At 34.5% G+C, this 144,179-nt stretch overlaps 1 long non-coding RNA gene across 2 annotated transcripts; it reads left to right on the top strand.

Moving 5' to 3' along the window:
* The first annotated feature begins 67,295 nt into the window (after window positions 1-67,295).
* LOC110743321 lies at window positions 67,296-126,987 on the top strand. 2 transcript variants are annotated; one of them, XR_002522163.2, is made up of 5 exons: window positions 67,296-68,686; window positions 83,871-84,000; window positions 109,429-111,051; window positions 115,897-115,948; window positions 124,390-126,987. It is a non-coding gene; the product is annotated as an uncharacterized LOC110743321 (long non-coding RNA). The 2 variants fall into 2 exon arrangements; XR_002522164.2 differs by lacking the exon at window positions 109,429-111,051.
* Window positions 126,988-144,179: the final 17,192 nt, after the last annotated feature.

Here is a 144,179-nt window from a genome sequence, read left to right as displayed (position 1 = left end):
GCTTGATGGGATGGCATTGAATCTATAAATTACCTGGGGCAGTATGGCCATTTTCACAATATTGATTCTTCCTATCCATGAGGCATAGGTGTTCTTCCATTTGTTTGTGTCCTCTTTTATTTCACTGAGCAGTGGTTTGTAGTTCTGCTCTTTGAGAAGAGGTCCTTTTACATCCCATGTAAGTTAGTTCCTAGGTGATTCTCTTTGAAGCAATTGTGAATGAGAAGTTCATTCATGATTTGGCTCTGTGTTTGTCTGTTATTGGTGTATAAAGAATGCTTGTGATTTTTGCACATTAATTTTGTATCTGAGACTTTTGCTGGAAGTTGCTTATCAGCTTAAGGAGATTTTGGGCTGAGACAATGGGGTTTCACAAATATACGATATGTCATCTGCAAGAGGACAATTTGACTTCTTCTTTTCTAACTGAATACCTGATTTGCCTGCACTGGTAAAAGAAATGGGCTTAACACTATGTTGAATAGAATTAGTGAGAGGCATCCTGTCTTATTTTGATTTCAAAGGAATTTTCCAGTTTTTGCCCATTCAGTATGATGGCTGTGGAGTTTCATAAATAGCTCTTATTATTTTTGAAGTCACGTTCCATCAATACCGTTATTGGCGTTTTAGCATAAAGAAGGGGCTGTTGAGATTTTATCAAAGCCTTTTCTGCATCTATTGAGATAATCATGTGGTTCTTGTCTTTGAGTTCTGTTTATATGCTGGATTATGTTTTATTGATGTCGAATGTTGAACCAGCCTTGCATCAGGGATGAAACCCACTTGATCATGGTGGATAAAGCTTTTGATGTGTTGTTAGATCGGTTTGCCCAGTATTTTGTGAGGATTTTGCATCGATGTTCATCAGGATATTGGTCTAAAATTCTCTTTACTATTGTGTCTCTGCCAGGCTTTGGTATCAGGATGATGTTGGCCTCATAAAATGAGTTAGGAGGATTCCCTCTTTTCTATTGATTGGAATAGTTTCAGAAGGAATGGGTACAACTCCTTATACCTCTGGTAGAATTCAGCTGTGAATCCATCTGGTCCTGGACTTTTTTTGGTTGGTAGGCTGTAATTATTGCCTCAATTTCAGAGCCTACTATTGGTCTATTCAGGGATTCGCTTCTTCCTGGTTTAGTCTTGGAAGAGTGTAAGTGTCCAGGAAATTATCCATTTCTTCTAGGTTTCAGTTTATTTGCGTAGAGGTGTTTATAGTATTTATTCTCTGATGGTAGTTTGTATTTCTGTGTAGAAGTCCGGTGGTGATATCCTTGTCATTTTTAATTTAAATTCGATTTGATTCTTCTCTCTTTTCTTTATTAGTCTTGCTAGTGGTCTGTCAATTTTATTGATCTTTTTCAAAAACCAACTCCTGGATTCATTGATTTTTGGAGGGTTTTTTGTGTCTCTATCTCCTTCAGTTTCTGCTCTGATCTTGGTTATTTCTTGCCTTCTGCTAGCTTTGGAATGTGTTTGCTCTTCTCTAGTTCTTTTAATTGCGATGTTAGAGTGTCAATTTTTTGATCTTTCCTGCTTTCTCTTGTGGGCATTTAGTGCTATAAATTTCCCTCTACACACTGCTTTAAATGTGTCCCAAGAGATTCTGGTATGTTGTATCTTTGTTCTCATTGGTTTCAAGAACATCTTTATTTCTGCCTTCATTTAGATTATGTACTTGATAGTCATTCAGGAGCAGAGTTGTTCAGTTTCCATGTAGTTGGCGGTTTTGATTGGATTTCTTAGTCCTGAGTTCTAGTTTGATTGCACTGTGGTCTGAGAGACAGTTTATTTATAATTTCTGTTCTTGTACATTTTGCTGAGGAGTGCTTTACTTCCAATTATGGTCAATTTTAGATGAAATCTGATGTAGTGCTGAAAGAGATATATATTCTGTTGATTTGATTTAAGGGTGGAGAGTTCTATAGATGTCTATTAGGTCTGCTTGCTGCAGTAGTTCAATTCCTGGATATCCTTGTTAACTTTCTGTCTTGTTGATCTGTCTAATGTTGACGGTGGAGTGTTGAGTCTCCCATTGTGTGTATGGGAGTCTAAGTCTCTTTGTAAGTCTCTAAGGACTTGCTTTATGATCCTAGGTTTAACCTGTATTGTTGGGTGCATATATATTTAGGATAGTTGAAAGCTCTTCCTGTTAGATTTTAGTCGCCCAGCCATTATGTAATGGCCTTCTTTGTCTCTTTTGATCTTTGATGGTTTTAAAGTCTGTTTGTCAGAGACTAAGGTGCAGCCCCTGCTTTTGTTTCTCCGTTGCTTGGTAAATCTTCCTCCATCCCTTTGTTTGAGCCTGTCCATGTCTCGTGTGGAATGGGTCTCCTGAATACAACCAGACTGATGGAGTCTTGACTCTTTATCCAGTTTGCTGGTCTGTCTTTTAATTGGAGCATTTAGTCCATTTACATTTTAAAGGTTAAGATTGTTATATTGAACTTGATCCTGCCATTATGATGTCCTTTAGTTTATTTTGCTTGTTAGTTGATGCAGTTTCTTCCTAGCCTCGTGGTCTTTACATTTTGGCATGTTTTTGCAATGGCTGGTACGGTTGTTCCTTTCCATGTTGAGTGCTTCCTTCAGAGTCTCTTGTAAGGCGATACAGTGGTGACAAAATCTCTAAGCATTGCTTATCTGTAAAGGATTTTATTTCTCCTTCACTTATGAAACTTAGTTTGGCTGGATATGAAATTCCCGGGTTTAAAATTCTTTTCTTTAAGAATGTTGAATAATGGCCCCCCACTCTCTGGCAGAGTTTCTGCAGAGATCCTGCTGTGGGTCTGATGGGCTTCCCTTTGTGGGTAACCCGACCTTTCTCTCTGGCTGCCAGATTTTCCTTCATTTCACTTTGGTGAATCTGGCAATTATGTGTCTTGGAGTTGCTCTTCTCGAGGAGTATCTTTGTGGCGTTCTCTGTATTTCCTGGATTTGAATGTTGGCCTGCCCTACTAGGTTGGGGAGCAGTTCTCCTGGATGATATCCTAAGAGTGTTTCCAACTTGGTTTCCATTTCCCCTCACTTCCAGGCACCCCAATCAGGCGTAGATTTGGTCTTTTTTACATAATCCCATGCGCTTCTTGCAGGCTTTGTTCATTTCTTTTCTTCTTTTTCTTTTGGTTTCTCTTCTCGCTTCATTTCATTCATTTGATCCTCAATGCATTGATACTCTTTCTTCCAGTTTGATCCCAGGTCGGATTACTGGAAGCTTGTGCATTTATCACGTATTTCTCGTGTCATGGTTTCATCTCTTTCATTTCGTTTATGACCTTCTCTGCATTAATTAGTCTAGCGTGGTTGGCTTCCACTTTTTCCAGATTTTTAGGTTTCTTTAGGTGTAATTCCTCCTTTGGCTCTGAGAATTTGATGGACTGAGCCTTCTTCTCTCGTCTCGTCAAGAGTGTTCTCCGTCCAGCTTTGATCCGTTGCTGGCTGATAATTTCAGCTCCTTTGCGGGGAGAGATGTGCTCTTGTTTTTAGTTTCCAGCTTTTCTGCCCTTTCTTTTCCCCATCTTTGTGGTTTTATCTGCCTCTGGTCTTTGATGATGGTGATGTACTGATGGGGTTTGTTGTGAAGTGTCCTTCCTGTTTGATAGTTTCAGCTAACAGTCAGGACCCTCAGCTATGGAAGTCTGTTGGAGGTGCTTGAGGTCCACTCCAGACCCTCTTGCCTGGGTATCAGCAGCGAGGAGGCTGCAGAAGATAGAATATTTCACCAGACAGGTGTACCTGTCTGATTCTTGCTTTGGAAGCTTCCTCTCAGGGTGTACTCCACTGTGAGGTGTGGGAGTCAGACTGCCCCTAGTGGGGATGTCTCCCAGTTAGGCTACTCAGGGGTCAGGGACCCCGCCAGGCAAGCAGTCTGTCATTCCTGGATCTCCAGCCTCCGTGTTGGGAGATCCTGCTCCTCTTTAAAGCTGTCCAGACAGAAGTGGTTTGCGTCTGCAGAGGTTTCTGCTGCTTTGTTGTTGTTTGTTATTTATTTGTTGTTGTGTAGCTGTGCCCTGTCCCCAGAGGTGGAGTCTACAGAGACAGGCAGAGTTTCCTTGAGCTGCTGTGAGCTCCCACCCAGTTGGAGCTTCCCAACTTTGTTCCTACTTATCCCTCAGCAATGGCCGAGCCCTCCCCAGCCTAGCTGCTGCCTTGCCCGGTAGATCACAGACTGCTGTGCTAGCAATGAGGGAAGCTCTGTGGGCCGTGGGACCCTCGGCAGGTGTGGGATATGATCTCCCTGGTGTGCCTGTTTGTAAAGCTTAATGTGGGGTGGGAGTTGCGATTTTCCAGGTGTTGTGTGTCTCAGTTCCCTGGCTAGGAAAAGGATTCCCTTCCCTTGCGCTTCCCAGATGTCGCCTGCTTCAGCTCTCGCTGGTCGGGCTGCAGCAGCTGACCAGCACCGATCGTCCGGCCTCCCCAGTGAGATAGACCCAGTACCTCAGTTGAAGAATACAGAAATCACGGTCTTCTGTGGCTGGCCCTGGGAGTTGGAGACTGGAGCTGCTCCTATTCGGCCATCTTGCTCCGCCCTCTCTATCGAATTAACAGTTCTTAAAGAACAATGGATTTGCATCAGGGAAGAGAGTAATTTTTGAACTTAGTTTCAAAAATTTCTGAATAAAATTTTGCATAGTAGATAAATAAGACTTAAAGAAAGTGTCATGAATTAGCATAATGAAGCCAATCAGGTACTTATTCTATTAGAATCAATGTATTTTGATATCTTTCTCATCTATGGCAATCATTAAAACCAAATAATGATGTGAAATGAATGTAGAATTAGATATTAGGATCACTGTATCATATGAAATAAAACCAGAATTTTCAGATAGAACTAAACATATGCAATTATATTGCCCTTTGACACTATATAAAATAAGATAAAATGCATTGAAGATTTTTTTAATCGACTTTTTCATTTTATTTATATTTGTTGCACAATACCATTGTAGATATCCACAGTGGTACAAAACAAGAGATTTTATATGTATATGTATATTTCATGTGTAAAAAATAACAATATAGCTCTATAACCCAAAATATATGGAGATGACTATTAGAAAATTGGGCCAAATGTTGAAATTGACCAATGGGTTAATCAGAGTAATCAGTAGGTTTTTCCCACAGTAAAATATAAGCAAATAATATTCTGATAGTTACTAATGACTGAGCTGTGGGGCTGAATTTTAGACTTTAGGTTTCTCAGATGGCATGATATGCAGTAATAAATATCTCAATTATAACTATAAGATATTTGGCTTTATGATGCCATTCACTAAAATGTAAAATATTGGAAGTAAGTCAAATGGAGAAATATTGAATATTTTTAAAATGTATTTAGAAATGTAGTCCCTTCTGCTTAATGTGATATATGCATTCCTTATAATCACAACACTGTAAAAAACACAATTTAAAAAATGCTTATGGGGAAAATGTGATTAAGAGGACATACACTCAAAATTTCATCAAGGACACATTAAAAAAACTGATAGAAAATAATAGCATTTACACATATCATATTATTAAGAAATACATAAATACTACAATAAATATGACACTTTATCTTGAAAAACAGCTGAAGTCTGCTTGTAGAAGTGGGCACTGGGAGAATTGCAGGTGGACATGTGTGACTTACAGCAGATGCATTGGAAGAGTTTACCTGTAATTAGAGGGAAATTATCGCATGGAATTTGGATCGGGGTAGCTCCCACATGGTGAACTGAGGTTATGTGGTAGGTGTTTGAGGGTTTATGTAAGTACACATCCACTTGTGCACATGCACACACACACACAGATATTGGCTCAAAAATACATTCTTTATAGGTTGATTTCTTTTTTGTCTCATTTACCCTACTGCCCTAACTGTATTTATTTCCCAAATATACACTTGAATATTTGTTTTGGGGACAATGTCTGTGAATCCAAAATTAATAAAGTAATGAGTAAATGGTTATAATTGTATTTTATTTTAGATTATTTTTACTGTATTACCAACAATTATATCAACAATTATTTTATCTATAGATTAAATTGTCATATATTCAACATTAGTCAGATTGGCTTTTAAGCCCTCTTAATGTGCCATATTCATGTTGATCTCATATTTCCTTACTTGATTTACATACATGTGAAATCACTCCTTTTACTTGAGGTCATACCTCAATTCCTATGTCTTTCATAAAATCTTTGTTAATTTTAGCCCACTTCTAAACTTTATTATATCATGAATTGAATTTTGATTTCTCTAACACAGCTATGCTTCTCTCTCCAACATTTGATTTTAGAGACTATACTCTCATATTCATTCAAATGTGAAACTCATATTATTGTTTAATAGAACTTTCTTGATAGATTAAGACTAATGTTTTAAGGATAATTTCAGGATGATCAATGGATATACGTTTACATGGTCAACACTCTGTGAGTGGGGTTATGAAAAAAGTATTTGAATATGTGTTCTGGTCTTCTACCTCAGTGCAGGCACAGCCATACGGGAATCATGACCTCCACTCTGCTACCTCAAAGTACTCACTTACCAGAGACCTCCTTGTCCTATATACATCAGGGTGTGTGTCCTTTATCTGAGCAAGAACAAAGGGAAGCTGAGGGCACCTGGATGTGTAAGTTACATAGATATTTTGCCCCCAAACAGACACAAAGAGCTTCAAATAAGATTCTGTAAGAGACTACCTAGTTTCTACCAGGATACATTCAAGTAAAATTCAACCTACTAAGAAATTTGATTCCATTGAGGAGTTAATAGCCATCATTAGTAATATAATGAGTGCTATGTAGCACTCTATGGTATTTGTTTATTTATTTTATTGTGTTTGCCAAGGAATTCACACAGTAATATTTAATACTCACATTAGAATAGTAATTTTGCCAGTTGTTGCTTCTGCTTCTTTTTTACATATGTAATTTGATTTTTTTTTCATTTTAACTGACTTATTCACCTGTGTGTTTGAATCAAATTTGCTTAAGTTTCTTTTCATAACATGGTATGAAAATTTGAAACACTCATAATGGGAAAAATGAGAGAAACAAACAGTAAGTTTAGTATTGAATAGGTTTTCTCTTAGGCTCTGAGAATCCTAAGACATGTTTTTTCCCTTTAAAAAACCGAAATAATTCGATAGTATTTTTTACATTGACAGTAGGTCAATAGGTAGTATTTTTAAACTTCAACTGTATGTACATTATATAAACACACACACACACATATATATATATATACACACGCATACACATATATTTATGTACCATACATACAAACTCCAAGACCAGAGAGGAATAGGTAAATTCATCAACTTCTCTAATGCTAGTTTTCCCAAGTAAAGACTCTTGATATTTTTTGTCCAACAACATAGCAGGCCAGAAGTGCTAGCAAATTATGCTCATTGTGAGAAGCCATAACCAGTGACATAGAAGAGTATGTGAGGTTTTTGGCCAGGTGCACTGGCTCACACCTGTAATTCCATCACCTTGGGAGCCTGAGGCAGGCATATCACGAGGTCAGAGATAGAGACCATTCTGGCCAACACGGTGAAACCCTGTCTCTACTAAAAATACAAAAATTAGCTGGGCATGATAGTGCATGCCTGTAGTCTCAGCTACTCGGGAGGTTGAGGCAAGAGAATCGCTTGAACCCGGGAGGTGGAGGTTGCAGTGAGCCGAGATCATGCCACTGCACTCCAACCTGGAGACAGAGCAAGGCTTCAAAAGAAGAAGGAGAAGGAGAAGGAGAAGGAGAAGGAGAAGGAGAAGGAGAAGGAGAAGGAGAAGGAGAAGAAGGAGGAGAAGAAGGAGAAGAAGGAGAAGAAGGAGAAGAAGGAGAAGAAGAAGAATAAGAAGGAGAAGAAGAAGAGTAGTAGATGAGGTTCTTACCCTTTGGAGTAGTCTTTGTGGCTAAGGGAGATAACAATATCATGTTCATTGTTGTGCCAAGGTCAAAATACTACTTTGGGAATTAGGAAGGGATATTATTCTAAAAGTTTAGATGTATTTCCAGAAAGAAGTAAGTAAGGGAAGAAGTTCCACACTAAGGCAAGGGCTGGCAGCATTTTTTTTTTTTTTTTAGATGGAATTTTTCTCTTGTTGCTCAGGCTGGAGTGCAATAGCACAATCTCGGCTCACTGCAACCTCCACCTCCTGGGTTCAAGTGATTCTCCTGCCTCAGCCTCCAAATAGCTGGGATTACAGGTGCCTGCCACTATGCCCGGCTAAGTTTCTTGAAATTTTAGTAGAGATGAGGTTTCACCATATTGGCCAGGCTGGTCGCAAACTGCTGACCACAGGTCATCCACCCGCCTTGGCCTCCTGAAGTACTGGGATTAAAGGTGTGAGCCATCGTGCCCAGCCAGCAATATTTTTCTATAGAGAACTAGATAGTAAATATATTTTAGACTTTGCAGGACATAAATTTTCTGTCCCAGCTACTAATCTCTGTATTTCTAATATAAATGCAGCAGTGGGATAATGAAAGGGCGGAAGATGGCGAATAGGAACAGCTCAGTCTCCAACTCCCAGCATGGCGACACAGAAGACCACGATTGATTTCTGCATTTTCAACTGAGGTACTGGGTTCATCTCACTGGGAGTGCGGACGATGGTCGCTGGTCAGCTGCTGCAGCCCGACCAAAGGAAGCTGAAGCAGAGGCGAGGCATCGCCTCACCTAGGAGCATAAAGGGGAAGGGAATCCCTTTTCCTAGCCAGGGGAACTGAGACACACAACACCTGGAAAGGTGGGTAACTCCACCCCAATATTGCCTTTTAAGCAAACAGGCACACCAGGAGATCATATCCCGCACCTGGCCGGGGAGGTCCCACGCCTGAGGCCTCCTCATTGCTAACACAGCAGTCTGTGATCTACCGGCAAGGCAGCAGCCCGAGGCTGGGGGAGGGCCCGCCATTGCTGAGGCTTAAGTAGGTAAACAAAGCTGCTGGGAAGCTCAACTGGGTGGAGCTCACAGCAGCTCAAGGGCACCTGCCTGTCTCTATGGAGAAGCTCCCACCTCTGGACAAGGGCACAGCTACCTGCTCAACAACAGCAACAACAAAGCGGCAGAAACTCTGCAGGCATGGCGACTCTGTCTGACGGCTTTAAAGAGGCAGTGGGTCTCCCAACACGGAGGCTGAGATCTGAGAACAGACAGACTGCCTGCTCAAGTGGGTCCCCTGACCCCTGGGCCTAACTGAGAGACATCCCCACTGGGGAGCAGTCTGACACCCACACACCTCACAGGTGGAAGCCTACCCCTGAGAGGAAGCTTCCAAAGCAAGAATCAGACAATTTTCGCTGTTCCAGAAATATTCTATCTTCTGCATACCTCTGCTGCTGATACCCAGGCAAACAGGGTCTGGAGTGGACCTCAAGCAATCTCCAACAGACCTACAGCTGGGGGTCCTGACTGTTAGAAGGAAAACTATCAAACAGGAAGGACACCACCATAAAAACCCCATCAGTACATCACCATCATCCAAGACCAGAGACGGATAAGCCGAGATGGGGGAAAAACAGGGCAGAAAGCTGGAATTCAAAAATAAAGAGCTTATCTCGGCAAAGGGCGCAGCTCGCCAGCCAACAACGAGGATCAAAGCTGGTGGAAAAATGGCTTTAGCCGGATAAGAGAGAAAGAAGGGCTTCAGTCCATCAAATTTCTTAAGAGCTAAAAGGAGGAATTACGTGCAAGCAAAAAGAAACTAAAATCTTGAAAAAAAGTGGAAAAGTGTGGCTAGACTAATTAATGCAGAAGATCATAAGCGAGGAAATGAAAGATAAAGAAACCATAACCACGAGAAATCACGTGACAAATGCAAACCAGTAACCATTTCGATCAACTGGAAGAAAAGAGTATCAGCGATTAAAGGATCAAATGAATGAAATAAAGCCGAAAAAGAGAAACAAAAGAAAAAAGAAAGAAAAGAAATAGACAAAGCCTGCAAGAGTATGGGATTATGTAAAGACCAAATCTCCGTCTGATTGAGGGTGCCTGAAAGTGAGGGGAAAATGGAACCAAGTTGGAAAACACTCTTCAAGGATATCATCAGGAGAACTTCCCCAACCTAGTAGAACGAATAACATTCAAATCCAGGAAATACAAGAGAGAACGCCACAAAGATGCTCCTCGAGAGGGAAACAGCTCAAGACACATAATTGCCAGATTCACCAAAGTTGAAATGAAGGAAAAATCTTAAGGGCAGCCAGAGGAAAGGTCAGGGTTACCCACAAAGGAAGCCCATCAGACTCACAGCAGATCTCGGCAGAAACTCAAGCCAGAAGAGAGAGTGGGGGCCAATATTCAACATTCTTAAAAGAAAAGAATTTTTAAACCAAATTTCATATCCAGCCAAACTAAGTTTCATAAGTGAAGGAGAAATAAAATACTTTACAGATAGAAAGCAAATGCTTAGAGATTTTGTCACCACTAGGCCTGCCTTACAAAGAGACCCTGGAAGGAAGCACTCAACATGGAAAGGAACAGCCGGTACCAGCCATTGCAAAACATGCCAAAATGTAAAGACCATCGAGGCTAGGAAAGAAACTGCATCAACTAACAGGCAAAATAACCAGTTAATATCATAATGGCAGGATCAAGTTCACATAACAATCTTAACCTTAAATGTAAAATGGACTAAATGCTCCAATTAAAAGACACAGACTGGCAAACTGGATAAAGAGTCGAGGCCCATCAGTCTCTGCTGTATTCAGGAGACCATCTCCTGCCTTGAGAAGTTATACATAGGCTCAAAATAAAGGGATGGAGGAAGATTTACCAAGCAAATGGAGGTAAAAAAAGCAGGGTTGCAATCTTAGTCTCCTGATAAAACAGACTTTAAACCATCAAAGATCAAAAGAGACAAAGAAGGCCATTACATAATGGTCAAGGATCAATTCAACAGGAAGAGCTAACTTATCTAAATATATATACTGCACCCAGCTGGGAGCACCCAGATTCATAAAGCAAGTCCTTAGAGACTTGCAAAGAGACTTAGACTCCCATACAATAATGGGAGACTTCAACGTCCTCCCACTGTCAACATTAGACAGATCAACGAGACAGAAAGGGGTGTAAAGGATATCCAGGAATTGAACTCATCTCTGCAGCAAGCAGACCTAATGAACATCTATAGAACTCTCCACCCCAAATCAACAGAATATACATTCTTCTCAACACATCATTACTTACTCCAAAATTGACCATATAATTGGAAGTAAAGCACTCCTCAACAAATGTACAAGAACAGAAATTATAACAAACTGTCTCTCAGACCACAGTGCAATCAAACTAGAACTCAGGACTAAGAAACTCAATCAAAACCGCTCAACTACATGGAAACTGAACAACCTGCTCTGAATGACTACTGGGTACACCATGAGAATGAAGGCAGAAATAAAGATGTTCTTCCAGAACCAATGAGAACAAAGATACAACATACAGAATCTCTGGGACACATTTAAAGCAGTGTGCAGAGGGAAATTTATGGCACTAAATGCCCACAAGAGAGAAGCAGGAAAGATCAAAATTGACACTCTAACATGCTTGAATTAAAAAGAACTAGAGAAGCAGAGCAAACACATTCAAAGAAGAAACTAGCAGAGGCAAGAAATAACTAAGATCAGAAAGGGCAGAACTGAAGGAGATAGGAGACACAAAAAACCCTCCAAAAATCCAATGAATCCAGGAGTTGGTTTTGAAAAGATCAATAAAATTGACAGACCACTATACAAGACTAATAAGAAAGAAAAGAGAAGAATCAAATCGGCTTAATTAAAAATGATAAAGGGATATCACCACCGACCCCACAGAAATACAAACTACCATCAGAGAATACTATAAAACACCTCTACACCAAATAAACTGGAAAACCTAGAGAAGAATGGATAATTTCCTGGACATACACTCTTCCAAGACTAAACCAGGAAAGTTGAATCCCTGAATGGGCAATAGTAGGCTCTGAAATTGGGGCAATAATTAATAGCCTACCAACCAAAAAAAGTCAGGACCAGATGGATTCACAGCTGAATTCTACAGAGGAGGAGTTGGTACCATTCCTTCTGAAACTGGTCAATCAATAGAAAAAGAGAATCCTCTAACTCATTTATGGGAGCCAACATCATCCTGAGCAAAGCGCGGCAGAGACACAACAAAAAAAGAGAATTTTAGACCTTAATATCCCTGATGAACATCGATGCAAAATCCTCAATAAAATACTGGCAAACCCGAAGTTCAACAACACATCAAAAACATCCACCATGATCAAGTGGGCTTCATCCCTGGGATGCAAGGCTGGTTCATTAAGCACATCAATAAACATAATCCAGCATATAAACAGAGACCAAAGACCAAAGAACCACATGATTATCTCAATAGATGCAGAAAAGGCGACAAATTCAGCAGCCCTTCATGCTAAAAGCGCTCAATAAATTCCGGTATTGATGGAGCGTGCCTCAAAATAATAAGAGCTATTTATGACAAACCCACAGCCAATATCATACTGAATGGGCAAGAAGCTGGAGAAATTCCCGCTGAAAACTGGCACAGGAACAGGGATGCCCTCTCTCACCACTCCTATTCAACATAGTGTTGGAAGTTCTGGCTAGGGCAATTAGGCAAGAGAAAATCAGGGGGTATTCAGTTAGGAAAGAAGAAGTCAAATTGTCCCTCTTTGCAGATGACATGATTGTATATTTAAGAAAACCCCATTATTATAGCCCAAAAATCTCCTTAAGCTGATAAGCAACTTCAGCAGAATCTCCAGGATACAAAATTAATGTGCAAAAATCACAAAGCATTCTTATGCACCAATAACAGACAAACACAGAGCCAAATCATGAGATGAACTTCATTCTGAATTGCTTCAAGAGAATCAAATACCTAGGAATCCAACACAAGGGATAATAAAGGACCTCTTCAAGGAGAACTACAAACCACTGCTCAGTGAAATAAAAGAGACCTAGACAAATGGAAGAACATGCCATGCTCATGGATAGGAAGAATCAATATCGTGAAATGGCCATACTGCCCAAGGTGAATTTATGATTCAATGCCATCCCATCCAAGCACAATGAGTTTCTTCACAGAATTGGAAAAAACTGCTTTAAAAGTTCATATGGGGCCAAAAAAGAGCCATATCTCAAGACAATCCTAAGTCAAAAGAACAAAGCTGGAGGCATCCACCTTCCTGACTTCAAACTATACTACAAGGCTACAGTAACCAAAACAGCATGGTATGGTACCAAAACAGAGATATAGACCAATGGAACAGAACAGAGTCCTCAGAAATAATACCACACATCTACAGCCATCTGATCTTTGACAAACCTGAGAAAAACAAAAATGGAAAGAGATTCCTATTTAATAGAATTGTAGGAAAATTAGCTGTAGCCATCAGTAGAAAGCTGAAACTGGATCCTTTCCTTACTCCTTATACGAAAAATTAATTCAAGATGGATTAGAGACTTAAATGTTAGACCTAATACCATAAAAATCTAGAGGAAAACCTAGGTAGTACCATTCAGGACATAGGCATGGGCAAAAGATTTTCATGTCTAAAACACCAAAAAGCAACGGCAGCAAAAATAAAATTGACAAATGGGATCTAATTAAGAAGCTAAAGAGCTTCTGCACAGCAAAAGAAACTACCATCAGGTGAACAGGCAACCCACAGAATGGGGAGAAAATTTTTTGCAATCTACTCATCTGACAAAGGGCTAATATCCAGAACCTACAAAGAACTCCAACAAATTTACAAGAAAAAAACAAACAACCCCATCAAAAGTGGGCAAAGGATATGAACAGGCATTTCTCAAAGAGGACATTCATACAGCCAACAGACATATGAAAAAATGCTCGTCATCACTGGCCATCAGAGAAATGCAAATCAAAACCACAATGAGATACCATCTCACACCAGTTAGAATGGCGATCATTAAAAGTCAGGAAACAACAGGTGCTGGAGAGGATGTGGAGAAATAGGAACACTTTTACACTGTTGTTGGGATTGTAAACTAGTTCAACCATTATGGAAAACAGTATGGCGATTCCTCAGGATCTAGAACTAGATGTACCATATATTAGCCATCCCATTACTGAGGATATACCCAAAAGTTAAGTATGCTGCTATAAGGTACATGCATGTTTGTTGCAGCACTATTCTAATAGCAAAGACTTGGAATCAACTGATGTCATCAGTGACAGATTGGATTAAGAAAATGTGTACATATACACCCATGGAATACTATGCAGCCATAAAAAGGATGAGTTTCGTCCTTTGTAGGGACATGGATGCAGCTGGAAACTCTACATCATTCTTAGCAAACTATCACAAGAACAGAAAACCAAACACCGCATGTTCTCACTCATGGAGTGGGAACTGAACAACGAGATCCTTGGACTCAGGAAGGGGAACATCACACACGGGGGCCTATCATGGGGGAGGGGAGGGGGAGGGATTGCATTGGGAGTTATGCGGATGTAAATGACGAGTTGATGGGTGCAGCAGACTAACATGGCACAAGTATACATATGTAACAAACCTGCATGTTATGCACATGTACCCTACAACTTAAAGTATAATAATAATAAATAAATTTAAAAAAAAAAAAAAATAAATGCAGCAGTGGACAATATGAAAATATATATGTGTTGTCATGTTCCAATGAATCTTTATTTACAAAAACAGCTGACGAGCAAAATTTGGCCTGCTGGCTGTAGATTTTTTTATTCCTGTAATATGTCTTCATAATCTGTAGATAAACACAATATGTTATGATAAGTGCTATAACTGACTCTAAATAGAATGCACTGACAGCACAGAGAAAGGTAAAAATCAAATCTTCTTAGCGAGTGAGGTTAGAACTATAGCAAAAGTGAACATTAGTTCAATTAAGAAGAGAGCAGGTAGAGCAGGCCGGGCAAATAAATGGAAAGAGATATTCCAGGTAGAAAATTGGTAAGAACATACGTGGTCATGAAACAGTATCAACAGTTTTGCAAAACAGGAAATGCCTTAGGGTGAAAGAAATATTAAGATTGCCAAAGAGTAGTTTGGATAGTTGTGACTAGAGAGAGAGGTTATGATCAAATTGTTGTGACCATTAACACTGTATGGTAAGGTGTTTAGAATCAGCCTTTTGCCTACAAAGACCTGGTGGAAGTCAATAATTAGTATTTTCCAATTTTATTTTCATCTTATAAATGCAAATAATATTTATCACTTAAATCATATTGTTAAGATTTCTCACCCTGCTTCACCATACAAAAATCATGAATGCTTACTCTCATATTTTATATTTAATTCTAGAGTTTAAGACTTTCCCTTTGTGTGGTTATCTCTCTCACAACTTTAAAAAATAACAGAAACTCTCTTTACAAAAAACTGTGAAAGCACAAAACAAGTGTAAAAATAAAACTAGCATAAATTTTTGTTAAGGAAAATAAAGCTAACACCACTAACTATATTTGTAGAGATTCACGTTGCACACATTAATAAAAAACAAAACAAAACAAAACAAAACTTTCTTTTAAGTGACTGTTAAAAATATTTACAAAAAGAAGACTTTAAGTCAAAGTAGTATTTTCCAGTAATTGATATTTCAATGAGTAAAATATACTTAATTAGAGCTATTTGCACAATGATGTGTTGAACACAACATGAAATGTGCTCTAGTTTTCAGAGGGCAACAGTAAAGATACAAACCTGCCAGACATGAAATCTTACTGGAATAACAAATGAGCATAGACAGACGATTCAGTGTGTTATCACTTGCAAGTCCAAGGAAAATGAGTGTTGTTAGCTAAAATATTAAATATTTTAAAAAGATGTCATCCTTGTCAAGTAGATATTTATTTATTCAACAAATATTTTTTGAGTACCTACTATGTAACAGGTCCTTTTCAAGGCACTCATGTAGGATTCTAGTGTGGAGACAATCAGTAAACAAGTAAACAAACAATATGATTTGAGATAGTGAAAAAGGCTTTAAGGAAAATATCGACATGTGAATGAGCAAAGCAGTCTGAACTGAGGGAAACTTTCCCTAGGCTATTCAGGACAGTGGTCTCTGAAGTGATAGGCAAAGGAGCTAGACCATAGGGAACATGGTATTCCAGGCAGTGAAGATGCAAGATCATAACATCTCAGAGGAGGGTAACCTTGGTAGATAATAAACCATTGGACTGGTCTTTGTCCTCCATTATTACAAGTAAGCCTCTAAAATCCTTAGAATTACTTTCTTGTGATAGGAATGTCTTTGTTATTCGTTGTGGGTCCCTGAGTTTATGTTCATGAATTGACTCAGGTGGAGGCTTGCCATTCCAGATAAACCAGCCATGTATTTAGAGGGTTGGGCATTTGGTCCAGGTGATGTCAGACCAATGTCTAGGAGGAGAAGGGAACTAACGTTCCATCACTGGTCAATGATTCTATGTATCATGCATACATAATGAGACTGCAATAAAAACTATGAACAACAATCTCAATTTAGTTCTGATTTGTATCCTTTATAATAAAATTGTAACCTTCAGTATTGTACTTTCCCAAGTTCTGTGAGTCATTCTAGCAAATTATCACACTCATGGGGCAGTGGAAGCCATAGAATTTGTAGTCATTTAGTCAGGAGCACAGATGGCCACAAAACCCTGGAGCTTCCAGCAGGGGCCTGAAGTGAGGAGACTCTTGTGAGGGACCAAACCCTCAACCTGAGAAGTCTGCTCAAAGTCTGAATAAAGTCAGAATTGTATTGCAGTGTTTAAGATAAATGAGGAACAGGAAAAAGGCAAAATTGTGTTTGGAAAATATCAAGAGGGAAGACCACATTTTGGGGGCTACATGACCAAAATATGGAGTTTGAATGTTTTTCCTATGCACAATGGAGCCTGTGGAAGATTTTTAGCGGGTGAATGACATAAATATAATTATGGTTAAAATGTTACCCTAGACACTATGTTGATAAAGGCAGACTGGTTTAGAGGCTAAAATAATCTTCCAGGTAAAGATGACCAGGCCTAGACTGTGTGGTCACAGTGGAAGTTTCTTTCCCTCCCTCCCTTCCTTCCTTCCTTCCTTCCTTCCTTCCTTCCTTCCTTCCTTCCTTCCTTCCCTTCCTTTCCTCTCCTCCCTCCCTCCCTCCTCCCTCCTTCCTTCCTTCTTCCTTCCTTCACTTCCTTTCTTTCTTCTTTCTTTCTTTCTTTCTTTCTTTCTTTCTTTCTCTTTCTTTCTTTCTTTCTTTCTTTCTTTCTTCTTTCTTTCTTTCTTTCTTTTTCTCTCTCTCTCTCTCTCTCTCTTTCTTTCTTTCTTTTCTCTTTCTCTCTCTCTCTCTCTCTCTCTTTCTTTCTTTCTTTTTCTGTGTTAGATCCACAGAGCTTGCTGCTGGGTTCAATATGGAGGAAAGGTACTGAGAAAAATCAAGGACTATTCATATCATTGGCTTGAAAGCAGTAATTCCTCAAATGGAGAAGGATGGGAAGAAACTGACCTATAATTCAAAGTGAAGACTATTTCGTGTCTATCAAGATGGACTATTGTGGTGACAAAATAATAATTCCTCCAAAGATGTCTGCATCCTAATCTGTGGAATTTATGAATATATTACCTACCTGGTAAGGGGAAATTAAGGTTGCAGGTGGAATTAAGGCTGCTCTCCAGCTGACCTTAATGCAAGGGCAATTGTCCTGTGTTATCTATCAGGCCCAATGTAATCACAAGTTTCTTTAAAAGTGAAAGAGTCAGGAGAGAAAATCAGAGGGATGGCAGAGTGAGAAGAATTCAGCACTAAGACACTGGCTTTGAACATAGAGAAAGGGGCCACAAGGCCAAGAAATGCAGTGGACTTCTAGAAACTAGAAAAGGCAAGGAAATGGATTTTCCACAGTACTTCTAGGAAGGAATTCAGCTGTGCTAACTCCTTGGTTTTATCCCCAGGGAGACCTGTGTTGAACTTCAAAACCACAGAACTGTAATAAAGTAAATTTATGTGGTTTTAAGCCAGTAAAATTTCAGTAATTTGCTATGGCAGCAATAAGAAACCAATACACCAGTTAAAAGTATTCAGGAGGAAGTTAATTTATAAATATTTAGTTCAAGGGAGTGGTTGGAGACAGAGACAGAGATGCAAGGGTCAATGGCATATTGACAAAAGGCAGATAGGCTAAAGGATGGCTAATTTAAATACATGTGTTGTGATAGATACAGTTTTACATTTTGTACAATAGGGAAATTTTCTAGGATGAGTACCAAAATAATTGTACAAATATTTTAGAAGAATTTATCCATATGTTACTTGGCAAGGAGTAAGAAAACATTTTTAAATCATGTAATCATCTTATTCAATTCCTGATATAATTTTTATGTTGTGAATTATTTTGTTTAGAATATTCAAAACTATACTTTGTGAATTATTTTTGACTATATACTTTTGAAAACTCTAAAAATAATTTACGAGGATATAAATGTAAAGTGTGTAAAATTATACTTTTATGTTTTTCATAAAACATGTTTTATGTGTTTGTTTTTCCTTTAATACAGTTTTTAAAATTTCAAAACCAAGTATTAGAAAAATAATTAACATATATGCAAGATACAACAGAAATTGTTCAATGACTTATTCTATAGTAAGAATTGTGGAAGGTTTTTTTATTTTTTTCTTTTCCCTCCATCAAATAATTTTATACTGCTTAACAACTATTGAAGAAATTCTGAAACAACACTGATTTAGTAAAAGAATGAGTAAGCTTGTATTTGCTAAATGATAACTACTATCAGAGGATCATTAAATAAATATTAATTAATCTTTTTTTAACCAACTCTGGATACTGCCATGCTAATTGTTTTGAGAAATGGCAAAAGTTATTCTGTATAATTTTCAGCAGTTAAAGTCCGTTTCCCTTTATTGTATAAACGTATGTATTATTCCGGAGTATCATTATATTTAACTAGTTAAATTGTTTAACCACTTGTAATTCAAGGTTAATTTTTCCTGGCATCAGTAGTGTCTTATTGAGATAATAATGGATTCTGTTAGGACAATCTTATTCTCTCCAGTTGAAAATACTCTTCTTTAGTGTGGGCAGAAAGGAAAGTCTGTGTTTTCCTTGAGAAAGCAAATGAAAGTAAAGTTAAAAAGGCATTGCTGGAGCACACATCTAGACAAAGCTGCTTCATGCTTAAGAAGAAAGTCAGCTGTGAAGTGATACTGGCCATTTACGGTCAGATGATGGCTTTCAGTGGCATCAGTTAAATTTAAAGATACCATGAAAATTGTGTGACATTGCATTAAAAAGCTTTTAGACCACTCGTTGGATACAAAATGCAGTTTTCGTGTAACTTTTATCTCTCCAAGCTAGTGGAGAATAAGGCAATGATGTTTGTACTTTAGGGCAGACTGGGAGTTATTGTTACAGAATCCAAATCCAGCCCAACAAGAATTGGGTAGAAGTTATTCATTTCAATTGTGTCTTTTATATTGTACTTTTTAAAACATTGATATTTCTTTTTACCAAGAATTAGCTGCTATTTCTATATTTTATTCAATTACGGTTATTATTTATGTCCTGTTGAATTTTTTTTCACTACTCCTACCACTGTCCTTCAGTATTCACAAAAAAGCTCTCACAATATTCCATTCTGTGAGAAGTTTAGACCAAAAAGTGAGTGTAACTTATTTATAGAGTGGTTGGCTTAGATGAACAATGAACTATTACTGGATTTTACTTTTGGTTCTAGGACATCCACAAGTGCTGTCAAATTAAAAGCACACAACTCACCTTCCTAAAGAGGTAAGTGGTTTTCCTTCCTCTCTCTCCTGGACAGAGGTCAATTTCTGTTGAGATTAGTTTGTTTGTTTCATGAGAGTATGGTACTTAAAACACATAATTTAAATGTACAGTTTAGAAAGTTTGGACATATGAATATGCTTGTTTAACCATCACCACAGTCATTATAATGAGCACATTCTTTATCCTCAGAAGTTTTCTCATGCCCTTTGCAATGCCTTCCTTTCCTCCTGTCTCTACACTCCAGCCCCAGGCAACCAACCATCTGCTTTGTCACTGGGGATTAGTTTGTTTGATTTAGCATTTTATATCAAAGAAATCATAGAGTCTGTATCTTTTTTTGTCTTGATTCTTTCGCTCAGCGTAGTTTGAGATTTATTATGTTGTAGCATGAATAAGTAGTTAATTTATATCTACTGGTGTGAGGTATTCTATTGCGTGGAAACACCACAATTTATGTGTCTATTCACACGTTGACGTACTTAGCAAGTAAAGTTGCTATGTGGTATTATAATTTGCATTTCCCTAGTGAATAATGACTTTGAACATCTTTTCATAGATTAGTTGGTCATCCAGCTACGTTGGGGAAGTATCTGTTCAAATATTTTGATTATTTTAAAAAATTGGATTGTTTGATTTTTAGTAAGTTTCAGTAAACATTTGAGTTTTTAGAATTGTTTATGCATTTGGTATACAGGCACTTTGTGAGATATATGATGTGCAAATATTTTCTCCCAGTCTGTGGCTTGTCTTTTCATTCTCTTTCAATGACTTTCAAAGTGATATTTTTAATTGTAATGAAGTCCAATTCATTTTTTTTGTTATGGTTTGTGTTTTCATTGACATATCAATAAAATGTTTGCCTACTTTCATGCCATAAAGATATTTTTGCCTATATTTTCTCCCTGAAGATATATAGTATTTTGTTTTATATTTAGGTCTATTATTCATGTTGATCCAATTTTAGTTAATTTTTATATATGGTATTAGGTATTAAGAGAGTTAATTTTTGTACATGAATATTCAGTAACTATAGCACTATTCATTCAAAAGATTATCCTGTATGCACTGAATTGCTTTTGGACCTTTACAAAAACTCAGTTGTCTATATATTTATATATCTATCTCTAGACTCTTAGTTGTTTCATTTATCTGTCTGTCTTCACACAAGTGCCACACTCTATGATTAATGTAATTTTATAATAAGCCTTGAACCTAGGTAGCATTATTCCTATGACTTTATTTTTCAAAGTTGTTATAGCTCTTTATATAAGCTTTATGAATGGTTTTTTGCATTTCCATATGAATTTTGAAAGAGGTCTGTCATTTCTATTAAAAAGGAAACAAGAGCCCTGGGAATTTTATTAAGATTGCATTAAATCTATAGGTCAATTTAAGAAGAGTTGACATTTTAAAACTATTAAGATTTCTAATTCATGCAAATAGTATCTCTTTGCTTATCTAAGACATAATTTTTTCAACAATGTTTTGTAGTTTTCAGTGTATTAGTCCTTCACATGTTTCCAGAAATTTTTCCTGTTTCATTTATTTCTAGTTTCTAAAGGTAAAAGTTGAGATAATTGATTTCAGATCTTATTTCTTTTCTAGTGCAGACATTTAACACTATAAATTACTGATTTAGTGGCATGCATAAGTTTCAGTATGCTGCATTTTTATTTTTATTTAAAAGTTATTTGTAATTTATATTTTATTCTTCCTTTGAATCCCTCACCTTTCAGTTTTTAGAAGTACTTTAGCTAGTTCTCTCTCTCTCTCAATTTTTAATTTAATTTCACTGTGATCAAAAAACATACTTTGAATAACAAAAAATATGTTTAAGTTTATAAAGATTTATTTTCTGGTTCAGAATATAGTCTATTTTGGTGACTAATTCATGCATCCTTGAAAATAAGGCATATTTTCAATTTTAAATAAAGTGTCTCCTAAATGCCAATTATGTCAATTTGGTCTGCTAAATGCCATTTATGTCAATTTGGTTGATAATATTGTTTAGCTCTCCTCTCCTGTATCCTTATTGACTTTCTATCTACTTATCAATTATTGACACAAGAGTATTTAAAATGCGAACTATAATTATGGATTATCAATTTCTCCTTCCAGTTCTATTAGTTTATGCTCTATGTATTTTGAAATTTTGTTGAATTCTAGATGGTAAAGCCAATTATCTCTCAAATGAGAATAAAATGGTCCAGCTTCTTGGAAATGCATTCTTGAATTTACATTTTCTATTGCTCTGCATCCAAACTAATTGAACCATATAAAGAGATGCTTAGGCTGAGAGCTTGCCCAGGATGGAAAGGGGACAAACACACAAAGTACCCAATAGTATTGTCTTCAAAGGACAGGCTCTGATAGCTGGTAAGATGTATGTTGTAAATAGACTTCTCTCTCATTTAGTTTTATTAATTTGGAATTCTGAGCTTCAGTCTTTTCATCCTTAAACTAAATTATAATAAGATTATTAATCTCTTAAGGCAACCTTGAAGATAAAGTGAAATAATTCTTATAAAACACACTGCATAAGGTCTGACACAGGGTAGCTGTTAGTCTAAGATAATTGCTACTATCATTTGGCAAGTTGTACTTTTTACCTTTGTTTTATCTTTTACCTGCAATCTCCTCAGGAATTTATTTTTTAATATTAAGAGTCTAGAAAACGTAAACTATTCCTGGAATTCACATACTAAGTAGAGGACTTGGTAGCCAAATACAGGACACAGTGAGTTTCAAGAGCGTCAGAACATTTTCACACTTTTGTCTAGCAAACTCCATTTAGATTCCAAGAGTGGGGTTGTCAGGATTAGATATGGATTTTCATAAACTAATAAAATAGTCACAATATAAATACTTGTGTGAAATTTTCTATCAATGAATACTGAATAATGAAAATATGTTAGTTGCTGCTGCTATGATATTTAGAAGGAGCACTAAATTAAATTAATTAAATTAAGTTTCTACAACTAAAAATAGCACTAGGATTTCTTGTGAAATATGACATTTAACATTAAAAAAAGTCAGTGGCAAATGTTGCTATTACATTGCTGTTTCTCAAAATTTCCTCAACTACAATGGCTGCATTTAATAAATAATATTTTAATTAAAGCAGGAAAAGGTAAAATTAGGTTAAAAAACTTCATCTTTTGTTAGAAATCTTTATTGCAGGAAACACTAGTTTTCATCGTGAATATCATTCAGCTGGAGGTAGGATTGAAGATTTAATTTGGAAAAATGTCAAGAAAACAAAGGATTTCTCTCTGACCTCCTTTCCCCAAAGAAAAAGATGGTGTCACTTCACTGAAAAGTGAAGTTTCTTTTAAAACAAAGAATAACTTTTCAAAAGTTTCCTTTGAGATTGGAGTCAGTAAAGCTGAACAAAAATATTATCAACACACATAATCTTAGTCCATTTTCCAAGCCTATCCCAATTTCTGATGAATGCTACACTCAGAACCATTTCTCATATAAATTTAAGAGAACATTTGCTATTTACTGGAAAAAGTTTCTTTTTTTTTTTTTTTTTTGATAATGTACTGTAATTCTTCAGGAGTAGGGCTCCTAAATTGTCAATCTTGGCATATGAAAAATTCAAACTAATTAACAATAGAATTATTGTATTAGTCTGTTCTCACACTGCTGTGAAGAAATACCAGAGACTGGATAATTTAGAAAGGAAAGAGGTTTATGTGACTCACAGTTCTGCATTGCTGGGGAGGCCTCAGAAAACTTACAATAATGGCAGAAGGCAAAACAGAAACAGGCACTTTACTCACAGTGCAGCAGGATGGAATAAGTGCAAGCAAGGGAAATGCCAGACGCTTATAAAACCGTCAGATCTCCTGAGAACTCACTCACATGAGAACAGCATGGGTTAACCACCCCCATCATCCAATTACCTACACCAGTTCCCGTCCTTGACACGTGGGGATTGTGGGGATTACAGATCAAAGTGAGATTTGGTTGGGGACCCAAAGCCAAACAATTATATATAAACAAAGAAATGGAATTTTTCAGATTATTTCCTTCAATTAAATTGTATGAAGTATATTAAGACAAGAATATACCTTTTTTCCAAGATAAGTCTACAATATTCATTTTATAAATTAAAGAATTGATGCTTTCATTCAAATTGACATAGTTATAACAATCCAAATATAGGCTACCAAGAAATAAACCTAATAACATATAAGCAAAAGTTTAGCCAACACACACAGACACACACACACATTAATAAAACACATAGAGGAAGATGCAGATTTTTGGAGAAAAATGCCATGTTAATGGTTGTTAAAAGAGATATAGTAATAATACTGATGCCACCAAATTGATTTATATATTAAGCATAATTTCAATAATTCCAATATATATGGAAGAGCAAATAACAATGGAGAATCATGAAAAAGTAAAGAATTAGATTGTGGAAGGAAGGCTTGCCACACAATATCTATTCATATCCATTATCCAAATCAATTCCAAATAGATGAATAATACAATTATAAAATGATTTCTAAGAGAATGTCAAAATATCTTTAGGGGAGAGAAGGTTATAATAAGGTAAAAATGCAAAATTCTAAAGAAATATATATTTAATTACATTCACATTAATATTTTTCTCCTTATCAAAAGGCACATTAAAGAAAGTGTAAATTCAAATTACAAGGATAAGATCCCTTAAAACAAACAACTGATAAAAGATTACTATGCCGAATATATAAAGAATGTCCATAAATCAGTGAGAAAAAGACAATTAGATAGAAAAATGTTTAAATACATTAAAATCAATTGCCAAAAAGAAAACAGTATAAATTGTCAATAATGTTATAAGTGTGTTCAGATTCATTTAATATCAATAAACTACAGATTGTAAAACAATAGTGAAATGAAACCTTTATTATTTTCAATTATGACTCAAATATTATTATCTTTATAAAATATATTTCAGAAAACTTAATAAACAGTGTTTTCTTTTGACTTTTACAGTAGTTACAAGACATTAGAGGAATACTGGGTATTAGATGTTTTATTTCTTTGTGGGGAAAAAAAAGACTTTAGTGACATTTGAAAAACCTGGGATCTTTGTTTACTAACATTGAAATAACTCCTAATACTACCTTAGCATTCAACCAAAACTCTGCTCCTTCAAATTTGTTTTTCTTATTCTGTTTTGTAAGGTGGTGAAGGAATGACATATGACAAAGTACAACAGAAAATATTCCTGAGTCAGGTGTATCATGCGTATATGTGTCTAAGATTTTTTGGTTTTACATTTACCCTGAGACATTTTCAGTCACAAGTTGTATTCTCTTTGGAGTCACATATTTTAGTTATTTTTAGTTATCCTAATTTATACACACACATACACATACACACACACACACACAAACACACAGATGTTCTAAAGTTGCTATTTCTATTGATTCCATAGACAGATCATAAAGAATCTCTGAAAAGTAGAATATAAAGGCATTTGTACAACTTAAAAATGGTAAGAAAATACATAAATCTAAATCAAGTAAAATGTTACATGGTGAGCATTTAATATATAAAAATATTTTATACCAATTTTTTATTTTAATATGTTTACATATCAAAATAGGGGTTCACATAATTATATAGTTCACATTATAAAATGATTTATAGAATACAATTATACTTATTTTACAGATGTATCAAATGAGGCCCAGAGAGTTTACTGAGTTTTACTCAGGAGCACATAGATGTAAGTGTGCTTTGATTGGAGTCAGTAACTGACTTACTCTAAAACCTATACCATTTCAGGAGATTTTTACAAATGTCAGAGCGGACCAACTCTAGGACAATCATTATACTCATAAGAGACCACCATCAACACAGGAGTTAGGATGATTGATTGTAGACTGGATGCTATGGCTCATGCCTGCAGTTCCAGCACTTTGGGAGGCTGAGGCAGCAGATCACATGAGGCCAGGAGATCAAGAACAGCCTGGTCAATGTGTTGAAACCTCATCTTTACTAAAAATTCAAAAAAAATATTAGCCAGACATGGTGTGAATCTGTAATCCCAGCTACTTCGGAAGCTGAGGTAAAAGAATCACTGGGAGGCAAAGTTGCAGTGAGCCGAGATCATGCCACTGCACTCCAGTCTGAGTGACAGAACAAGACTCCATCTCAAAAAATAAAAAAATAAAGATGATTGTAAGGCAGTTTCCATGGCTTGTAAAGCAGCTCCCCAAACACAAATGAAAACTGCTGACTTAATGGTGCAGTATGATGGAAAAAAAAATTTAGAATGAAAAAAATAAAAAAATAAAAGGACAACACAGTAAGAACAGATGCAGGTAGATCAGAAAGTGAAAATGGGAAAGCCAAAGCTAATGTAGAAGTAGGAAGTGAGAAGAAAGACTGGGTTACCTCACCTCCCATAATCTTTTGAACATACTTGATAAAAAATATTACCTCAGCCCTTGAGTTTGGTGACTGAAGGCTGACATTGATTGACAGGATAAACAGGATCCCCAGAAAGTTAACACTATGATGCTAGTAATTTTGTAGGCTCTTTCTTGCTGAGGGATTGAACAGAATTATTAAACTCAAATTACTACCTGGAACCTAGGAGTAAGAAAAGGCAATCACTATTACTGGAGAAAATAATAGAAAAAAGTGGTTAACAATTTTACTCAGCAGAAGAAGGAAAGAAATTGTATATGATACAATGTACCCTTGATTTGAATTTAACTAGTAGGGTTTAATGGTGTGACATGGAAAAAGTTAATAATTCCTGTATTTTAAATGTCTTCTCTGTAAAGTTACTCACAAAGTTACTATATTAATTTAAAAAGATAGAATAAAATTATATTCATAAATTAACACATTTTCTAGCATTTGACAATCTCATTTGAAGTTTGTATCTTGTATCACTTCTTTAAATACGCCCAAATGAAAATGTTAACTTGGTTATTATTCCAGAAGTTCATGTATTATAACTAGATGTTCAAATACCTAACAAATAACATGTTGATATTTTGTTCATTTCAAAAGAAAGATGTGACTTTCAGGCACAGTGTATTAATTACTTAAGAGTATAATACAGTGGGCATAGCTATGGATACAACAGAACTTGGAGTTCTCAAAACATTTTAAAAAAATAAATTTGCTAATTTTTAACAGTCATTTTTATGCAACTGCATATGTATTAATATAGAATTGTTTGTCATAATAAAAAAGAAACTATTTTCTTACCTATTATCCTATGATTATGTGAATTAAGACCAAATTACTTAAATGAGACAAAGCTCTCAAGCTCTTTATTTGGATAAAGAAGCAATTTGGTTTATAATTTTATTGTGCCTTTATGGAGGAAGAAGAGTGTCAAATCTTCTTTTCTTCCCTGACTAAGAACTTCTACAGGTACCCATGCTTCACAGGAATGCAAAGTAGTCAATGAAATCTATTACATTAAGCAACAACTATAATTACAGAATTTTGAATAATTCAAAGTTATGAGTTATTTAATAATAGAGCATATCTCAGTGTCTGAAATTTAGGCATCTTAAATAATTTCTTAATTTAAATAATACTTTTAAGTAGAACTTTGCAGTAACAGAAAACAGAATAGGATCGTTCTTTTTTTTATACAAGCTTGTGTATTTGACAAGACTCCAAGACTTGTATTTTGGCAATGTTCCCGATTTAACACTTTATTAGCTCCAACTTTATGAATTTGAATTGTGTTTGCTGGCAATTCATGTAACTATAAGGGAAAAGGCAAGATATTCTCCTTCTGACACTAGTTTTTGCTATTATTCTCAAGGGTAAGCCACGGCATTTCATCAATTAACAATAAAGGAAGAAATCAGGCCTAAAGCCTATTATGGAAAATAAAATGGCAGAAGAGATTGTGAACTTAAGTAAAGTATTATAGGTATGCCGATGTGTATTTCAAATTTATGGGTAGGAAACATAACAAAGCCTTATAAGAAAGAGAATGTGTACACCACCAGAAAAATTGAAGCATCATTTTCTCCCATTCTTTTACTACTAAAGTCAAGTCACTCTTCATATGTTTGCTAGCCAAGCAAGTCAAGTCACTTGACTTTAGTAGTAAAAGAATGGGAGAAAGCTGTCTCATTATTCATTTATTGTTTCTGCTAACCAGTTAATTCTGCTGGCGTTGTAAAACTACTATCTGTCAGAGAAGAATGAATAGATTGACAAGAGATGAACGGTCTTCAGAGTAGGAAAAAGTTCAGTGTTGTACTCCAAGAACTATCTACTGCATTAATTGTGCAAGGAATATTTAAATATAATAAGGTATTCTTAATACTGCACTAAAGTGTTCTCCTAGATTGAATTGAAAAGTGAATTTCATTTCTGCTGTTTGTCTCTACATCATTCTCTCTCTTTTTTTAATTTCCAACTTTTATTTTAAGTTCGGGAGTACATGTGCAGGAAGTGCCGGATGTGCAGGATTGTTACACAGGCAAAGGTGTGCCTTGATGTTTTGCTGCGCTAATCATCTCTTCACCCATGTATTAAGCCCAGCATCCACTAGCTATTCTTTCTTATGCTCTCCCTTCTAAAAAATGTTCCACCCTCCATCCTAAAAAATGTCCCAATGTGTGTTCTCCACCCCTATCATGTGTGAATGTGTTCTCATCATTCAGCTCCCACATATAGGTGAGAGCATGCAGCATTTGGTTTTCTTTTCCTGCATTAATTTGCTGAGAATAATTGCTTCCGTGACCTTGCAAAGGACATGATTTTGCTCCTTTTTATGGCTGCATAGTCTGTATATGTACCACATTTCCTTTATCCAGTCTATCATTTGATGGGCATTTAGGTTGATTCCATCTCTTTGCTATTGTGAAGAGTGCTGCAATAAATATACACATGCATGCATCTTTATAATAAAAAGATTTATATTCTTTTGGTTATATATCCAGTAATTGGGATCGCTGGGTTGCATCATATTTCTGCCTCTAGGTCTTTGAGGAATGGCCACACTGTCTTCTACAATGGTTGAGCTAATTTACATTCCCACCAACAGTGCATAAGCATTCCCTTCTCTCTGCAACCTCACCAGCATCTGTTTTTTTTTTTTTTTTTTTTTTTTTTTTTTTTGACTTTTTAGTAATAGCCATTCTAACTGGTGTAAGATGTTATCTGATTATGGTTTTGATTTACATTTCACTAATAATCAGTGATGTTGAGTTTTTCTTCATGTGTTTGCTGGCCACATGTATGCCTTCTTTTGAGAAGTGTCTGTTCATGTCCTTTGCCCACTTTTTAATGTGATTGTTTGTTTTTTCTTGTAAATTGTTTAAGCTTCATGTAGATGCTAGATATGAGACCTTTGTCAGGTGGATAGATTGCAAAAAATTTTCTTCCACTGTTTACATTGTCTGTTTTCTCTATTGATAGTTTCTTTTGTTTTCTCTATATTGGTAGTTTCTTTTGGTGTGCAGAAACTTTTTTGTTTAATAAGATCCCATTTGTCAATTTTTGCTTTTGTTGCAGTTGCTTTTGGCGTCTTCATCATGAAATCTTTGCCTATGCCTATGTCCTGAATAGTATTTCCTTTGTTTTCTTCTAGGGTTTTTATAGTTTTGGGTTTTACACTGAAGCCTTTAAACCATATTGAGTTAATTTTTGTACAACGTATAAGGAAGGGGTCCAGTTTCCATTTTCTGCATATAGCTAGGCAGTTCATGCTGTACTATTTATTAAATAGGGAATCTTTTCCTTATTGCTTGTTTTAATCAGATTTGTCAAAGATCAGATGGTTGTCATTATATGGTCTTCTTTCTGGGTTCTCTATTCTGTTCCATTGGTCTATGTGTCTGTTATTCTACCAGTATCATGCTGTTTTGATTACTGTAGCCCTGTAGTATAGTTTGAATTCAGATAGCATGATGCCTTCAGCTTCGTTCTTTTTGCTTAGAATAGCCTTGGCTATTTGGGCTCTTTTTTGTTTTCATATGTATTATAAAACAGTTTTTTTCTAATTATATGAGGAATGTCAATGGTAGTTTAACAGGAATAGCAGGAGTCTATAAATTACTTTGTGCAGTTATGGCCATTTTCACAATATTGATTCTTCCTATCCATGAACATGAACTGTTTTTTTGTTTGCTTTTGTCAGCCCTGACTTATCTGAGCAGAGCTTTGTAGTTTACCTTGTAGAGAGATATTTCACCTCCTTTGTTAGCTGTATTCCTAGGTGTTTTATTCTGTTTATGGTGATTGTGAATGGGAGTTCATTTGTGATTTGGTTCTCAACTTGACTCTTGTTAGTGTACAGGAATGTTAGCAATTTTCACACATTGATTTTGAATCCTGAGATTTTACCGAAGTTGATTATCAGCTTAAGAAGTTTTGGGGCTGAGATGACGGGGTTTTCTAGATATAAAATCATGTCATCTGCAAACAAAGATAGTTTGATTTTCTCTCTTCCTACTTGAATACACTTTATTTCTTTCTCTTGCTTGAATTCCCTGGCTAGTGCTTCCAATACTATGGTGAATAGGAGTTTTGAGAGAGGGCATCCTCATCTTTTGCCAGTTTTCAGGGAAATGCTGCCAGTATGATGTTGGCTGTGGGATTGTCATATATGACTGTTATTATTTTGATATATGTTTCTTTAATATCTAGTTTATTCAGAGTTTTTAAAATGAAGAAATGTTAAATTTTATTAAAGGCCTTTTCTGCAGCTATTGAGATAATCATATATGGTTTTTGTCTTTAGTTCTGTTTATGTGATGAATCACATTGATTGGTTTGCATATGTAATGAATCACATTGATTGGTTTGCAAATGTTGAACTGACCTTGTATCCTGGGGATGAAACCTACTTGATTGTGGTGGATATGCTTTTTGATGTGTTGTTGGATTCAGTTTGCCAGTATTTTGTCAAGGATTTTTGCATCATGGTTTATCAAGGCTATTGGCCTGAGTTTGTTTTTTTTTTTTTGTATCTCTGGAGGTGTTTGTATCAGAATGAAGCTGGCCTCATATAATGAGTTAGGGAGGAGTCTCTCCTTTTCAACTTTTTGGGGTAGTTATAATAGGAATGGTACCAGCTCTTCTTTGTACCTCCTTTGGGGCTTTCTTCTTCTTCTTCTTCTTTTTCTTTCTTTTGATTGATAAGCTATTAGTGCCTCAATTTCAGAACTCATTACTGGTCTATTCAGGGATTCAGTTTCTTTTTGGTTCAGTATTGGTAGGGTATATGTGTCCAGCAATTTATCCATTTCTTTCAGATTGTATAGTTTATAGAGGTGTTTGTAGTATTCTCTTATGGTTGTTTGTATTTCTGTGGAGTGATAAGCCTTTTCTTTCTGATTGTGTGTATTTGAGTCTTCTCTCTTTTCTTCTTTATTAGTCTAACTAGCAGTCTATTTTATTTTATGTTTTTCAAAAATCAGCTCCTGTACCATTTGAATTTTTGAAGGCTTTTTTCCTGTCTCTGTCCTCTCAGTTCAACTCTGATCTTAGGTATTTCTTGTCTTTAGCTAGCTTCGATTTTTTTTTTTTTTTTAGTTCTTTTAGTTGTGATGTTAGGCTGTTAACTTGAAATTGTTCTGGCATTTTGATTAGGGCATTCAGGGCTATAAATTTTCCTGTTAACACTGCTTTAGCTGTGTTACAGGGTTTCTGGTACATTGTGTCTTAGTTCCCATTAGTTTTAAAGAACTTCTTGATTTCTGCCTTAATTTCATTGTTTTTCCAAAAGTCATTCAGAAGCAGGTTGTGCAATTTCCCTATAGTGGAATGGTTTTGAGTGAGTTCTAATTTGATTGGACTCTGATCTGAGAGACTGTTTACAATTTCAGTTCTTTTGCATTTTTCTGAGGAGTGTTTTACTTCTTATTATGTGATCAGTTTTTATTGTGAGTGCCATGTGGTGATGAGAAAAATGTATATTCTGTTATTTTTGGTTGGAGAGTTGTATAGATATCCATCAGGTCCTCTTGATCCAGAGCTGCGTTCAGGTCCTGATTATCTTTATTAATTTTCTGTCTCAATGATCTGTCTAACATTGTCAGTGGAATATTAAAGTCTCCCACTATCATTATGTGGGAGTCTAAGTCTCTTTGTAGGTCTCTAAAACTTGCTTTATAAATCTAGGTACTCTTTTATTGGGTGCATATATATTTGGGATAATTAGCTCTTCCTGTTGAATTGAACCCTTTACCATTATTTAATGCCCTTCTTTGTCTTTTTAAATGTTTGCTGGTTTAAAGTCTGTTTTGTTAGAAACTAGGATTCCAAGCCATGCTTTTTTCTGTTTTTCATTTGTTTGGTAGATTGTCCTCCATCTCTTTATTTTGAGTCTATGTGTGTCTTTGCCTGTGAGATGGGACTCTTGAAAACAGCATACTGATGGGTCTTGCTTCTTTACCCAGCTTGCCATTCTGTGTCTTTTAATTGGGGCATTCAGCCCATTTACAATTAAGGTTAGCATTGTCATTGTTATATGTGGATTTAATCTTGTTATCATGATGCTCACTAGTTACTTTGCAGACTTGGATGTGTGGTTGTTTCACAGTGTCACTGGTCTGTGTAACTTCAGTGTGGCTTTGCAGTGGCTAGTAATGGTTTTTCCTTTCCTTGTTGAGTGCTTTCTTCAGGGGCTCTTGTAAGGTAGGTCTGGTGGTAATGAATTCCCTCAGCATTTGCTTGACTGAAAAGGATCTTATTTCTTCTTTGTTTTTGAAGCTTAGTTGTCTTGATATAAAATTCTGGCTTGGAAATTCTTTAAGAATTTTTAATATTGGCCATATTTTATACATCCGTGCAAAGAGTAACACTTCATTCATCATATGCTACACATATAGGAAGGTTGGTGAATATCTGCAGTTTGTACTTTCAATTTGAATTTTTTTAATTTCTAATTTTGGGTTATTTTCCCTTTAATTTAACTTCCATATTTTTGTGACCTAAGTGGTAAATTTTGACATATATTCAAGACTTAAGTAATATTCCATTAAATCACCCACATACCTTCCCAAGTTTTGATTTATTCTGTAAGAGTTGGCAATTTCTAACACAACTGCTTCAAATAAATGCACTAAATTAACAATGAAATAAATAAATACCATCATTACAGTTTATTACAGAAGGGCGATAAACTCACAACACTTAATACTCTGCCGGCTGACTAGTTGAGTTTTTTTTTTTTTTGACTTATATAAATTTCATCCCAATTTAAGAGACATTTAAAGGATATATATTTGAATTGAAAAACAATGCTATTATTCCTAAATTGTAGATAGACAAACAGAGATTTCAAGACCTAAAGCATTTTTTTTCACAGCCACAGAAGCCAAGTTTTGAACAGAGATCATGCTTTCAATCCAGAGTGTGCTTTCACTATACCTTACATCCTGTTTTTAGAATTTATATATTAAAAAATATATTTTAATCTTGTTATTTGATTAAAAGCCAATTTGTTCTCTTCATGATATTGGAAAAATTACAAGGCTTGATAAATTTATTCTGAATAAAATTAAGATATGTAATTTGAATTGCTCAATTTGTTTGGAGTCAGTAACTTAAAAGAGACCCTTTATACCATATTAACAAATACAATTACAGTATTCATAATAATTCTGATATTTTTATTACTATATATAGCATATTTTTCTTTATTTTAAAGTACAATATAGTAATGGAAAAAAAAGATACCTTATAAAATAGAATCAGTTTATTTAATCTACACTTACCTGGAGTCTATTCTAAATGTCATCCAATGTTAAAGAGAAGGTTATCTTTAGATTATAAATAGATATAGTCATAGTGATATAGACAGCCAACTATATATATATCTCATATATTATATAATATATCATATATATCACATGTCACATATATATGTGTGTATATATATATACCAGGAGTATCTTTGTTTCCAGTCATTGATCAATGAAATTTTTCACCTCATTTTACTCTAGCTGTTCTACTGAAAGTTCTCTAACTACATTTCAATGAAAATTACAAAATCTGAAAAGTTACATCTTCACCTAACAAACCGTTTTCTGTCATCGCAACTTATTTTCATCTTTGTATAAATACATAATTAAAAATGATTTTGTGATGCCATTCAGTTTATTCCTTTTAAAAATGTAGTTTCTGTATGTCTTGAAAGATATCATGAAAAAGTTTGAGTACCCAATAGAAAATGAAAAAACATTTGAAGACAAATTTAAAAGACAAATAGAAAATGCAAAGATATGATTTTTAATTTTATTAACTTTAGCAAGTTAGCAATATAATATGCTGCTATACATAGATCATTCATGATTTCCATCTTCTTGTTCTGTATTGGCCCTCCTTCTTTTCCTCTTAAATTAGAGTTCTTTGAAATTGGCAAAAACAAAAAAACAAACAAACAAACAAAAAACTTTCATACAGCATGTTCTTTCCTATACCAAATGAGCTAGCTATTGAGAGGTAGAAAAAGATTAACAGAATGATTGGGGAGGTAGCCACAAGATGGCCCATTAGAAGCAGCTGTGGTCCACAGCAATAATGAAGAAGAATGAAAGGAGCAAGTACTCCCAGCACTCACATTAGGATTGATAAGGGAAACAACTTGACCCAAAGAAAACAAAGAAATGCAAGGTGGGACGATGGCCCACCTAGGAGTGACACAGGGCCCAGGGAACCCCCACCCTCAGCCAAGAGACGCAGTGAGTGATTGTGTGACCCCAAGAAACCAGGCTTCTTCCAGAGATATTTGTAACCTGTGGATCAGGAGATCCCCTCGTGAGCCCACGCCACCATGGCCTTTGGTCTGACACATAGAGCTGTGTGGTGTCTTGGCAGAGCAGCTATTCAGGCACACAGAGAGACCCAGGAACTTTACATACTCCAGCCCCCAGGATCCCGAACAAATATGTCTGCAACTCAGGCAAGGCAGGAGATCTGTACATACCCCTAGGATGGGGGCTGAATCCAGGGAGCCAGACAGCATCATCCTGCAGGCCCCACTTCCATGGCATCTCACAAGATAAGACCTACTGGCTTGGAATTCCTGCCACCAGCAAGAGAATGGAGGAGCCAGCCTGAGATGAGACAGAGTCCGCTAGGGGAGGGGTAGGGGCAGGTCACCATGTCTGCCATTTGGTTGACTCAGCCATTTTAGCCTGAGAGCTAAATATTAAAGAAACTATGTATTTCTTCTGGCAATATGAGAAAAACAAAACTGTTTTGTCATGCTGAGTAGATATTTCCATTAAAATATAAAAATAAGTGAGATAATATATGAAAGTAATGCAGTTTAAACTATTAAAAGACAATGGTGAGTTCTTCCATTTCTTGTCAAGATGGAGTAATAGGCACTGCACATATATCACTGCCTAAAAACAAAAACAAAGAAAGACAAAATATTTGGAATAACAGCATTCAAAGCACTGAGTGTTAAGCAATGACAGAAAAAGAATGAGAAATAAGGAGATGACCTACTTTCCAGAGCATGGAATATGGAGGGGAAATCCAGACAGAGCCCAGTGGTCTTTAAAATTAAGAGGATAAAGGTAGAAGTTCTAGGAATCAAAGTTGAGCAGAGATTGCAGGCCAGCCTACTAGAAAAAAGGGGGCTATAATTAAGAGGGGTGTCAGTTATAGTACTAAGTATGATCTTAGTCTTAGATGTCCAAATTTATTTGGGATAGCTCTTCCCTTCATTTGACTTGGGAGAAATAATATAATCTCACTGAGACACCTCAAATATAAAGTCGAAACTATAACTACTAAAGAGAAAAAATACTATAAAAATGCCTAGCAAATACAGGTGCTCATTAAATGCCCATTTTTAGGGAAGATGCTGATGATGAAGAACAGAACTGAACTTGAATGTTTGAAGAAATGAAACTTGAAATTTTAGTAAGATCATGCTTTTACACAAAAGTATGTTTTCTGACTTGAATTGGCTAGTGTGTATCTCTGTGTGTGCGTGTCTGTGTGTGTATTTGTAATTATTTGTAATATACTATAGTATACCTTCAGGAGTTCTAGTTGTAATATGAAGACTATTAGAATGAAGGTCCTACCAAGTAAACTTCAGTACTTGAGCCTTGTGTTTGGAAGGGGTACAGTAATTTTAAAATGTTTTTCAAATTTTACTCTTTGGTTTATTGTTAGAAAATTCAATGACACATGAACTAAAGCACTCTGTATAATCTGTAAACCATTGTATAAATATAGGTAGTTATTGACACCATTTAGCAATATGTTTGTTTTTTTGTGTGATCACAGCTCACAGCAGCCTTGATCTCCTGGGCTCAAATGATCCTCCTGCCTCAGCCTCCCAAGTAGCTGAGACCACAGGTACATGCCAACCCCCTCAGCTTTTTGTTTGTTTGTTGAATTATCTGTAGAGACAGAGTCTCTCTGTGTTGCTCAGGCTGATCTCAAACACATGGGGTCAAGCGATTCTACCAGTTTAGCCTCCCAAAGTGCTGGGATTACAGGCATGAGCCATCACACACACCTAGCCTGCTATTTTTCATTAAATTTAATTTCACTAAAAATAAATAAATTAAATTTTGGTTTTTTGTAAAACTTTATGACTCAATAAACTAAGCAGCTTCCTGCTGAGAATGCTTAACACCAACACACAATTGCCTTTATTTCCCATTTAGTGTGCCACTTAGATCTATAGGGTTAGAAGTAACAGTATGGACATTAAAACTAGAAAATTCTGGGAGAAATAGAGGTTAAACAGTAAACAAAATATTTCACTAACATTGAGCTTATAGTCATGCTGACAGTTTCTAAAATATTACCAGGATCAGTGCATAGATCTCGCTAATATGACCTAGGAAACAGATTTGATTATTTTGCTTGGAAATGTTATTCCTTTAACCCTGTAAGTGTTTGCCAATTTATAAAAGACTAAATGAATCTTTCTGGTCTTTAGCTAACTTCATAGCCATTTTGGGTAATTATCTAATGTTGATCAGGTTGTGTGACTGATTAATTATTTTAGCCTGTCTGTTAGACACCCTGAAATTTATGCAATTTCTTGCCGACACTGGTGCCCTGGTAATATAAAACTTTTGGTAGCTACGGTATGCTTAATAAGAAGATAGACTGTGGAGACTCAATTTTATTCCTCACAATAGTTATCTAAAGGAACTGCTGACTAAAAAAATTGTTTTCCTCAAATAAAAAGACTTACAATTTCATTAAATTATTTCTTATAGTTTGATTTTATGATGATGTATATTCATATAATATGACGATATTTGGCCAAACAGAAAGATAATTTATACTATAAAGATTATAACTACCCACATTTTGAAATCAAATGTCATTTGCCTAAGGCTTTAATAATTAGCTCAAATTTTTAAGTTTTGTTGGTTTGTGTATTTCAGTAAGGTCTCAAATCATTTCACTGTGATCAAATATGTAATTTTAAGTATATAAATATTTAATTAGAAAAATATATGGATAAGTCACTCTGAAATAAATAACTAACACATTTAATTACAAATTCAATTTGCCAACAAAGAGATGTAGAAATCCTACAGGAAGTTCGATTTGCATTTAATGGCTTCACTGTAAGATTATAACTGGTTTAGCATAGACTGGGGTAAATTACTTTGCAGTGAGGCTTAAATGTAGTCTGTGATAAAATAAAACAAGGAATTATTACTTCTTGTTATTCCATTTTCAAGGCTTCATAAATACATGTTTTTTGAATATGTGGTATATTATTCTGAAGTTGACTGTAAAAGTAAATCAATTGCTCCGAACACAACGAAAAACTGTATGTGAGTCATTAATTAAAAATGCCTATCTGGTGGTAAAATCAAATCAAATCAGTTCTCATGAAATGTATTGAGTTTCAGAACCCAGAAAATATCAGTAGAAATGAGTAGATGTGCATTTGTATAAACACGATTATATTTTCAGTGAGAAATTTCTCAAAATTTCTAATGGCCATAATATTTTATGTATAAAATTGAAATATAAAACAGTAACATAATATAAAATTCAGTTGATAATACTAGATGAGTACTGTACTAGTTTCTTAGGGATGGTCTAATAAATTACATAAACTGGATGGCTGAAAATAACAGAAATGTTTTCCCTCAAAATTGTGGAGGCTAGAGTCTACAGATCAAGATGTTAACAGGGTCAAATTCTCTGAAGACTCTAGTGGAGCCTCCATTGACTCTTCTAACTTCTGATGCTTGTTAACAATCCTTGGCATTCCTCGGCTTGACAAACATCACATCAGTCTCTACCTCCACCATTGTGCTATTTCTGTGTGTTTCGACTTCTATGTCCAAATTTCCCTCTTCTTATAAGGTTCTGAGTGAACATTACATGAATTTTCAGAGGTCACTATTCAACTCAGTATCTATGTACATACTGAGATTCACATGATATACTTATATGAAAGGTTAGCCTTTCAGGTTTCTGCTGATTTTATTGACTGGTAGCCTTAGGTGAGTTTCTAGAGTTCAATCAGATTATTGGCAAAACATAGTGTAGGCTCAGCAATGTTGAATAGTATATAAACGTGATTAAAAACATACAAGAAAATAAGAGCAAGAAGGGGAAGTTTCAAGTATTGACACTTATATAATTGTGTTTGCAACATAATTGCACCTAGCATCTTGGAAAAAAAAATAAAGCAAATTAATGGAACTATAATATATTGGAATTTCTAACCATGAAAATTGATTGTAACAATTGATAAAAATTTTTTAAGTTTAAAAGTAAGAAAATATGAGGTGCTTCTAAATTATGTAAATCTAATTTAGATAACCTGACACTTAAGGATTCTTAGCCCTAAAGTTAGCCTTTTAATTCTCATTTCTTCAAATGGGCCTGGTAAGACTTTGAAATATACAGTGCATTGGGTATTCAATTCACTGACTAACCTGAGATATTTTGTATTCATGAGCTTATTGAAACTTGCTTGTTACAATTAGTGTTTTAAAGATAAGAGAATTACTTCAGTGGAATATATGTTGGCCATGATATATGCTGCTGTGAGATAATTAAATGAGAGTTAGTTACAAGTCTTATAAATCACAGCACCAAAATTACTTCATATCTGAGTGATTGGCATATGCCACTGACATATTATTTTCCTTTAGAGTATTACCACGTGACAAATGTAAAATATAGCAGTTAGTATAGGGACATAAAAATAATAGAACTCCATGAAATTATGAAGTTTTTATATCGTTTTCTAAACATAGCAGAAAAATGTTTGAAGTTTGAAAGAAGAAAAATTTGTCTCTAAATATAAAAGTAAAAATGAAAGATCCAGAATTGTTAATGTTAACATGTCTACAAAGTATGACATTTGACATTTATATAATTTATGTTACTTTATACAGTTTTGACTACTAGAGTCAAATTATTCCAAAAGCAAAATTTTAAACATGATTTCAAAATTTTATAGCAAAAAGTTTATTTTGATGTAGGAAGTGGGTGCATTTTAATGTGTAGGGGAATATTTAAATGCCAAGGGCCTGTGGAACTTAAAGCCTCTATCTAGTAGCTGTTCTCCTACTGAGAAGAACTTGTCAATCAGGAAATCTAAAAGAAAAATAAATGATCAGGCTAAAAGCTTGGAGACTTAGCAAGACAGTAAAGACTTATGGACAGGAACTAAAAAAATAAAGAAAACTAGAGATGTGAACATGACATTTGGAGATATTTTCTGCTGAGTTCTGCAGATTCAAAAAGAAGCCACTGAGAGGCTGGAAAGTTGAAAATATCTTTTCAGTCTCCTAAGTCTAAGCCAGGGGTTTTCAACCTTGGCAATAATAGAATTTCGCACTTGATGATTTTTTGTTGTGAGAGCTGTCCTGTGCATTGTAGAATGTTTAACAGCATCCCAGGCCTCTAGCTGTTAGATACTAATAGCCATACCCTTTATCTACCAAACTGTGACAACCAAATTGCCAAAAAGTCCCCCCCAAAAAAATAGTACCTCATAGAGAACTACAGCCTAAGCAATCTGAAATATTATTCTAGGATTTTCAAAAATGAGTTTCCTACTAAATATCCCAGGCATTAATTGATACCCCAAAAGGCATTTTTATACAACTAAGTATAAGCATAAACCTGAAGGCAGTTGATCCTGAAAGGGTCTGAACCCCAACTTTAAAATATTTGGATCACTGAAATATTATTAAATAATGTGAGGTTTTTTTGTGTGCCAAAGGTCCACAGAAGCAAACCTAATGTGACATCATTTTAGGCTAACTATGCTTACACATTTTTATATTCATTATGTATTGCTTACTCTGACTAAACAAGTACTCAACAAAGGTAGTTACCATGATCAGAAGTCGAGAGTACAAAGCCAGAGTTTCACAAACTGCAGTTATCAGACACAAACTTTTAAAATGTATGTACAAAGCTTTTGAGTAAATATATGAAGAATTATACACTTTCCCAGAAAACCAGAAAGCATAAAAACACATGAATACAAGTTTATAAATTAATGTAAAAGTAAAATTAAAGAGGTGGAAATTCAGGACGAAAAAACTCTCTGACAAAGCTGTGGGAAATATAAAATAAGGACATACGGAGTGAGGAGGTAAAGGGTAACAAGAAACAAATTTACCTACCTTCCCCAGTGTCAGAAACAACAAGCGAAAACAAAAATAGCTTTTACAAATGAAAATAATCTGGACACTGTGGCTCATGCCTGTAATCCGAGCACTTTGGGAGGCCAAGGCAGAAGGATCACTTGAGCTCAGGAATTGGAGACCAGCCTGGGCAACATAGTGAGACCTCATCTCTACAACTATGCCTGTAGTCACAACTATTCAGGAGGTTGAGGTAGGAGGATAGCCTGAGCCAGGGAAATGCAGGTTGCACTGAGTTGTGATCATGCTACTGAACTCCGACCTGAGTAACAGAGAAAAGCATTGTCTCAAAAAAATATATATATTTTAAAATATATATTAATAAATATATATTTTAATATTATTATATTATATATAAATATATATTATATATTCATTTATATATTATATAAATATAATGTGTATAATAAATAAGTGTATCTACACATATATGAAAAGACCATCAGTGATCTGTTCAACATTTCCAGATACTGTATCCGTAAATGACAAAAAGATTGTTTCCTTTCACATAAGTCCCTGCAGGGGATAGGTCCTAACTAACCTACCAGTCACAATGATGCCATTCACCTCTCTGGGCAAATAAAGCAGTTCTTGTTGATAGGAGATAAGGAAAAATCTGTTGGATGAGGTAGGGGAAGAGTTTCCTTGGACCTGAAGAATACATGACAAACTATCTTCTGCTTTACTTTTATGAATGTTGTGTTAGGAAATGTAAGATGCTATAACCGTGAAGGCACCTAGCGTGAGAAATAAAGCTGACAACAGAGAATGGTGGAGGAAACAAACTGGAAAGAAGCAGAGCACTTGACTCTATTAGTCACTGAATTAATCCACTGTTATCACAACTTTGGAACTTATTATTCTGTGTGATGACCTTTTGCCTCATTGTATGCCACTTTGAGCAGAGTCCTCTGTTACGTGTGGCTGAAAATATCTTAAAATGATTTTTCAAGTTTATAAACCGAAAACTAATGCCCAACTGAATCAAACCAATCTCTAAAAACTTCCAAAGATACATCCTAAGTGTCTTTCAACTAGAATTTTTCCTTTTGCTAGCATCTGTGCTACTTCTTAGATAAAAGAAGTAGCTTCCAAAGTTCTTAGGCATGATCCTCATGGTGTTAGTCTGGTATCCTTTTCCAAAACTTTGCTAAATTCAGGTCTAGAATAATGTATGTAAAACACTAATTTTATCAAATCACTCTGCTATGTAAAAACTTCCAGTGATTCTGTGTTAACAAAGTTTCCCTTCGCTTCCTATATAGGAAATTTCCTTATCTGACATATCTCTCTAATATTATTTCCCATCACCTTCTATCAAAATGCTTTATTTTAAGCCACTGTTAGGTAATTTAATTAGTGTCTTTACATTTTTACAAAAAAAGTAATTTGCTGTTACGAACATTCCAAGCATTTTTTTCTTTAGTATATGCTGTGTTATCTATTTAAAATTGGGTGTTTAAGCCTAGTACCTTTGTTGATACTTAAAGCAAATCTTTCTACATGTTTGGCGTGCCACTTTCCACTCAGCATAAACTTCTGTTCATATCACAGTATTGATTGCAACACCCCATTGATTATATCTCTCTAGGTAAATGTCCTTTCTCTATTGAGAATTTAAGTTTGAAAGAAATCACCCCGTTTCTGCTCTTACATGGTCAATAGTAGCAAATCCTTTATTTTCTTACATATTCAAACCCTAGCTTAGTACATGGAAAACAGCTATTGTCCAGCTGATTGTCAAAGTAATGAATAAATGATTTACGCATCAACTTAAACTTTACGGTGAAAGACTATTTGAATCTCGTAACTTTATTGGTAATGAAGTATCAAGTAAATTTTTTTCTCATTTTGCAAATATTGTGGCATACATAAAACATGTTTCAAAATGTGTAATTTTCTTACACTGAAGAATAACTTAGGTCAATAGAGTGATAAAAGGTATTGAAAAATGAATATTTTTAAAATACAAAAAAGCAATTTAGACTTGCAGAGAAGTCCTATGTTTGATGTATTCTAATTACATATATGATCTTCATGTTATTACTTCACCAATTTGAATCTCAGTTTCTATACGTGTACAGGGATAACATTACAGTTATGTACAACATTGTGGGAATAAAATAATTTATATTAAACTCTTCTGCAAATGATTAGCAGGTATACAAGGAATAGTTCTAAATTTGCCAAATCCTGTTTCATATATAATCAAAAATATTTGTCAGAGGCAGGGTCTGCTATGGCATATATGGTATATCAATTTGTGCTAATCTAGCACATTTACAAGGAAGAGAATCACAAGTTTTATTGGCTAGAGGTAAACAAAGCTTTTTAAAGGTATCTGCACCCATACTGCTGTCTTCCCTACCTTCTCTCTAAACACAAGTAAACTCATAGGTTTTATTATGCTAAATTATAAAGAGATTATTTGCTCTTATCTGAAATTATATTGATGCTATATCATAAGAATTTGTGTATGTATTCTACTGGGAAACAGTATAAAAAGTAGTTAACTCACTTCTATGGAAAACAAGCAAAAAAACATTGCTTAAAGGCTGGATCATCAGTTCATGAATAATGTATAATACACCACTAAAAAGGATGCCTTAAAAACAACATTGCATGACAATAGTTTTAACAAATGCAGGTGAAAACGTGAGGGCTTTGTATGTTACGCGCTACAGCAGTAATGTCCAATAGACACTGCAATTCTGGAGATGCTCTATATCTGTGATGTCTTCAGCACTTGAAATAAGGTCAGTGTGACTGAAGAATGGCACTTTAACTAATTTAATGCATCTAAAATACTTTAGATGTCGCATACTGCCAGAAGCTACTGTATTGGACAAGTAGAGATCTTCTTAATTTGGGGAAAGAAAAGCAAGTCTCTCAGCTTGAGAATCATGAGGCACCCACTATGCCTGCCCCACTAAGCTCTCAATGGAGAGAACTTGAAAGTCACATAGGCAGGCCACAGGCCCCTAGACTGTCTCAGAGTTGCTAATAATAAGTAGAGAGCCAGGCAAGGTGGTTCATGTCTGTAGTCACAGAAAAGTCGCTTGGACCCAGGAGTTTGAAGCTGCAGAGAACTATAATTGCACCAGCGAACTCAAGCCTGGGTGACAGAGCAAGACCTTTTCTCTCCCTCTCTCAATATGTGTAATTAAATATTATATATTTATAAGAATTTATATAAATTCATATATAATTTGTTTTAATTATATGTTTATTTATATATTATGATTCTAATCATGTCAAATTCTTATGATATAATATCAATATAATTTTAAGATAAGAGCAAATAACCTCTTTATAATCTAGCAATAATAAAACCTATGAGTTTACTTGTGTTTAGAGAGAAGGTAGGAAAGACAGTAGTATGGGTGCAGATGCCTTTAAAAAGCTTTGCTTACCTCTAGCCAATAAAACTTGTGATTCCCTTACTTCTTTGTAAATGTGCTAGAGTAGCACAATTATATGTTAATTTAATTAAATGTTAATTAAAATTATATACCGAATTAAAAATCTATATGTCTGAAAACTAAAAAAAAAATTGACAATAGAGGTTGTACTAAAATAGATAAAGGATGGAATAATGAAAGAGAATAAAATGCAATACAGGAAAAAGGGAAGCAGACAGAGAATAAAACAAAAGGAATGATGAAGCAGAGCTAATTTAAACCTGTCAAGGATACTTGAGGACCATCACCCAAAGGTCTTACAATGAAAGAAGGAAAACAACCTGTGCATTACAGTGATAACTCTAATAGAGGGTCAAAGAGAAAACCATTTCCATGCTAAGGACAAATACTGTAAAACAGTAAGCATAAAGAATAATATAGATAGGAATAATATTAGGGATAGGTATAATATTCGGGAGCGGCCATGTTAAACAAAACTTCCATGTATAGTTGCTCATGTTGTGGCCTGCACAGAAAGATACCTTGATGAGGGTAAATAAGGGGTTAATTTCAGGTGATCCTTCACTTACCAAACAATAAGGCCTGGTGTCATTCTGCATCTGTGAGAAAAAAAGGATACCACTTCCAATTTTTCTATCTTGAATCAGATTATTTTCTAAGCCTTCCATGCAGGTGTTCTCTTTTTGTATTTGCTCAAATGCACAGTGTATATATAAGCGGAAACCCCAAAATGAAGATCCCACAATTCATTCTAGAACTGTGATGAATGGAGGGTGATAGCTGACTGTATACTAGGAGCGAGGAGATAAAAACACAACAGATATTATAGTTTCCACATTTAAATGATTTGAAACATCTTCAGTATATTCATTTAAATCAAAAATGAATAAATATAGGAGAAAGCTAGAGGTGAAAAACTTTAATTACAATTTTAGTTTTATATCTATCTGTTTTGTTTTACAGGTATTCTCTCAGTGTGAAACCTGAAATTACAATCGTTATGAGACAACAGTGTCTCTAAACCAATTGTTTTTTCCTTCACATGCATGTACTTAAAGATACATTGATTATTTTTTCATAATAGATGTAAAAAAGAGTAATTGCCATGATTCACAAATAAAAGGTAATTATCTTAGTACATTAATTTTATAAATGCTTTCATTATTATTATTATTATACTTTAAGTTCTAGGGCACATGTGCATAACGTGCAGTTTTGTTACATATGTATACTAGTGCCATGTTGGTGTGCTGCATCCATCAACCCGTCAGCACCCATCAACTCGTCATTTGCATCAGGTATAACTCCCAATGCAATCCGTCCTCCCTTCCCCCCTCCCCATGACAGGCCCCAGTGTGTGATGTTCCCCTTCCTGAGTCCAAGTGATCTCATTGTTCAGTTCCCACCTATGAGTGAGAACATGCGGTGTTTGGTTTTCTGTTCTTGTGATAGTTTGCTAAGAATGATGGTTTCCAGCTGCATCCATGTCCCTGCAAAGGATAAAAACATATCCTTTTTATGGCTGCATAGTATTCCATGGTGTACATGTGCCACATTTTCTTAATCCAGTCTGTCACTGATGGACATTTGGGTTGATTCCAAGTCTTTGCTATTGTGAATAGTGCCATAATAAACATATGTGTGCATTTGTCTTTATAGCAGCATGATTTATATTAATCCTTTGGGTATATACCAATGTGGGATGGCTGGGTCGTATGGTACATCTAGTTCTAGATCCTTGAGGGAATCATCATACTGTTTTCCATAATGGTTGAACTAGTTTACAATCCCACCAACAGTGTAAAAAGTGTTCCTATTTCTCCACATCCTCTCCAGCACCTGTTGTTTCCTGACTTTTAATGATCATGCATTCTAACTGGTGTGAGATGGTATCTCATTGTGGTTTTGATTTTCATTTCTCTGATGGCCAGTGATGTGAGCATTTTTTCATGTGTGTTTTGTTGGCTGTATGAATGTCTTCTTTTGAAAATGTCTGTTCATATCAACTGCCTACTTTTGATGGGGTTGTTTGTTTTTCTTGTAAATTTGTTTGAGTTCTTTGTAGGTTGTGGATGTGCTTTAATCAGATGGTAGATTGAAAAATTTTCTCCCATTCTGTGGGTTGCCTGTTCACTCCTGATGGTAGCTTCTTTTTTGCTGTGCAGAGCTCTTTAGTTTAATTAGATCCCATTTGTCAATTTTGGCTTCTGTTGCCATTGCTTTTGGTGTTTTAGACATGAAGTCCTTGCCCATGCCTATGTCCTGAATGGTACTACCTAGGTTTCCTCTAGGATTTTTTTTTATGGTATTAGGTCTAACATTTAAGTCTCTAATCCATCTTGAATTAATTTTCATATAAGGGTAGGGAAAGGATTGGTTCAACTTTCTACTTATGGCTAGCCAATTTTCCCAGCACCATTCCCCATTAAATAGGAATCCTTTCCCCATTTCTTGTTTTCTCAGGTTTGTCAAAAACCAGATGGCTGCAGATGTGTGGTATTATTTCAGGGACTCTGTTCTGTTCCATTGGTCTATCTCTCTGTTTTTGGTACCAGTACCATGCTGTTTTGGTTACTGTAGCCTTGTAGTATAGTTTGAAGTCAGGTAGCATGATGCCTCCAGCTTTATTCCTTTGACTTAGGATTGTCTTGGAGATGCGGGCTCTTTTTTGGTTCAAATATGAACTTTAAAGCAGTTTTCCAATTCTGTGAAGAAAGTCATTGGTAGCTTGATGGGGATGGCATTGAATCTGTAAATTACCTTGGGCAGTATGGCCATTCTCACGATATTGATGCTTCCTATCCATGAGCATGGTATGTTCTTCCATTTGTTTATGTCCTCTTTGATTTCACTGAGCAGTGGTTTTGTAGTTCTCTTGAAGAGGTCCTTTACACATCCCTTGTAAGTTGGATTCCTCGGAGGTATTTTTTATTCTCCTTGAAGCAATTGTGAATGGAAGTTCATTCATGATTTGGCTCTGTCTGTCTGTGCACAGTGTATAAGAATGCTTGTGATTTTTGCACATTAATTTTGTATCCTGAGACTTTGCTGAAGTTTCTTATCAGCTTAAGGAGATTTTGGGCTGAGATGATGGGGTTTTCTAAATATACAATCATGTCATCTGCAAAGAGGGACAATTTGACTTCTTCTTTTCCTAACTGAATACTCTGCATTTCTTTCTCTTGCTTGATTGCCCTAGCCAGAACTTCCAACACTATGTTGAATAGGACTAGTGAGAGAGGGCATCCCTGTCTTGTGCCAGTTTTCAAAGGGAATTTTTCCAATTTTTGCCCATTCAGTATGATATTGGCTGTGGGTTTGTCATAAATAGCTCTTATTATTTTGAGATACGTTCCATCAATACCGAATTTAATGAGCGTTTTTAGCATGAAGAGCTGTTGAATTTTGTCAAAGGCCTTTTCTGCGTCTATTGAGATAATCATGTGGTTTTTGTTATAAATGCTAATTTAAACACTATCTTTAATAGGCTATAAAGTATGTCAGTATAATATTAATAAACACCTATAATTCAAAATAAAATGAAAGCACCATTAAAAAGTTAAAGAAAATTAAATGCCACAAGAAAGATTGATATGTATGTCTTATAGATTTCAAAGGAGAAAGTGAATAATTGAGAAGAATCTTCAATAAGGCAGTAATCTCCCGTGTAAGTACAGAAAGGTCGTCATAAGGATTTTTATTGGTTTTAGATGAGTGGATTGTCAATCCTAGCAAAAGAGGGACATAAGTTAAATGAAAGCAAAAAAAGAAATGCTGATATATGATTTGGAAGAGATTTATTAGTCTTATTTGAACAGTAAGACATAGGAGAAGAATGGTGAAAAAGGCTGAAAAGACACTTTACCTCACTGATTTAAAGCATCAAAAAAAAAAAAAGCAAAAATGAATGCATCATTAGATTAGTAACGTGAGGTCTTTGAAAATCTGATCAAAAACACATCTGCAGGACAGGCATGGTGGATCACACCTGTAATCCCAGCACTTTGGGAGGCGGAGGCAAGTGGATCACCTGAGGTCAGGAGTTCAAGACTAACCTGGCCAACATGGTGAAACCCTGTCTCTACTAAAAATAAAAAATAAAATAAAAAAAAATTAGCCAGGCATAATGGCACTCGCCTGTAGTCCTAGTTACCCAGGAGGCTGAGGCAGGAGAATCGCTTGAGCCTGGGAGGAGGAGGTTGCAGTGAGCAGGGACTGAGCCACTGTACTTCATCCTGGGCGACAGAGCAAGACTCCACCATCTCAAAAAACAAAACAAAACAAAACAAAACAAAACAAAAAAACCATCTGCATTGTTGTGTGGCATGGACTACTGGTGATAGAAGATGCCTGAAAAAATAAGATAAACTGTATAGGTAATAACATGAGAATTAAGTATCATACCTGGAATAAACTCATATATAAGATATAATCTAAAAGATAAATTTGAAAACCATCATCCTGAATTTGAAACTGCCAGTGCAAAATTATAGCAGTGAGTAAAATTGAACATAATCGACTTTATCTTGTTTCTAATCTCACAAGCTAATTGTCTTTGCTTATCCTTGTATATAGGTCAGCCTGACTATGGGAGAAATTTAGTTTATAGTTTAACTTTAAACCAAGGACGATAATAGTTACTTCCCCAAACTAGCCCCATCCTCCCCAAACCTTGTTCATGGAGAGAAGCCATCTTTGCAAAACTAATGAAAGGCCACAAGGTGAGAATGATGATAGGGGCCTGAATTCTGCTAAGACTTAGGCATAGTTAAATGATAACTATTCATTGTTTTCTAACTTGCATTTCCGTATTTGCTTACTATTCAGGAGTCAGTAGCCAGTAGTCATAAGACTTTTAACTTTCCCAATTGCTCCTATTGATCACAACAATCTAAGCCTGATGTTTGAGATATTTTTCAGGCTTTGCATTCCAGAGGATCAGCTGACACCACCCAGACAGATGACCTCCACCCAGGAACTGACTTGGTGCACAATGACAGTTTTGGCATTCTTGTGCTTTCATCCCCAATCAGCCAATCAGTAGAACCCATTTCTAAGCCCCCTGCCTGCCAAACCATCCTTAATTGTCTCCAAATTCCTGGGGACGCAGGTTTGAGAGACATCTCCCTTCCTCCTTGCTAGAAGGCCATGGGATTATTGAACTTTTTCTCTGCTATAACACCTGTTTTCTCAGTGTATTCACTTTTTCTCTGGAGCAGGCAAAAAGAACCCACAGGGTTATAACAGACTATCAGTCCGTCATATAAACACAAAACTATTGGAATGGTTTCCATAACTGAGGGATTATTTTTTCATTCCTTCCTTTTTTTGAGAAACTACCACATGTCAGGGATATAAAAATAACAGCCCATGATGATATTTGGAAGAGCTTATAAGTATAAAAGGCATTACTAGCATACTGCATTTCCACATGAACTCTGTCTGGTTTTAATACATACACCTGAAAATTAAAAATTATTACTACTATTTACAAATGATGGTTTAAAAATGTTCTCTACTATGCACTGTGTTATCAAAGCCTGAAAATATACACCTTTGGACTTGCCTTAGGCCTTCTTAAAATTTTCAAAATGCTTCTAAATTATATTTTCTAAGTTTGAAAATGTAACTCACGGAGTGATACTGGATTTCAATTCACTCTCATAACCCAAGGACTGCCTCCATATCTTTAGACCTTTCCAGGAGAATGGAATTCTATTAGCAAATGCATAACAATATAGGACAGCAGTAGTTAGCTGCCCTTTCTATTTCTGTATTTACATAGGATAGAACATTTTACTTTATAATTTAATAATTAGTTTTACATTATTTTGGCACATCCTTGGACAGTTGAGCTTATTGAATAAAAAGCATTATGTACTGGTGATTTCCATGATTAAAACTTTACTGATTACATTATGATGTCTTTCTTATGTAAGACCATATTGAAAAAGAAAAGAAATGTTACTACAAGTCTCTTTTCTTTTTTTGTAACATTACAGCAACATAAAATAGCAGCAAATTTTGAGGCTTTTTGAAAAAGAAATTACCTATCATTAAACTTTGAATTAAAACCTGTCACACTGAGTGATGTGACTATGCTATAAATTTTGCTTAAAAAGAGATTGAGTTATTTAAGTTTAACATCAATCCCTGTTGTAGTTTACTTACATTTTTAAAATTGTAGGCTGGGTGCAGTGGTTCACGCCTGTGATCCCAGCACTTTGGGAGGCCGAGTTGGGTGGATCACAGGAGGTCAGGAGTTCGAGACCAACCTAACCAACATGGTGAAACTCCGTCTCTACTAAAAATATAAACATTAGCTGGGCATGGTGGCAAGCGTCTGTAGTCCCAGCTACTCAGGAGCCTGAGGCAGGAGAATCACTTGAACCTGGGAGGCAGAGGTTGCAGTGAGCCAAGATCGCACCACTGCAGCCTGAGCGACAGAGTGAGACTCTGTCTCAAAAAAAAAAAAAAAACAAAAATAAAAACAGTAAATTTCAACTAAACCTTCAAATACTTGAGGTTAAATTATAAATTGTCTCTATATCTTCTTAGTGTTTGTAAGTTGACAGTCACAAATATATATATATATATATATATATATATTTTTTTTTTTTTGAGACGGAGTCTTGCTCTGTCACCCAGGCTGGAGTGCAATGGCCAGATCTCAGCTCACTGCAAGCTCCTCCTCTCGGGTTCACGCCATTCTCCTGCCTCAACCTCCCGAGTAGCTGGGACTACAGGCACCCGCCACTTCGCCCAGCTAGTTTTTTGTATTTTTTAGTAGAGACGGGGTTTCACAGTATTAGCCAGGATGGTCTCGATCTCCTGACTCATGATCCGCCCGTCTCGGCCTCCCAAAGTCCTGGGATTACAGGCTTGACCCACCGCGCCCGGCCCACAAATATATATTTACAAGTGTTAACTGAAACATACATTCTCCAGACATAATGGATTTTGGGAGGTTATTGGTCTGCATTAATTTTAAATGTCTGCCAATCTTAGTTTACGTTAACCATATTTATGCTTCAACTAACACAGAAAATCTGTCTGTATTTTACCCATTTAAAGATTGTTGAAATTGAAAATTTTACATTTATAATAATATTTCAGAACTCTATGCATTCTAAAGAATTATTTTGTGTTATGCATGGAGTAGTATTTAATGTTTACATTAAGGATATATATACATAGACAGAGTCATATCATTTTATTTAATAATTTGTCAAAATCTCAGTGAACTGCCAAACCTGTGAGAAGAAAACTGGCTAGTCTATTGTCAATTTGAATAATGAGTGTTTAAGTTTTATTGTTCATATTATTGATCATATTTGAGGATGACATTGTTAATGATCATTTTCTTGTGTGCATCAATCATGGAAAAATACTGCTAATGATCTCTGCTCCTTGCAGCACCACAGCGGGTGATTCACCAGCAAATGCCTGTAGGCTACTGGGAATCTCAACGTCTGTTTTCTGCTGTCAGCTCACACATCTGTCTGCCACTGCCATAGGAGAAAAGAATGGCTTTTTCCTTCCCGCCTTCCAAAGCTTGTATGAGTAGCTATCCTTGACAGCGTCTCAACTGGAAACAGCTGGCAGGATATTCTGGCAAATATTATTTGCACATTTTTCCAGGGTAAGTAAGGGAAAATGCAGAAAGGGCAGGAATGCTGCTGCAATGACAGGAAACAATCTGCATACCGCTTGTGACAGGATGAAAGAAAAGACAGAAAGAGGCATTTGGCTTTTATCCCTAATAATCATATTTAGGGAAGAAGGGAAATATTTAAATGCCAAATTATGAACTTGTATAAACATATGACCTGAGGAGTTGCTGAAAACATGGAATCTACACACAGTGAACTGAAGTGTCTTTCCCGAGGTTGAACCTACAACAGCGTGATTGAAAATGTGCTGTGAGACAGCTGGCCTGCAGCAAAGCCTCCTGCTCCCTAGATCGTTCCCCTGCCACATGTCTACACTTATCAGTTTAGTTAGCATTATTTTCATCTTGAAGATAAGTTGTGATGAGCATTAAAATAACCTGGATCTTAAAAAAAGAAGGAATGAGTAAAGGGAGAAAAAGAAAAACAGAAAGGGAGAGGGATAAAAATAACAATTTTAAAATTCCAGATTATACATCTAAATAATTATGTAAGAAAGCAGAAGTATCCATAGATATAATTTATAAGAAAACAAATGTCATGAGGTGTTCTATTGCACAGGATCTGAACGTAGTTGTTCCCGTAACTTTGACTCCAGAAGGATTCAAAAAGGCATGCCGGTGAAAGATTCCTTGAATATAAGCAGCTGTGGCCTCATCCTAAATGTGTGGCACCGCTACTGAGGGCAGCAACATCTTTGCCTAGATCTTCTTTAGCATGTTGTTGAATTGTGTAGAGGTAAATTAGTTTCCCTTGGTTCTTTCTCACTTTCAAAACTAAGTTGTTCAATTTTCCTCTTGATTCTGAATCATGTCCTCTGTTTCCTAGTAAATTCATTTTCTAATTATGTTAAATAGAATAAGTTTCTTGCTGTTGTAAAAATTGAGGCCTTATAGTGCATTTTGGACAGGAGATTCTGAAGGACAGTGTTAATTTGAAATGAGCTACAGAACATTTGGAGTTGACAGAAGTGAAAATTTATCTGTATAAAGAGTAAGAAATATGATAAATTATGGTATGAAATTGTTGGGGTCCAGAAACAATATCCCCAAATATAGTGTTTTACATATTGGACTAAAGAAGTAGCCTCAAGATCTCTCTGATCTTCCCCCACCTTCCTGCCATTCAATCCTCTGGTCCTCCCAAGTCACAGGATAAAGCTGTTCTCTGAAGTTATTTTACCTATCGAGATCCCTGACTTCCAAAAAGGAACAAAAGTGCTTTCCATCCCCTGCCTAAAGTCTTATTATCTATCATAGAAGACTGAGAAATGCAACCACATCTGGATGCACTATTTCACAAGATAGTAACTGTTTCTCAGTTTCATTCCAATTTCAAAGAGAATCATTTACAAGTTAATGTTTACGTCTACGGCATCCATTCATTTCCCCTGAAAGATTTTTACTCCTATGCACCCCACTTTCCTCTCCCCAGTAAAGAAGGAATTTCACACCAACCATCTGGCTCTTCTCTTCAGTTTTTATAATTTGTATGACTCCCATGCACACTTGTGTATGTAATAAATTTGTTACACTTTTATCTTATTAACCTGTCTTCTGTTACAGGGATGTTGGCTGCAACACTTTATGGTGGGGATAAAAGGGATTACCTCATTTCTACTTTACACATTGGTGATACAGCTTATTACATTATTATCCATTAATCTCTGGAAGGAAAACCTCTTAGAAAAAAAGGTGTTTAGGAAATTGAAAACCTTTAATACTTGTCAAATTTGCAAAAAGACAGTGAGGGACTCTGCTTATATTGCTACACTAGGAAAAATAAATATTCATTGGAAAAGTAGCTTGAAACAGGAGAGGAGTAGAGGTCACCAATTTTGACAAGTAAAGTCTATTTCCACATTCCGTACTTGTGGAAACTTCTGAAGAAATCCTCACCTCAATAGGGTGCAGTAAGGCAGACTATATCTTAAGGAGTTTCCAAAAGAAGATATTTTTTCACTCAATATACAGGTAGTTCCCTATAAATAGGTTATAAAATCAGTTTAGTTAGTTCCAATAACAATGTTTAGTGAAATAAATAGTAAAATAAAACAACAGTAAAAAATATGAATAGTAAAAGTAGGAAATGTATTATGTATGTAATGTAGAAACTTGCGAAAGTATTTTGCGTTTGTCTGTATTGCATCATGATGAAAAATGTGTTTCTAATGGTGAAATTGGTGAAAATTTAAAAATTACTATCTTAACAAAGCAGAAAGGAATAGAGTTAAGATTGAGTCATGAGACTTTTAACATTGCTGTCAAAACATCTATGAGCATTGTTTATTTCTTATTCAATTATTTTAGTATGTTTTTCTTTTTCTTTTTTTTTTTTTTTTTTGAGACGGAGTCTCGCTCTATCACCCAGGCTGGGGTGCAGTGGCCAGATCTCAGCTCACTGCAAGCTCCGCCTCCCGGGTTTACGCCATTCTCCTGCCTCAGCCTCCTGAGTAGCTGGCGCTACTGGCACCCGCCACCTCCCCGGGCTAGTTTTTGTCTTTTTTAGTAGAGCGCGGTTTCACCGTGTTAGCGAGGATGGTCTCGATCTCCTGACCTCGTGATCCGCCCGTCTCGGCCTCCCAAAGTGCTGGAATTACAGGCTTGAGCCACTGCGCCCGGCCAGTATGTTTTTCTTTATCCAGAGATATCACACAGATAAGAAGCTGGACTGTCTCATATTATGTTGCCCTAGAACAGGAAAAATTCAAACCAAGGCAGCATTATTCAAGGGAAGGCAACCCATAAACCTCTGACATAGAATTTGTTCTTCATGCGAGATCATGTACTCCAAGCAGTCAAAAAATATTACCTCTGAAAAACAGATAGAAAATAAATAGAAATTCTTAGCAAACATAAAACTCATGTACACACAATTACATGACATATGTGTGAATTTTAAGCCTTCATTGGAAAATTTAAAACATTCTATATAAAGTTTTTTATTAATAAATTATGAGAAAATATCTCCACTAAAGGTTATTCACTTAGTCTATAAAAAATTCCTAAAATATTTCTAAAAACAATTTTTCAACATTCTGTAGTAGGTAGGATGGCCCCGAAAGATCTCCTTGCCCTAATACTGGACACCGAATTTATTACTTTATAAAGTAGAAAACAACATATAAGTAGGATTATTTATCTGCTGTTACATAAAAATTATCCTGAGTTGTCAAATATGGTCCATTTTTAATGTTAGCAGCGGAAGATATCTAAGCCATGCAGCACCCGAGTATGTTAGCAGTGGTGAATCCATACAGGTCTACAGTTCTAGCCTCCTCAGAATAAAGAATTCAACCAAGAGGCATAAGACAGAGAGAATAAGGCAAATTTTAGAGCAGGAGTGAAAGTTTACTAAAAAGCTTTAGAGCGGAGCAAAATGAAGTAATGTACACTTGTAAGAGGGCCAAGCAGGTGTCTTGAGAGATCAAGTGTTCGGTTTGAACTTTTGACTTGGGATTTATATGTCTCCATACTTCCAGCATCCTGCATGACCTCTCCCCGATTCTTTCTTTGGGATAGGCGGTTGGCATGTGCAGTGGCCTGACAGTGCTTGGGAGGGGCCTCATGAGCAGTGTAATTACTGGAATTGCACACGTGCTCACTTGAGGCACTCTTCCCTTGCCAGTCTGAATGGTCCAAGGCGGTCATGTAAACAGTTAAACTCTGCCATTTTGGCTCTTAGTGCAAATGCGTGAGCCCTCTCACCCAACTCCTGAGATCTTATCAGGAAGCTGCTGATCACCAGCTTCAGGTGTTTCTATCTACTGGGAGACTGTCTTTCCCTGGCACCAGTTGCAACCAATTATTATTTTAGAGAGACAGTTTAACAACTGCCTGACCATCATCTGATGGTCACCTGACATTCCTGGTGGTGGGGTCCCTCTCCACTCTGCTTATGTCTGACTAGCTACCTACTGTAACTTTATTACAGGAATCCTTAAAAAAAGAGAACTCTCTTCAGCTGGAGCCAGAAGTGATGCAATAGGAAGAGTGAGAGTTTAGAAGTATAAAATGCATTTGTCCTTTTGCTGGCTCCAAGAGGGAAGAGGCAATATGATGAAGAAAGCAGGTGGCCTTAAAGAGCTAAGAGAAGTCCCAGAAAGAGAGGCAGCAAGGAAATGGGAAACCTCAGCATTACAACTACAGGGAATTGAATTCTGCCAACAATACTTCTCCCCTAAGAATTAAACATCAAATCTTCCCTCAGGGACTCCAGATAAGAGCCCAGGCCAAAAGACAACTTGATTGTGACCTCGTCAGACCTGGAGTTGGAAAACCAGATGCACCCTCCTAGAATTCCTTACTTACAAAATTGTAAGTCAATACATGTGTTGTACTTTACTCTGCTAGTTTTGTGGTAATTTGTGACTGCAGCAATAGAAAACTAATAAATATACTGAACTTAAACATTTATTCTTTATATCTTGAGTTGAATGTTCACCTACATAGTGACAATTATTCCATGAAAATAAATATCTATTCATAATATATTTTTTATTTAGCATACCCCTAAAGTGAGTTAGGCTTTGCACTGAGGAATCAATAGGTTGATATGAAAACACTAAGACTAATACCTTGTGCTTAAAATTCTTAATGTGATTTTTGTTAAATGTTTACTCTTTATGATTTATGTGTCTGATAGTTTTGCAATTTTTTTCGCTTTAAAAAATGGGCAATCTAGAAATATTTTATTTCCTCTCAAATGGGTTATGCAGATATTTTCCAATACTAGGCAAGCATAGAAGTAAAAAGCATTATGATGAAGAATAAGTACACAAAATAGTTTGTTTATTCTGAGTCATTAATTTTGAGGTTGTATAGCATAAAAGATCAGAAAAAATGGCAGTGATCTTTGTTAAACACTAGCTTTGATCTTAAAATGTTTAACTCCATGATCTCTGGAATAATAGGAAATGTGTAAATATATATATTATATTCTGGCTTAACTAAATTCCTTATTTTCTTCTCATCAATAAGTACTGTCTTTTACCTTTTTAAAGTGAATGAAATTAGAGAATAAAAATTTAAATAAAATATTCAATAAGTTAGTGTGTATTTCTCACTAGAAAACTCTAAATAGCATGAAGGACTTATTTTAATTTTTACTTATTTTCCAATTGAACACAAAGTACAGATATAACTGTAAATTTTTACTTTGGATTCTTAAACCTTCAGGACTTGCTATGATCCTTCATCTTTAGTATTTAAAATTTCTTTTGTAGGCATGAGTTGAGAGAAAAGTAAAACAAAAAATAATAAACTTTGTCAATATAGAAAAGGGAACCACACACACACACACACACACACACACACACGCACTAAATCTCTAAGCTCTTGAGAAAATAACAATGTTCCCTGGATTTCATAAAAGAAACAGATGGACAGACCCTTAGGCTCAGGGTGGAAATGATGGTAGGAGGCTGGGTGTGTGTATTAGGTGAGCTGAGCTTGATGAATCCTCTAGCTCTGCCTCCCAGGCTTTGAAACACTATTGAAATGTCTGCAGCATTTTTAACAAGAAATAGAAATTCCAATTTGAAAAATAGGTCAAACTAACTTGGGTAAATAAGAAAATGTTAGACTTCTCTACCCATACTAAGCTACTGAAAGTAACCCTATGAATCAGGAAAAAAAAAAAATCCTTTAAATTCTATAAGAAAATTGAAACTATGTAGCTTATTCTGTTAACGTATCATACAGGAATTGAAAGAAATAAGTAATGTGTTCATTTTTTACTATATGCCAAAATATTATTTTTATAGTAATAAAAATTTATATTAGGGTACACATAGACAAATTGATCAATGCAACATAGAAGAGAGTCAAAAAACTAATATAAATTACAAATGATATAGTACTTGAAATAATATATATTTAATATAAAGAAATTTAAAATATTTGACATATGCTTACTTAATAATTGTATGAGAGGCATCATGTTAACCTTTAGAAAAGTTATTATTTGATGGTAAGTTCTTTAATGATATAACTACTATTGGTCCTACTATTACTCTGACTATATTTTCCATAAATATTACAAATTAGGCCTAGTGAACTAATAGATACACGACATATGGGGAAAAAAATCTGTGTTTCAATGAAAACTATGCATTATTTATGGCACATTTCACATTACATTATTTTGATTCTATAAGCTTCTTTGCAACTCTGTTAAGTGGTAGATAACTAACAGAAATGAAAACCAATTCTTGTCTATAGACATACAACTGAATTGTTCCATGGAGAGATAATTCACTCATTCTTAATACTCAAAGATGAGTTTTGGAACTGTTTACAAATTCTTGCCAGTGTTCCTGATACATAATTGTGTGTGGGGTTTGGGTTCTCCTTTGAACCAGTTATTGCACTTCACAGGTTTCCTCATTAATGAGTTAAATAAAATCTTTAATGCACATTCATTTTTATATCTGTATGAGAATTAACCAAATTTTGTATTGTCTTGGAAATTTATCTTTTAGCAGTTCTGGAGGTCTTCTACTAAAATGCCAAGTGTATCCACCTAAGAAAGCCAGGTACTCTGTCACCAGACAAGTACACTTCATGGGCAGTGGAAGCCCAGGCGTGTCATTTCTGGGCATGCACAGATGAATCTAGAATAGTAACAGGACTTTGCTGACTCTCTCCTTTTCTAATTTTAATTTTACTATCTACTAATATTTTACATTTTCTTTTTGGCTTATTTGTCATTAGTAATCATTATTGGCAGCATAATTAGAATTATGGATTTATGGTCTAGCCATTTGCTAATTTTGGTAAAAGTGTTAGTGACATATAGAGATCAATTATCTTAAGGAGAGAGACAATGGATAATTTGGTATGTTTGTCTTTTTATTTTGGCTTTGTTTTTTGTACATTTTGAGCTCAAATCAATTAAGGATTTTGTGATCACCAGGAAAGATAAGAGCTATTTGATATCTGAGCTGGTGAGTTTCTGTGTTTCTGTTTTTTACTTTTGGTGCATGGCAAAAAGTTTGGAGTTTAGAATTCAAAATTTTGCAATTGAAACTATAGGCTGTAAGTGTAGCTCCTTGGCAAAGGTCTTTCCTCCACAGGATACTTCAACAATCAAAGATTAGAACCAATAAGAACTGATCTGATTCAGTCCATTCTTATAGATTCTAATTGATTCTAGAGAATTCCAGAATTCCACTGTGTTGTTGCTCTTCCCTACTTGTGCTATGCCCTATAGACTTCAACCTCCAGTACCAGATGTGAAGACAACAGCCTTATAGAAACTGTATAACTAGTTATCATATTTGTGTAAGTCAAATTTCTAGAACAAATCTTTGTATGTCTATGTATGTACAGATGCCCCTCAACTTACAAAGTAGTTGTGTCCTGATAAACCAAGTGTAAGCTGAAAATATTGCAACATTTATTTAGTACACCTAAACTACCAAACATCAGACTGTTCCTCACACAGTGCGTGGGTTCATCGCTTGGTGGGTGACAGTCCAATGACCATGACCAAGTCAGATTTCACAAGGATTTTATTGCTTTTAACAAGTAAGGAAGACACCAGAGGTAATTTCCAAAGAAACGCTTCCCCAAACAATGCTCTTCCCCAAAGAGCATTTATCCAGCTGGTTAGCTGAGTTATTGTACGTAGAGGTAGAGTAAAAGCAGCACAGGCACAGTTGTCAATCATGCTTCTATATACATTGCATGTACAGAAAATGGTGAATAACGTCCTTCTTGGGTGTGGATTTTATTATGGTAATGAGGGGAGTTCAGAAACATTCATCTCAACTGAAGCTCATTTCTATACACCAATAGTCCAAGCTGAGTGCCAAATCCAGAATGCAATCCCATTCACAATAGTCACATATACACAAAATACTTAGGAATACAGCTAACTAGAGACTTGAAAGATCTCTACAATGAGAATTACAAAACACTTTTGAAAGAAATCGGAGATGACACAAACTACTCTAAAAAGATTCCCTGTTCATGGGTAGGAAAAATCAATGTTTTTAAAATAGTCACAGATTCAACACTATTCCTATCAAACTGTCAATAACATTCTTCACAGAATTAGGAAAACAAAATTGTTCTAAAATTAATATGGAGCAACAAAAGAGCCTGAATAGCACAAACAATCCTAAGCAAAGAAAACAAAGCAGGAGACATCATGTTACCCAACTTCAAACTATACTACAAGGCCACAGTAACCAAAACAATGTGGTACTGGTAAAAAAAATTAGACACAGACCAATGGGGCAGAATAGAAAATACAGAAATAAAGCTGCACATGTACAGCCATCTGATATTCAACAACACTTGTAAAAACAAGCAATGGGGAAAGGGCTCCTTATTCAATAAATGGTACTGGAATAGCTGTCTAGCTATATGCAGAAGATTAAAACTAGAACCCTTCCTTACACCATATAGGAAATCAACTCAACATGAATTAAAGACTTAAAGGTAAAGCACAAAACCATAAAAACCCCTAAAGAAAACCTAGGAAATACCATTCTAGATATAGGCCCTGGATACATCATTTCATGATGAAGAGATTAAAAGCAATTGCAGCAACGACAAAATTTGACAAATGGGATCTAATTAAACTAAAGAACTTCTGCATAGCAAAAGAAAATATTCATCAACAGAATAAATATGTAACCCACAGAATCGGAGAAAATAGTTGCAAGATAGGCATCCAACAAAGGGCTAATATTCAGAATCTATAAGGAAATTAAATTAAGCAAAAAACAAAGAATCCCATTTAAAAGTGGGCAAAGGACATGAACAGACGCTTCTCAAAAGAAGACATATGTGCAGTCAAGGAGCATATTTAAAAAGCTCAATATCAGTGATTATTAGAGAAATTAATAGAGAAAACCACAATGAGATATTATCTGACAGCATTCAGAATGGCTATTATTAAAAAATAAAAAAAAATGACAAATACTGGTGAGGCTGTGGAGAAGACGACACTTATAACACTGCTTATGGATTGTAAAATAGTTCAGCTACTGTGGAAATCAGTTTAACAATTTCTCAAAGAGCTAAAAATAGAACTACCGTTTGACCCAGCAATCCCATTAGCAATCCAAAGGAATATAGATTGTTCAACCATAAGGACACATGGATGAATAAGTTAATCACAGCACTATTCGCAATAGCAGAGACATGCAATCAACATAAATGCCCATCAGTGGAAGACTGGATAGAGAAAATGTGGTACATATACACCATGGAATACTATGCAGCCAAAATAAAGAATAAGATAATGTCTTTTGCAACAATATGGATGAAGCTGAAGACCATTATCCTAAGTGAACCAATACAGGAACAGAAAACCCAACACCATATGTTCTCACTTATGAGTATAAATTAAACACTGAGTACATACAGACACAATGAAAGGAACAATAGACACCAGGGTCTACTTTAGGATGGAGGTTGGGTAGGAGGGTGAGGATAAAAAATTTACCTATCTTGAGACCAGCCTGACCAACATGGAGAAACCCCGTCTCTACTAAAAATACAAAATTACCTGGGTGTAGTGGTGCATGCCTATGATCCTTGCTACTCTGGAGGCTGAGGCAAAAGAATCGCTTGAACCCAGGAGGCAGAGGTTGCAGTGAGTCGAGATGGTGCCATTGCACTCCAGCCTGGGCAACAAGAGTGAAACTCCATCTCAAAAAAAAAATATATATATGTATATATATACACATACACACACACACACACACACACACACACACACACACACACACACACCCCTATCTGGCACTATGCTTATTATCTGGGTGATGAAATAATATGGATGCTAACTCCCCACATAATGCTATTTAACTGTAGAACCAATCTGTACATGTACCCTTGACACTATAATAAAAATTACTTTAAAAAATGTAGTGGGTGTTTAGTCAGTTCCATATTTTGTGTTATACTGGAACAGGCTCAAATCCATGACAAAGAGAATCTCCAAAGAGTAACTTTAAAGGTTATGTAAATTTCTGAAGTTGTGCCATTTTATTACTTTTCTATTAACATATCAACCTCTTTTATAAAACAGTTAAAAAATGGTACATTTGTCTAGGACACTTCCCAGAAACGGAGCTTGCAGGATGGGAAGTTACACTGGTTAAGTCAGTGAGTGAGTGGTGAGTGAATGTGAAGGCCTAGAACATTATTGTATACAGCTGTAGACTTTATAAACACTGTGCACTTAGGCTCCACTAAATGTATTTAAACTACTTTTTCTTTCTTCAGTAATAAATTACCTTACTGTAACGTTTTAATGTCATTTTTATACCTCTTGTAATCTATCATGTCTCACCTTTACACACACATAAAAATCCTTCACTTCTCTAACCCTTATTATATATGTTACTGATGAAGAGTCAGGAAGAGCCTTGATCATCAATTAAAAATGACTTGAAAATGTTAATAATTGAAAAAATGGTACCTCCTTCTTTAAAAGGCCAGAAGATGATCCTTTAATTTCAGGTATCTTATTCACTTTTCAAGAAGAGGCAAACGTTTGCTTTGCTTACTAAGTAAATTTACCCATCCCTTCCAATCTGTGGCATAAACTTAGTGACTACTTCCAATGCAGATAAAAAGAAAAAAAAGAAAAAATGAGAAAAGGGGAAAACAAAAAAAAAAGTAGTTTTCAAAATAGTTGAACATGTTTTCTTAGAAACAATAAAAACATATTGAGTATCCAGCTCTCTAATATGAGTTGATTCTAATTGTCTTCTCAGCCTCGTGAGGCTGTCAACTTTGCTACTGGAAGCCAGGAGTCTCCTAGGAGTTTCAATGGCTCAATACATCCAGAAAAACAGAGAAAGGGAGAAAGACTGGGAGGGAGGAGAGATTAGAGACAGAGAGGGAAGTTTCTGAATCAAAGAGCAGAGGTGAGATATATTTCTGTCTATTTTAAGGTTATATTTACTTGTCATTTTTCTGGTGCCCCTTAACTTTGTATTCAGAACCCCTTTTCCCCAGAATCAACCATCAAACCCCAAAATAATATGCCAACTTTTCCTCTACCTTGTTTGTGTAAAAACTAGCTTTAAAGAAATTATCTGGCCTACCTTGTTTGACTGTTCATCATAAGACTCTCATTCCAGAGAGCGTCTTGCCCATATCCAGAAGGAAGGAATACATGCTTGACAGAGGCCAAAAGACTCCGGACACACAGGTCGTGCTGGATTTCCCCACTCAGTCTATTAGCATTCAATCATGTTTTTTGCCCAACAGTTTTTCTACATGGCTGTGCATACCTAAGCATAAAAATGGACAATATTCCCTGTACCTTTGAGTGTATATTCTGAAGGCTCCTGTGTTATATAAAACTATGATCAGATACATTTTTATGTCTTTTTTCCTATTAATTTCCTCTTGTCAGTGATGTTTGTGAACCTTGAGGGTGAGAAGGGAAAATTTTTCTTTGGTCCCTACAAAAGTAATTTTATCTTTTTTCTTATACATTAAAGATACATTCACAGAAATTATTTCAGTATTAGAGCTATATCATTCTAAAAATAGATGACATTAAGACATATAATTTTTAAAAACACATTTAAATAGAATTTAATATACTTTAAAAGCAGACATAGATGCCATCACATAACCTTGTTTTTTTGTCTTGTTAATTACTGAAAAAAGAGAAAAAGAATTAATTATAAATGTAAAAATTTGATTTTAAAATTTAAGACAAAGTTCAATTTATGAATAACCATTTTGTTTTGTATTCATTTTAATCATACATATGTGTGCGTGTATGTGTGTGTGTGTGTATATATATACACAATCATATATCGCCTAATGATGAGAATTTTCTTTTGACGTGAAGTTGAAGCTATAGAACTGAAGTTGCAGGTTCTCTGTGTGTTTCATGTGCCTATAATTGAGAAAAGATTTTACTTCTTACTAAGAGTGTGAAGTATTTTCCTATTTCTGGACAATATCAAAAATTCATTAAGCTATCTTACAGAGTAAAAAATATGTTTTGATTGGTTTGCATAAGTTAAAAAACACAATACTTAAGAATGCGCAATACTTTATATCGCATATTTTATTTTGTACCTTTAATTCATACTTTTTATGGCTGAAGAGTATTCCATTGTGTGGGTATAACACAATGTGTTCATTCACTAACCTCTTGATGGACATTTGTATGGTATACAGGATTTGGCCGTGACAAATGAAACTGCTATATGAATATTCATGTAAAAGTCTTTCTACTAAATAATGCTTTCCTTCCTTTTAGGTAAATAGCTAAGAGTAGAATGGCTGGGTTGTATGGTTGGTGTACATTTAACTTTTAAGGAAATTGCCATTTCCTAAAATAATTGTACTAGTTTACAATTTCACCATCACTATATGACAGTTAGAGTTATGACAGTTTCAGTTATTTCATATCTTCACCAAAACTCTGTTCTTTCTTTTGACTTTTAGACATTCTTATGGGTGTGTAACATTATGTAACTGAAATGTTAATTGTCATTCCTCTGAAGACAAATTATTTCAAGTATGCTTTCAAGGGCTTATATGCCAGCTATACTTCACTGGTGGGGTGGTCTAACTTTTTTTTTTTTTTTTTTTTTTTTAAATAAATGAGTTTTGAAAGTTGTTTGTAGATAATAAAGACTTTTTAAAGGTTTTGTAATTTGCAGTTATTTTCTCCAAGTGTATTGTTTTTCTGTTCATTCTCTTACAAGTGTCTTCTGAAAAACAAAGAGTTCTTAATTTTGACAAAGTGAAATTTGTTAACATAAAATGTATGAATTATTTATGTAGTATTATGTCTAAGAAAATTTTGTCTAACACAAGATCACAATAATTTTATTCTTTTTTTCTAGATGCTTAATTATTTTGATTTTTAAATTCAGTTCTATAATTCATTTTGGGTAAATTTTTAATATGATATATTATTGGTCAAAGTTCACGATTTTTCATATGAGCATTACATGGTCCAGCATCATTTGTTAAAAAGATTTATTTTGTGCAGTGAATTATTTTTGAATCTTTGCCAACAATCAATTCACCTTATATGTATGAGTCTACTTCTGAACTATCAAGGCTGTTCCACTGATTGATTTTTTACTTTATTGTTGCCAATACCAAACTGTTTTATTTACTGAAATTGTATTACAATTCTTGAAGTCAGGCAATGAGACACATTTCACTCTGTTTTTTGTTTTTAAAATCATTCTTTGGAACAAACATTTGACAAAGAAAAATTCTAGGTGACTTCCTTTACCATATAAATTTTAGAATAAACTGGTTAATTTCTATAAAAATGCATGCTGGGATTTTGATTGGTTAGTATTGCCTTGATAGATCAACTTGTGGTGATATTGTTCTACTTATTTAAGCCTTCTTTAATTTTTTAAAACAATGTATCATAGTTTTCAAAGTATGATTCTTGCACATCTTTTTTCAGATTTATGCCAAAATTTTTGTATATGATAATGCTTTAAAATGGTACCTTTTAAAAAATTTCAATTGTACATTGACATAAAATAAAATTTACTGTGTATCTTGATCTTGTATCCTACTACCTTACACAACCTTCTTATAATTTCTAGTATCTTTCTGTAGATTCCAAAAAAATTATATAGATGACTTGTATGACCAAAGATGCTTTCTCCTTGTTTAAACTAAATTTATTTGTTTATTTCTTGTCTTATTCTACTGAATAAAACCTCAAGTGCAATGTTGAATAGAAATAGTAACAAAAAAAACTTTGACTTTTCCTAGTGTGAGGTTGAAAGCATCAGTCCTTAACATTTAAATGTGCAAAAGATGTTAGTCTCTGATATGTTAATGAATATGGGTATTATTATTTAATATTTTAACTTTAATTTTAGGTTCAGGGGTATATGTGCAGGTTTGTTTTACAGGTAAACTCATGACTCAGGGGTCTGGTGTATAGTTTATTTAATCCCCCAGGTACTAAACATAGTACCCAATAGTTTTGTTTTGTTTGGTTTTCCTGAAGTTCTCCCTCCTCCCACTCTCCACCCTCAAGTAGGCTCCAGTGTCTGTTGCTCTCCACTTTCTGTCGATGCGTTCTCATTATTTAGCTTCTACTTATAAGTGAGAACATGCAGTATTTGCTTTTCTGTTCCTGTGTTAGTTTGCCAAGAATAATGGCCTCCAGTTCTATCCATGTTCCTGCAAAGGATATGATCTCGTTCTTTTGAATATACATATCAAATAGGTCGAGCATCATTTGTTGAAAAGACATCTCTCCACTGAATTTCCTTGAAACTTAATCATGGAAATTATGGAAATTTTTTTTTAATATTATAGCTGGTCTGATTTTTTAAGCCAGTAATTTTTTAAGCCAATATTTAAAAGTCAAATGTCATGAAAAAATTCAGATAACTATGTTAAAAACAAGTTTTACAACAGCAAGCCCACCTAAATACAGAAGACTCTAGGTGAATATTACTACCCCATTTAAAAGGGACATGCATCCTTCTGATTGCCTAGTTATCATCACTCTTTATTGTCTCTTGATACTAATGGCAAGAACCAGTTTTAATTTCATATCATGCCTTTTTTTCTTAGAGTAGAATAACATTTTTAAAGAAATATGTTTAACATATAGTTCTTTCCAAAATAGAAACTTGAGCCTAACAGACTGTAAATATTTGACATTTCAGTAGAATTGGGAGAGGCAATTGTTTGTTGTTGAAAAAAAAAACAATAGTTCTACATATTCAATATGCAAATAATATCTGTGTAATTTCTTTTTACTGTAGTAGGAATACTTAACATGAGAGCTATCCTCTATAATTTTTAAGTACACAATACAGTATTGTTAACCCTAGGCATAACTGAAACTATACCCATTGAACAACTCTGCATTTCCCCTCCTGCCCCACCTTCCCCTGGTGACTACTATTCTACTCTCTACTTCTGAGAATTAGACTATTTTACATATCTCATATAACTGAGATCATGTGGTGTTTATCTGTCCTGCAGGTTCCTGCAGGTTCCTGCAGATGTCCTGCAGGTTCATCCAATTTCTCACGTATGACAGGATTTCCTTCTTTCTAAAGACTAAATAACATTCCATTGTTTGTATATGCGACATTTTATATATTCAGTAATCCATCAATTGACATTTAGGTTTTTCCACATCTTGGTTACTGTGCATAATGCTGAAATGAACATGGGAGTGTACATATATTTTCAAGATCCTGATTTTAATTCTTTTGTACATACTGAGTATATGCTCAGACATGAGATTGCTGGATCATATGATGTTCTATTGTCAATTTTTTGAGGAATCTCCATATTGTTTTTCACAGTGGCTACCCCGTTTTACATTCCCACTGACACTATACAAGAGTTCTAAATTCTTACATCTTTGCCAATACTTTTCTTTTTTTTTTTCTTTTTGATAATAGCCATCCTAAAAAGTGTAAGATAATATTTCATTGTGGGTTTGATTTGCATTTCTCTGATCATTACTGATGTTGAGCATATTTTAACATACCTATTGGCATTTGTATGTCTTCATTTGAAAAATGCCTATTCACATCATTTGTCCATTTTTAAAGAGTTTTTTTTTTTTTTATTTTTGTTTTTGTATTGAGTTGTATAAATTCCCAATATATTTTGGGTATTTACACCTTATGAGATACATGGTTTGGAACTATTTACCCGTTATCAGATATATAGTTTGGAACTATTATAGTTTCTCCCATTCTGTAGGTTGCCTCTTCACTCTGTTTTCTTGACTATGCAGAAGCTTTTTGGTTTAAAAGACTCCCACTTGTCTGTTTTTGCTTTTGTTGCTTATGCTTTGGTTTCAAAATAGAAAAAAAAAAAAAAATCATTGTCAAAACCAATTTCTCTTCTTTTCCTGGTAATTCCATAATGCATGAATTGACTTCTTTGTGGTTTCCCATAAATCTTTTAAGCTTTTGTTACTCTTTGTTACTTTATTTGATTTTATTGTTATTCCTCTGATGGATAATTTCAAATGACCTGTCTTAGACTTTACTAATTCTTTCTTCTCTTTGATTAAGCCTATTGTTGAACCCCTCTGGTTAATATTTTAGTTTGTTTATTGTATTTTTAGCTCCCAAATTGATTTGTTCCTCTTTTATAGTTTTTTGTCTCCTTATCAGTATTTTCATTTTGTTCATGTGTTTTCTTATTTTGTTTAGTTGTTTATATGTGTTATCTTGTTACTCACTGAGATTCACTAAGATGATTGTTTTGAATTCTTTGTCAATTAATTCATGAGTATCCATTTCTTTAGAGTTGGTTATTCAAGATTTATTTTGTTCCTTTGATTGTATATATTTTCTTATTTCTCAAGTTTCTTGTATCTTTGTGTCACTTTCTGTGCATTTGAAATAGAAAGCCACTTCATACAGTCTTACTGACAGGGAAAGATGTTTACCATTCAGCTTTTCAAGGGATTCTGGGAATCTCTAGAACCTTTTTTATAGATGGGTCTTGTCTGGATTTGTGCATGTGGATTTATAATGAGAGATTTTCTGGTTGTTTTTGGTCTTCTTCCTCCTCCTCCTCTCCTCCTCCTTCTTCTTTTCTCCTTCTCCTCCTTCTTTTCTTCTAAAACCTATAATCTCTTATTCCCTCTAATGTCTGATGAAAGTACTACTGTCTGAGACGTTGGAGGCATGCTGTACTCCTCTTCTTCCCTCCCTGTGGAGAAGCCTCAAGTTACATGTCTTCATCCAATCTTGCAGAGCTCTGTCTAATGCAGCAAGATGCCTGCCTGTTTACTTTGTTCCTAGCTCTCTCCAGGCATCCAAACTGTGCCTGTCCATCAGTACTAAGGGTGAGGTGAGAGAGAAACTAGTTCCTTGGAAAACACACCAAATGACCAGAATGTTGAAGACATATTTCATTTCTCTTCTTTCTTCCTTGTCCAGAAGCCTCATGTTCTTCACCTTCTCCCATTTCTTGCACAGCCATGTTGGATGCAGTAAGCCACCCACTCCTTTCCTCTCTCCTTAGCTGTTATTGGACATCCAAACTATGCCAGTTTCATCAGCACTCCAGATGAGGCAAGACAGAAGCCAGTTCCTCCCTCGGGCAGAGTACCAAAAGCCTGGAGACATTAGATGCATACGTCCCTCTCTCTTTTTCCATCAGGAAGAAGTTACAAGACAAGATGATTTCACTGGGAGCTGAGTTTTGCCAGATTTGGGGAAATATTGATGCAGGTAAAGCGAAATTTCTCTTCTTACCAATTTCAATGTAGTTGTTATTAATGTTGTGGTTGTCCAGGCTACTGCAACTTCTTAACAAAATTCTGGACTTCTTTAAAGGGTTTTTTGGTTTGTATGTTATTTTTGAATCAGTTTTTCTGTGAGGGGTAAAGCCTGGGAATTCTTATTCTGCTGTCTTTCTTATGTTCTCCACAAAATAATCTTAATCAACATATTTTATTTAATATGCTTTTCTTCTTATTCAGTTTAAAACTTTTTTGCCCTTTATATATTTTTTTATTTCTTGTTTTCATATTTGAGTGATCTACTTTAAAGCCCATTAATGCATTAGAGCTAATGGATGTTGTATGCAAATAAAATATATTATTATATGCATCTGCTTTCTATTTTTTTTTCCCCTCAGGATGTTTGACATTTTCAAGTAAAATTTTTCCCTAAAATCAGATGTAAAATCAAGGCATAGAAATACAATACTAGTATGCAAATTATTTATAAATATAATAAGAAATGGGTAGCAAAAAGAATAAGCATAAGCAATAAATTAAGTAAACTGTAATAACTAAGAGATAGAAAAATTTTCTTCTAATTATAGTTCTCTAATTATAATGTTTTGCTAAAGGTAATGCTATTAGAATTATAAAAGCTGAAATCAGTGGCACATAATGTCAATAAATTATTTTGCTTAAACCCCAGAACATCATTTATTGAAGGCTGATACTCATGGATAGAAGAGTTAAAGTGCAAATATATGCACCCTTATATATGGATTCTGCAGAAAGATATGCTTGGGTCACGACTCAGGTGAATTTACTATGAAACTTTGTCTTTGGTAAAGCATCTTATTCTTGGCTGTTCTATATATATATATATAAAATAAAGTTTGGGAGTAGCCTTGCTATTAAAGAATAAATTATTTACTTGGTTCTAGCTGTTTACAAAGTTGTTGGTGACTAATTGCTGGAAAGAAGCTGGGACGTTCTGTGGTCCCTCCATTTTATATCCCCTCCCTTTGGTTCTGTAGGAAATTGAGTTCAGGAAAGCTACTACGAATGGAGTAAAAATCTTACTTTTTATGCATATGTATATTTTTTCCAGACAATTTGGAGAGAACTCCCTGAAACATTCACTGTGCAATTCTACTTTTTTGAATACTTACTATAATTAAAGTTAATTTCTGATTTACATAAAGACCGATCAGCACACTAGAGAATTTCTGCTTCATGTAGTTATTCAAGAGAACAGGACTATGGAAGCTTTACCATCTTCACTTTGTGGATTTCGTATCTATTTCTACCTGGAATAGAAGAAAAAGATACAGTAAAAAATTGTAAAAGGGGTTTTCATAGGCAATGACTTCAAGTGTAGCATATTACTTCTACTTACATTCCATTGTCTGGATGTGGAATTTACTCATATGTGTACACTTAACAGCAAGAAAGATATAGCTAGTTCCCTTAAGAAAAGAGAGAGGTATTCACGCAATAGCTCGATAATTTCTGTCACAATGAAAGTAAGATATGCATTACAAAGTTGTTTTATTCTCTTTTCAAATAATTCTCATTTTAAATTGGTTGCTGAGACATTTCCTTGGAGCATAGTAACAGTTTCAACAGTTTCCTACTCACTCAACATAATTTCCATAATGCAAATGAGAGAAAATAACTGGTAAATATAGGTTATAGTGTTACTCGTTAAAAGTGTTTTCCACATACAAAATTTTATTTGCATATGGTGTCCTTTGAAAAAGGAGCACTTAAGATTTTTTTATCTCTTAAAGTTAGGCATTTACATCTAGTTAAATTCAAATTGTGATATATTTTGTATAACAGCTTCAAAATTTATATCAGTATAAAAACAATTTCAGTTAAAAATCTACTGTATATTCACCACCTAGGTCTACTCTATACAAGAAATGACACAAAAAATTACTCTAGAGTTTGAAACTTTCAGAAAGATTTTTGTTTTCAATCACATGCAGAGGGTTTAAATAATGAAAAAACCATGCTGTAATTGATTATAATGTTTCTGAAACAATAACAGCAAAAACACAATTTAAGAAGAAAAAAAGATGAGAAAAAATTTATTAACAACTAACAATAACCAGTAAGAGATTAAGAAATACATTCATTTAAAATGTAATTATTTGGAGTGCTTAACACAAACTATAGTTCATGAACTTGTACCTACCTAGACATGATTTATAATATTCTTTAATTTTCAAAATATGTTTCAAAATGTATTACTTAGACAAATGTGAGCTCTCATTTGATGAGAAAGACAGACACTTGTAGCTAAAAAAATTCATGTAAAGAGCATATGCATTTCCATATATTAAACAGTGAAAGGCATAACAGAGGAACTTTGCCACTTTACATGAAACATTTTGTTTCTAAACGTTTGAAAAGATTGAATTGGGAGATAAAATTCAAGTTGAGATTTGGGTGGGGACACCGTCAAACCATATCAGTAACTTTATGTAAATTATTTATATTGATCATTCTTTTGTATCCAAATATATAAACACATAAGTAATATATGTTCTGTCCAGGGTTTGTGTGTGTGTGTGATATTCACTGTGAAAACCTGGTAGAGATTGAGAGGCAGAAATCCCAAGAGAGTGAGGAACCACCTATGACTGTCTCCCTGGAGTGTTTAAGTCTCAGAGTTGTCCACACTGAACCTACAGCAATTCATAAATCATGGTTCATGTTTTTCCACCTAGGCACGGGTTTCTTTGGACATTGCTGCTCTGGTATGTTATGATTATCTGTATTCACCTGTTGCTGTCTCCAATTTAGAGGACAGCTGTTTCACTTGTCACCTCACTGTTTTAGGGTCTAAGAAAACTCATTAATTTATCAATGTCTTCAGTTTTTTACTCGTTTGGACAGAATGATGACTTCCATGCTTCTTACATGCTGGACTGAAAACTGAAAACCATATGTGTTTTTTCAAATGATAACTCTTTGTGAAAATTATTTAACTAGTACGACCTACTGTCTGTGTAAATACCGCATATATTTACTTTATACAGTCTTCCTTACTCAGAATGAAAATCTAAAATATTTATGGTGCTCTACATCAATTCATCACTTCTGTCAGTAAGAGAGAAAGCGAGAAAGAGAGAGAAATAAAGACACATAGGTATACACACACACACACACACTCTCTCATAGAAATAGTTAGAAAGGTTGAGACATGGTAAATGTATCTAAAACCCAGTATATTTGACCAGTTTTTAGGAAAAAACATAAAAAAATAAACTTATAAACAATTTTTATATATACATATATATGTGCGTGTGTGTATATACATGTTTAAATTATACCTGGTTACATAATATAAATATCTAATAGATGCCACTGCATTTCTTTTTAGGGATAGAAACGGTGATCTTCCTGAAAATTGGATATATTATACCCATTGAAAATTTGACTTATAGCTCAACCTCAATTTTTTTTTAACTCCTCACACAAAATTCTACAGATAATTTTTCACCATTACCCAAAATTGAAATACCTTTCTATAATTACATAGCTTAGAAAACATTCTTTTAACTTTTATAATAACCTTCCATCACTCATTTTTCTTGCAAACTCCTACTCCAGGTCAAGATCATTTGTCATTCCTTTCTCATAATCAACTTCCACAACCATGCTTTAATTTACCTCGTTTTTAACCCTTAACACATTGTTAAAACAAGTGTATTAAACACATAGTTTAATAAACTCAATTTGTAACCTTTAACACATTGATTTATTTTGTTTGTGTGTATGATTTAACAAATATACTCTGAGACCTTAAAGGTAAAGAAACATTTTATTCATCTTCAGATTTATATGTAGGATGCAGAATCAGTGAATGTTGTTAGAAAATGACTTGAATACTGTATTTTAGTTTAAATAGCAGCTCTTCAGAGAAAAGAAGTGAATTTAATAGATTCATTAAATAAAAATTAAATTAGTTATTGTCTAGACTTCTTTATATATTCCCATCATGTTTAGTACAATGATAATCTATGATTGTTGTCATCATTTTTGTCATTTCCACAGGGATATGGTCTTTGTGAGTGAACATACAATTATATCATAGGTTCTTTTTTACAAGTTTTTCTCTGTGTTTCAAAGTTGTAGAGTTAATTGGAAAATTCTTCCCTGAGCACTAATTATACCACATTCATATACTCAATACATCAAAAATCACATTAGATTTTAATTCTTCATTTGAATGTCTATTTCTCTACTGGATTAAATTTTTTCAAAGAAAGTCAGTGTCGTTTTTTTTCTTTAGTTCTCCGAAACTACCTGGAATAATGTAATCACTCATAAAATGATTTTTAAATGAATGAAATCATGAATAAGTAAATGAATGAATATTCTTGAATTACCTCTCAAGATTTCCATTTTTGAGTCACTAAACTTACATGCTAAAGAAAATGTGGTTCCAAATTGTCACTTTAGAGAACATTATAAGACTATAGCAAAGACATTTACTATAATCAATTTATTGTCTTCTAAGTATAGACTGTTACTTATACATTTTTTATGAAAAAAAGTCTATTTTTGAGAAAATAATGTTGACTTTTAAATGTGTTATTTACCCATATAAAAATTGTAGCTTTTTATTTTATGTGTATGCAGGTATGTGCATGTTTTGAGAGAAAGAGACAGAAAAACAGATAAACAGAAATTATTATAACAGATAGAAAGACACTGAAACCAGAATTTTAAAATTCAATAAAATACAGACTGACTACCTAACTATGAAGAGAGGCAAGGGTGAAGGTTGTAACGCTGTATACAGATGACATGGGCATTTAAACAAAGGCCAAGGGGAGTTAGGAGAAAAACAACACTACCACAAATGGATGTTTTGGGGAAGGAGGAAAATGTCTCCTAAGGCAAGGAGATTGTGCATGGATTCTGGAAAGAGCATGAGGATACAGAATAATTTTTTTTCTGTGTTCACCATAGAATGGGGCTTCAGAGGACAATAGATATTCAGATGGAGATTGGAAAGTCAGGATTGAAAAGTCAGTGAGATGAAAATTTAATCCATAGAAGAATCATAGTATTTGAAAGAATACCTAATTGGAGAGTATTTTGTGAGAAGAATGATAGAGATTAATGGAATTGTGCAATCAATGAGTGTTAATGTTTCATCTGCATGAACATATGGTCAGAAAATGTTGAAGACAGATCCTATTAACAAGTCTGCAATGTCTGTTAATGGTAGCAAGTAGAATCATGATGCAGTGATTTTTATTTTCCCTGAAGGAATTTCTCCCCAGGTGGTTTGGGTAGAGTTCAAAATAGATCTTAAAATTAAACGTGTGCTGACAAAAATTGCATCATATTTTAAAGTTCTCATTTGAGTTTTTGCAGCCATTAATAACCTTTTATCAAGAACAATGTTCACACATGATGTGGTTCAAGTTTTGCTTCCATTTATCTTCCACAAAAACTATTTAGAAAAACTAGATGTTTAAGTATGACACACTTCTGCCGAAAGAAATTTATAACTACTAATGCTAACCATGTGAACATTGACAATTGCTGTATAAACATTATTTTATTATTCTTTCTATTACTGCAAGAAAGAAGCCAGTCTAAAGAAAAACTACATGCTACATTATGCTAATATGACTTTCATGAAAAAACAAAATTACAGCGATGGTAAACAGATTGAGAGTTGCCAGGGTTTAAGGGTTGAAGTGCGAGGCAGTTAAATAACTGAAAGACAGGGAATTTTTAGGATAATGTAATTATTGCGTTTGATACATAATGATAAATACGAAGCATTAAGTATTTTTAAAATACATAAAATTGTACAGCACAATGAGTATACTTTAATGTATGCAATTAAAAAAACTTTAGGTAGTCGGTGGAACCGAAATGGAATTCAAAATTTGTCAAGAGAATGTAAATGTAATATAACTGTATGAAATCAGTAGAATGAGGGATAAGGTGTTGATGTTAGTAGCTTTGAAAGTGAACAGAATCTATAAGACTAAAGGCAATGGGAGCTTTAGATAAGCACTGTATGCTAGTTGATCAAACTATTCCCTATAAGGGTAGAGATCAACAATTTTACAAACATTATACATGTATACAGGCATTGGTCAGTTTAGCAAATGGATGGCAGATGTTGGAAGCCATATTTCTTACATTTAGAATGGGAAGTTACAAATAATCAATGGGAAGTGACTAGAATGATAATCCATGTGGTAATAGATTAGAGACATCATTATAAATTCACGTTTAATTTAATATAGACATAGTTACATACAGAAATATTTATAGATGCTTGTATATATACAGACATATATATGTGTATATATATACACACACACACACACACACACACACATATATATATATATATGCTTTTGCTCTGACAGCTGAGGTCTAGAAGGAACATTACCCAAATAGCAACAAGCACACTTAGTTGCCACTTCTTTGTTTCTAATAACATTATTCAATTAAAGGAATCTGTACACTTTGGAGAAAAGCTGAATCTAGCACTGGGTTGGAAATAGGCAAGATGAGACTGGAGCATCTTGTATACCCGAAATTAGGCTCAGAAAAGGAAAAATAAAGAAAGAAAAACACCACACACACACACACACACTCTCACACACACGCACACACACACGAAGATCTCAGTATGTCAAAAGAACACGGGTACCTAACAAATGAACTCCAAATGAGCAAAGTTGGAACAATTTAAACAGCAAGATAATTATACATTGAATTATAGTCATAAAATAAAATAAATATATTTGAGTGTATCATGATGTAAATAAATGAATTAATACATAAATAAATGGGACAGGACAGACTAATCTATTATACAGAAGAATTCCAATAATTTATCTACCATTAGTGGGTAAAGCATAACTTCCTACTCTTTAAGTGTGGGCTGCACATAAAAGCTCCTTTCTAAAGGATACAGTACAAAAGAGAAAGAAAGAGTAGAATTACAGCGGAGAAACTTACAAACACTGCCTCAAGTCAGATAATCAACGTTAACATGAATAATTCTTAGTCATGTTGATAGGGCGTAACCCTGATATGATGTAATGACAATGGCACTTTACTTCTGTTGTCCTCCTCCTCTAAACATATTTCTCCAGTCCAATCATCAGAAAAGTACCAGACAAATGTCACTTGAGGTATGTATTAGATAATATCTGATCAGTAATTCTCAAAACTGTCAGGGTCATCAAAAATAAGAAAAGTCTAAGAGGTTATGACAACCACAAAAAGCCTAAGGAGGCATGACTACTAAATGTAAGGTGGTATCCTAGTGAGATCTCACTTAAAAAGTGCATTAAATAAAAGTGGAAAATTTGAATAAAATATAGACTTTTGGTCTGGGAGTGGTGGCTCACGCCTGTAATCCCAGCACTTTGGGAGGCCTAGGTGGGTGGATCATGAGGTCAGAAGTTCAAGACCTGTCTGGCCAACATAGTAAAACCCCATCTCTACTAAAAATACAGAAAATTAGCTGAGTGTGGTGGTGTGCACCTGTAATCTCAGCTACTCAGGAGGCTGAGGCAGGAGAATCGCGTGAACCTGAAGTTCACGGAGGTTGCAGTGAGCCAAGATCATGCTATTGCACTCTAGCTCTGGTGATAGTGTGAGACTCCATCACAAACAAACAAACAAACAAAATATATAGACTTTTTGTCAATAATGATGTATCAATAGTGGTTTATAAATTGTGACAAATGGATTTATCTTTTGTAAGATGTTAATAGTAGGGGTGTGTTAGTAGATGTTAATAACACTGGAGTAAAATATACCAGAGCTCTCTGTAGGCTCTTCACCATAATTCTATAAATCTAAAATTGTTTTAAAATTAAAAAAATTAAATTAATTATTATCCTTCCTTACAGCATACACAAAATTAATTCTTGATGTTTTTTAGATGTAAATGGGAAAGTTAAAACACTGTTGTATTTAGAAGTGTGTATTTAGAAGTAAATATAAGAAAATATTTTCACAAACTTTCAGTAAGAAAAGACTTAGTAAACTATGATAAAACAGGAAGCACTAACCATGAACGAAAAACACTGATAAATTATAGTATACTACAATTCTGTTAATCAAAAGAAAAGATTAAGAGAATAAACAGGCAAGCCACAGAGTGTGAGAAGGAAATGTAAACAGGCTATATAAATAACTTTCAAAAATTAATAAGAAAAAGATACATGACTCAATAGAAAAATGAGGAGAAACTGATAGGTACATCCCACTTGAGAGTCCTCAAATGGCAAATAAGCATGTGAAAATGTATTCCTTACTGTGGAATGCAAATTAAGATAAAAATAAAATACCTTTGTAACCAACTAGAATGGTCAAAGTGAAAAAAGATGAATAATACCTAATATTAGAGAGAATATGGGACATTTGGAATTCTCATACATAAATGGTTGGAGAAATAAATGACATGCACACTTTAGAAAACCACTTGGCAGTAACAATCAAAGATGAAAATGTCCACACTATATGAAACAAAATTATTTTCATTTTATATGTAATAGAAATGTACAGCTATTAGCATAAAAAGTCATGACAAGGTATTCATAGCAGAAGTATTCCAATGCACAAAAAATTAAGTATCTAATGATCTAAAATGGATAAATGCACTCTGGTATATGCATACAATTCAATATTATACAGCAATAAAAATGAGCAAATTTTTGCTATATGCAGCTACATAGGTCAAACTCACACAAAAAAATGTTGAAAGAAAGAAGCCAGACATAAAAGAATAAGATTTTTATGAATCTAATAGAGGAAAAAGTTACCAGAGGGGTTAGAAAGGGTACTTATTGTGCCATTTATACATTGTTCTCTTTCTAAGTGCTGGTTAGGGGCTTTAATCGTATGTGAAATTCATTGAGATATACCTCCACACAATTTATGGTCTACGAAGACATTAAATATTAATTATATGGTATTTAGAACAGAATAATATTAAAAATACTATACAGTACTTCACAAAAACTTAAGAGTTTTGAGCATAAGCATTTAAAAGAAAATAAAGATCAGATATATATGAGTTGTTTTCAAACAATATGAGAAAATATTAACATAATAGCTAAATAAAATGTAAGGAAAAACTTTAAATAGGGATGCATACAGTTCTTCAACTCTAATTTTTTTCCTCAGTGAACATATTAGTCTATTTTATATTGGTTTCCTATCTGGTGTAACAAATTTCCACTAAGTTAGTTGCTTAATATAACACAAATTTATTGTTTTAAATTTCTGGAAGCCAGGCGTTTTAAATGGGTTTTGCTAGGCTTGAAGGTGTCAAGACATATTCCTTCTGGATGCTCTAGGGAGAATCGATTCTCTAGTCTTCGGCTTCTGGAAGCCACCATTTCTTGCCACAGGGCATCTTCCTTCATCTTTAAAGCCAGAAGTTTATCATCTTCTCATCTCTCTCCAACTCTGACCCTTATGAGGATTCTTGTGATTACACTGAGCCCACTCAGATTATCCAGGGTAATCTCATTTCAGGATATTTAACTCAATCATATTTTCGGATCCTTTTTGTCTATCTTGTAAGGTATCATATTCACAAGTCTCCTGGATTAGGATGTGGACATCTTTGGACAACCATTATTCTGCTTACCAAGGTGAATAAAAGATATAAATCAAATAAGCAAACTATTGAAATGAAATGAAGCAAATAAATTAATTTATGTCATTATAGTATGTTTTCAAATATTTGTAATGTTGTAATAATTATTAGATAAATTAAACACTGGACTCTGTTTAGTGTTAGACTGGAATTCTTCCTGGATTTCTTCTGTTCCTGCTTGGTCTGGGCCTCTGAGCAAAAAGAATGGCAAGAATATTTGTATTACAGACAACCTTGGAAACTAAAGATAGTCTCTCCTTTTAGGTAGAGGCCCCCGAGAATAATTTGGAAATGTAAGCTTTCTTCTCTTCCTGGAAACACCTGCTTGTTTTCTGGGGCAATAATTCTAGCAATTGGGGAGTGAAGAAACAATGTAAGTTGTGAGTTAACATCTCAAATCCTTAATGGTTTAGAATTTAACATTTAAATATTCATCATTAGTCCTTGATATTATCTCTATTGTGTTTTCCTATCATGCAATAAAAATAGATAAGGATCCTCCTTCAGAAAGTTATTCTGGAGAATTGTTATGTAAAAATATTTTATACATTTTTACACTTGAGATGTTATTCCAAGGCCATGAACTCCCCACATTTTTATTATAAATAAACTTTTATTGATTATACAAAGGTAGAATGCTCAGTGAGATTTTTAATTTGGGATACAGCAGTTCAGTAATCTTCTCCCTAAGCAGATACTTACATCTTAGAATTAATTTAGACGTGCTTGAGACATTATATCTTCTAAAACAAAAAAAAGAAACTGTATTGTGACTTCAATAATAAATAAATATGAATTAAATATTCTTCTCCTCAACCCCAAACGTGGCCAATTTTATAATGCAATTCTACCATTTTTATTTTTCAGTTCTCTGTAAGTGTATCAATATCTAGCTAGACATCACATCTATCAATCTAATATATCTATACCTACATATCTGTTTCTAATAGAAGTTTAACTATTTCTTTTCCAAAATTATCATTACTTTTATTTTCGATAATATATTTTGAAATGTCAAGTAAAATTAGAAAGTGATATATTAATTTTTGAAAAAATGAATTACAAAATAATTTTAATATACACTTATAACTATTTCTTACATTACCAATTTTTTTCTCCCTCTATTACTACTTGACTTATTCAAAACTTTATAACATTTCTCCTAATGCACGGCAACAGTTTCTATCTGGCATCCCTGCTTCCAGTCTTAATTCATTAAATTCACTACTCATTTAGCTATCAGAATTGTCTCAGGTTTTCAATTTTTAAATTTTCAATTATTAAAATAAATTTTATTGTGTACATTTGAGTTTTACAACATGATGTTATGGAATCCATATTGATTGTAAAATGGTTACTATATTGAAGCAGATTAACATCTATCATCTCATAGTTTCTTTATTGGTGATGAGAGTGTCTAAAATCTACTTATCAAAAAAAAAAAAAATACTACCATATAAGTTTATTAGCATTAGTACTCATCTTATACATTAGTTATCTATGCTTGCACTTTCTACATATCTGCTATTTTGTATCCTTTGGCCATGTACTCCCATTTTTCTCATTCTTAGCCTTCCCCACAGTGATGAGCACCATTTCATTTTCAGATAAATATTAATAAGATAATTTGCATAGTTTATTTAAAACTATAATTTTTTCAAACAAATATCCCATTTATCGTTATAACAAAATGAGTACCATTTAGGAAAAAAAATTATTAAAATAATAAAATGTGATGCTTTACATTATACTGACTTCAAATTAAATCATTTAAATTAGTATCTGTTTCATATCAAGTAGAAAAATCCTGTATGAAAACCAGAGAAAAAACACAGGAAAGCCAGTATGCTATTACTAGGGATTCTAAACATATCATGCTAAGTGAAGAAAATTTTAAATAACATGAGATTTCTAAATGATATAATAGCAATATTTTATAGTATAGTATAATTTATATATATTTTCTGTATTAAAATGACCATTTATTTAGCAATTTAATATTCTATATAAGAAAATAGTATATTTTTTTCTGAAAAAATAAGCCATTTACTTCTTCAGGTTAGTGTTATAAATGACTTTTTTCTCAATAATTAAAATAGATGAATGTATTTTTAATACAAATAATGTGCCTGCATCAGCCTCTAGTTTAATTGCTAACTTTATAATGCACAATCATTATGTGACTGAAAATTTTCTGCTTCATACATGTTTATGAATGAAGTAATCATATTCACATATATGCAGATTTGAATCAGAGTTATTGTAACAATTTTTAAAAATGAAATTGATTAACTCCTCTTTTCATATTGCCAGTCTTTCTTACATCTGTGCAAAAAAAAAAAAAAATGAATTGGTGTCATAAATCTAGAGGCAGCCAAAAATACAAGCCCACATATAACATCCTACTTATGCAAATAGTGCATCTGCTGCTATATGAGCAGGCCAAAGAATATTTCCAACTAGACTCATACACCCACAATACTGTGAGAATTAAATCAATCAAAACCACATTCTACTAGAAATATATATTTAAAAACTTAAAATATTCATGCAATATAATTATGTACAACCTGCTTATGAAGTTGTTTTAATTACTTAGCACACATGAATGCCAACTTCTATTTGACCTTTCAATAGCCGATTGTCTGAAAAAAAACCTTTCCCCAAAAAAGCCTATCAGCAGAATTTTGTTTTTTGAAAATGTTTTAACATATTAAATATCTTACTACATTAAAACCTTTCCATATTTAACTCCCCAAATTGTAAATTAAATCCAGTAATAAAATATGAGCTTTTTCTTATATTTAAATATTTTATACTATACATTTATCTTTTTTGTACATAAGAAAATCTTGGTTATAAATGTACCATGTTTTATTTTAATTTTTATAAACAACGTTATAAGCAATATTTAAGGTATAAATATAAATAGGGCTTCATTGTTTTAAAAATTTATTTTACATGTTATCACAACCACAATAGGAAGAAAAAAATTAACTTTTTAATTTTTTTTAAATCATGTGGTAAAAGAGAAACACTCATTCAGTAAATGATGTAGTCTAAATTCAAAGTTTTCTGAATTCAGCAGCAAGGGTTTAAACTATGCTGTATGAAGCCTCTACATACATTTCTTCTATAATCAGTGTTTGCAAATTTGCTTATGTGCTTCCTTAATAACAGCAAACTGATTACTGTCTTCCAAAATAAGTAATACATTATTCATAGGGTAATCAAATTCTAGTGCTTACTTGGCCATGAACACAGTTCAGTAGCAAACCATAATAATAATCACAAAATTATATAATTTATAAAATTCCATTGATGCCGATTTTCTGTCTTTCTTTCTTTTTTTTTTTTTTTTTTTTTTTTTTTTTGAGACAGAGTCTCTCTCTGTGGCCCAGGCTGGAGTGTAGTGGCGCGAGCTCGGCTCATTGCAAGCTGTGCCTCCCGGATTCATGCCATTCTCCTGCCTCGGCCTCCCATGTAGCGAGTAGCTGGTACTACATACGTGCGCCACCACACCCGGCTAATTTTTTGTAGTTTTTGTAGAGACGGGGTTTCGCCATATTGGCCAGGCTGATCTAGAACTCCTGACCTCAGGTAATCCATCCGTCTCGGCCTCTCAAATTTCTGAGATTACAGGTGTGAGCCACCGCACCTGGCCCTGACTTTCTTTTAGAAACTTATTTATATTTCTCTATACATAGTTATAAGATTGTTTACTATGACTGTTCTTAACCTAAGAGCATAACATTTTGATATCAATAACTGTGACAAGAGGTTCAGCAGAAAATGCTGTAAGGGTAAGGCAGTGGAAGTAGGTATACTTTGAAAAATGTACAAAGAGCAGAGAGAAGGGTACTTTGCCCCTCCACTCCGAACTAGGATATATTTCCATGCATTGTTTCCAACAGTTAAAATTACTTCTCTAAAATAAACTGCAAATAAACAGCAAATAGGTGCCAAAATGCTGAATATTTTTCTGAGGTTTATAATTTTTATATTTAAATGTTATGTACCTATTTTTTATGTAGCTAATGCTTTTCAGGGTTCAAAATTCAAAAGTTACACTATGGTATATTGTAGAAAACCCTCTTCCCAGTTCCTTCACACAGCTATCTTACTGTACCCAAAGGCAAACAATTTTATTAAGTTTTTTAAATGAAATAGAATTCTGGAGATATACATATCCAAGTGAGTGCATTTATCTCTATTCCTTCTTTTTATTATACAAATGGCATAATATAGTTCAACATTGGGAATATTTTTCATTTTTATAAATTGGTATCTTATAAATCAATTGGAATGAATATATAAATACATTCATCATCACTATTGCTTATTTATACAGATCCATAGGAGCTGTATGTGTGATATATGATGTCCAATAGCTTCATTTTCAGTTCATGCAAAAGCTAGTTGCAAAAGCCAGAAACTACAGATGATGTATTCATCTGAGTCAAAATCATCTCTTAACTACGCTATTCAAATAGACTCTTATTTTTTCTCCATCTTTGCTCCTAAGAAAATGTGCATTCCTAGTCAGTCATTTAGAATTCTAAAACAATCGTGTCGCTTCTGTGCTTCAAGTCATAGCATGGTTTCTCATTTTTTCTGCGTACAGCTTCCATCTTATCACCTATTGTTTTTGTCCTCTCTTTCCAACCTGCAGCCACAAAGGCTGTATTTATACTTAGTTCCTATGTATGTCGTGTTCTGTTTTAGATGCTTGGGTCACCGAAGAACATACACACAAAAACGGCTCTACTTTTAATGATGCATATATTCATATGGAGAAAGACAAAAATAATCTAATATAAATATAATTTGTCAGATGATAAGTGCTAAGAATGAGAATAAAGAGAGTAAGAGATGTATTGTTCACAGGTTGTCAAAGGAAATTCATGTAGACTCTGAGGCTGAGCATTCCAGGCTGAAAACAAAGCAGAACAAAGGTTCTGAGACAGAAACATGTTTTGTTTAATAAAGAACTAAAGCCCATGAAATTTAGAAAGAGACTGTGGGTTGGTGTGGGGACAAAGATGAAAGTAGGGAGCATATTAGGATGCTACTGATGAAAAAAAAAAAAAAAAAACTGGTGGAAACAGTGGTATCATGGATGCACACAAGCAGTGAAATGAATGAAATATGGTTGTGTTTGTTGATGGTTGCATTTGCTAACATGGGAGGTGTAAAAAAATGGTAGCGTAAAGATGACCTGAAGATTCTGAACTTTAGCACATTTAACTTCCAGCAATTAAAGCAACATAGAAAGAGTATACTTTTAGGTTTTAGTTTTATTTTTCAAGGCGGAGTAGTGCAGAAGCAGAGTTCAGTATAAGATGGCTATCATTAATTATTTAAATAGAGTCAAAAAAGTTAAATACATGAGTAGAAATTTGATGGAGAGATCTGAGCTGTAATTATGATTTTGGAAATCCTCAGAATAGAGATGGTATTTAATGACACGGGGCTGGATGTTTCTGTTTTGTGCTTAATACTGGTGTTGGCCTTTTTCCAGGGTCTATTTCTTCCTCTTAAAGTGTACCTTCCCTAGAGCTTCAACCTAATGCCTGAAGTCCTCAGTGAGGTCCCTCCACTCTTCCTGTCTAAGCTGAAACTTCAACATCTTCAGGAGTGTGTGACACCTGGTATGTCTGTTCAGTTCTGAGCTCTGTAGCGACTCCACTGTTGTGCTTTGGAAAACTTGTCATGTGCACATGAATAATTTAATCTTAGAGTATTAAATTATTGACTTTAATACTGCATGTTTAACTAAGATAATTAACATCAGAATATCATCTAAGATTTGTCTTGTTAAAAATCAAGTTTTACCAGAACCTTAATATGAATTATAAAATTAATGATTTTATTGGGACAGTTTTAGAGATCTGATACTTATTTGTAATTTGCAAATATTCTAAGATGTTGGTCATTGGAGAACATACGTGAATAAGTGCATGTGGTAGTTAGGAGAGTGGAAATGAATACAAAATATTAATGGATTGTTGCAGAATATTCTGACCTTACTGAATGAACACACAATACATATGTGCACACATTCATAGAATCAGAAACTAATGAAAAGACTGAATGTAAAACAAAGACCATGAGAGACCCATGTTCTTAAATTCTATTAGTACTAAAACTTTCAATTAACATTGTAGAAACGTATATATCGGAGAATTATGAATAAATGCAGTCCTTGACATATACACAATCTGAGTTGATCGAAGGACACTGGCAGAAACATTAAAAAACTAATTGTGTGAGATATTTCACTGCAATTTTATAAGGTTTTTCAGTATAGTAGCTTTGTTTTCCTACTCATTACAGGATCCAGGGCCTTCTGTTTTTAAAATAATACCTTGCACATAATGGGAGATCTTTACATAAAGCTTAAATAAATTAAGGAAGAATTAATTAGCAAGTCCATTCCTGCTATATGTCATTTAAGCATTTTTTTTATTCATCAAAACATACTACTTCAAGCTAATACTACATTAAATAGTTTATGTTAATGAACCCATGGGATATTACTTAATTCCTGAAATTTAGCTCTGCAAAAAATAATTGATTTATACATTATACAAGGTAATATTCTGGTTCATTCTCTGGAACAAATTGCAACTTAATTGAAAGTAGTATGAATGCTAATAAGTATAATTCAAGTGAAAAGCCTTAAATTCCATAAGAATTAAGAACCTTTGGTAATTAATAAACCACACCTTTGGTATTTAAAAGTGAAAAGATGTATTCCTTTAAGAAAAAATAATAAAGTTGTCAAGATGAGGAAGAATTAAACATAAGTAATATTTGGCCCTAATAGATTAGTGATGATAACAGAAGGTAATGTCAGAGAAGAAAACAGAAGAGTATGGGGTGTTTGCAGGGAGTATTTTGTAATCAACCTGGCGTTCTAATGACAGTGACTATGACTTAGCAGCTTTACTTTGCCCTAATGTGAGTGGCTTATTAGAAGAGGCTTGAGTCAGAGGTGGGATACTAGTGAGCAAGCTACTGTTAGAGGTAATGAGGCAAGAAACAGGATTTTAACATTAGAGATCTTGTTAATACAAACTAATGAAAAATTTTCAGTCACATAAAATGTAAATCTCTCCAACTTTTAAATTTGTAAATGGCAGAGAAGGAGAAGCTGTTGAAGATCTTGATGCTTTGAAACTGTATGAGAGGTGTTGTTAGCAAGAGAACTAGCTAGGAGAAAAAAGAAAATATATTTTGATGGTAGCTGTTGGATTTAGTTCTGGTTTAAAGTATTTAAACATGAATCTGATCCTGGATTTCAAATGGATCTTTACTGAAAATGTCAAGTGATATACAGATGCATAAGATTGAACACTACAGCATATTCCTTCAATAATTTGATTTACTCACCCTTATTTAAAGAATTGAATCTTTGTGTTCTCAAGCCTCCTTTTCACCAATTAATTTGACTCAGGACAAAAGGTGGTGTTTGATATTTTCAACTTTAAAATAAGTCAATTTTCCTGCATGTTTAAATATTCTGTTATCTTGGATTCTAATGAAGGACCTATAGCTACATATTTAATATTTGATAAATTTATACAGATGTAACACATTATTGAAATTAGATTGTATAAACCAAACAAGAAAATAGACTGAAAATATTGCCTCAAAAAGAACAATTCTTGCTATGCTTTATTTTATATTTATATTTTATTCATGTAAGCTGTTTTCTATCCTGGAAATATCATCCTCCTACTCTCCACCTTCTTTTCACCCTTCACTCTTGTCTTTCAATGCTCAGCTAAAATTAAACTCCTCAAACAGGCTTTCAAAGCTCAGTGTAGAATCGTCTGTTATTTCTTCTTCCTCAGTATTAACTTTTATATATTATGTCTTGTTATATGGATAAATATTTATTTCCTAAATCATCAGTACACTGTAAACTCCATGAAGTTAGAAATGTAAATCAACACCTAATTTGGCACTTATTCATAATGAGAATTTAACATATTTTTGCATCAATAAATGAATATAAGTTAACAAATCAGTAAAATACACATTTCACACACTGGCAAATGATTTATTGATCACATACCGATTCTAACACTGGAGCATCTTATTTCAAAGAATATGAAGCATTTGGGGTAAATGTTCACAAATCTGTTAGTATATTTTAATTCTTATTTTATAGGTCAGTTTTATTTTTCATAAATATACAAAACTCAAAATCTGAATACTCCATTTGCAAGCTGCTCTTATCTAATAACCTTCCCTTCATTTCCTTTTTACATCTTTTACCTTAACCATTAATTTCGCTATTTTTAACTGGCACAGCCATATTTTGCATCATTCTAGTCTATGCCTATCACATGGAAAAGCAGAAGTGTTATCTGTGACTATTTGGATTTTATAATTAATTTGAGCTATTTGAAGTGTGATTTGTTCATGGAGTCATTGGAAAGGCATAATATTATTAAAAGCCAGATGGTGGCACATTTCTCATGCTTAACAGGCACAAAACCATTTCCTAGTGGAAACATTTTAAAAATGGTTTTGGTTCCCCTGTACGATTATCAATTCAAGTAATCTCACTTACTTTTTTTTTTTCTTACTTTACATGGGGCAAGTATATTGATATCTGATTCTCCATTTGAAAAAATTGGGAAAACACTGATCTTTCTGGCTAGTAGACTTTACTTATTAAACATACCTTCAATATCTTAATGGGAAACTGAAAGATATCTCAATTGTATTGCTTGAAAACCAGCAATGCCAAGTTATATTTCTCAATAAATAAAATTATCTCTTATTTTACTTTGGCCATTTATTATTTTACTTCATTACAATACACTTTTTAAAAATGTATTGTTGTCATGAACAAAAAAAATCCAATGTTCTAAATCGCTATCAAATGAAATTTTAATATTAGCTTACTTCAAAGAGTGCACTAATTTGGCTAAATCATAGAAATGTCTCTTTTTAACAAACTATACCACATTGGGGAAAACATGATTTTTAAAACATTATTATGAGTGTTGTAGATATGGCCTGAGAGAAAGGCTATTTCTTCAAGAAAAAAAATAAAAAAATACTACTCAGCATTAAAAAAGGAGTAAACTATCCTTTCAAACTACAATTGTGATAAATCTCAAATTAATTATACTAGATGAAAGAAGCCAGGCAATCGAGAGGACATAGTGCATGAAATCATTTATATAAAACTGTAGGAAATGCAAACTACTCTATATTATGGAAGAAAACACATCAGTGGTTACATGGGAAGGAGAGCTTTGGGAGGGAAAGAGGAATTTAAATAGGTCTTGTTGAAGAACTAGACATGTTCACTATTTTAATTGTGCTGATGGAATCATGAGTATATCCACATGCCAAAATTTATCAAATTCTACACTTGAAATAGGTACAGATTTATTATATTTCAACAATAACAATAGAGCTATTGAAATAATAGATTGAAAAGTACCACTATTAATCAATAAACAAATGTTTGCTGAAGAGTAAGTTTACATCTCTGTGAACACTGATTGAAGAATCAAAGAGGAAAAAAATGAGGAGAAAGGTAAGATAAAAGTGGAAATTATTACCATCTTTTGTGTGTCAAACAGTTTTGAAGCACTTTAGAAGCATTATGTTATTTAATGTTTATATCAAAATATTAACAAAATAGAAGCTTAACTGACAATAAGCGGAATAGTTGAAGTTCATGGTCAAGCATCCCTGAAAAAGCTTGATTCATTCATACCTATTTATATTTTCAATTTTAAATATTTGAGAAAAGAATAACAGTTCAAAAGGGAGGCAGAACAAATGACTGAATAAGAGTTTGTCCCCACACGAACATCAAACCGAACAACTATCCATACAAAAAAAGTACCTTCATAAGAATCATAATTAAGTGCCTGAACACAGCATCTAGTTCTAACTTCAAATCACTGAAAGAGGCAGTGACAAGAATAGAAAAGACAGTCTTGAATTGCCGACTCCACCCATTCCCTATCCCATAGCAGTAGCCACTTGGTGCTCAGAGATAATCTATGCACTTAGGGAGAGAGAGAGCACAGAGAATGCGGAACTTTGCATTGGAAATCAGCGCTCCCTATCACAGCAGAAAGCTGCACTGAGCAGAACTTACTCAACACCTACAGAGGAAGCATTTTTAGACCAGCTGTAGCCAGAGGAGAATCACCCATCCTAGCAGTTGGAACCTGAGGGCCGTCAATCCGCACCACCACGAGCCAAAGTGTTATAAGTTTCATTTTTTTTTTATTTTTTTTTTTTTGAGACGGAGTCTCGCGCTGTGTCACCCAGGCTGGAGTGCAGTGGCGCGATCTCGGCTCACTGCAAGCTCCGCCTCCCAGGTTCACGCCATTCTCCTGCCTCAGCCTCCGAGTAGCTGGGACTACAGGCGCCCGCCACCACGCCCGGCTAGTTTTTTGTATTTTTAGTAGAGACGGGGTTTCACCATGTTAGCCAGGATGGTCTCGATCTCCTGACCTCATGATCCACCCGCCTCGGCCTCCCAAAGTGCTGGGATTACAGGCTTGAGCCACCGCGCCCGGCCAGTGTTATAAGTTTCTAAATAAACTTGAAAGGCAATCTAGGCGACAAGGACTGCAATTCCTGGTCAAGTTCTGGTGCCGTGCTGAGCTCAAAGCCAGTGTATTTGAGGGGATGTGCGACCTAATGAGACATCAGCCATGGTGGTCAAGGGAGTCCTTGTGTCACCACTCCCCTAAAGCCAGGGAGTGCAGCTCAAAGCTTTGGGAGCGACTCCTTCCTTCTGCTTGAAGAGAGGAGATGAAAGAGTAAAGAGGACTTTGTCTTGAAATTTAGACACCAGGTCAGCCACAGTAGGATAGAGCAACAGGAAAAGTCCTGAGACCCTTGTTGCAGGTTCTAGCTTCAGGATGACATTTCTAACCACACCGTGGGTGGGAAATCCAGGCAGGATTCATCACCTGCTAACTAAAGAGCTCTTGGGCCCTGAATAGCCAGCATTGGTAGTCAGGCAGTACTAATCATGGGCCTTTGGTAGGACTCAAACATGTGCTGACTTTGAGTGTGACCCAGGACATTCCCAGCTGTGGTAACTACTGGAAGGGACTCCTGATTGAGAAAAGGAGAGGGAAGAGTAAAGGGAACTTTGTCTCATAGCTTAGCTACCAGCTTTGCCACAATGGGGTAGAGCACTAAGTGGGCACTTGGGGTCCCCAATTCCAGACCTTGCCATTTGGATAGCATTTCTGGACATGCTGTGAACCAAAGGTGAATTCACTCCCCTGAAGGGAGAGTCGCAGACCTGGGAGCATTCACCACAAGCTGAAGAAAGAGTCCCTGGGCCTTAAGTGAACATCAGTGGTAGCCCGGCAGTACTTGCAGTGAGCTTGGGGCAGTGGTGGCCATGGTAGGGACTTTGCTACTTGTGGAAAGGGAGGAATTAGTGAGAAGACTTTCTCTTGTGTCTTGGGTGCTAGCTCAGCTGTAGTAGAACGGAGCAAAGGGTAGATCCATATGGTTTTGGAGGCTAGGCCATGGCTCCCCAGTGGCATCTCTGGACCCACACAGAGCCAGGGGGAGCTCACCGCCCTAAAGGGAAGTGGAAAAGCCTTGCTGGCTTTGCCACCTGCTGACTGTAGAGAGCTAGGTCCCTGAACAAACATAGGCAGTAGCCAGACAGTGGTTTCCATGGACCTTAGGTGAGACCCAGTACCATGCTGGCTTAAGCTCTGATCCAGAACTGTTCCAATGGTGGTGGCCACAGGCATGTTGTGTCACCCCTCTTCCAGGTCCAGGCAGTTTAGCACAAAGAGAGACTACCCATTTGTATGGGAGAAAGTAAGGGAAGGGAATCAGAGTCTCTGTCTTGCAATCATAAGAGCTAAGGGCATACCTCTACAAGTCTAAAAGAGACACATCATTACTGGACTTGGAGTGCCCCTAATTCCCATACGGCTGCAGTGACCAAAAACTAATATAACAACACTCAAGTCCCCTCCTCCCCCCCTCTTTTTTTTGAGATGAAGTCTTGCCTTACTCTGTCACCCAGACTGTAGTGCAGTGGCGCAATCTCTGCTCATTGTAATCTCTACCTCCCAGGTTCAAGCAATTCTCCTTCCTCAGCCTCCTGGGTAGCTGGAACTACAGACATACACCACAACACCTGGCTAATTTTTGCATTTTTAGTAGAGACGGGGTTTTGCCATGTTGGTTATGCTGGTCTTGAAATCCTGACCTAAAATTATCTGCCTCCCTCGACCTCCTAAAGTGCTGGGATTACAGGCATGAGCCACTGCACTCAGCCTCAAATATCTTTGAATACCTGGAAAACCTTCCAAAGAAGGATGGTTATAGATTATTCAATTCTTCAATTGAATATGCCCACATCTAATACCGTTTGTTCTCTCATGTAATTATAACATAAAATTAAATTAAATTAAATATTACTTATTTGATTAAATATTATTGTATTAAAATATTGGGAAAGCTAAAATTTAGTTCTTTGAATAGATAGATTTAATTAATCAACTGTTAACTAGCCTGATCAAAAGAAAAAGAGAGAAGAGAATACAAATTGACAATATCAGGATTGGATAGTGAAAGATGTTAACACCAGCGATCTTATAGATTTTAAAAAGACATTAAGAGAATAATTTTAAAAAACTTAATAACTTACATGAAATAAAGTTCTAGAAAAAATAACTTACCCAAATTGACACAATATGAAACAGATAATCTGAATACCTTAACAAACTGTTAAATCAATAAAATTCACCACCAACTTTCCCACAAAGAGAAGTCTAACCCAGTTTGTTTCATTGATGAATTCTTTGAAACAAATAATAAACACCTTAGGTAATTTTTTTTTTTTTTTTTTGAGACCTAGTCTTGCTCTGTCACCCAGGCTGGAGTACAGTGTACAGTGGCAGAGTCTTGGGTCTCGGCTCACTGCAACCTCCACCTCCTGGGTTCAAGTGATTACTGCCTCAGCCTCCGAAAAGCTGGGATTACAGATGTGTGCCACAACACCTAGCTAAATTTTGTATTTTTAGTAGGGACAGGTTTCACCATATTGGCCAGGCTGGTTTCGAACTCCTGACTTCAGGTGATCTGACCACCTCGGCCTCCCAAAGTGCTGGGATTGCAGGCATGAGCTCTGAGATCTAATTAACTTGAATAAAGATATTTTATAATTGTTTTAGAATTTTCAAAGATTTTTAAACTTTTTTTCAGAATGAGTTCGGGAAGTTTGCTAAGTCTTAGGAGAGTAATTGCAGTGGTGAATTTTTAAAAATAATTTCAGATTAAGGATTCACAAGTGCAGGTATTGAAATGGGTGTATTGCGTGATGCTGTGTGGGATTTTGGTGAACTTATCACTCAAATAGTGAACATAGTACTCAATAGCCAGTTTTCAACGCTTGCCCTGATCCTTCCCACCTATTTTGTGGCATCTCCAGTATCTGTTGTTTCCAATTTCATTTTTATGTGCAATCAGTCTTTACTTCCTGCTTATAAGTGAGAACATGTGGGATTTGATCTTCTATTTCTGCTTTCAAGTCACTTAGGATAATAGTCTCCAATGGCATCCATGTTGCTGCAAAGGACATATTTTCATGCTTTTTTTATGGCTGCATAGTGTTACATGGTCTATATGTATCATTTTTATGCAATCCACAATTGATGGACACAGATTTATTTCCTGTCTTTGCTATTGTGAATAGTACTGCAATAAATATATGAGTGCAGTTGTCTTTGATAAATCCCCATACTGTTTTTAATGGAGGCTGTAATAATTTATATTCCCACCAACAGTGTATAAGCATTCCCTTTTGTCCGCATTCTTACCAACATAGGTTGTTTTTTGACTTATTAATAATAGCCATCTGACTAGTGTGAGATAATATATCATTGTCATTTTATTTTTTTCTTATTGTATATACTTACAATGTATCATCGTGGTCTTAGTTTGTATTTCTCTGATAATTAGTGATGTCGAACATTTTTTTTTCATGTTTGTTGGTCACCTCTACATATTCTTTTGAGAAATGTCTGTTCACGTCCTTTGCCCACTATTTATGCAGTTATTTGTTTTTATTTTCTTGGTCTTTTGTTTAAGGTCCTTATAGATTCTGGATAGTAGTCCTTTGTTGGATGCATAGCTGCAAATATTTTCTCCAATTCTGTAGGTTGTCTGTTTACTCTGTTGTTTGTTTCTTTTGCTGTGCGGCTCTTTTCATTTCATTAAGTTCCATTTGTCAATGATTGTTTTTGTTGCAATTGCTTTTGATGTCTTGGATCATAAATTATTTTCTAGGCCAATGTCCAGAAGACTTATTCCTATGTTTATGGCTTAGGATATTTATGGCTTAACCAAGGAGGTGAAATATCTCTACTACGAGAATTATAAAAGACCTGTGAAAGAAATAATAAATCACCCGAACAAATGGAAAAACATCCTATGCTTATGGATTAGAAGAATCATTATTAAAATGACCACACTACCCAAAGCAATTTACAGATTAAACACAATTCTTATCAAATTACCATCATTTTTCACAGAATTAGAAAAAATAATAAATTCTAAGATGCATATGGAATGAAAAAAGAGCCTGAATAGCCAAAGCAAGCCTAAACAAAAAGAACAAAAAACAAAACCAGAGGCTTCACATTACTTGACTTCAAACTATACTATAAGGCTATAGTAACCAAAACATAATGGTACTGGTATGGAAATAGACACACAGATCTATGCAACAGAATAGAGAAACCAGAATTAAGCCACACAACTATAACCAACTGATCTTCAACAAAGTCATCAAAAATAAACAACAAGGAATGCTCACTTTATTCAATAAATGGTGCTAGGAAAAGTGTCTAAACTTATGCAGAAGAATGAAACTGAACCCTTATCTTCCACCATATACAAAAATTGACTCGAAATGACATTAAAGATTTAAATCAAAGATTTTTAAAAAATCATTGAATTCACTACTTTGACAATAGAGTGATTGTCTCATAAAAGGATGTAGGCAAATACAGCGCAAAGAGGCAAAGTCTAAATGAACTGTGTTTTTGTAGGTACACTAAGATTTATCAACACTACAAGAGATTTATTAATACATATGACTATATGTATTCCATTATTACTTCAGAGCATGCATTTCAAGCTTTTCTACATGTTGTTCTCATAACAGATTGTCTTATATTGAAGTAAAATATGCATTTGGATTTGATACATAATATTTTTGAAAACAATAAATAAAACTCAAGGAAGAAAGTTGGGAAGGAATTGTGATTTAATCATTTTCTTTTAAAGAAAGCATGAAGAAGAATACAAAAAATAAAGGAAAAGTAGTTCAAGAGCTAGATGCTATTCCTCGTCTAGGGCTTTATTATACTTACTGCCTACAATAAATAAGAAAAATTATAACTGTTTATGATTCATGATGTTAAAGCGTAAGTGAATCCTGTAAGTGAGCACTTATGTCAAAGTAGCCAATAAAGCTACAGTAAAATGACATTTATTTTACTTTATTTATGTAAACAATAATTTTAAGTTCTATGGAAGAGATGCCTGGGTGAGGATCACTTTAGATATTGTTTACAGATACTAACTATATGAAGGGAGCACATGGTTAGTTAAGACAATCCCTATACGTTTATCTTTAAATTATAAATGCCAAAATAAAGAAATGGAAATCACAATAACAAAGAGAAAATGAAGGGCCTGAATATGTGCCCAGATGCTCTACAAGACAATTAATTTACAAGACAGAATCTAGTAGAATAAAGAAAATACAATGGAACTGGCTAGGTTAATAAACGTTCTACAAAACTTTTGAGGGTTTTTTTTTTTTTTAAATATAAATGTAAATGGACCAGTTCCCTTAAGCAAGTAAAATAATTACATTGATTGGCTAATAAGATATTACAGCAATTTAAAGAACGGACAAGAAGGTCCAAATTCTTCTGGAGCTCTATCTTTAATAAATTTAAGATTTTACATTAAGATTACTTAATCTGGAACTTCAAAAGAATCTGAGTTAGTTTGTGGTCTTGTGTCTTTTTTCTTCAGTTACAGTACTTTGAAGCCTTTAAAAATATATGCCTAGGTTTATGACTCCATTCGAAGATTTCTCATTTATTTTGTCTTAATTAAAAATATTTTTGCATTGTATGGGTACTAAAAGTAAGTATTATAAAGAATGACAGATGAGTGAGCTACAGCTTTCTAAGATATCTTTGGCGATTGTCTACAGTTTCTTCCATAGATGCATGGTTCAAATATGTAGGGTTGATGGTGAAGAATATGGACACTGCAAATAAAAGATAAACTGCCAGATCTGTCAGCAGAAAAAATATATAAAAGTGGATTTTCTAGGGAGCAGCATGAGTAATCCCTTTCCTAGAACCAAAATAATTCTTTGTTAATGTCATAGTTCTTGCTGAATATGTAACTGACATTTGTGACAAACCAGTGTTTGTGACAGCTAGAAACATGAATCTCCAATGTTATTGTTCCCTATTTATGTGATTAATGGTCAAACAGCAGCAGCAAGAGTCAGAAGACAATTTAACAGTCTACTATGTCACAAGAGCATTCATTTGTAAGCACTTTTACTTTCTTAAACAAAAATGACAAGCCTTTCTTGTCAAAAGATTGACAGGAACAAAAATGGAAGGTTTACCCGGATCTGATAAAAATGTGTGTATTTGAAACACTCATGTTTGCTTAACTGTACCTTGTGATATACTTTGAAATGTACTTCACATTTTTTACTATAGAGTCATGCAGTTGTCCCATTATTTCAGTAAAATTGTACTTAAAAGACTTTCAACCAGTAATATGTGAATAATGGGTGAACTGTATGTGTTTGAATTCTGAAGGTAAAATACCTGCTTAAACTATTCTCTGAATTATGGAGGAAAATTGGGGAACATTTACAAATTATTTTCCTCTTATGATATGTGTAAGTGATGTCTAACTTAAGGAGTTTGCCTGTTATATTGTTCTTGTTTTACTTTAATCTACTAAAAATCCAGAAAGTACCAGATTACTTTTGCAACCAGAAAAGTCCCTGAGACTTGTTCTATACAGAGAGTAAACAGTCCCATTCAGAAGTCAAACATCAAGCCCAGTAATTTATACATTCATCATGTTATATTTTTAATTTATTAATCAATTAATCTAAAGTTGAGTTTACTATCATAACGATTTGAAAAATTAATCTAAATGCATGAGATAGAATTGATTATCTTTCTCATGAGACAGATATGTCTTGTTTCCAGAGACAAATGATCTGAAATATCTTTTTAGCCATGTCACCTCCAACATGTTAACATCTATAAGCCTCAGTTTTCTTATCAATAAAATGAAACTAATATAATAATCTCAAATACTGTTTATGATAATTAAAATAAATGGTCCAGATTTCAGAGCAAAATAGCCAACTAGATGGTCTTGGAAAAGCTGCCAGCAAGGCATCAAAATGACTGGCACACATTAAGACGTCTTTCAGAGGGGAAGCATTGAGAGTGGACAGAGGGAAGACACAGAACCTGGGCTGAAGGGGGAGGAATCTGGGAACCCCACACAGGACTGTCATGCACCAGGACTTGTTCCTGGGCCCCAGTGACTCCAGAGGAATGAGTGAGTTGAATTGGCAAGAAGCAAGTCGCTCTTGCCACAGGCCTCTGGAATTCTAGCAAGAGGAGACCCCTTGACAACAATGGACACTTGATTTGGCAGAGAAAGTTGCTTAGAGAAGTGGCAGGGGCAGCACTCCAGTCAGTATGAAGCCCAGAGGATTTGGTGTCAGTATGAAGTCCAGAGGATTTGGTGTGGGAGTCCATAAAGTGGAGCACGTTCAGGGATGCTCATCTCCCTAGGCTCGACCTGCTCCCATAGGAGTTGTTAGCCCTAAGGGAACTGTCGGACGTGAACTCTGCATGGCAGTCTTGTCCATCAGACAAGGCTGGTCTGACCTGAGCACCCTTTGGTCTGCTGGCCTCTCCTGGGGCCCCAGTTTGGCTGTGCCTGCTTGATATGTAGCCTCGGGTGCTGCAATTGATTGAAAATATAACCCACAGGAAGTTAGGTAATTGAAATATTAGACACATTCATTAAAATGACTTTACTTCATACCTGTAATGAGGTAAGATACAATCTAACAGGAATTATGGTAAACAATCCAAAGAAAGTTCCATAACTAGAAATATAAAAACAAATATTATAAAGTCAATACGGAAATTAGTAGTAGAATGTATTAATTCAAAAATAGTAATATATGTCAGAAGTCTATATGTAAAATTAAGCATGTGTTGGCAAAATGATTGAAAATGTAAATGAGATATAAAAAATAAAGAGATAAGGCCTTACATATTTTATTGAAATTTTAGAAGACTGGAAAAGAAAATAAAGCACAGCAATATTTTTGGAGTTAAGAATTTCCTGAAACTAATAAAGGTTATCAAGTCACAATAACAGAAACTCTATGAAATGCAAGGAAGTAAATACAAATCAAATCATTTTGAAATACAGCACATGAAAATTCCAAAAGTCAGAGAAAACATAAACATTGTTGAGGTATCAAGGGATAAGAATAGATTTACTTTCAAAGGGAAAAACCAGATAAACACCCGATTTCTCAACAGAAAACAAACACTGGAAGTCAGAAAATACTGAAATGGTATCTTCACAGTGCTGAAGTACAATATTCCCTTGTCTGAAATTTTATATTCTGTGATATCATCCTACAAAAAAAAAAAAAAAAAACCAACAATGTACTGCAAACTGCACCACAGTGGTGTTCATGAGAAGAAACTCATCACAATGAAGAAATAAACAGCAATAGAAAGGCTAAATATATGTGTAATCTAAGTAAACATTAACTATGTAAAAGAGTATTGTGTCTTGTAGAATATATATTTTTATTTATTACATATATTTAAATATATTAAGTATAATATATTAAATATTAATACATGTAATATATGTATATGTATGTCATATACAAAAACATAAAACAACAATCACATATAAGCCTTGCCAGGGTAAGTGGAGCTAAAGTGTTTGGAAATTTCTTTGTTGTACTCTAGTAATGAATGTTGCAACCTAGAGTGAAAAATAAAACAAAACGTGGAAGAGTGAAAATTATGCAATCAACAAGCCAATAAAGACAAATAAATAAAATATAATAAAGTAATAAAATAGTGAAAAAACAACCTAGAACAATGAAGGCAAAGAAAAAAAATAGTTGATAAATTTGAAGTAAACTGTTATATTGAAATGAACTAAATACTTTAAATCATAACAAATATTTTTTTCCAGCTGGATTAAAATATATCTTTCAAAAAGAAAAAATAATATCATCCAGTTCTTCTAAAATATGAAGTCACAAAATACTAAACTAGAATGATATAAAAATACATTTAGTACAAATCTTAACCTGATTTAAATTGATGTGATTTCAGTAAAGGTAGACAAAACAGATTTTAAGGAAAATAATAATTACTAGAAGTAAAGAACAACATTTCTAAGGGTAAAGCTTGCATTCATCTGAAAGACATAGTATTCTAAATTTGTGTTCTTACCATACATTTGATAGCATAGACTCAAAATATGCAAACAAAAATGGGCAGAATTAAAAAATCATATTGAGGAGCCAAAAATAGGAATAAAAAAATTAAGACATCTTTCTCAATAAATGAAGAAACAGGATAAAAATTAATAAGTATTTGAAATATATAAAATAAACAATTAAAAATTTGACTCAACATCTACAGGATAATGTGTCAAAAATATTATTTATAAGAACAAATAAAATATTTTCAAAAATTGACAAAATTCTGGATCATATAATTTCAAATATTAAAAATTATATAGAATATGCTCTCAAACCATTTTCCCATAGGAAAATGACATTAGAAATCATTGATATAATTAGAACATCTCTAATTGTTTATAAATTAAGCTGCATGTTTCTAATTAACCTTGACTCAAAAAATAAAATTAAAAATTATAAAATATTTTTAAATTTTATGGTGGTAAATATGTAACCTTAAAACTTATTAGATGAAGATACAGCTGCATTTAAAAAGATTTATGCAAACAGGTAATGAAGAAATGCTGAAAAACAGTAAGTGAACATTTATCTCAAGAATACAGATACATAAGAAGAAATTAAATTCAGAGACTAGAAGAAAGTATATAGCAAGGTAAGAGAAAAACAATAAATGATATTGGATAAAATAAAGCAATAGAAAAGATTAAGAATATAAAAAGTTGATTCTCAGGAAAGGCTAATAAATTTGCTAAGAGCCAATCTAGGAGAATAGAGAGTCCACATAATTAATAACAGAAATAAAAATAATGGTACCACAACAGATAATATAAGACATGAAAGGGTGAGTGTAAAAGAGGAGAATCCGTAATTTGTCAATTTTGTTAACTCTTGGATAGTATAGATAGTAAAGGAGAATTTTACTTTTTTCTTTCTGTTTTCCTTTCTCTAACTCTCAAGGAATTTACCTCTCAATAAAACTTATAAACTTCCAACTAAAGAGATTTCCAAGACCAAATAGCTTCATGCATGAATTCTATTATGCATAAAATGAAGAAAAAACAAGAATCTTAAGTGAATTCTTAAGATGATAAAAAGATGAAATATTAGCCACTTACTGTATGTGGTGAGCACAAACTTGATAGCAATATTAACCATGATATGAAGATTACCAAAATTGAAGTTCAGTTATGAGCATAGGTGCAGAGATCCTAAACAAAATAATAAACACCCTGAATATAATAAAATAATATATCAAGACCAATCTGTATTTTCTCAATTAATAAAAGTTTGGTTCAAAATTTTAAAATCAAGGTAATCTCAGTAGATACAGAACAATAATTTGTTAAGATTTAACACACATTAAAAATCATTTAAGTCTTATCAAACTGAGAATGCAATGGATGTTTTGAATGTAATAATGGGTAGAGAAAGACAAACAAAAATATTGCACTATAATTTTAAAGTATATCATGAGATCAGCATAGAAACCAATATTTTCACAATGTTACCACCATTACTATTTACCATTGTAGTAGAAGCCTGAGGAAGTGCAACTATGCAAAAAAAAAAAAAAAAAAAAAACTTTTAAAATTTAGATGAAAGAGCACATACATAGAAAATTAAAAAGATGATCAATGATATTGGACACCTTTTCATATGTCTGCTTGCCATTTGTATGTCTCTTCATTATTTTTATATTTTTTCTAAAAAAATGGACACGTGCAGAATGTGCAGGTTTGTTACATAGTTATACACGTGCCATGGTGAAATGCAAATCAAAACTACTCTGAGATATCATCTCATCCCAGTTAAAATTGCTTTTATCCAAATCTCTTGTATAAAAGATAGGCAATAACAAATGCTAGCAAGGATGTGGGGAAAAGGAAACCCTTGTACACTATTGGTTGGGATGTAAATTAGTACAACCACTGTAGAGAACAATTTTGAAGTTCCTTAAAAAACTAAAAACTGAGCTACCATATGCTATAGCAATCTCACTGCTGGATATATCCAAAAGAAAGGGCATCAGTATATTGAAGAGATATCTGTACTCCTGTGTTATTTGCAGCACTATTTACAATAGATAAGATTTAGAAGCAACCTAAGTGTCCATTAATAGATAAATGGATCAAGAAAATGTGGTAATTATACACAATGGAGTACTATTCAGCCATAAATAGAGTGAGATCTAGTCATCTGCAATAACATAAATGGAACTGAAGATCTTCCTGTTAAGTGAAATAAGTCAGGCCCATAAAGACATACATTGCATACTCTCACTTATTTGTGGGAACTAAAAATCCAAATGATTGAACTCATGGACACACAGATTAGAAGGATGGTTTCCAGAGACTGAAAATGGTAGTTGGGGGTTTGGGGGTGGGTGGGGATGGTTAATGGGTTTAAAAATGTAGTTAGAGTAAAGAAGGCCCACTATTGGTAGCACAACAGGGTGACTATAAGTAATAATAGCAATTGTATATTTTAAAATAATTTAAAAAGTGTAATTGGATTGTTTGCAACTCAAAGGATAAATGCTTGAGTGGATAGGTATCTCATTCTCCATGCCGTGCTTATTCCCATTGCATTTCAGTATCAAAACATCTCACTACCCTGTGAACATATGCACCTACAATGCACCTACAATTAAAAATTAAAAAATTAAAAAACAACAAATGAAAAAAAAGAAAATTAAAAAGAAACTACAATGAATGAACATAATGAATAAGCGCATTTAGTCCAGTTCCTAGATAAAAAGTTGACATTCAAAATTATATATGCCAGAAATAAACACTTGAAACATAAATTAAAAATAAAAAGAAATAACTTCTATTATAGCTTCAAGATGTTAAAATGGCAACAAATCAATTTTAAAAAATGGTTAGTAAGATCTCTACATAGAAAATTCAAATTATTGAGAAAAGTTAAACATAATCTAAATAAATGGAAGGATATTCTAGTATTTATGTCACTAAAAATACAATTGCAAAGAGAAACCCAAGGACAGATCCTAGGGATATACCAGTGATGAGAGACAATGGGGAAGAAAAGAAATCAAGATGGACAGAGGAGAGCCTGAGAGAGGAGAAAATCAGTGTCAACGTGGTGCTGAGAAGCTAAGCAACATGTTAAGAACAAAAGCTTGATCACTTGGATCAAAGGCAGTAGGCAGGTGAGATAAATGAGATAAACCTTAAAATGGGCTATTAGATGAAAGGATGTTTTCAAGGAGTAATGAAAGAGGAGAAATTCAAGACAGACCATAAGTATAGATTTTTCACGTAATTTTCCTCCTTCCTTTTTCTTTTCTTTTATCTTTGCCTTGTTGAATAACAGTTATTTCAGTATTTGCATTATTGTTGTATAAACATTGTCTTCCAATCAACTTTATTGGTTTTTCAGATAATAATATGAACATATACGCCCTAAGAAAAATAGAAACTATAATCACAAAAATAAGGTGCAAGTCTTCTGAAACATTATCAATCACCCACCCAATCAAAAAATCATAAATATCTTTATGTATAAATGTGTGCAAATATTTTTGAGCAATTCTCAGAATTTCAGAGTCTAAAAGTTGCCCCATTTCCCAGTATTTTATTATGCATTATCAAATTAATATTCACAAAACTTACAACAATTTATATATGACGGCAAAAGCAAAATGACTGTTTCCCCTCAGTCTCCTCAATACTGCATAGATTAACTGGATTTTAAAATATTTACCAATTTTGTGGTCATTATTTTGGCTTTACTTTTTTATATGTTAAATTATCTTTTAGATTAAATGGGGAAGTTTCACATTTTTACTGATTAAAATGATGTCAGCTATTGGATTTAGAAAGGCTTTACAACTATGTTTGCTTTTAATTATGAACATTATTAATTTTGAACAATATTTTTGCAAAAACCTAAGTTTAAGATAAGTATGAAATACAACAATTAAAGGTTTTAAAAAATAATATATCTTCTAGACATGTTACACTTTTTAAAAGTTTTTATTTTCTTCTATGGCTCTTGATTATTTTCTTCAGTTAAAAAAAGCTTAAATATAACTTTCTCAGCTCTTCATAACAATTTTATTTTCTTATTTTTGTCTTCATGATCTACCATTTACTTATCTATGCTTTTATTCTTTCACATGTATTATTTGAATTTGTTAAAAAGCTGGGAGATTTTCTATGAGTGTGATGATTAGGCTACATCCATGTATTCTGAAATACTATTACCAATTGAAAAATTATTTAAAAAACAGTCAATAATTGCCATTTAACTTCTTTCTTGTTCCAAATGTTATTTTCTACTTAGCAATTTTATAAATAACTGAATATTTTACAATTTTTTCAAGATTTAGTGTCTATTTAGGTTGGTGTGGTATGAAATTTCTGTATATTCTTTCTAATTTTACTTTTCAATTTTATATCATTAGATTTATTTCCGATAACCTAATCATTTAAATATTGAAAACAGCGTACTATTGAAAGATAAGCCGAGGCACAATAAAATCTTAAGGGATTTGTTTAAGAAAACAGCGATTTATGAATTAGAAAGTGTTATACCAAACCAAAGGTGGTTTCAGACTCCATTGATGAAACACAAAAGACAGGCTTTTATGAAGTTAATGCAGAAGTAGAGCAAATAAACTGTTTTCCTGGTTACAGTTATACATGCCTTTTTCATCCATTTTGCTGGAAGTTCCTTAGTTATATAATTACAAGTAAGTTGGTGGCTTCTCGTTGGTTTTTATTTTTCTGTAATATGAGCATTTACAAGAAATAGTTGAAGTTAACTTTCACTTATGTTTGCAAATCAAACAAGGTTAAGGTCACTTCTGAAGCCTAACTGGCATTGTCTGCTCTGGGATTCTTCAGACACTGGTCACCATTTTAATTTACTTTAACAGTATGAGTTTATGACACTCTTTTAATTTCTTTTCATTTCTCCTAGTATTTCAAGAACGTTTGCATTACACCTTCTAATATAATGCGGTTGTTGATAACTTTCCAATGGGAAAATTTTTGTTCAGTTCCTGATTTTTAACTTTGTTTGTTTCTGAGATGCATATAAGCTGGCCTCTAATTTTTCAGTATTTGCCTTTGTTTGATATACTTTACTAAGCCAGGTTTTATTAAGCTTTGGCAAAAATTACCTCCTGAATCTTAGTGCATTACAACAACAAAAGTTTATTTTGGCATTCTGTCACCTGCCAATCATGTTCAGCTGTGAATTTGCCTCACTTTACTTCCATGTCCTGCCCCAGACTGATGAAGCAGCCTCTACCTGAAACATCAGCAGTAGTCATGGCAGGATATTTTAGGTTCTATATATATATAAAGACATGACATTTCCTATGGCATTGCACTACCCAAAACAGGACATGTAGTCATGCTTGAATTCAACAGGGCAAAGATATGTAATCCTCCCACAGAAAGGACCAATGAAAGAAAAGGAATGAAAATATATGAAAGCAATTAATACAATGTGCCACATATGTTTATACACATAAACTTCCAACTCTTGTAAAAAATGTAAGTCTAATATCTGTCTTGAAAAGCTTAGGTGACAGAAATCACTGATAAAACCAAGAGACGATTTTTATTAGCAGAAAATGTTGAAATGTCTATCTACATTCCTAGGTAGAAGTAACATAATTCTTAAGTCTTTAGTATTTTTTATAAACTTAAAAAAAGTTTCCTTGTCTTTGCTTTGTGTCTTTTGATAGCTGCCAGGGGAAAAAATAATATCGTTTTGCAAATGCATTAAAAAAAAAACTACTTTGTGCATATAATAGTGTTATCTCTAATTCCTTAAAGATAAGCAATATAATTGGGCTTTGCCTTTCTATTTTCTACTTTAAACTAGATTTGCTTTGTTCCTTTATGAATGAAACATTTATTAATATAAAATCTATTTAATATATGGCTATTCTAATTCCTTTTATTTTATTTTTATCTTTTTTTTTATATTCACGGTCTTTGTTTCTTATCTGTATCTTATCATATCCTATCAAAACTACTATCTACCTAAATGCTTAAATACTGTGCACTTGTATTTATTTCAAAATGTTATTTTTATTTCTGTGTTGTAGTTCAAAGCCTAAACACAAATGAATTTAACATATCTTATGGATTTAATGGAGTAGGAGGTAGTTAGCATCGTTCTTATCATATTTTAAGCCTGTTTTATTTCTTCATGTGTTTGTACTTTCCCAGTTTCCTTTTTTATAATAACTGGAAGTATTTTGAATCTGAATCTGGTAATATATCAAATATCAATTTTCCATTTTATCTCAACTTTTCTATTATACTATTTTTTTCAACTAATTTTGTATATTTAATATCAGTTAGGTTAGAGAAATCCTTGGATTCTTTTCTTTGACCATACTCTTTGGAGTAATGCAATAGACTCATTGTCACAAAATGGGCTCTTCTTTTCAGTTTAGTACCACTTCAATCTCTAAAAGATAGCCATACCATCAATTCTGTTATTTGAAATTATTCACAGGAATGGTCTATAAGACTGTAATACCTGACATGAAGTGCTGCTCAGGGAGAAAAATGTTTTTCCAATCTATAATAGTTTTTGAGAGTTTGAGGACACGAACTAGAGTATATTAACTCTGCTAGAGGTATAAAACTATAGGGAACTGAAAGAAGCTCTTTCTCCTTAGTCTTTGGAAAAAAAAGAAGAAATGGAGTCTCAAGTAGAAAAACAAAACAACTATATCATGTGTTTATTTCATGACTTTTCAGAGAAAAGATATTTCCTTTCAGGTAATAAAGTGATCATAAAATTTTCTTTACACCCTGGATTTTCAAAATGGTCATATCTGCTACTAGAAAAACAAAAAAGTATAAAATTGCATGTTCTTATTTCCAAAGAGCAAAATCTGTTTAATTAACTGAAATGCCATTGACATTTACTATTTAATCCTGAGTAGCTCATTTAATATTTATTTTTTGATGTCTATGTGCTCATTATTATATAATATGGAAAGGAGTAGAAAACGTATTAGTTCTCTTAGGAGAGCCAGTTTTTAGCTTTAGTACCTCAAGTTTAAATGTCTGGGATGAGATAGATATTAGAAGTCACCAATCTTTAATCAAAACAATATAAATATTAAAAATCCCCTGATCCAGGAAGAATATGCTTTAAATATATGACAAAGTTAATTAAAATGACAATAAAAATAAAAAGAAGAGATACAATATTTATACTTGGGTACCCTTTATAGATATATGAATAAAGTATAAGTGTTATTTTTAAGACTAGTAACTACTGGGCATAGTTTAAAATAAATATCAAAGAAAATTTATGTTTCACTGTAAAGTATGTGAAAATTTTCAAGGTATATCTTATCGCCAGTATACGAAGCTACTTTAGGCACAGTGATTGTGCCAAATGATAACAATGATTTTGCAGGTTAAATTCTTTAATTTTAGTTATTTTTTCATAGTAAGCGAACTTTTCAAGATTACTTCATACATTTAACACTGTGCCTTTTTCTTCTAATGTTTAGTACTTTTAAATTACATTTTATAGTGAAAATTTTTTCTACAACCTACCCACTCATTTTTCAAAATAATTTGAAATGAAAAGGTCTATAAATGAACCTTAATAATGCTAACCTCTGTACTCATGACTTCTAAAATGAATTAAATAATGCATTTTTCTTTGCAGGTTGTTTTGGCTATATGAAAGTGTGTGTGTGTGTGTGCATGTGTGTGTTTGTGTGTGTGTGTGTGTGTGTATTTCAATTCAGATATACTTGACTCACATAACAATGTTTCCACAAACTCCATACCCAAACATCAGTGATGAAAGTGACTCGACCTCAGAAAGACTTTGCCTAAGGAAACAATGACTGTGTGTTGCTATGGTTTGAATGTCACCTTCAAAACTCCTGTTGAAACTTAATCCCCATTGTGAAAGTATTCAGACATTGGGCCTTAAGAAGTCATTGAAATTGATTAATCCATTCTTGAATTAATGGATTAATGCTTAAATATGGGCTTGAAACTAGTGGTTTTATAAGAAGAGGAAAATAGACATAAACTGGCATGTTAGCATGCTCAGCACTTTGCAACACGTGACGCCCTGTGCCACCTCAGGACTCTTCAAGAATACCCACTAGCAATAAGCCTCTCACCAGATGCAGCCCCTAGACCTTGGACTTATCAGCTTCCACAACCTTGAGAGATATTTTTTTTTTTTATTTATAGATATTCAGTTTCAGGTATTCTGTTATAAAAATAAGACAGAATGAGACACTTTTATAATGGACTCATGCAATTTAGAAGAAATAATGATTTACCTTGGTTTATCAATTAAAAGTATACATCTAGTCTTATAGCCAAATATGTCATTCATTTTTATTATGCCTTACAGACAATATAGAAAGTATTTGATGTAAATGTTTTAAATATCTAATTAACAACCTGTGATTGTAAGATACTTGCTTACACAACACATACACACATAGACATCTGGAAATCAAGGATTATAGATTTTTTATTTATTTTCAACCCTTAAAAGAATTCCTTGGTATAAAGCAGAAACCTTAATTTGTTGATCAAATAACTAAATATTAAAAATTAAAGACTAAAGCTTTTAAAGTGCATTTGAAAGATAGTTTGATGTTTACTTTCAATTTGTTCTGATGTGAACTGGCCTTAGTATCATGCAGTAGGATTTAATCCTGAGTAGGACTAATTTCATGGGTGATGAATTACCTGAAAAGCATTTAAGTGGACAGTGGCTCATATGATTTTATCTTTAATCAAAGTTGCATATTTTCTTGGTTGTGAAAGTTTGTGGTTAATTGCAATTAACGGCATCTTCAGAATACACAATGAAAAACACAAGATGATTCCAATGCTACATGTAGGTAATTTTGAGGTAAATTCACAGGTCTTTATGGCTCTTACGCAGCCTACCATAGGCTCCAAACTTCAGTCTTATACTTTTGGTTTAGCTCTTGCTTTAGTCTGAATGTTGGTGTCCCAACAAAAGTTCAGATGTTGGAATTTAGCCTCTAAAATGATGGTATTAAGTGGAGCCTTTGGAAAGTGATTAGGTCATGATAGCTCCATTCTCATGAATGGGATCAGTGCCCTTTTAAAATCACTTGAAAAAGCCCGATTATCCTTTCTGCCCTGCCCCTTCAGCCCTGTGAGGTCATTGTGGGAAAGCACTGTCTATGAGGAATGATCCCTCACCAAATACCAAATCTGCCAGTGGCTTTATTTTGGACTTGCTAAGCTCTAGAACTGTGAGAAATAAATGCCCAGTGTTTACAAAATGTCCTGTGTAGGGTAATTTGTTATAGCAGCAAGAATGGACTAAGACATCCCTCTTCCATAGTGAGCAATATAATTGACAGAAAGTAGCCCCATCGACTGGATCATTTTGTAGAATGGCCACAGATGATTGCACTGGTTAAAAATTTGGGTAGAAATGAGTCTATGATCCTATATTGGTTCTATAGCCCATTTGCTTTACTCTGTCAACTGTATTTTTCAGGATTCTTTGTCATTAGTCTTCTAGTTGAGTTCAGCCAATGAAAGTCACTGGCAGGAGAAAGGGAGAAGCCAGTGTATTTTTGACACTCACGATCTCTTAGTGGCAATAGTTGTTACCTGAAATCCAAATTTAACTGGGATTCCTGCTTGTAATTTAGCCCAGGATCTCACCTGCAGACTAGCTTACTTCTCTGTCTGTCTTCTCTGTATCTTCAGGTAGCATTACCTCCTCTATTTACCCCGTTAGCCTAGTGGTGGCAACAGCTTCTAGTGTTGCCATCTCTGGGGCACCTCATTATAGCTTTCATTATTTCTGTATTCCTGATAGGTGGACCATGATCAATACAGGGAGAATTAGTATACAAAACTCACGAAAAAAATTGGGGGCTGTAGAGAACCAAGTGATAGTTTTGACTACATCAAAATTAAGAATTTCTATTCCAGGAGTAATAAGTTCTGATATACTATTGCACAATGGGGTAACAATAGTCAACAATAATGTACTATATACTTCAAAATAGTGACAAGAGAAAATTTTGAAAGTTCTCATCACAAAGAAATGACAATTGTTTGAAGAATAGATATGCTGATTACACTGATTTGATCATTCCAAAATATATATGCATATTGAAACATCAAACTGTACCCCATAACTATGCATTAATATATTGTCATTAAAAAAAATAATAAAATTTATTTTATAAATTTTCAAAAGAAAAATTCTATATAGTGAATGACTCAAAATACATAATGAAAGGAGAGTTTTCACAGTAGAAGAACATATTTGCAGGATATATATCTAGCACATTTTAGTATCTTGAATGTGAGAAGAAATCCTGCAAGGCATACAAAACTCTGGAAATCCAATTATAAAATGGGCAATTATATCAATAAGCAGTTCCCAAAATAAGAAGACAGAATGTCAAGTAGGAAAATGAATAGATGAATAGATGCTCATATAAAAATTTATCTTAATTACATAAATTAAAACAATAATACCACTCTACTTTCTACCTATTAGTCTCAAAAAATGGTTCATATAATGTTGTTACTGGGGTCTATCATGACTTTAAGGAAAATTATCACAATGTCTAGAGCCCTTGATTTCTTGCAAGAGAGGATCCTTACTTCAGGATCATGCATAGGTGTCATCATAACTGAATTTTAGAGAGAAATATATCTTCAGGAAGGCATATGCATCATAAATATGAAGTGGACCAGATATGTTTCTGCTGGCAGCTCATGTCATTGTTGTCATTGAAAATCCAGCTGACGTGACTCATATTCTCTAGGAACACTAGCTAGTCTGTGTTACTGAAATTGATTGCATTTACCATCCACACCTACTGCTGCATATACTTCATTCTCAGTCTTTACTAAGCAGATCTAGGCAGCTTTCTGGGAGCCCCACGTTTTGCTGGGTACTGATTACAGCACTGACCTCCCATGAAGGCATGTGATGTTCCTGATCACCATGGCCCTGGGTAACACAGATCCTCCTCTGTGTTTTGTGGACACTGCCATCCATTTAACAATAAGGAAGTATGCTCATTGGGTCTGATGTTATTGATGCTGGCCCAGGAATTCTTGTGCATGTGTGACAGCATTCCATCTTGAGCACCCATGGAAGTTGTGCCTGTCCTCTATTTATCTACATATACTAAAGAGATTCTTTTTAAAGCAAGTTGTTACTGAAAAGAATATGACCAAGGAGATATGTCAGGGTGAATGGACTTTCCCAACTCCTGAATTTACTGTTACTCCATTTGAGATTACAGACTGTCCTGAAGTCTTGCAAGTTTCCCTCTTAGACTACTCATTCTTACCTATTGGAGACTAGGGTATTCATCCCATAACTGAAGACAGGGCAACAACACCGTCTGCTCAGCCTATTGAATATTATTCCTCTTCTCCCACGTGTTCTTAAACAGCATATGAAGAAATATCTGAGCGGAAACAAGCATTAATTTCAGTTTTTAAAATTGCAGTACTCTGAATGCTAACAAGAAAGCAAGAAACAGGAATATTCACACAGAGGTATCAGCAACTGAGAAATGGAAGAAGGCACTAACAAGAGGTAATTAGCTTATACACTAGGCCTATTAATCACTCTCATAGCTCTAGCTCTCATACATGTGCAAGAAGACCTTTACAAGGTGATTTATTTTAACATTATATGTATGAAGAAACAGCTGGAGATAAACTCTGCAACATAGTGGTCAGGTGGTCAGGTAAGGAACTAAATCTGATAAAACTAGATCTGAAACAGAATGTTAAATAACAAAAATAGAAAGATAAAAATGTGAGACTTATTGTGCATATTATTTCTATGTGCATATAAATTTAGAACTAAATAACTATGATTTTTACCCTGGTTTGAATATTTAAATACATGTATAGAAAAGTTCATTGGAAAGATTTACATTAAAAAAAGCATGTGTACTATTGATAGGAAGGTAATGGGAGGTTAAGGGTAAAAGCAATAACAAAATATAAAAGCAAAAATGGGAAAAAATTGTAGAAGTTTATTAATTTAAAAGAATGAATAAGTTAATCTGTACCTCTGTGGTCATGTTTTCTAAATTGAAACAAAATTATCAGGCTCATTTGGTTAACCTAAAAATACCTGCTATGTAATTACACAGACACTTTGGTACTTGCTGATGTAAATAACAATTGGTTGTGTTCACAAACCTGCATATGGTAGACTGTGAGGGTCTAATTTATATATATTTGAATATGCACATTATTTTAAAATATGATACAAAATAGTTACCATGAAATTTTCTCTGATGATTCATTTGTTTATAAAATTTAAATTTATTTTCAAAAGTTATTCTAGAATCATCTAATATGTATCACTGATATTAGAAATGTTTGGATTTTAAAATGGAGTGCATTTTTCAAAAGAGATGATACTGTTACCTTGGCATATTTTAAGGAACAAACAACTATGAGCATTTTTCAGGTGAATTTGTTGTATTCAACTTGAGTGTTTGAAAGTCATGATTAAAGTAACCAGTGACTCTAAGGCAAACTTTAGTGCACAATTCTTCGGAATGCTTAACACTCCTAAAAGTATTATTGACTCAAGAACTGAGGTACTGAATCACTTTTTCCTAATCAACTGTGAAAATTAAATGTTAACTGCCCTTAATATTTTATATATTTCTTTTATGTGCAAGAGACGAAAAAATGGTTAAACATTGGTGCAAGAATAGAAGAGATCAATACTCTAGATCATCTAGGCCACAATTTTTGTTTGTTTCCAGATAAAATCAAACAGGGCTTGGTTCAATAATCAATGAAAAATTTTTATTATTTGTCATCTCTATATTCTCTGATAAACTGAGATCACACACAGACACACTGAAAGTGTTAATGATATAGTCAAAGGTACCCAAGAACTTTATCTTAATCACTCATTTATTCATTCATTCATTTTTATTCAATAGGGATTGAACATGCTCCCTGTGGGAAGTGAAAATTGAACTTCAGAGTTGCTAATACATGATTAATTTACATCTATGTCAAATCCTAAATATTTTCCACATAAACAAGCAATGATGCAAAGCACTCATTCTCGGTTGAAGTCTGATGAGGATTTGAAGGTAAACATAATGACAACTAAGGGATAACTGACAATGTGATAAATCAAACCAAATTTTGGCAAGATGAACTATACAGACAGAAGAAAAGCGATTATTAGTATTACCCCCCTTGCATGATAGTTTCATAGATATTAAGCTTTAAAAAGTATATGTTATGAAAAGAAGTATATGAAAAGACAGAATATACATACAACAAAGACACATGTTTCAATGGTATCTAATATATTATCTTGTGTGATTCTACACTTTACTTTTTAAAAGCCTAGCTTAGGCCGGGTGCGGTGGCCCACGCCTGTAATCCCAGTACTTTGGGAGGTCGAGGCGGGCAGATCACGAGGTCAGGAGATCGAGGCCATCCTGGCTAACACAGTGAAACCCCGTCTCTACTGAAAATACAAAAAATTAGCCGGGTGCGGTGAGGCTGAGGCAGGAGAATGGCGTGAACTCGGGAGGCAGAGCTTGCAGTGAACCGAGATCGCGCCGCTGCACTCCCTTCAGCCTCCTAGGCGACAGGGCAAGACTCCCGTCTCAAAAAAAAAAAAAAAAAAAAAGCTAGCTTATATCTGAAATCTTGGTTGTATCTCAGGAACAGGTGGATGGGTGTCATGAATCACAAAGCCTCTGCTATGCATCCAACCAAATATTGGACACAGGGTCCTAATGGATCCATTTCTGTCAGACACACACACACACACACACACACACACACACACACACACACCTCAGCTGGAAACTTTATAGAGTTCTGTCTTTACAGAGTTCTCTTTCTGTCCTCTTCTGTTTGCTCTTCCAACATATGAAGGGTTGTTTGCTGATTATAACTAATGGGCAGAACACTGGTTCAGACAGCTTTGGACGATAGTGAACACAGCAGGGTATAAAGCTGGTCTAAAGAACAAAGGTCTGAATTCTGCAGTTAGAGGTACATGGCCTTTGTGTAGAATGCTGGGCGGATGCTCTTTGACGAACACATTATTTAACTCTCTTTGAATGTACATGATTTCTCTGTGAAATGTTGTGTGAATAAAAATGTTCTTCCCAGTTGGCCACAGGCCACACCACCTCCATTGTGTCTGACCTCTAAGGGCATTTAAGATAGGGATCACAGCAGTAAGAATTTGTTTTTCTATACAATGTATACTTCAGTACATCTATCCAAATAGCAAGTAGATAAAGTACCAGCTGTGTTGAACATTATTATAAAATGTCAGTTAAAATTGTATCAGTTAGGGTTTAACTAAAGAGCAGAAACGGTAGATCATATAAATACACACACACAAACACACACACACAGACATAGGCACACATATGGCTTACTACACGTAATCTGCTTACACAATCATGAGGGCTGGCTCAACTATCCCAAAGTTCACAGAGCAGTCAGAAAGGGAGGATCCATGTGAAAGGAAGGGTGATTACAGCTCGGGTGTTGCTAAAAATCTCTTTATGTCTAATGTCTCATCCAGTCTCTTTTTTAAGGGACACCAATAGGATTAGATCAGACCCACTTGAGATAACCTCTATTTTAATTAACCCAGAATTAACCTCTTTGGAACTCTAATTACATCTGCAAAATCCCCTCACAGCAGCAAGTACACTAATGTGTGATTGAATAACTGGTACAAAGTGGGTGTATGCTACCAAACAGCTGTTATCTCCTTTCCAGATCTAACTTACAGAAGAGAATAGCTCTTGTAGCCTACCCTATCTGAAAACACATTAGAAAAATAATTGTGACGAATGTGCTAGTCTAGCCAGGTTGATAATATAACATCAACACTAATATAAACTTGTTAGATTCATATATATGGGTTCTTTTAGTACATATTTAACTTTAGTTAAACATTATCCATCTATACTTACTTAGTTTTAGAGATATAATTATACAAACACTGTGATGTTTCACATAATGAACAGATGCAATTCTTGATGTGACATAACATAATTGAATAATTCATTTCATTGCATGTTATCAAGAATGTACTAAATTCAAGGTGGTTTACTGGAACAGTAAATACAGAAATTTTAAACCATTACCATTTTGCTTAAAGAGCTCAAAGTCTATAGAGAGGTTTTGTTTTTCTTAATACAAAGTTTCACTGAAGTGCTATAATAGACATAAACAACAGTATTGAAATATAGAGAAAAGGTAAAAAGGCACCTAAACAAGTATGAAGGTGTTAGAAATATTTTAAATTATGAGTGATGCTTCAGCTTAGCTCTGCATGCATTTAGTCACTGTGAAACTGTAGAATATGGGGAAATTGCTTTCAGGCAAAAGGAAAATGATATGTGAGGAAAATTTTGAAAACTTTTTTCTGAGTGCCTCAAACAGATTTTCTGAGTTCTCTGAGTCATTCTAGTGAATCGTTAAAAGTTGAGGACTCTTGACACATAGAGTAAATGAAGGATATTTTGGTTTGGTTTGGTTTTTGGTTTTTGTCTCTAGAGAAAAGACAGGAAAAGAACATCTGTGACCTCTAACATCTATCTACATTAGTTTTTCTTCCTGTGTGATTTCCTCTTATTAAAAAGTGAACATAGGCTGGGTGTGGTGGCTCACACCTGTAATCCCAAAGTTTTGGGAGGATGAGGCGGGTGGATCACCTGAGGTAAGGAGTTCGAGACCTGAGGTAAGGAGTTCGAGACCAGCCTGGCCAAAATAGTGAAACCCCATCTCTACTAAAAATGCCAAAAATTAGCCTGGTGTGGTGGCACACGCCTTAGCCCCAGATACTCAAGAGGCTGAGGCAGAAGAATCACTTGAACCAGGGAGGCAGAGGTGGCAGTCAGTTGAGATGGCTCCTGTGCACCCCAGCCTGAGTGACAGAGAGAGACTCTGTCTCAAAATAAATAAATAAGTAAATAAATAAATAAATAAATAAATAAATAAAGTGAATATAAAATACCAAAATATAATCCTTCTACAACCAATTATGGGATTGAAATGAAGAGTCCCTACTAAATTTTCCATATTTTGGATTCTCATTAAATTTTATAGGTTGTGAATACAAATCAAATGGTTACCTAAAGTAATGCCATTTAACATGATACAAATTCAACTACTATTAGAGCAAAAGCATCTGTTAATGAATAACAATCTGTGCATTTTAGTGAATAATTAAAAATCACTATATTATAAATGGATTGAGCTTTCATTTCCAAAAATTGTCATCGTATACAAATTAACACATATAACTAATACTATCTAAAATGTGAAAAGCCGTATCAATCATAAATTGGCATGGATGTATAGATGTCCATTGAACTTGTCTGCTAAAGAAACATTGCAAAAAATTAAGTTATCATATCATAGGTATTTTCTCCCTGTCCCTACTTGTTTATGATAGATTATTCTAATTTAATGTTTAAATTAAATATTTGTATATAAGTAGTTTTTAAATCAAATGTTACTAAAAATTATATGGACAATTAACACTCCCTTGTCTCTTCATTGTTTTTATTTTTTCTTTATTCTCACTACTTGATTTTTCCTTACTATTTATCTTGATTTTCTCTACTTGATTTTTCTCACTACTTGATTTTTTGTTTTCCCTCTTTATTTTCATTACTTTATTTTTTTGTTACATTTATTTAATGATTCTTAGACACCCACTCAAATTTAACTGTGAAGCATTTACAGGTGGATGAAAAACTGAACTTAGAGTTTGGACTTGTTTACCAATAGATCTCAATCTGTGGTGATTTGTCAGCGATATTGCTATTGCACTGGAATATAACCAACGGTCTAAAGACCATATATAGTTTACTCTTGTGTTATTTAGTTTCTTCAGGGAGAAAATCTCTAATTTTCTACCAAAGTATAAAGTGGCCCTCGGTGTTCTGTGATCTAAGAGAACAAAGAGGACAGGAATTTGCTGATTTCAGTACAGCATCACTCTGACCATCTCCTCATACCTTTCCCTTTTATAGCTGGGATATCTAATTCAGTGGGAGGATGATGTATCCACAGAGCTGCAAAAAACAACAACAGCACCTATGCTAAGCCTTGTATCCATACAGGCAGATGCCATGATATTTGACAGGTTAAGAATTAGAGTACTCTTGCTGTCCTGCTTTGTATTAGAGTGTTCATAGCTGATTCTAATATTGCTACATGGGCCATGTCATCACCCATCCCAACACTTCCTTACAGATATGTTGTGTAAAAAGTTTTGGCTACTGAAATGTTCAATTTTAGGTATATATAAACTTAAAAATGGGCCTAGGGCCAAATAAAAGAAAAATTGTGTGAACTTGGAAAGATGTACGATTGGGTAATGATAATCCTCTCCTATCCCTTCATACCACATCCTGAACCCAGAAACTTCCAATAGAACCTGAGCATATTTACTCTCATATTTAATTTTTGTGCTAATTTATTTAATCAACTAAGCCAACCTTTAATTGTCAAGACCAAAATTTTAAAGATGATGACAAATATATTTTATCTATGTAATATTACTTTTCTTGACCATTTCTGTACAGCAAAGTGCATACCATAATCAGAAGAAATATATTCAGGCTGCCTGGATAGCAAAATTGATTTTTCTGTTTCATACCTTTAATTGTGTCCTCTGAATTTTATATTTTAACTAACAAACAATGCCTAAAATAGAACAGAATAACATTTGTTAGCATCCAGTTGTAGACCTGGAGGCTGCTGATAAAAATCTAAAGTCATTCACTCACCTATTCCATAGGTCCTTGTCCTTGGGGAATTCAACTCAAGGGGATTTTCAATGAATTTCATTCTGGTTAACATTTGGGTGATATGTATTCTTTTTCTTTTGAAAATTATATTAGCTATTTCATTGTGTGCAATTAAAATGTCTTCTCTCCTAGCGCAACAGTGCTTGGCAGAGCACCAACATGCCTCGTCTTTTCATGAAACCAGGTAATCAGCACTACAATTCTAAGCAGTTTGCCTGAAAATTCCAATGAGCTAACATCTGAGTTGTTGTTCTGTGTGTGTGTGTGTGTGGGTGTGTGCATGTTTCACATAACCCATTCTAATTCTCCCTCAAAATTCCCACAGAAATTCATGACTGATTTTTCCATACAGGAGAGTTTTTATTGTGCAACTATCTAGGGTTCATTTGTCTAACTACACAGCAAAGCCAATGACTAAAGCCCAAGTATTTGATTATCTGTTCACCCTACTGATAGGGGAAACGTAAATATTCTTTCACTGATGAAAGGTGTAACTTTACTCACTGTTCAGGCTTTTACTAGTTTTCTTCCATAAAGGTTTTATCATCCACAGAGAATATTGATGCCAATTTTTCTATTAATAGTAATGGCCTTCTATCCACAAACTATTAGTAAATCAGAGAGCCTGCATTTTCTCTAATAGCAGAGTTTTGGGCTTGGACCACGCAGCAGTGGGAGTGGAGAGTTAATCAGATAGCTTTATCATGGATTCCATGGGGAGTGAAGCAAACTGCTTAAGTATGTGGTGGACTTTTCCCTGAACTCCCTCCCTCTCCCCTTCTCCATTCCATGCTGTTGATTACTCCACTGTCACTTTATGAATGAGGTATTGTATGCCACCCTTATCTATTGAATGTCTTTCTGACATCACCCAAAATTTGTTCAGCATAGCTGGGGTTCATCTGAGGTCCATCGGTGGTAGTAGTGATCTGTGTCGAAGCTGAGTCACAGTTTAAGGTAGAAACAATTAATATATTCATTTTTCAAATAAGAAAGTAGAGAAATTAAAAGACCTGTACAAAATCATCCAGCTACAATAGCAGACCTTGAGGCCAAAGCCAGGCCTCTCTGTCTTTGACACTGAGTTTATTAATCTGTATCACATACCACTCAATTTATTCAAGTGTTCTTTTTTGGCTCTAATAAATGTGTACATGTGGCTTCTTAAAGTAGTATTTACCTAGTTAATTGGTTTTTAAAGTTTGTTTGTTTATTAATTCATTTATTCATTGAAGCTGTAAATGTAAATTTCCACTGTGATAATATAAACTATCATAATTTAGAATTATTAGTTCCCCAAATAATAAGGATTTCTTAGCATCTGTTGGATATTGGTGCCTAATTAACCTAAATTAACTATGTAAAAGAAATATTGACTAGAATAATATATTCAGTAGTGTATAGATAAGTAAACATTAGAGATATCTGACCTCTGCTTACCACAACAGAGGTTTGCTTCTCAATCACATAAATTAAAAAGTAGATGTTCCTGATATGTGACAGGAAAGAAGAAGGGCAGTGGCCTTAGCTGAAGACAAGCATTTAGGAACCAAAGCTGACAGTTCCTGGCATCAGCAACATGTGGCTTTTAAGGTTGTCCATTGCCCTCCAGGCTGCAAGATCAAGAAGAGAGAAGGTGGAGAAATCATATTCACATATCAATCACTTTGGCGGGGAATATAGGTATTTTTTATGTTCTCCTTTTATTCCTAGAAAATGGGGATCATGGTTTGGCTGCCAGTTTAGGGTAACAACTCCATGCCGTGGAAAAGGACCATGACTTTCTTATTGCACAGATAACTGTCCCTGCTACAGACAGAATGCTAGTATTTTAGAAAACTTCTTGTGAAAACTTTGATAATTCTTAAGCCAAAGAGTAATTTATCAAATAAAATGTTTTAAAGATGTTTATAACTGATGTGTGCTTGTTTAGTTAGCTATAAGTCATAAGCAATGATAAAAATATTTGTGGCAGGGCCAGGAATTTAGCAAAACAGAAGCAGTATAAATTATTGTGTCCAAGCCTGATAGCACAGGGTTAGGCTAGCTTATGTAGTCATAAAAGTCCAACGGGGGTATTCATAAATTCCTTGTCATGGAACAAATGCAGGAATGGCACTCAAGAGAAGAGGTTTTACAGCCCTGCAATGTCCTTGTTATTCTCCACATTGATCTCCAGTTGCTGCCTGACTGGAAGTACATATTACAAAAGGCTGATGAAACTGTGAAAGGCTCAGAGAAGTAAAGCACTCAGTACTTCCTATGGCATAATGAAGATATATGCAGTTACATGAAAATTAAGATGGTCCCAGATCAATAATGTAAATCAAAGAATAAAAAAGACCAACCAGTTTTTCTGAAAAAGAAACTACGTGAAACTGTAGATCACAACTAATTTGTGAGGTTGTAATGTACAGAGTATGCTTAAGATTTCAAAGTTCTTGTATTGCTTATCTGAATGAAATTAAACGCATATATCATTCTAACAAATATCTCCTAGCATATTGTGAACTTTGAAAATGGGAAAAGAAATTAAAGGCAATGTATTTTATATGTGTGTTCCTTCTTCTCAGGTTCAGTTATTTCCCCATAAAGAATTCATGTTTTCTATTCAACAGACATTGACCAGTCTTTTAATAGATGCTGTTTGCTAAGGTAGTGCAAAAACTGACTCTCAAAAACAATAAACACAACAGCTCTCATTTATCTAGTTGTCTGAGTGACCACCTTAGTAACCCATTTCAAAATAGTAGAAAGGGGTGTAGAGATATGACTTGATTCTCTTCTTTAAATGTTTATTTTAAGTTCAGGGTTATATGTGCAGATTTGTTATAAAGAAAAACTTCTGTCATAGGGATTTGCTGTAGAGATTATTTCATCACCCAGGTATTAAGCCTAGTACCCATTAGTTATTTTTTTTCTGCTCCTTTTCCTCCTCCCACACTCTAACCTCCAGTAGGCCTAAATGTCTATTATTCCCCTTTATGTGTCCATGTATTCTTATCTTTTAGCTCCTATGTATAAGTGAGAACATTTGGTTTTGGTTTTCTGTTCCTGTGTTAGTTTCCTAAAGATAATGGCCTCAAGCTCCATCCATTTTCCTGCAAAGGACATTATCTCATTTTTTATGGTTGCATAGTATTCCATTGTGTATATGTACATTTTCTTTATCCTGTCTATCACTGATGGGCATGTAGGTTGATTCCATGTCTTTGCTATTGTAAATAGTGCTGCAATGAACATATATGTGAATATGTCTTTATGAAAGAATGATTTATATTCCTTTGGGTATATACTTAGTAATGGTTTTGCTGTTTTTAGGTCTTTGAGGAATCACCACACTGTCTTCCACAATGATTGAACTAATTTACAGTCCCACCAGCAGTGTATAAGCATTTCTTTTTCTCTGCAGCCTCATCAGCATCTGTTATTTTTTGACTTTTTAATAATAGTCATTCTGACTGTTGTGAGATGGTATCTAATTGTGGTTTTGATTTCATTTCTCTAATAATCACTGATGAGCTTTTTTCATGTGCTTGTTGTATGCACGTACGTCTTCTTTTGAAAACCATCTGTTCATATTCTTCCCCCACTTTTTAATGAGGTTGTTTGTTGTTTTCTTACAAATTGGTCTAAGTTTCTTATAGATGGTTGTCAGATGCACAGTTTGCAAAATTATTCTCCCATTCTGTAGGTTGTCTGTTCACTTTAATGATAGTTTCTTTTTCTGTGCAGAAGCTCTTTAGTTTATTTACCTTCCATTTGTCAATTTTTGCTTTCGTTGCAGTTGCTTTTGGTACCTTTGTCATAAAATCTTTCCCCCTGTTCCTAAGTTCAGAATGTGATGTCCTAGGTTGTGTTTCAGAGTTTTTATTATTTTGATTTTAACATTTAAGCTTTTAATCTATCATGAGTTAATTTTTGTATATAGTGTCAGAAAGGAGTCTAGTTTCAATCTTCTGTACATTTTTATCCAATTCACCCAGCCCCAATTATTGGATAGTGAGTCCTTTCCCCATTTCTTGTTTTTGCGAAGTTTGCTAAACAGCAGATAGTTGTAGGCATGTGGCCTTATTTCTGTGTTCTGTATTCTTTTACATTGGCTATGTGTCTGTTTTTTGTACCAGTGCCATGCTGCCTTGATTACTGTAGCCTTGTAATATAGTTTGAAGTCAGGTAGCATGATGCTTCCAGCTTTATTCTTTTTGCTAAGATTGTCTTGGCTATTTGGGCTCTTTTTTGGCTCCATGTGAGTTTTAAGAGTTTGGTTTTTTTTTTTTTTTTCTAGTTCTGTGAAGAATATTAATGATAATTTAACGGGAATAGTGTTGACTTTGTAAATTCCTTTGAGCAGCATGATCATTTTAATGATATTGATTATTTCTATCCATAACTGTGGAAGGTTTTTCCATTTGTTTGTCCCACATCTGATTTCTTTGAGCAGTGTTTTGTAGTTCTCCTTTTAGAGATCTTTCACCTCCCCAGTTATGTATTTTATTCTTCCTGTGGAAGATTGAGATTACATTTCTCAGCTTGACTGTTGTTGATGTATAGAAATGTTAGTGACTTTTGCACATTGATTTTTGTATCTTGAGACTTTGCTGAAATTGTTAATTAGCTTAAGGAGTTTTGGACTGATTCTGTGTGGTAGAATCCATGTCATCTGCAAACATGTATATTTTTACTTCCTCTCCTTCTATTTGGAAGCCCTTTATTTCTTTCTCTTGCCAGACTGTCCTGGCCAGGACTTCCAATAGTATGTGGAATAGGTGTGGTGACAGAGGGCATTTTTGTGTTGTGCTGATTTTCAGGGAAAATGCTTCCAGCTTTTGGCCATTCAACACAATGTTGACTGTGGGTTTGTTCCTTCTTTTTTCAATTACTCGTAGCTTTTATCTTAAGTTTGGGGTTACATATGAAGGCTTGTTATATAGGTAAACTCATGTCATAGGGATTTGTTCTATAGATTATTTAATCACCCAGGAACTAAGCCCAGTAATACCCAATAGTTATCTTTTCTGTTCCTCTGCCTCCTCTTACTCTCTGCCCTTAAGGAGACCTCAGTGTCTGTTGCTTCCTTCTTAGTTGTTCAAAAGTTTTATCAATACCCAGTTTATTGAGAATTTTTAATGTGAAGAGGTGCTGAATTTTATCAAAAGCCTTTTATGCACATGTTGAGATAATTATGTGAATTTTGCCTTTAGTTCTTTTTATATGATAAATCACTTTAATTGATTTGTGTATATTCAACCAACCTTACATCCTGGGGATGAAGCCTACTTGATAATGGTGGATTAGCTTTTGGATGTGCTGCTGAATTCATTTTGCAAGGTTTTGTTTTGAGGATTTTTGCACTGATGTTCATAAAGAATATTGGCCTGAAGTTTTATTTTCTTGTTGGGACTCTGCCAGGTTTTGATCAGGATGATGCTGGCCTCATACAATGAATTTGGAAGGAGTTTATTCTCTTCAATTTTTGGAACAGTTTCACTGGGAATGGTACCAGCTATATTTTGTACATCTGGTACAATTCAGCTGTGACTCTGTCAGATCCTGTGCTTTGTTTAGTTGGTAGGCTATTTATTACTGATTCAATTTTAGAGCTTGTTATTTGTCTGTTCGGGACATCAACTTATTCCTGGTTCAGTCTTGGGAGGCTGTATGTGTTCAAGAATTTATCCATTTCTTTTAGGTTTTCTAGTGTATGTACAAAGAAGTGTTCATAGTATTTTCTGATGGTTATTTTTATTTCTGTGGGGTCAGCGGTAACCTTCCTTTCATCATTTCTAATTGTGTTTATTTGAATCTTCTATCTTTTTTTCTTTATATATTCTAGATAGCAGTCTATTTTATCACTTTTTTCAAAAAACGAACTCCTGAATTCATTGATCTTTTAAAAGGTTTTTTATATGTGCCAGAAATTCTGGGATGTTGTATCTTTGTTCTCATAAGACATTCAGGCACATGTTGCTTAATTTCCATGTAATGTCATAGTTTTGAACAATTCTCTTAGTCTTGATTTCTATTTTTATTTCACTGTGGTTCAACAGTGTGTTTGTTATTATATCAGTTCTTTTGCATTTGCTGATTATTGTTTTATGTTCAGTTATATGGTCAATTTTAGATTATGTGCCATGTGGCAATGAGAAAAATGCATATTCTGTCGTTTTGTAGTGGAGAGTTCTATAGAGGTCTAACAGATTCTTTTGGTCCAATGTTGAGTTCCGGTTCTGAATATCTTTGCTATTTTTTCTGCCTTGGTGATCTATTTAATACTGCCAGTGGTGTGTTGAAGTCCAGCCCTATTACTGTGTTGAAGTCTCAGCATGAAGGGGTGTTGAATTTTATTGAAAAGATTTTCTGCTTCTATTGAGAAAATCATGTGGATTTGTCTTTAGTTCTGTTTAAATGATGAATCACGCTTATTGATTTGTGTATGTTGAACCAACCTTGCATCCTAGGGATAAAGCCTACTTGATCATGGTATAAAAGATATTTGAGGCCGGGTGCGGTGGCTCAAGCTTGTAATCCCAGCACTTTGGGAGGCCGAGATGGGTGGATCCCGAGGTCAGGAGATCGAGACCATCCTGGCTAACATGGTGAAACCCCGTCTCTACTGAAAAATACAAAAAACTAGCTGGGCGCGGAGGCGGGCGCCTGTACTCCCAGCTACTCGGGAGGCTGAGGCAGGAGAATGGCATGAACCCGAGAGGCGGAGCTTGCAGTAAGCTGAGATCCGGCCATTGCACTCTAGCCTGGGCGACAGAGCGAGACTCCGTCTCAAAAAAAAAAAAAAATAAATAAATAAAAAGATATTTGAAGTGTTTTCTGATTTTGCTTGCCAGTATTTTGAGGATGTTTGCATAAATGTTCATGAAGGATATTGCCCTAGTTTTCCTTTTTTGTTGTGTTTCTGTCAGATTTTGGTATCAGGATGATGGAATGAGTTAGGGAGGAGCCTCTCTTCCAGAATTTTTTGGTGTAGTTTCAGGATAAATGATACCAGCTCTACTTTGTACTTCTGGTACAATTCAGCTGTAAATCCATTTTGTCCTGGGATTTTTTGGGGGGTTGGTAGGCTATTTATTACTGATTCAATTTCAGAGCTGATTATTGTTCTATTTAAGCACTCAATTTTCCCTGCTTCAGTCTTGGGAGGATACCCACGTCCAGGAATTTATCCATTTCTTCCAGATTTTCTACTTGATGTGCATAAAGGGGTTCATAACATTATGTGGTAGTTATTTGTATTTCTGCGGGGTCTGCGGTGATATGCCTCTTGTTGTTTCTGAATGTCTGAATGTGTTTATTTGAATCTGTTCCCTCTTATTTTTTATTAGTATATGTAATGATCTATTTATTTTATTGATATTTTCAGAAAACAGGCTGTTTAATTTGTTGATCTTTAGAGTGGCTTTTTTTTTTTTTTTACCTCAATCTCCTTCAGTTCAGCTCTGATTTTGCTTATTTCTTGTCTTCTGCTAGCTTGTAGTTGGTTTATTCTTCTTTCTCTAGTTCTTTTAGTTGTGACATTAGCTTGTCAGGTTGAGATCTTTCTAACTTTTTAATGTGAGCATTTAGTGCTATAAAATTCCCACTTAACCCTGTGTTATCTGTGTCTCAGAGATTATAGCATGTTGCATCTTTGTTCTCATTACTTTCAAAGAGTTTCTTGATTTCTCACTTAATTTCATGATTTACCCATAAGTCATTCAGGAGCAGGTTATTCAGTTTCCATGTAATCGAATGCCTTTGAGCGAAATAGTCTTGGTTTTTAACTTTACTCTGCTGTGGTCTGAGAGAGTGCTTGCTATGATTTAAGTTCTTTTCCATTTGCTGAGGAGTGTTTTACTTTTGATTATGTGATCGATTATATAGTTTATGCCATGTGATGAGAAGAAGAATGTATATTCTATTGTTTTCTGGAGCAGAGTTCTGTAGATGTCTATCAGATCTATTTGAACGAATGCTGAGTTCAGGCCTTAAATGTTTTTGTTAATTTTCTGCCTCGATGGTTTATCTAATGCTGTCAGTGGAGTGTTGACGTCTCCTGTTAATATTATGTGGGAGTCTAAGTCTCTTTGAAGTTCTCTAAGAACTTGCTTTATGAATCTGTGTGCTTCTGTGTTGGGAATATATTCTGAATTTGATTGGTGGCCTTTCTAGCTATGTTGGGGAAGTTCTTATAGATGATATCCTGAAATATGTTTTCAAAGTTGCTTCCATTCTCCCCATCTCTTTCAGGGACAGCAATGAGTCATACATTTGGTCTATTTACACAATCCCCTATTTCTCTGAGGTTTTATTCATATATTTCCTTCTTTTTTCTCTATTCTTGTCTGGCTGTCTTATTTCAGAAAGGCAGCCATCAACCTTTGAGATTCTTTCCTCCATTTGGTCTGTTCTGCTACTAATACTTGTGAGTGCCTTATGAAATTATTGTAGTGCGTTTTTCAGTTTTATCAGGTTGGTTCCATTTTTTTTCTACACTGCCTGTTTTGTCTGTCTGTTCCTGCATTGTTTTAACATGATTTTTAGCTTCCTTGGAATGAGTTTTAATGTACATCTTTAGCTCAATTATCTTTTTTCCTATCCTTAGTCTGAATTCTATTTCTGTTATTTCAGCAGCTCAGCCCAGTTCAGAACTCCTGCTGGAGAGATGATTCAGCTGTTTGCAGGAAAAAGACCCTCTGACTTTGTGAGTTTTCAGAGATTTTGTGCTGATTCTTTCTCATCTTTGTGGGTTTGTCTTCCTTCAGTCTTTGACATTGCTAACCTTTTGATTTTTGTTTGTTTGTTTGTTTGCTTTCATCTTATTTGATTCCTTTGAGGTTTTGATTGTGGTATAAGGTGGATTCAGTTGACTGGCTTCATTTCTGGAAGATTTTAGGGGACCAACACTCTGCTCCCAAATCCTGAACTGTGTGTTCTAACTGGGAGACATATATTGGACCCCAACTTTGCTCTCTGGCTTCTCAAGATTAGGAATCTACTGAGCTGGGGGAATTTGAGGTGTTCCCAGACCCCCAAGTCACTACACTCCAATGGATAGTGTCAGCTAAAGCCTTTCATAGTGGAGTGACAGCAAGATCCATCCTCACATTCCAGCAATAGCAGTAGTGGAAGCTGTGGCAGAGTGCTAGTGGGTTCTGAGGTGCCTGCCTCCCTTGCAGCTTGGTTTGAGGGGAAGGTGGGGGCAGCTGGGGACCCCTGCTGGAGACTGTGAGAACAGCTTTGCTCAAGGTGGTATTGGCTCAGGGACCAGGCAGTGACAGGCACAAGTCTGGGTACCTTCTCTCTTCTCTTCAAACAGGAGTGATGGCTCAGGACGGAGGAAGATCCACTGTTCTCTGCATAGTGTTAGTACAAGGGTGGGGTGCTTGTAGGTGTGGGGCTTGCTGGCTCTGTGCCATCCAAGGCTCTGTCTGCAATGGCATTCTGGAAGGGAAGGGGAGGCGGATTGGACTCCAGCATGCTGTCAGTGTCAGGAAAGCAAAACCTACCTGCACAGACACACCAACAGAGCATTCTGAGGGGGTTGCCTTGAGCCCAGGGGGAAGCTACAATTTAGGGAGGGAGCATGTAGGCTGGGGCCTCAACATAGGTGCTGCCCCACTGGAGCTGTCTGCCAATCCCACACAGTCTGCCAGCACAGAAACTATGACACAGGCCCCAGACCACTCTGGGCTGCCCTGCAAGTAGGCATAGTCATGCTGGGGCTCTGGAAGAGGCCAGTAGACCAGGGAGTGCTCAGGTCAGACTGTCCCTATCTATTGGACAAGCTCCATTTTGCAGTGTTCAGATCCAGCAGTTCCTCTAGGGCTAATGTTTCCTATGGGAGCAAGTCAAGCCTAGCAGGATGGCCATCTCTGGCCTTAATCTGCTACAGATGCTCCTGTACCAAAACCTCTGGACTCCACATCAGCTGGCTTACTGCTTCTACCACTTCTCTAAGCAGCTCTCCCTGCCAATTCGAATGCCTGCGGTGGTTGAGGGGTGTCCTGCCGGTGCTCTAGAGGCCTGTGGTGAGGGCAGGTTGCTCTTCGCCATTTCAACTCACCCATTCCTCCAGAGCCATTGGTGGCCAGGAACGAGACTGGGTGCAATTTATCTGCATGTAGTGTTCCCAACGTTCTCCTCCTTCTGCCAGCTTCTCTGTCCTCCCTGTGTCCACTCTTGGGAAGACCGGTTAGGAGCATGTCAGGAGCATGCCAGTCGTCTCAGTCTCTAGGTAGGAGCTGTTCCACCTGTCTGCATTTAGTTGGCCATCTTACTGCATATGACTCTTTTGCTATACCAAAACTATGATCAACAGCCAGTCCCAAATGAAAGCAGTGAATGAAAAGGTGTTAGGTTGCTATAAGAAAATGTGTTAAACATATGATACCCACTGTTTGTCAGAAATGCAATAGCGACAGCCTGCCAGGGAGAAAACAGCAACTTACAATAATTTATCTTAAGGTGAACTTATCCTTTATGCCAGTTTCATCTTCTAATAATAGTAGATTAAAAGGATGAAACTAAATTGTATTTAGAACTATTTGGTTACATACATTCATGATTTTTAATAATAGATATGCTGCATGCATTAGATGACCAGGCCCTTATTTTTGTCATGTAAGGTAACATATTCAAAGGTTCCAGGGATCAGAACGCGGACTTCTTTGGGGTTTGGGGGCATTATTCAGCCTACCCCAATAAATCTGAGGTGATTTATAAGAATGGCCTAGAAAAAATGATGTTCCATAACTGTGACTACCATGTTATAAATGTTATACCATGTTATAAATGAGCCACTCAAAAGTTATTTTCGCTGTCAAAGTCCAGTGTTTCTGAAAAATGGAAACTGAAGAAATCAAAAGTCATTTTTGTTTTTTTCACAGAGGAACAACTTACGTAGTTCTTTTTCTTTTTACGTGTATGGTATTTTAATATTTTTACCAAATAAGATTTTTCATGGAACTCGTAATTTTCTAATTTTCTTTTAACAGTTTCTTCTGATTATAGAAGTCATATTAGTGTTTTATTAGAAAACTGGATAAATAAAAATAAAGATATAAACCAAGATATGAATTCAGGAATCTTATTGCTCGATAACACACTGATAATATTTTGGTAATATGTCTAATAGTCTGTTTCTCCTACCATTTATATCTAGAAATATTTTGCTTCAATAAAGTACATATTATAATAACTCACATGGATTCAGCACTTAAAATATAGCAGACTGTACTATGGACTGTCAAAAAAGGCCATGAGTACATTGACTGTATATATTTAAATATATGTATATTTAAATAATATATTTAATGATATAATTTAATTAATAATATAATTAAATAAAAATATATTTAAATAATAAGTTAGCCATGGTTAAGTAGTGTAATTTAACAAATTATTGAGTCATAGGTTATGACTTTTGACACATTGGGATATATTACTTTTCAGAAAATGTATACTTTCAGTCATATCAGTGTATGCTGTACTTTCCTGAGGCCGTAGATTTTTGAATCCAGGTTTTGATTCCTTCTTGACTCACCCAATTAGGAGTGTAGAATATAACCCAAGGAAATCTCATAGAATAACTAGACATTTATTGCCTCGTACTATGATTTTTATCTAAAATTTCATGACAAAGAAGGACACCCTTGCTGTATACCAGAGCATTTTTAGAACATTTAAGAACTCAGATGCCCAACTTCTTGTACTACGGCTACTGAGTCGGGGCCTTCCTATTTAGGAATTAAGAATATGTACTTTTGGTTTTCTGTTCCTGCATTAATTTGTTCAGTATTTGGGTCTTTAGTTCCAGCGATGTGGGAGCTAAGCATTGAGCATACACGGGATGTGCATATCATGTAAATATGGGAATAATGGACAATGCGGACTACTCCAGGGTGGAGGGATGGGGGTAGGGGGGAGTTAAGAAACTACCTATCAGGTACTACGCTCACTACCAGGGTGCCAGGGTCCATACTCCAAACCTCAGCATCATGCAATATTCTCAGGTAAAAAATCTGTACATGTATACCCCACATGTAAAATAAAAGTTAAAATTAAAAAATGATATAGTCCCCAAAGAAAAGAATATGTCTTTTTAAAACACTTTCCAGGTAACTAAGTTGTTCCTCTAGGTTGTAGAATCTCTGAGTAGATGCTAATGCCTCAGACCGTTAGTTTGACTGCCTCTACTTTCTAGTTCTTTGTTATTAGCAAACATCTTATCTAGTCCTTCTAAGACTGGGAAAATGTAGTCTAAAAAAGAACACTTTTTCTCTTTAGTTTGTCCTATTTTGTTCATTATGATTAAATTGGGGTCCCTTAAACCTAAGTTTCCAGTAAATGAGTCAAAATTCATTTGTTTTCCTGGTAGATGTTTCATAAACTCAGCACAATTTATTGTGAAGATTATCTTTGTGCCTGTTAAACAGCAGTGAAGCTTGTTCATGAATCAGGTCACTGTGTATGTGTGGTCTGATTCTGGATTCTGTTCCATACATCGATTTGTCATTGAATCAATACCACACTGTCTTAATTTCTAAGCCCTTCATATCAAGTGAGGTATACCCAAAAGCTTTTCTACTTCTTCCTCAAGATTAACTTGTCTATCCTGGGTCATTTTCATTTTTATATACATATTAGAATCAACTTTTAAATTTTCATAAAAGTACCTAGAAGGATCTTAATAGTAATTGTACTAAATCTATAGAAGAATTTGGGAGATTAGTATCCTAAAAATTTTTAATTTTCCAATCAATAAATACAGTATACACTTTCATTTATTTGTCTCATTCAGTGTCTCAATAATACTTTAAATTTATAGCTATCCAGTACATCTTTTGTTAGTTATCCCTAAGTAATGTATTATTCGCATAGTATTGTAAACAAGATTTTTATTTTGTTTTCCAGTTTTCTAAATGTTGCTAGAATAGAAATCCGTTTGGTAAACTGTGCCCCATGATCTTGTTCAATTTACTCATTAATTCTAATAGATTGCTTATAATACTATTCAATTTCCTAAATATTTTCCCTTTCCCTCTTCACTATCTATATGTTTTATTCTATTTATCATACCCTATTTTAGTGGCAAGAACATTTGGAGTTCATTAGCAGTGATGGTGGTGTATACCTTTGTCTTTTACCCATCCTTAAAGGGAAAATATTCACTGTTTCACCATTAAATATAATGTTAGCTGTAGGTTTTGTGTGGGTTTTGTATAGATTATCAGATTAATTTCTTTTTATATTTATAGAGTTTGCTAAGAATTTTGATCATGATCAGGTAATGCATTTTATTCATATTGTATTTAAGGCTTTGTTTATGCCTTAAAATTATCATATGGGTTTTGTTTCTTAATCTGTTAACATGATGACTTTAATGATTTTTCAATAGTAAACTAACCTCACATTCCTGAAATAAAACTTACTAGATAATTGTCTATTAATGTTGTTGTATATAACTTTGATTTGAGAATTTGATTTGGGAATATTTTTATAGGCTTGTGTATATATTTATGAGAAATATTACCTTTTATTTTGCTTTTTCCTATCTAGTTTTGGTATCAAGGTTATTATAGAATAAGAAAATGATGTGGAAGTTCTTCCAGTCTTACTCTTTGGAAGTATTTGTGTAAAATTGATATAATTCCTTTCTTAGACATTTGGAACACTTCCCTTTGCATCATGTGAGTCTAAAAGTGTGTAAAGATAAGTGTTTGTGTGTAGATATTTAATTTTAGATTCAATTTCCTTAGTGAAACCTTTCAGATTATCTATTTATTCTGATGCTAATTGTGATGAGTTATATATTTTGAGAACTCATCCATTATTGTGAACATTTTAACTTTATTACTATAAATTCGTCATAATGTCTTTTTTATCTGTGAGATCTAGGTTGATTATTTATTCTGATATTGATAACATTATTTCTATTTTTTCTGATAAGACTTGTTAACAAATTATAATTTTAATCAATATTTTCAAAGAATGAATTTCTGGATCTAATTTATATTCCCTATTTCATTGCTTTTTCTCGTACCTTTACTATTCCTTTGAGCTTAATTTGCTTTTTATCCAACAAGCTTGTTGAGTTGAAAGCTTAAATCAATGCTGTACAGCTTTTCTTCCTTTCTAAATTGTGCATTTAGAACTTATAGTTGTACTTTACATTTTATTACATGCTTTGCAGACAAACTGCATACTTTACATGACCCATATTGATTATTTAAAAGTCATTATTTAATCTCTCTGAATTCCGAATCAACACTTGGTCTTTATTATCAGCTCTCCTTTTTTTTTTTTTTTTTTTTTTTTTTCCCACCTTCTTTTTCACTCAGTTTTGCCTGTTTTTGTCATGTCTCAAAAATTTTGAACAGATGCCAGGCTGCATATTAAAAATTATGGAGTCTCTAGTCTCTGTTATTTTTAGCAGATAGAGTGCCAGCAGATCAGTTTCATTCTTGGCCGACTGGGTTTGAGGCTTGGTTAGGGATAGTCTGTTTCTGTTTCTCATGCATATTATTGCCACTTTAGGTATCTATTGCAAGTACCAAATTACTCCCAAACTTACTGGTTTTAACAACAGCATTTATTATCTCACAGTCTATATAGGCCAGAAATCTGGGAATGATTAAGCTGGACTTTCTGCTTCAAAGTCTCACATGCTGAATTCCATGTGTCGGCAGGACCACAGTCCTCCCAAGGATTATCTGGGGAAGGATCCGCTTCCATGCTTATTCATGTGATTGTAGCAGAATTCAGGTCCTTTTGGGCTGTTGGACAAGGGACTCGGTTCCTCATTGGCTGTTGCCTGGAGGCCATGTGAATTTCTCCATAGAGTAGATCACATATGGTGTAAATATGATAGTGTGTAATATACCACAGTAGAACACAACCTTTACTCCTGTGGAGTGACCTTCATTCAAAAGGCATAGTCCTTCCATTGTCTCAACTGAAGTCTTGAGGTATTTCCTAAAGTCTTTCCTCCATGGTAAAACTTGAAATTCACTTATTCTCCACTTAGGATAACATAGCTGCTAAAATCTCTGCTCAACAATTCGGCCTCCCAGTTGCTGTCTTCTGATTTGTTTCTTGGAATATGTGACATTTGCATGACCTGAAAATTAATTCTCTCTGGATTTTTGCATCTCTTGTCCTAGCTATAAACTGTGCAGACCCGAACTGTCCCTTTTGTTCTCTGTCCCTTCTGACGCTTCAGTTTTCTGATATGATAAAATCTTCCTTAAATACAATTTTTATAATGTATTCTAGGAAAAATCGGAGGTGAATTCAAGCTAATCTCATGGGCTTCTTTCCTTTCAGGATTATGGTTCCTAAAAACTTGCCTGTTTGGGTTGCTGTTTAAATGGCTTGTAAAAGCCATTTTATATATTTGTCTAGTAATTTTTTTTCAAGCAAGATGGTTATTTTGATACAGTATATGTTACTAAAATTATGTATCACTATTATTCACTCTTATGTTTGTATTATAAGAATTTTTGAAGTAAAAGCATTTATATTTTATTACATTAAGTGGCACTGTTTCTGTGTTTTGAAAAAGGGACCTCACATTTTCGTTTTGTACCTTGTCCCACAAGTCCTCTAACTAGACCTGATTTCTGAGTAATAAACTTTTATCATCTGAATTATATTACTCCCTGGAAACCAATACATTATTACAAAATTATTTTCCCATAAAGCATCTTGCCCAGTATGACAGACTTGCCAGCTCTTCTCTAAACCCAGTTTCTTTTCTCTGTATGTGTCTCAGGCTCCCTGGCCATTGGTGTGATTGTGTGACTGAATGCTAGTCAAAGAGAAATGAGTAAAAGTGTCAAGTCCTACTTCTAGTGCTAACCCATAAAAGTCTCCACTCTCTGACTCTTCATGGTTTTCCCTCCTTGATTCAATGCAGAAGACTGCAAAGACCTGGGAAGCCAGGCGTAGAAAGGGTATAGTATAGGATCTTCTGGTAGGAAAGCTGCCTGCACCTCAGAAATATTGTTTTGGAACTTATTTATATGAATAACAAGATTACAATGTATCTGACTCATTATCCTCTTTTCGATGTTTATTTCAATATTTAACATTTCCATTAATAGTATAGTCTATCAAACCAAATTTCTTAATAACCAATATCAATGTCATCCTTTCGTTTCATTTTAAAATCCATTAATTGTCTCAAATGGACAAAGCCTTGATGTTAACAGAAAACATATGTTGGAAGAAGAAGAAAGTTGGGAAATAAAACTGATGATGTTGCATATATGTGGTTATTTTCATTGTATTGTATACATCATGATTCTGTTGAAACTAAGAGAAAGGACATTTTAATGTATTTGAGACAATTTGTTGCCTATGTTTTAACATAAAAAACAAAATAGAGTTTGGCAACACAGCTTCAGCAGGTCATTTTAGAAAGTACTAAGTTCTTTTCACAGATTGATATTACAGATGGTAGATGTAGTGGGCTGACTGGTAGCCCTCCAATAGATATGTTCACACCTTAATACAAGAACCCATGAATATTACCTTATTTAGAAAAAGAGTCTTTGTCATTATAATTAGCTGAAGGATCCTGGAATCTAGATTATTGTTAATATCTTGGGAAACTAGATTATCGGTAATATGTTAATGATTCAGCTCTAAGATAATGATACGGTTTGGCTGTGTTCACACCCAAATCTTGTCTTGAATTGTAGTTCCCAAATTCCCATGTATCATGGGAGGAACCCAGTGGGAGGCAATCAAATCACGGGGTGGGTCTTTTCCATGCTATTCTCATGATGGTTAGTAAGTCTCACAAGATGGTGTTGTAAAAGGGAGTTCTCCAGCACAAGTTCTCCCTTTCCTGCCACCATGTAAAATGTCCCTTATTCTTCCACCATGATTGTGAGGCCTCCCCAGCCATGTGGAACTGTGAGTTAATTAAATCTCTTTCCTTTATAAATTACCCAGTCTTAGGTATGTTTTTATTAGCAGTGTGAGAACAAACTAATGCAGATAATCTGAGTTAAATCTAAAACTATCTTTAATATATTTATGGCAACAATAATTTGACATATTTGATATTTGTGAAACCTAAATTATGATTTACACTTAGCATGGATTGAAATTAAACGACTAAAAGGAGAACAATTTCAAATGGAATAATATAAACAGTAACATAATCACGTATTTCAACAAATAATTTTATTATTTACTAATAAATTATCTCCCTTAAATTTATATAAACACACTTCATCATTTGTCACTCTATTATAAACCAATTTTCTTATGTATGCTTGTATGTTCTTTCTTCTGCAGTGTTTTGTCAGCCTACCGATTTGGTCTAATGATACTTTATCTGTAACTCCACACTGCCTCTGGGATCACTCAATGCAATTTTTAGAGAATAAAATGAATAGTTCTGTTGGGTTTTACTAACTCTTGAGAGAGTAGGAATGACACCTGCCATAAATTACTCAAGAAATTTAATACAAATAGAAGAAATAGCAGTAAGTTAAAGAAAAACCCTTTCAATTTAATCTGCCTACGGGAAACTGCATATAATCTATCCCTGATGTTTCTATTAATAAAGAAATAGAATAGTGAACTGCAAGAGGCAATGTATTATTATATTATGCACTGGCAATTTGTGATTAATGTGATGGCAAGACACTCGTTCCACCTATTAGTAAGCCTCAAGTTAATCTTGAAGGAGGCAGAGTGACTCATTAGGAGTAAAATAAAAAACAAAAACCCAGAAATGAAGGTACAGAAAATGGAACTCTGGAGTATTGAAAAATTAATGAAAATAATTTTTTAAGAAAAAAAATACCAATTTTCAAATATTTAGAAGACTATATTGTAGGAAGATAGTATATTTATTTAATGGGGCTCTGCTATGAATCGAATGTCTCCCCCAAATTTCAAATTTTTTAAGCTAGAAATTTAATCTCCAAATCACGTGTTGATTGGAGGTGGGATCTTTGAGAAGTAATTAGTATTAGATGCAGTCATCAGTGTGGGACTTCCACAATGGAACTGGTCGCCTTATAAAACAGAAAGAGAGACCTGACTGACATGTATATACTCTTGCCCTCTCACCATGTGAATGCTTTCTACCATGTTGCGACAGTAGAAAGGCCCTCACCTGATACCAGTGCCACACTCTGGGACTTCCCAGTCACTAGAACGATGAAATAAATACACCTCTATTTTTATAAATTACCCAATCTGTGATAGCAACAGAAAATGGACATAAGATGGACCCCAAATGGCAGAACTGGAATTATGGGGAAAATATGTGGAAACGGATTTTGGCACCACAACTCCAGCAGGTCATTTTAGAAAGTACTAAGTTCTTTTCACAAATTGATATGACAGATGGTAGATGTAGTGGACTGACTGGTAGCCCTCCAACAGATATGTTCATGCCTTAATCCAAGAACCCATGAACATTGCCTTATTTAGAAAAAGAGTATTTAAGTATTTGTCATTATAATTAGCTGAAGGATCTTGAGATGAGGAAATCATCCTGAATTGTCCAGAAGAGCAACAAAGGTCATTGTAAGAGACATACAGAGAAGGAGACAGAAACAGATTAGGTGATATGAAGACAGAAGCAGAAATTGGAGTCAGGTGGCCAAAAGTGAAGGAAGTCACTAACCACCAAAAGCCAGAAAAGGCATAGAAACAATTTACCTCTAGAGCCTCTATAGGGGGTATGACTCTCCCAACACCTGAATTTTGGATATCCGGCCATCAGAACTATTAGAGAATGAAGTTCTGTTGTTTCAAGCTACCAACTTTGTGGTAGTTTTTCATGTCATCCACAGAAAACATATAGCTAATGGACAATAATGTAGAATGTAGAAGGAAATCAAGAACTGATATGAAGATTATACTGTATGATATTTATATTCCTCTTCCAAAACTTCCTACTATTTTTTTCAAAAAAAAAAAATATGTAGCATTCTGGAAACATTGATGCTATTTCCTACAGCTTTCAAAAAGGAAATTTTAAATATCATTACAATGTTTCAGATAGTTGGCATTTAAAATAAATTCAATGAGAACATTTTCCTATTGGAAATTATAGTGGAATTGGTAAACATTTCAGAAAATTGCGATTAAAATATTTATCAATGTGCATAACACATTATCTAATCCACAAATTATTAATGCTTTTTCCTTTTCCTTACCCTTCTTTTCTTTATTTTCTATCATTTTTCCACATTGTGAGCAAACATATTTAGACCTCTTTATATCCAAAATAAATTTATCTAATATAGATATTAAGAAAAAAGCATAGTTAGAAAAAATGATAAAAGTAAAAACTGACAAAATGTCTCTCCCTTAGGATCTACAAATGTATCTCTCTTAGGATAAACAAAATAAAAGTAAGAACCACTAAAATATATCTGTCTTAGGATATATAAAAATAAAAGCAAGAACTGCTAAAATGTATCTCTCTTGGGATCTTAAGGTCTATCTTTCTTATATTTGTAGCTTTACTATTTTCTTTCCCTAACCCAAGATGTAAAAGAACTTAACAGAATGATTTAACTCCTTTTTACTCAAATAAACTTGTGCATAGTTTCAAGAGCTTTTATTTTTGTTTAGAGTAGAACTGATCTAATTTCCTAGTTAGCTCACACTCTGCCTAGGAGGTACATGGAATTCGTGGAAAAGGATACACAGAAAGTTGTTTCAACCTAATAACACCTATGCTTTTGTGCCCAGTCTTCTATAGCCAATTGTATACATAATATACACTTGGATAAATGATACCTGTATGTGAACAACAAAACTTTGGGCTTGATTTTTTTTCCTAGAACTCACTGCAGTAAAACTGTAGAAGAGTAGGATTTTATTTTGTTTTATACATTGCTTTTTTTTTTAAGTTTTGGAAGCAGTTCAGATTAATTATTGCACAGTGTTTAGGATCACATGCATGAGTAGAGACAATATTCTCCAAATGTTTAATTTAAGTTTTGGTGCTCTTCTGAAACTCTGCCAAATATCATTTATATTTGTCAGTGGAAGGAAATGTTAGTGTAAAATAATAAAAGTCCACAAATCCAAGTAGTTTTCAAATTATTCTTAAAAGTGTTCATAATGTTTTTACCTGCAATTTTTCCTGATTAAACCCATTTTGGTTTCAAGAATTGGCCTTCTCTGAAGACACTAGATTTTGGCCAAAAGAAGACAAGTCTGGTTAAAAGATATGCAAGACAATCACCAACTTGGCATCACAAGTTAGAAAGCACCAAGATGTTCAACAGATAATCCTGAATTATAATTAGTTTTATTTTTCTTAAATTACACCATTAAATAGAGCTCTGAAGTTCATAATTAATATCTGTGCTCTTCCTTTCATGCGTTTCTTTATGCACTTATATAGGTTTATAAGAAAACAATTCTTTAGTCAGCTACAGAAAAAAAAAAGTTGACAGAAAAAAGCTCTTTTTGACATTGTCTCCCTAAATTTTGCTGTTAACCTTGAGTGCCTAATTCAAAGAGGAGTACTAAATTATCTTTATAGCCCCGTAGAATGGATGAGGAAGGTTGATATAAGCACACACAAAAATATATGCAAGCACTTCAAGTGTATAGAAATTTAAGAAATAGAGATGGGATAAAGAAATGAATATGGAAATTCTTAAATGGAATAAAATACCCCAAGCCTCCATATTAATTAGAGGCCACAGAGACAGTCCTTGAATATATTGAGTAACTTTGGGTAGTTCAGAACTAGAAATTAGGAGATGAAATGTAGTCATGACTATAACTGTTGTCATACTCTCCTCTTTCTATACTACTTTGCACATTCAGCCCATGAATTTGTCATTCCCCTACTGATGTTTCTTACAATCCACACTATTATGGTTACTGGATCACATTCCATCATAAATAAACTCTCCTTCATCCTCAACCTCTACACAGATGGTTTTATGCATCTCCTTGTTCCCAAAAGACAGTATTTTTCTTGCAGCCATCTTCAGTTGTGCCTGCTCCTTCCCCTTTACCTCTTGTCAGTCATGAACATTGCTCACATCGTTCTTTTACATGATAAAACACCTTTTATTCTATACTCCAATAATACGCATACCATTGGACCAACTAGTTATTCTGCATTAGTAACTCTTCCCTGGCCTGACATTCTACTAATCTCTGGATTCATGGCTGGTCTTTTGGTATACCACCACCAGAACCATCAATCAGTCTTACTATTTTTCCTTCTAGGAGTCAATCCAACCTGGATTATTGCTACAATTGGCCTCACCAAATATTATGCCCTCCAAAATTAAGAAATTCTGGGTGGAATAAAAAATATATCATGGTTTTTCAGACCTTAACACTTTTTATTTAACAATTTATTCAGCAGTTTCTGCTTCTCAACTTTAGTACATCTCTCCAGATTTTCTTCCCCCATTTTCACCTCTTTGCCAACAATAAAAATTGCCTTCTAAATTCAGAGCCCAGTTGAAAATATTCAAGGTTTATCTCCACTCTCTAAAAACTTTGGTGAATGCTAATCTTTTTTCATCTCATTTTTTTCTCCTATGTTCTCCTCACCTGTTTTTCTCACCAATTATCTATGTATGCTCATACTTTAACATGCTTACATTAAAAATTCATCCTCAGCCATTTTTCTACTCTACCTTCTGCCTCTAGATGACTTCATTTACTTCCTTTGAACAACCATGCTGGTCTCTCTCCTGATTTCCAGACATATTTAATGAATTGTAATATCTGGAATTTCTATAAACAACTAAAAACAATATTCTTTAAAAAAAGGAAAATGAAAAGATTCTTTAATTTTAACTAGAATTATACTAACAAATTCCTAAGAAAATAAGACTGTTCAGTAGAAAATCAGCAGAAGACTTAAACCATTCCAAGAAGGAATATAAATGTAGCAAAGCATGTATAACTTCTCCAGTAATAAAGAAAATGCAAATAACAGGTGGTTTTATTTTGTTTGGCTGAAGAATACTTCCATATTGGTGAAGACTAACAAAATCCAATGTTTTGAAAGACGTGAGAAAATGAGTATTCTTATATATGGACTAGGAGCATTATTTGAGTAAAACTTTTGAGAGGACAGAAGGTATATACTATATAAATGGAAACTGTAAATGTTATTACTAGCTTTCTTCAGTATACATACTAGAAGTGCATCATTAGGCAATTTTGTTGTTGTGAACATCGTATTTACACAGATCTAGAAAGCATAGCCTATCACACACCCAGGCTATATGGTATAGTCTATTGCTTCTAGGCTACAAACCTGTATAGCATGTTACTGTACTGAATATTGTAGGGAGTTGCAACCCAATGCTAAGTATTTCTGTATTTAAACATAGGAAGGGTACAGTAAAACCACGGTATTATAATTTTATGGGTCCATCCTCATAAATGCTATTTATCATTGACCAAAATGTGGTTATTTGGCATATGACTGTATGGTGTTTTTTTCCTCTTTCCCAAATCATTTTTAATCTATTTTTTGCCCATAAAGTTATTTAGTGGTGATTTCTGAGATTTTGGAGCATCCATCACTCAAGCAGTGTACATTGTACCCAATGCATAGTCTTTAATCCCTCAAACCTTAACCCCTATCACCCTTTCTCCCGAGGTTCCCTAAGTCCATTGTATCATTCTTATGCCTTTGCATCCTCAGAGCTAAGCTCTTACTTATGAGTGAGAACATACAATGTTTAGTTTTTCATTCCTGAGTTACTTCACTTAGAATGATCATCTCCAATTCCATCCAGGTAGCTGCAAATGCCATTATTTCATTCCTTTTTATGGCTGAATAGTATTCCATGGTGTGTGTGTGTGTGTGTGTGTGTGTGTATGTATACACACACATATCACATATATATAATGTGTATACATGTATATATACACACACATTTATATTTACACATGTATATATAGCATTCATATACATACGCACCATATTTTCTTTATTCACTCATTTATTGATGGGAATTTGGGCTGACTCCATATTTTTGCAATTGCAAATTGTGCTGCTATAAACATGTGTGTGCAAGTATGTTTTTCGTGTGACTTCTTTTCCTCTGGGTACATAGCCAGGAGTGGGATCGCTGGATCAAACGGTAGATGTAATTTTCATTATTTAAGACATTTCCACACTGTTTTCTATGGTGGTTGTGCTAGTTTACATTCCCACCAACTGTGTAAAAGTGTTTCCTTTTCATAATATCCACACCAACATCTATTTTGTTTTGTTTTTATTTCTTGATTATGGTCATTCTTGCAGGAGTAAGGTGGTATCACATTGTGGTTTTGATTTGTATTTTCCTGAGAATTAGTGATGCTGAACATTTTTTCATATGTTTGTTGGCCATTTGCATATGTTCTTTTAGAATTGTCAGTTCATGTCCTTAGCCCACTTTTTGATGGGATTATGTGGATTTTTTGTTGCTGATTTGAGTTCCTTGTAAATTCTGGATATTCAATCCTTTGTCAGATGTATAGATTGTGAAGATTTTCTCCTACTTTGTGGGTTTTCTGTTTACTCTGCTGATTATTTCTTTGGCTGTGCAGAAGCTTTTTAGTTTAAATAAGTCCCATCTATTTATCTTTGCTTTTGTTGCATTTGCTTTTGGGTTCTTGGTCATAAAGTCTTTGATTAAGCCAGTGTCTACAAGGGCTTTCCTGACGTTATCTTGTAGAATTTTTAGTTTCAGGTCTTAGATTTAAGTCTTTGATTCATCTTGGGTTGATTTTGTATAAGGTGAGAGATGAGGAACCTATTTTATTCTTCTACATGTGGCTTGCTAATTGACCCAGCAACATTTGTTGAATAGGATGTCTTTTCTCCATTTTATGTTTTTATTTGCTTTGTTGAAGATCAGTCAGCTGTAAGTATTTGGCTTTATTTCTGGGTTCGCTGTTCTGTTCCATTGGTCTATCTGCCTGTTTTTATATCAGCACCATGCTGCTTTGGCAACTATGGCCTTATAGTATAGTTTGAAGTCAGGTAATGTGATGCCTCCAGATTTGTTATTTTTGCTTAGTCTTACTTTTGCTAATTGGGTTCTTTTCTGGTTCCATATGAATTTTAGAATTGTTTTTTCTAGTTATGTGAAGAATGCTAATGGTATTTTGGTTGGAATTGCATTGAATTTGTAGATTGTTTTTGGCAGTATGGTCATTTTTCACAACATCGATTCGATCCATCCATAATGTGCTTCTATTTGTGTCATCTATGATTGCTTTCAACAGTGTTTTGTAGTTTTTCTTATAGAGATCTTTCACATCCTTGGTTAGATATATTCCTAACTTTTTGTTTTCTTTTTTACAGCTATTGTAAAAGGGGTTAAGTTCTTGATTTGATTCTCAGCGTGGTCGCTGTTGGTGTACAGCAGAGCTACTGATCTGTGTACATTAATTTTGCATTCTGAAACTTCGCTGAATTCATTTACCAGTTCCAGGGGCTTTTTGAAGGAGTCTTTAGGGTTTTCTACATATACCACCATGTCAACAACGAACAATGACAGTTTGACGTCCTCTTTACCAAGTTGGATGCCCTTTATTTGTTTCTCTTATCTGATTGCTCTTGCTAGGACTTCTGGTACTATGCTGAATAGAAGTGGTGATAGCGGGCATACTTGTCTTGTTCCAGTTCTCAGAGGGAATGCTTTCAACTTTTCCCCATTCAGTATAAAATTGGCTGTACGTTTGTCATAGATGGCTTTTATTACTTTAAGATATGTCCTTTGTGTGCCAGTTTTGCTGAGGATTTTAAACATAAAGAAATGCTTGATTCTGTCAATTTTTTTTCTGTGTTTATTGAGATGATTATGTGATTTTTAAATTTTAATTCTGTGTATGTGTATCACATTTATTGATTTGTGTGTGTTAAAGCATCCCTGCCTCCATGATACTACATCCACTTGATCATAGTGGATTATCTTTTTATATGATTTGGTTAACTAGAATTGTGGTATTTTTGCATCTATGTTCATCAGGGCTATTGGACTGTAGTTTTCTTTTTTTGTTATATTCTTTTCTGGTTTTGGTATTAGGGCAAAACTTGCTTCATAGAATAATTTTGGGAGGAATATCTCTTTCTCTCCCTCGTGGAATAGTGTTAATATGATTGGTACCAATTATTTGAATTTCTGATAGAATTCAGCTGTGAATCTGTCTTGTCCTGGACTTTTTTTTATTGGTAACATTTTAATTATCATTTCAAACGTGCTGCTTGTTATTGATTTATTCAGAGTTTCTATTTATTCTTGATTTAATCTAGGAGGGTTGTATATTACCAGGAATTTATCCATCTCCTCTAGGTTTTCTAATTTATGAATGTAAAGGTGTTCACAGTATCCTTGAATTATATTTTACATTTCTGTGGTTATCAATTTTAATATCTCCCATTTCATTTTTGATTGAGTTTATTTGAATAATCTCCCTTATTTACTTGATTAATCTTGTTAACTATCTGTCAATTTTATTCATCTTTTCAAAGTTCCCGATTTTTGTTTTATTGATCTTTTGTACTTTTTGTATTTTTGTTTCAATTTCACTTAGTTCTGCTCTAATCTTGTTTATTATTTTTCTTCTGCTGGCTTTGGTTTTGGTATGTTCTTGTTTCTCTAGTTTCTTGATGTGTGACCTTAGATTGTCTATTTGTGCTCTTTCAGACTTTTTGATGTAGCCATTTAATGCTATGAACTTGCCCCTTACCTCTGCTTTTGTTGTATCTCACTGGATATGATAGCTTGTGTCACTAGTACTGTTCTGTTCAAAGAATTTTAAAATTTCTATCTTGATTTCATTATTGGCCCAATGATCATTCAAGAGCAGGTTATTTAATTTCCATGTATTTGCATGGTCTTGAGGGTTCCTTTTGGAGTTGATTTCCAATTTTATTCCACTGTGGTCTGAGAGAGTACATGGTATAATTTCAGTTTTCTTAAATTTGTTGACACTTGTTTTGTGGCTATTATAGCATCTATCTAGAAGAATGCTCCATGTGCTGATGAATAAAATGCATATCCTGCAGTTGTTGGGTAGAATGTTCTGTGAACATCGGTTAAGTCCCTTTGTTCCAGGGTGTAGTTTAAGTCTGTTGTTGCTTTGTTGACTTTCTGTCTTGATGATCTCTCTGCTGCTATCAGTGGTATGTTGAAGTCTCCCACTATTATTGTGTTATTGTCTCTCTTATTTCTTAGGTCTAGTCATAATCGATTTATAAATCTGGGAACTTCAGTGTTAGGTGCATATATATTTAAAATTCTGATATTTTCCTGCTGGACTAGTTCTTTTATCATTTTATAATGTCTTTCTTCATCTTTTTTAACTGCTATTGCTTTCAAGTTTGTTTTGTCTCATATAAGAATAACTACTGCTGCTTGCTTTTGGTGTCCATTTGCATGGAATATCTTTTGCCACCTCTTGACCTTAAGTTTATGTGAATCCTTATGTCTCAGGTGAGTTTCTTGAAGATACCAGATACTTACTTGGTGAATTCTTATCCATTCTGCCATTCTGTATATTTTAAGTGGAGCATTTAGGCCATCTACATTCAACTTTAGTTTTGAGATATGAAGTACTATTTTATTCATTATGTTGTTTGTTGCCTGAATACCTTGTTGATTTTTTTTTTTTCATTGTGTTATTGTTTCACAGGGCCTATGAGATTTATGCTTCAAGGATGTTCAATTTTGGTGTACTTTAAGGATTTGTTTCAATATTTAGAGCTCCTTTTAGCAGTTCTTGTAGTGCTGGCTTGATAGCAGTGAATTCTGTCAGCATTTGTTTGTCTGAAAAAGACTGTATCTTTCCTATATTTATGAAAGTCAATTTTTCCTGATACGAAAATTCTAGGCTAATTGTTTTGCTTAAGGCTAACAATAGGACCCTAATACTTTCTTTTAGGGTTTCTGCTGAGAAATCTGCTGTTAATCTGATAGGTTTTCCTTTATAGGTTACCTGATGCTTTTGCCTCACAGTTCTTACAGTTCTTTCCTTAGTCTTGACTTTAGATAACCTGATGACTATGTGCCAAGGCAATGATCTTTTTGCAATGAATTTCCCATGTGTTCTTTGAACTTCTTGTATTTGAATGTCTAGATCTCTAGCAAGACCAGAGAAGTTTTCCTTGATTATTTCTCTAATATCTTTCCCAAACTTTTGGATTTCCCTTCTTCCTCAGGAACACCAATTATTCCAATTATTCTTAGATTTGGTGGTTAAGCATCTCACACTTCTTGGAGGCTTTGTTCATTTTTAAAATTGTTTTTTCTTTGTCTTTTTCAGATTGGGTTAATGTGAAAGCCCTGTCTTTGAGCTCTGAAGTTCTTTCTTCTACTTCTTTAATTCTATTGCTGAGAATTTCTAGTGCATTTTGCAATTCTTTAAGTATGCCCTTCATTTCCAGAAGTTGTGATTGTTTCATACTTATGCTATCTATTTTACTGGAGATTTTTCGATTCACATTCTGTATCATTTCTATTTATTTATTTTATTTGGACTTCACCTTTTTCTGGTGCCTCCTTGATTAGCTTAGTAGTTAACCTTCTAAATTATTTTTTCTGACAATTCAGATATTGTTGTCTTGGTTTTGATCCATTGTTGGGGAGCTAGTGTGATCTTTTGGGGGTGTTAAAGAACCTTATTTTGTCATACTGCCAGAATTATTTTTCTTGTTCCTTCTCATTTGGGTAGACTGTGTCAGAGATCACATATGATACTGAAGGGCTGCTGTTCAGATTATTTTGTCCCAAAGGGTGCTCCCTTGATTTGGTTATCTCCCCCTTCTAGGGATGGGGCTTCCTGAGAGCCAAACTGAAATGATTTTTATTTCTCTTCTGGATCTAGCCACCCAGCAGAGTTACCAGGCTCCAGACTGATGCTGGGCAGTGTCTGCAGAGTTCTGTGATTTGATCCATCTTCAGGTCTCTCAGTCATGGGTAACAGGTCCTGCTCTGGTACAGGTAGCATGGGAGTGAAGTAGACTCTGTGTGGTAGGGGTAGCAAAGGAGTGAAGTAGACTCTGTGAGGGTCCTTGGTTGCATTTTTGCTAAGTGTGCTGCTTTTGTATCAGTCAGCCTCCAGCCAGGAGGTGGCGCTTTCAAGAGTGCATCAGCTGCAGTAGCATAAGTAAGATACAAGTTTGCCCTAGGGTCAGGCAGTGGGTGGGGCCATAGAGTTCCCAAGAGATCATGTCCTTGGTCTTCAACTACCAGGGTAGATAGAGAAAGACCATCAGATTGCGGCAGGGTTAACGGTGTCTGAGTTCAGACTCTCCTTGAGCGGGGCTTGCTGAAGCTGCTATGGTGTATGGTGGTGTGGTTCCCAGGTCAATGGAGTTCTGTTCCCAGGGGGATTATGGCTGACTCTGCTGCATCACACAGATCACCAGGGAAGTGGGGAAAAGCCATTTTAGC

This window comes from Papio anubis, chromosome 3 (genome assembly GCF_008728515.1).
Source record: "Papio anubis isolate 15944 chromosome 3, Panubis1.0, whole genome shotgun sequence".
NCBI classification, from domain to species: Eukaryota; Metazoa; Chordata; class Mammalia; order Primates; family Cercopithecidae; genus Papio; species Papio anubis.
This window is presented reverse-complemented; position numbering and strand designations above follow the sequence as displayed.